This window comes from Balaenoptera borealis (genome assembly GCF_965194805.1).
Source record: "Balaenoptera borealis genome assembly, chromosome: 7".
Lineage (NCBI taxonomy): Eukaryota > Metazoa > Chordata > Mammalia > Artiodactyla > Balaenopteridae > Balaenoptera > Balaenoptera borealis.
In genome coordinates this window covers 10,619,012-10,763,190 of record NC_138864.1, presented here as the reverse complement: position 1 = coordinate 10,763,190, position 144,179 = coordinate 10,619,012, and the positions used below count along the sequence as shown (strand labels likewise).

Here is a 144,179-nt window from a genome sequence, read left to right as displayed (position 1 = left end):
AGGTGGATGGCAGGGGATGGAAGGTGGCTGTGGAGTGGCAGAGATTGGAGGTCTAGCGGGCTGGGGGCCGTGGCCAGGACCTTCCCTGCTTGTCTGGAGTTTAATCTGTCAGTGAGGCATTTTCAGGGTTTCTGGGGAAACCGGTACAGGCCAGACTCTCTGAGCCCCACCACTTTTGCTTGTTCTGTCTAGGATATATATGCAGCCCTGTCCGGGATCAAATTATATTCAGAAGGAAGGGTTTTGTGACCTCCGGGAAAAAAGAAACAAAAGAAACGTGCAGTGAATGGGGTTCACCGGGGAACCGCAAGCGGGGAGTTGGTGGGCTTGCTCTCCTTCCCTCTGGTTCGTCCTCTGCGGAGCCCTGGGTAGCCACCTGAGCCTTGTAAAGTCTCGTGAGAAGGGAGGGAGGCAGGTGCAGTGCCCGCAGCGCCCCGAGCCTGGCCTCCCGGGGTGCAGGAGGTCATGCGGGCTGCTGAGGATGCAGGAGCGGCCCCGGGCCTGCCCAGCCTGGGGCCCCCGCTCTCCTTTCCCCCTGGTCTCCACCTGCCTCTCCTCGTCTTCCTCATCCCCTCCTGTACCACGGGCAAGCTCACACACGCTCGCTCTTCATCTCCCGGCCCCAGACCAGGCTCGCTGACCAGGTGGGTGCGGAGGAGCTGGCCCTGGCGGGCTGGAGTGCTGTCTTGGGCGGTGCTGCTGTTCCCAGCTAGGAGCCCGAGGGGCTAGAGGCGGTGGAGACTCTCTGCTGGGCTGCTAGCGTGAGGTCCCAGCAGGCACGGGGTCAGGGTGCCAGGCGGCAGGTGGAGAAAGGTCCCCGGCTCAGGAGAGAACCCTGCACAGCGTTGTATTCTGGCCTGTGTTGTGCTCCGGACACCCGCAAGAGGGCCGCACTGGAGAGACGTGGGGGACTTGAGGGCAGACTTGGGGAAACTGCACAGCAAACTCAGGAGCAGAAAGCCAGTTGGGGGCAATCCTGAACCCGGACTCTGAATGACAGACGGAGGCAGAGATGCAGCGTGAGGCTGTGGGCAGCCCCAGCCTCCCAAACAGCTGCCCGCCCCGGGGGTAGGATCGGCACGTGCTGCAGGCGACCGTTGCAGGACCTTGTCCTTGCCAGGACTGCAGAGGAGAAAATTGCATGAGAATTGAAGCTGAGTCCACCAGTGGAATTTGTCATCTGCTTGCATTTGCTTTTTTACCACCAGATGGTCTTCCTCTTCTCTCTCCATCCCCCGTTCCCTTAAGGAAAAAAAAAAAAAAAAAAAAGCCATACAAAACAATCTCCGTCACAGATTTTAAAAAGCAGGACACAGTGACAGCTATTAGAACTGATAGCTGACAGAGCTAGGAGACAGAGCTATAAAAAGTTTGCTGACATTCTTCCTGAAATGTGCTGCATTGGGCGGAAAGCCATGGCTGTCTACGATGCTTAAAAGAATTGCTTTCCTTTTTGACCTGAGTTCTGCTGTCCTTCTCCCTGTGGGTGTTTTCCCCCAGCCCACCCCAGCCCACCCCCTCAGTAGGAGAAAAGGTGAGGCGGCACCCAAAACAGAGCATCAAGAGGGTGATGTCCCCATGAGATCAGTTGAGTGTAGCCGCTGTCAGATGTGGGCAAGCAGGTCGTTCAGACTACGTGCCCTGGACTGTTTCAGGGCATATTTCCTTTCACTTTTTAAACTCATATGTTATGCACCGTATGCCTGCAGGGGCCAAGTGTGAGGTCATGCCGACGTGTCCCTGCCCTCCTGTTTGGGTGGTGACAGCGGGTAACGCCAAGCACTGCACTCGTTGTGCATTTCCTGGAGAGAGGAGAGTCCAGGAGCTGCCCGCATGGGGCTCAGACGGCACTGGGGCGGTCAGTTCAGCAGAGTCCTCCTGGGTAGATTCAGATCTAGGAGGAACTTCACGTTTAAGTTGAGACCTGAAGGAGGAGTGGCAGCTGCCATGGGGTCGGCATGGGGATGCACCTGGTAAGTCGAAGCCGCAGGAAGAACAGGGCACAGGACGGGACTTGCGGGGCACAAGCAAAGGGCCGCGGGTTCCCGCCCCAGGGTGAGGGGTGGGTCACATCGCCTCTGACCGTGGGGAGCCGCGTCAAATCTCAGCTCTTTTCACTCTCTTGTCCTCCTTACAGTTAGAAGGCAGACTTCTAGAAACCAGTCTGTCATCACACAATCCGACACACGTTCCTTCCAAAATATAAATCGAATAGGGAGGGCAGTACACAACCTAAGTTAGGGAATCAATCCTTACCTACTCTTTTTGGCGTTTTTGCTCTCAAAGCTGCTGCGGTTACTAATCTTTCTAGGAATTCCTCTCCACACAAGTTGAGAAGTTGCTATTTTCTCCTCTGTCTGGTGGTTAAGTTTTGGGTCTGCTGGTAAGGACTTAGGCCCAGTATATATCTGTTATCCCATTTGGGGGGACTGTGTGATGTGGTTGGAAACAGCAGACCTTTCTCACATTCTCACTCACTGCCCATGAGGTCATTAAAGCAGCGTGTCCCCTGCCCCCCGGCCCCGCGGTTGCAGAGCTGCTCTGTTGGCCTTGCAGCTCTTGAGCTCTGGGCAGTGCCATTGAAAGGGGTGCCTTTCCTGGATTAGGCCCTTAGGGAGAGTCTGGTCTTTCTTTAGTGCTTTTGTTGGAATTGAGCCCATAACCAAGGTTGATTATATTCGTTTGTTGCCAGCAAATAACAGTAGCACTGCTGTTTCCATCTGTTATCACTGCTTTCAGATCATTCTAATTAAATCTCCTAGTCGTCAGTTTCTGAATGAATTATGTTTTGGGGCATTTGGAAAATTTGTCACATAAACCCTTTTGGCTGCAGCCCATGCATTCATTTCATGTTGTTTTGTGCCCCAAAGTTGCACCTCTGAGTATTTATAGTAGCTAAGAACTCTCTTCTAAGGGCACGAGGGGTGGTTTTGTGGTTTGCCTGTAAGACGGGCTTTGGGGCACCTTGGTTTGTGGTTGTTCATGGCAGGTCAGCCATTCTGAGCACCTTTGTTTTGATTTTGCTCTCAGAGATGCAGTAAGTGGTAGTTGAGATAGCTGAAGTATAATTCCTCATAACCCGTGAAAGGAGATGGAGGTGGGCTCTTCCATGTGGTTTCAATTGTCATTTTAGTTTTCTTCTAGACAGTGAAATGATGCCTAAAATAAATCTCATTCTGACTCCTTGTGAGAGATGTGTCCGACATCCCAAAGAATGAGATTATGGATTATTGTGGCACAGGAAACGGCAACGTCTGTACACTGCCAGAGAAAGCGCACAGACGTTAGAAACCAACCGACCTCATTCAAACCCAGCTTTCTGCTTGCTTCTTGTGTTACCTTGGCCAAGTTAATTCACCTCTCTGATACTTAGTTTACTCATCTGTAAGTACATAAGCTACTTAATTCCCAGGGTTGTTACGCTGTTGAATGAGATTTCATATGAAAAGCCCCTGGAGAATAATAGGTTCTCCATAAATGGCGGCTGCTATTTTTACCTTACAATTGAGCTGGTGTGAAAAGATGCTCTACCTCATTATTAGGGAAATGCCAGTTAAAACCACAGTGGGATACCAGTACAATACCGGATGATACCAGAGAAACTGGAAACTCATACATTGCTGGTGGGAATGTAAAATAGTGCAGCTGCTTGGAAAACAGGAGGTTCCTCAAAAAGTTAAATGTAGAGTTGCCACATGACCCAACAATTCCACTCCTAGGTATCTACCCAAGAAATGAAGACACATGTCCACACAAAGACCTGCATGTAAATGTTCGTAGCAGCCTTATTCATAGTAGCCAAAACGAGGAAACAACCCAAATGAAGGGATAAACAAATCGTGGTGTATCCATTCAATAGAATACTATTTAGCACTGAAAAGGAGTGAACTGCTGATAAATGCAACATTGATGGACATATGCAGACGTAAAAGACTATAAGTTGTGTGATTCTTATTTACTTGAACCTTTTGGAAAAGGCAGAGCTATAGAGATAGAGAATTGGTTAGTGTTGCCTGGGCTGCAGTAGGAGCTGGGCTTGACTGCAGAAGGAAATGAGAGAACTTTTGCGGGGGATGGAAATGTTCTAAAACTTGATTGTGGTGTTGAATGCACAGCTGCGTGAACTTCTAAAACTCAGCAAACTGTGCACTGAAAATGGGTGACCTTTAGGAATTCCCTGGCGGTCCAGTGGTTAGGACTCCATGCTTTCACTGCCGAGGGTCTGGGTTCAATCCCTGGGCAGGGAACTAAGATCCCACAAGCTGTGCAGCTCAGGCCCCCCCAAAAAAAAACAAAAGAAAGAAAATGAGTGACTTTTATGGCTGTGGTTTTGTGACTTATAGCGAGAAATATATATCCCTGTAAAGGTGTCTGTTTTTAGGTTAAGGGAGTGACTTTTGGAAAGCCCGTAGGTAGTCTAAGGGTGGGGGCTGCTTCCAGGGGAACCAGCCATGTGATTAGGGTATTGGAACTTTCAGTCCACCCCCAGATCTCCAGGGGAAGGGACAAGAGCGGGAGATTGAATCTGTTTACCAATGGCCAATGATTTCATCATGCCTGTGTAGTGAAGCCTCCATAAAAACCCAAAAGGATGGGGTTCACAGGCTTCCAGGGTGAGCACGTGGAGATTCGGGAAGAGCGGTGCACAGAGAACATGGAAACTGTGCCCTTCCCTTCCCCCATACCTTGCCCTATGCGTTGCTTGCATCTGGCTGCTCCTGAGTTATATCCCTTTACAATACACCAGTGATCTAGTGAGTAAAATGTTTCCATGAGTTCTGTGAGCTGCTCTAGCAAACTAACGGAACCCAAGGAGGGGGTCGTGGGAACCTCCAATCTACAGCTGGTTGGTCAGAAGCACAGGTGACAACCTGGACTTGTGATTGGCATCTGAGAGGGGAGGGGAGTAGGGCAGTCTTGGGGGACTGAGCCCTTAACCTGTGGGCTCTGACGCTGTCTCCAGGTAGTGTCACATGGAGTTGAATTGTAGGACCCCCGGCTGGTGTCGGAGCATTGCTTGGTGAGGGGGAAGCCCACGCACATCGGGCGTCAGACGAGTTGTGAGTGTGGTCATCGTGTGTGAGAGAAGCACAGGAGGAGTGTGGGTTTTCCGACACAGTGGTATATAAATTAAACCTCATGTTGAGCTAGAACTTGGATGACGTGACAGTCTCATAAATTGCGCTTTCTATTTTTAATTATGTTAAAAAAATTACGTGGTTTTCAGAACTCTTGTGTTCAGGTGAACAGGAGCTCCTGCATGCCTGTTTTGAGTGCCTCAGGGGATCCTGTCTTTTGCACTAATTTAGGGTTATGTGCCCGCTGTTACCACAACAGCTTCTGATTATTGTTAGAGGAACTTAAGACTCAACAGAGAGACATTTGTAAAGTAACCCCAAAGAAATCACACTGTCCAAAAATAACACTATAAAGTTAAGCTTATATATAGCCCCATTCTTTTTCCTATGAATATACATTAATATTTATTTTTACATTGTTAAAATCAAGTATATGTAACGTGTTTAAGACTGACTGCATAAAATGAGCATTTTCCATGATGTTAAAATTTTTATAAATACGATTTTAATTACTGACTACGTGAGTATTTTTTCAGTAACCCCCTCTAGCCTTGTTTATTCTTTTTCACAAACTTTGTTTATCTGTTACTTTTTATTTAATTCCCAGTTGGATAATGTTCACTTTTGTCAACCAATTATATTTCCTCAATTTCAATATCTCTTTATATCCACTCTCATATTCTTTATTGGACTGCAAATGATCTGCTTTTTAAAGTGACATTTATCACCAGTATTTTGAAATGTATCTTTTCATATTATTTTCTCTCTCCTATGATTTATAACAAAAATATACTATCTTAGATATACTATTTTACTGACTTTATTTTTCTTAGCAAACTATTCCCGTGCTATTGTATGCTTCTCTACAATGTCTTTTGGATGTGTTATAATATTGTTAGCCAAACCCATATTCTGAAAATTTTGGTTATTTCCAATTTTTATTAATAACATTTTTTCACAATTGTTGATATTATTTCCTTGGGATAAATGTTAATAACCCTGTTTAAGTTATGTACATTTCAAAGGTTTTTTGACATATATTGAAAAATTGTCCTCCTGAGACATTACATTTATACTCCCAACAGTATTATGTAATATGTATTTTCCTTCATGCCCTCATCAACTGTAGATACTAGGTCTTTTTCTTTTTCATTAATTAATTTGATATATAAATCCATACTATTATAATTTACATTTATTTGATTACTGATGAACGACATCTTTTGAAATAGGTTTATTGACCTTTTGTGTTTCTTCTTTGAAGAATTCTCATTTCTATTACTCTTATTTTTTTCCTATTGGGATTTTTATCTTTTCTTATTGAATTATATAAGCTCTTTATTGTTTAAGGGCATTAATCTTATTCTATTTGAATACTTCCCTCTATTTTCCTTTTAATTTTGGTGATCTAATTGAACTTGAGGAAATCTGCTCTCCTATCATTCTTTTATGAAAAACCAAAGCAGATAAAGCAAAGAGACTTTATTTAGAGTAAGTTATGAGAGTTCACAGAATTTTCCCAGGGATATGCAGCTGGGACTACTTATGTCTTATAGTCTCCATGGCCCTAGAATCTTCAGGATATTAGTAGATAGTGCTACATCTCTGTTGGTTATTTGCTGGCCACATATGAATTCCTGATGTGGTTTCTTCTGTAAGATACTGGAAGATTTTTTATTTCTGTTTTCTTGAGTTTCTCTGCTTTTTTCCCTTTAATAAATGATGTTTATGAGCAACCTCATACTCTTATTTCTAAAAACAACAACAACAACACAAAAAAAACAAACACAAAAAAACCAAGGTTCCTTGGAAATGTGTTCCTGAAAAAAATGAATGTCCAGAAGCCCAAGGATTAAGTAATAAACACTTAGGGAATTGATTAAAATTCCAATACAGGAATTTAAAGCATGATCATTCCTATTTATTATTTGAAATTCAGTGACCTTGAGATAATTAACTGTCACTCCCTCCATAAATTCTTTTTTTTTTTTTGCATGGTTTTATTACTCGTTATTGGTTTTTTTAAAAATTAATTAATTAATTAATTAATGGCTGTGTTGGGTCTTCGTTTCTGTGCGAGGGCTTTCTCTAGTTACGGCAAGCGGGGGCCACTCTTCATTGCAGTGCGTGGGCCTCTCACTATCGCGGCCTCTCTTGTTGCGGAGCACAGGCTCCAGACACGCAGGCTCGGTAGTTGTGGCTCACGGGCCCAGTTGCTCCGCAGCATGTGGGATCTTCCCAGACCAGGGCTCGAACCCGTGTCCCCTGCATTGGCAGGCAGACTCTCAACCACTGCGCCACCAGGGAAGCCCTCCATAAATTCTTGATCAGACTTCAAGGCCTCTCCATGCCTCGTGCCTCTGTCCCTGGTCCTGAGCACAAAACCCGCCAGCGTCCGGGAGGCTCCCTCTTTCAGACTGCAGAGTGTGGAGCCCATGCCAGCTGGGCTGAACTGAACGCAGCCGGATCTCAAGGCGCATCTGAGTTCAGCTTTTGACGAATGTGAAAGCAGCACCTTGTCCCAGCACAGCACAGAGAGAGTCGTGATTGATCCTGGGGCCTTCCCACCATTTCACAGCAAATTGTAGGCTTATTGGCCCCGGGACAGACTGGCTAAAGTTATTACCACAATAAGTAAAATAAGGATCCTTACTTTCCAGGTGTGAGTGGGATTAGTTCTGTTACTGAAGCCCTCGTTTGCCAGTTTGCTATTCATTTAAAGATCCCACCTAAACCGCCACTGAACAGAAGGAGGAGGGGTAGGATTTAGATAAAATCCTCAGTGCTTTGAATCCCTTCGACTTTGCTCTTGACTACCACGTGTCCCAAAGTCACAGGCGGATTCACTTCTCTCAGAGTTGATCAGAATTGTGGTACAGCTATTCTTTGAACTTGGAATAGAAAAAGGATGTACTATTTTATTAAACAGTGGCATCCTGGTTCTTCCTATAGGCAGTAGAGATAGATGTAGAATAATTTATGTCAATATGAGGATGATTATTTGGGATTAGCAAGGATTTGTTCTTTGGGGCTTATTTAGATCTTGGCTAACTATGGATAACTATACTTAGGAGGGCTTAACTACATTTATAGATATCCTAGTCCTTCAATAACAGACCACCGGGATTCTTTCCTGAGTACAGATGTTTTACAAGCCTTTCCAATTTAAAGCTTAGGTTCCCTCACTTGGATTGCTTCTGACAGTAGATGTTCTCTCACAATTCCATAGATTCTGCTTTGTTAGTAGTTTATAAATTGTATGTTGCTACTCTTTACACTCTCTTCAGGAAGGAGATGGTTGTACTATTAGTGCTTCCACTAGACACATCATGAGCTCTTTGAAGGCCTCCCGTTTGCCCGGAACCTGGTAGAGCATCCTGGCTATTGTGGGTGCCCAATCCGTGACACAAAGTAGCCGACCTGACCTCTCCTAACAAGTGTGTTTTCTGTTTCAGTAGCTGGTCAGTTTTTGAGACATCACGGTAGTATCTTTGCAGAATGCGTAGAGCTACTTTTAGGGGTAGACATAAAACCCTGAAATTGATTTTTTTCCCCCCCTTATTTACTTTTCAAAGTCTTTTTGGAGAGGGGCTTATTGTTTTTAGGGAGATTTTGGAAAACTGCATACCACAGAGTTTTCCAAAATGTAAGGTATTACATATTTAGAATCTTTGCTCTCAAGAGGTTCGGAAGCATGGCTTCTGCTTAAATGATAGACGATCACGGGAAAAATGAGCCTTGGAAGTCATTTGTTCTGGAGAATTGAGAAAGCTGACTTCAGGGTGCGCATTTCGGGATAGAGTTGCTAAGTGGCTGTGGGATTTAGTGAGCTGTATACCCCAGTCTGGCCAGGCGTTTAGATATATTCAGTCTCTGTTACTTCATAAAGCCGTCTTATACATTCCGCAGGGAGGAGAGTCTGTCCTGTTATATTTATTTTTTATTTTTTTATAACATCTTTATTGGAGTATAATTGCTTTACAATGGTGTGTTAGTTTCTGCTGTATAACAAAGTGAATCAGCTGTACATAAACATATATCCCCGTATCTCCTCCCTCTTGCGTCTCCTTCCCACGCTCCCTATCCCACCCCTCTAGGTGGACACAAAGCACCGATCTGTCCTGTTTTAGAAGTAAGGAAGCTGAGATCCAGACTAACTGGTGACATGGCTGGTGAGGGGCAGTCAGGATTGGAACCCAGTTTTCTAGGCTTTAATCCATCCTTCCTCTGTGGGGTGGATTCATCCTGGCCCCTGTGCCGTGGAACCTGGCACAGTGCCTCTGTCTGCTTTTCCCCATGCTGCCATCTGCCTGCCTATGGGGTTGCCTCTGACAGCCCAGCATTGTTGGGGAGTATTCTGGAAAGCACCCCCTCACTCATCCTTTACAAACTCCCATTTTGACCACATCTGCGAAGTTCCAGCTGTCTGGCTCCGCCCTGAATCCTGGTGTTTATGCTGATTTGGAAATTGGAATCGGTAGGCTAATAACTGTGGCTCTGCTGGTGGACTTCCACTTGGCAGGAACCGGCTCTCCATCCTGGGTGGCTTCCAGCAGGAATCTCCCTCTGCACTTCCTGCCTGTGGAACCTAATCTCCATTTTTAACACGAGGCCTCTCGGATGCTGTGCAAACCGACTTTGACCCCGGTGTGCAGTTAACCAGCGTTTACTGGAGGAGAGGCTCAGCAATGGAAAGGATCAGAGCTTCCCAGTCCTCATTCAGTGTTTTTCAGTTGATTAGTGAAATGTGACTTGTGTTCTTCCTATTATCCAGCTGTAAAATGATATAATAATGTGTTAACTTTTGTGAAGTACCAGATACACGTGTTGCTACAGTATCGACATTCCTTACAGGAAAGCTGTTATAAAAGTCCAGCGTCCAAAAGTAGTGAAGAAGTTGCCTGGATATTAGCAAATTTCAAGAACTTAACTGCTAGGCAACTCAGTTTAAAAGGGATTTTTCTCTTCTGTCTCAGGACATATGGCCGCAACATTTTCTTAAGAGAATCTTTAATAAAGGAACAAACGGGGTTAACACTTTAAAAATTGGTCTTATTTGAGTGGCTTAGTGAAAGATGGTGAAAGGTTATCAGCAAAGAACTGAGTTAGAGTAACCAACAAGCACCAGTGGAGTTACTGGATACCCCAGCAAACGCTGGGAAGAGATTGTGGGAGGTCTGAGTGAGAGTGGGTGGAACTAGTGACCTTGGCATCTGAGGGCCCAGGAGGACCACCAGGAGGAGAGGGTGTTCTTCTAAGTTTCGTGTGAGCGTTAATCCCAGCTCCCTCCACGTGGTTACTCCTGGCAAAGTGGTGGCCTGTGTAGGAGCTCCGTGATGGCACTTAGGGCATCTCTTTGGGCCGGGGAGAGTGGATTTAAAAAAAAAATCTGGACCCATTGCCCCGAGTCTCCATTGAGACGCCTTTTGGGGTGGCCAGGGCAGCAGGAAGGGAGGGGTGTTGGACTTGGGCTCTGGTGTCCTGAGCTTTGGGACTGGCATCAGGGTCACCGTTTCTTGACTGTGTGTGGAACTTGAGTGTCACATTCCAAGAAAGTGTGTCTGTCTCTACTGGTGATGGAGAATGAAGAAGAGAGGTTGGAAATGCCACCTGGAAATAAGACCCAGTTTCTCAGTTTATCGTAGAAGACTCTAGTGAAATGAGTTGTAATTTAGGGCAGACACCTGAAATTGCTCTTCCTTGCCAAAATAAATTGATTTCTTCAGCTGTCTGAACTTCATTTCTTGAACTGGACAAGAGCTAACCTAGTCTAAATTAAACCCATTTTCCATTAATAAAAGTGGGTCACTCCAGGCTGCCTGAATGTGCTTCTGAGTGTCTTAAAGCATATATTTTTTTAAAAATCCCGTGTTTCATGCTCTTTTCATAACTCATCTGATTTAGCCAGCATAACACATAACTTTTTTTTTTTAATTAATTAATTTATTTGGCTGCGTCGGGTCTTTGTTGCTGCATGTGGGCTTTTCTCTAGTTGCGGTGAGCGGGGTCTACTCTTTGTTGTGGTGCCCGGGCTTCTCATTGTCGTGGCTTCTCTTGTTGCCGAGCACGGGCTCTAGGCGTGCGGGCTTCAGTAGTTGTGGCTCGCAGGCTCTAGAGCGCAGGCTCAGTAGTAGTGGCGCACGGGCTTAGTTGCTCCGCGGCATGTGGGATCTTCCCGGACCAGGGCTCGAACCTGTGTCCCCTGCATTGGCAGGTGGATTCTTAACCACTGTGCCACCAGGGAAGTCCAACACATAACATTTGAACTCACCTCTCCCTTGGCATTCTGCAGTAGATTTGGGGTCTGTTTCTGAACTTCCACAGCTGTCAGGCAGACTGAGGGAGGAGGGCATCACCATACACCCGCGGGGGTAGGGGCTGGACAAGACAGTTCGTCCCTGCCTCGCCCAAAGAAAGCTTTGTTTTCACTGTGCCTTTTCCAGCTGGTAGGGGCCGATGAATGTGGATCATGGAGGTAGGAAGTTGTGTATTTTTAAAGTGATGGCATGAGTGGAGTAGTTTTAGAAGAGCCTTGCTCAGCTAGGTCAGAGCGTTTCTGCTTGGAGCTCTCGCTTGGAGTTGGTGCCACTGGCTTCCTCTAACTTGTCAGGTGTTTGAGATACTGGAGCCTCCAGGGTGGCATCACACCTGCTCTGCCCTGCCCTCCCCTCCAGAAAGTTCAGCATCAACTTCCTTGGAAAGCACAGGGAAGTCCCTCCTTGTCCCCCTCTTCCGTCCTTCTCCTACCTGGGAAGGAGCAAGGGCAGGGCCCCCGCGGATGCGTCAGGTCAGTTCTGCCTCACAGAGTCTGGCAGACATAGGTGCCCACTGGGGAATCAACGACTTGAATATGGCTTTTGGAAGACAGTGGACCCTTGAACAACGTAGCTTTGAACTGCATGGATCCACTTATACCTGAATTGTTTTCCGTGGTAAATACGACAGCACTACACGATCTGTGGGGACGGAGGGCTGACCAAAGTTCTACGTGAATTTTCAACTGTGTGGACAGTGGGTGCCCTGAACCTCCGCGTTGTTCGAGGGTCAGCTGTATTCTGAAATATAAAGGTCTAGAAATGTTAAGACTCTGGGAAATGTCTTTCAGAACCAAAAATTGGGGGAAATCTTTGTAATAATTTACTTCTGTCATTCTTTAGATATTTGAAGTATCATACCATGTGCATTTTTAAGAATGGATTGTTTTTAATCCGCATTTTTAATGAATTATTCATCCCCATTTATTTATTTATTTATTTATTTATTTGGCTGGGCTGGGTCTTAGCTGCGGCACACGGGATCTTCGTTGCAGCCTGCTGGGTCTTTAGTTGCAGCATGCGAACTCTTACTTGCGGCATGTGGGATCTAGTTCCCTGACCAGGGATCGAACCCGGGGCCCCTGCATTGGGAGTGCAGAGTCTTAGCCATTGGACCACCAGGGAAGTTCCCCCACCCCCTTGTATTTAGAGCTATGAAAAGCTAGAAAAATTATAAGGAAATAGATGTTTTCCTATGTTTTCTTCTCTTTTAAAAATTTTGAAGAAATAACAAGTCATGTTGGGGGTGGATCTCCCTCTAGTTCATCGTCCCCCCAACCCCTGCTTCTCACACTTTAAGCTGCATTCACTCATCCTTCCTTCTTTCTTTTCGTGAGATCTTCTCTACAATATGCAAACTACTTTTCACTGACAAAGCTTTTCTTCTCTTTCCAGTGCACAGAGGCCAAAAAGCATTGCTGGTATTTTGAAGGACTCTATCCAACCTATTATATGTAAGTATTTGCACTTCTCTGTTGGTTTGATTCTGTGGTCACATCTTTCTCTGGGAATTATTTCTTTCGTAGGTCACAGGACTGGTTATGGGATGGGGCATGCCCAGCCTCACGAGGCCTCCACCCCTGGTTTCACCTGCCTCCGCCCCGCAGTGAGCGGGCGACCTCCCTAAGGATGCTCTCCCTGCCCAGACCAGCTGCTCTGAGGACAGTGTGGAATTCCGGGTGCTCTGTTCTGTGAGGCGTGTTAGCTTGTACATGATTGGTCACAAAGGGCAAAATGTCTGAACAAGGCCAGAGTTATGCCGGTTTATACAAATCTTCCTAGGCAAAGGGAGCGAAGGTAGTGGGAAAGAATTTTGAACTTGAGCAGGACAGGACAAAGTACTTAGCTCAGCTGCTGTGACTGTGAGAGAGAGAGAGAGAGAGAGAGAGATGATGGTGATCACAAGGGTCACCCAGCCAGGCCCCTCCCCAGGCAGGTGCAGTCAGCCTTGTATGGCTCTTGGCTCAGATTATGCCTCTTCCTGTGCCCTCAGCACCTGCCAATATTACTCCTTTTTTTTTTTTTTAAAGATTGATGATTGATTGATTGCTATGTTGGGTCTTCGTTTCTGTGCGAGGGCTTTCTCTAGTTGCGGCAAGCGGGGGCCACTCTTCATTGCGGTGCGCGGGCCTCTCACTGTCGCAGCCTCTCTTGTTGTGGAGCACAGGCTCCAGACGCACAGGCTCAGTAGTTGTGGCTCACGGGCCTAGTTGCTCCGCGGCATGTGGGATTCTCCCGGACCAGGGCTCGAACCCGTGTCCCCTGCATCGGCAGGCAGATTCTCAACCACTGCACCACCAGGGAAGCCCCTCCAATATTACTCTTATTAAAGCATTGCCGTATTTTCTCCCTATTGTTTTTCTGTATTTTTAATATCTGCTGTGTTAGCCACTAGCTCTGCTGAGCCACCTGCCTAGGTGGCCAGATTAACTCTCTAGATTATTAATTATTATTTTTGATAGTGTTTTGAAGTTCTGTAAGTTTTGAGTGGAATGAGCCAAATTAATTTTTCCCAAAAACTCTTGTATTGAATTTTGTGAAACATGAGAAATTTCAGTAATGCATATAATTGTGTTATAGCAGAAACACTCTCTTTTCTAGTACATAGGGAGATTGCACAGGAAATAGTACACATAGTAGCAAAGAGGATTAGTTCTTAATTGGCCAAGATGTATGTTTTTCTTACCTGGCATTCTTCGAGAGTTTTTAATCTCAGAGAGACCAGTGTAGTTGGGGAAGGTTGCTGGGCTGTGAATGGGGACAAAGCACAGGGAAATGGGCAGTTTTCCAGCCTTGGTTTCGTATCAACAAGCAGGAGTCCTTACTGCCCTACATGGTGGGAGTCCTGGCAGAAATCCCCTGCAACTGCAAAAAGACAAAATCCACTTGGAAGGTAAAGCAGCAGCAAAAGGGCTTCGGTTCTAATTACAGAGTTGTCAGGTTGAAGAAAAATGGTTGTGGGATAACAGGGAGATGAAAAGTTTGGTTCTTAGTACAGTGGGTTTTCCTTGGGAAGCTTTAGTTCTTGATTCAACTTCTTACGCAGGTGTGGATCAACTGTGTCTTCCTTTGTGCTCTTTCTCCAGCTGTTTTGTAGATCAGCTGAGGAACCGTTTCCCGGTTTTTCAGAGGTTGGTAGTCAGAGGTCCTTGCTGTTCTTGTACTTACTTGCTTGTTTGTTCCTTCATACATTTATTTATTCACTACATATTTTGAAAGTGTTTTTGCATTGACAGAAAATACAGAGACAAGCCCTGTTTCGTCACTCAGACCTGCTGGTTTGGATTCCTTTCACCTCTCTTCTCTGCTGATAGTGAGGGGAAGGGTCCTAAAAATTAAAAAGTAAAGTCACTCTGCTTTTAGAGTACTGAAGCTCAGTATAAAAGTAATAAAGGTGACATTCATTGAGCACTTAATATAGGCTAGGCACTGTTTTATGTCCCTTACATGAATTTATGTCACTTAACCCCCTAGCCGCTCTGATCTTTCTTTTCCTCTCCTCTCTGTTCCCACTGCCTTCACCTGAGTCCATACCTCTGTCAATGCTCATCTGAAGCACTGTATAAACTCCCCCCGCCCAGTGTTATTGAGCTATAATTGGCATATAACATTGTATAGGTTTAAGGTATATAATGTGATGATTTGATACACTTATGTATTACAAAATGATTACCACCATAGCGTTAGCTAACACCTACATCACATCACATAATTACATTTTTTTGGTGATGAGAACATTTAAGATGTACTCTTTTAGTAACTTTAAAGTATATAATAAAGTATTATTAACTATAATCACCATGCTGTGCATTAGAGCCCCAGAACTACTTATTTATCTTATAACTGGAAGTTTGTACACCTTAACACGTCTCATTCCACACCCCCCGCCCCAGTCCCTGGTAACCACCATTCTACCCTCTTTTTCTTTTTTTTTTATAAATTTATTTATTTATTTATTTATTTATTTATTTTTGGCTGCATTGGGTCTTCATTGCTGCTCACGGGCTTTCTCTAGCTGTGGTGAGCAGGGGCTACTCTTCATTGCGGTGCGTGGGCTTCTCCTTGCGGAGCACGGGCTCTAGGCGCACGGGCTTCAGTCGTTGTGGCACTCAGGCTCAGTAGTTGTGGCTCGCGGGCTCTAGAACGCAGGCTCAGTAGTTGTGGCGCACAGGCTTAGTTGCTCCGCGGCATGTGGGATCTTCCCGGACCAGGGCTCGAACCCACGTCCCCTGCATTGGCAGGTGGATTCTTAACCACTGCGCCACCAGGGAAGTCCTACCCTCTTTTTCTAAGAGTTCTTTTTTTTAGATTCCACATATAAGTGAGATCATACACTACTTATCTTTCTCTGTCTTATTTCGCTTAGCATAATGCCCTCAAAGTCCATCTATGTTGTTGCAAATGGCAGGATTTCCCTCTTTCTCAGGACTGAATAAAATTCCATTGTGTATATATGTACCAGATCATCTTTATCCATTCATCCATCGACACAGGTTGTTTCCATGTCTTGGCTATTGTGAATGATGCTACAATGAACCATAGGATTGCAGATACCTCTTCGAGATCTTGTTTCCATTTCCTTTGCATATACACCCAGAAGTAGAATTGGCAGCTCTATTTTTAATTTTTTACTGTTCTCCGTAGTGGCTGTACCAGTTTACATTCCTACCAACAGTGCACAGGGTTCACATTTTTTCCACACCAACACTTATCTTGTCTTTTTGATGACAGCCATTCTAACAGGTGTGAGGTGATACCTCTGTGTGGTTTTGGTTTGCATTTCCCTGATGATTCGTGATGTTTGAGCACATTTTCATGTACCTGTTGGCTATCTCTGTGTCTTCTTTGGAAAATGATCTGTCCAGTTCCTCTGCCCATTTTTTAATTGGATTATTTGGTTTTTTTGCTGTTGAGTTATATGAATTCCTTGTATGTTTTAGATATTAACCCCTTATCTGATATATGGTTTGCAAATATTTTCTTCCATTCAGTAGACTGCCTTTTCATTTTGTTGAGTGTTTCTTCTGCTGAACAGAAGTTTTTTAGTTTGATGTAGTCCCTTTTGTTTTTTGTGTTTTTGTTGTTTGTGCTTTTGGTGTCATGTCCAAAGTCATTGCCAAGACCAGTGTTGAGGAGTTTCTTCCCTATAGTTTCTTCTAGGAGTTTTAGATCCATTTCAAGTTAATTTTTGTGAGTGGTGTAAGATAGGGGTTCAGTTTCATTTTTCTGCATGTGTTTCTTCAGTTTTCCCAGTGCTATTTGTTACAGAGACTATCTTTCCCCATTGGATGCTTTTGGCTCTCATGTTAAATATTAGTTGGCCATTTATGCTAGGGTTTATTTCTCGGCTTTTTATTCTGTTTCATTGGTTAGTGTGTCTATATTCATGTCAGTACCAAACTGTTTTATTACTGTAGCTTTGTTGTATAATCTGAAGTCAGGGAGTGTGATACCTCCAGCTTAGTTCTTTTCAGGATTGCTTTGGCTATTCAAGGTCTTTTGTGATTCCATACAAATTTTAGGATTGTTTTTTCTATTTCTGTAAAAATTTTGATAGGAATTCCAGTGATGCTCTAGATGACTTTATAATGGACCTCCTTTCATTCTCTTCTCCCGTCAAGTTCTCACTTCTTTCTAAATTACTGAAAATTTTGTGTCAGTCTCCTACTTAAAAACATCAGGAACAAAGTTCAAATCCTTAGCCAACTGTAAACAGGTTTCCATGATACTTGGCTGGTTTTATCTTCTTTATTGTGAGTCCCATGAAGGCAAGGCCCACAGCTTTATTTAAAATTTTTTCTTATTTGTCTTTTTTTTTTTTAAATTATTTATTTATTTATTTTTGGCTGTGTTGGGTCTTTGTTTCTGTGCGAGGGCTTTCTCTAGTTGCGGCAAACGGGGACCACTCTTCATCGTGGTGCGCAGGCCTCTCACTATCGTGGCCTCTTTTGTTACGGAGCACAGGCTCCAGACGCGCAGGCTCAGTAGTTGTGGCTCACGGGCCTAGTTGCTCCGCGGCATGTGGGATCTTCCCAGACCAGGGCTCGAACCCATGTCCCCTGCATTAGCAGGCAGATTCTCAACCACTGCACCACCAGGGAAGTCCTAAAATGTACCTTTTTTGTGCTTTGGTTCTGGGCTTACTAGATACGTCCTCTTAGCAACAGTGTGATTTAAAAATAACAGGGAGGTCACGTGGCCTCACCAGTCCCGTCCCTTTGCTTTCATTCTCGACTTGAGTTGTTCTTGGGCCGAGGACTTGCTCATTCAGCCCCTCTGTCTGCTGCAGGGGCGGGTGAGGTGAGCAGATGGGGACGGGCCTGCTGAGGAGCCCTTGCCGCTGGCCGCGCAGGGCTGCACACGTCTGCAGGGCCTGGCTTCGCTCCTGTTTGTTCAGAGTCCAGAGGGCACTGCAGACCAAGGTGGCAGTTGTCAGGGAAGCGTCCCAGTGCAGTGTCACATCCTGGAGCACTTCGATGCCCTGGCGCCTGGCGGGAGCGCCTGTCCTGCTCAGAGGTGCACCCCGGGCTCCGCTCCCGCGTGTGCAGCAGGGGCTGGCTCTGGTTCAGCTGCTCTCGCCAGCAGATCCCTTGGCCTCTAGGCCTTGGTTCTCGGGGTCCCGTGGCTGTGGTCATGGTCACTACCACGTTCAGTTTCTGAGAGGGTAGATACTGCCCTGCGTGTCCCTAGCGTCTGTAATCATCACTGATATTTGCAGTTTCCTGGTGGCTTGGAGAGGGTCAGTGGGTCTGTGTCCAGAGGTGACCAGATGGGGCCCCTGACTTTAGATGTGGGCACTGCTGCCCCAGAGAGGGGCAGGAGGGCTGGGCGAACCTGTCTCACCGTGGGGTACGCTCCTGGTGACTCTGGGAGGGCCCTTCCGCTTGTCTCCAGTGTCCAGAGGGGCCCTGGTGGACCACCACGGCCACGGTCGACCCCCTTGTGGGCAGAGGGGGCCTCTCAGATCAGTTGCAGTGTCTCTCTGTCGACGAGAAATGTCACGCTTTCTGCTGAGATCTGTAGCCCCGAGGCTCGCTTGCCCACAGCCGCCATCCGCGGAAGGACGTGAGTGTCCAAGGGCAGAGGTGGGAGGCAGAACCAGGTGGAAGGCGGAGGGTGCTGAGTCCGTGTCGGCCGCCTGGACTCGTGTGAGTCTCCAAGTATGGGGCCCAGGGACCTCAGGGCCTTCTCCGAAGTGCACGGTGGTGGACGGACCTCACTGCCCTGGTGCACCTGCCAGCACTCACCAGGAGCCACCCATGCTTCCGTGTCTCCCTCAGACCAAGACAGAGCCGAGTGCGTCCCTGAGTTTTCCCAGACTGTAGCTGAGGCGGAGCCCTCCACTGCGGCGAGGAAACTGTGAGGGAATTAATCATAATACAAAGACTAAGAATAATGACAGCTGACATTCATTGAGGGCTTACTGCCTGCAGTGGGCTTTTCTGGGCACGCTACGTGTATACTCTTCCGAGAGCTTTTGAGGGTGGCCGCTCTCTCCTCCCCTCCCTTCTTTTCCCTCCGTTTCAGCTGAGGGACCTGTGTCCTTCTCGTCCTTTGGTGCCACGCTCCATCCTCGGACTTGCTGTTGCTGAAATAAAACATCCGTTGTTTCCTCCCTAGACTTGGGGGTTCGTTGAGGGCACGAGTTCTATCTTCTGTGCTGACGCGCTGCCAGGCACATGGAAAGCACGCGGTACTCATTTACTAACTCACACGTGGCGGCCTCGAGCAGGGTTGGGGAAGGAAAGAGTGACTCACTGTCATTCTTCAGGGATGGAAATTGTTCTAGGGACCTAATGTCAAGAGACCTCTAGTCCTGCTCTGCCATTAGGTTGCTCTGTGATCTTGGTCAAATCTCCTAACCTTTCTGGGCCCCAACTTCCTGGGCTAGATAATCTCCAAGGTCTCATACTGCTTAATTCTATGACACCCTCTGGCTGTCTGTGCAGAGTAATTTAGAGCATAGAGAACAAACAATGAACGACCAAGCAGGCTTATGTGTTGTAGCAGAGACAAGGGTACAGATATGAGATGGATTTTAGCGCATTAAGGGTCCAACCTGCTTGCCAAGTACAAAGCAATCACCTAACATTTCCTGTCTAAGCAGTGAGTCATCTTTCTTCTGCAGGTCTTGGTATTGACACAACAGTGGGGAGGAGATGTTAATCACACAGTCAGATGGTGGAATGGATCTGGGAGCCTGTGACCACTCACTGCTCCAGACTCTGAGGTTCCTGAGATGTCTTATTAGGTGCTGGACTGGGGCTTTGCGGCAGTCAGGTACATGGATGCTTATTTAAACCACGACTGTTTTCATTTGATTTTAAACAAGCCAGGAAAAGCTGGTGATTTAGATGTGCATGTGTCCTGTTCTTTATGAATAGAATTGGATCTGGTAATTCCTTCCAGAAAATTGAGGGTAGGTTAGAAATGGGTTGGGTCTTCTTAACTAGACACCAGTGATTTAAAAACAAGATGAACCAGTGGCGCTCTGTAGAGCTGGCCAGTGGGAAAGGACCCAAAGGGGGTCCTTGATTTACCTGTATTCTCTTGGAATACTAAGGAAACCTTAAGACCCTCCCTACCTAGTTTTACAGATGAAGTAATTGACAGCAGGAGACGCTAAGCACCCACCGGGGCCCACAGTGTCTTCAGGGGTCTCTTTGTGTGACTGGGTCACACCTCTGGCCGCCACGTGGATGGAACAGAGCTGCAGGGCATTTGGGTCCTGGGTGTTGTGTTTGCGCACTTATTCTAGTTTTTGGTTCAGCTCATAAGTACCACTGAAGGAGAGAACGTGGGGACACTTGTCTTAATCATCTCCACTGAGACGTGAGGGAATCCCCAACTGCCCAGCTCAAAGGAGAGAGCGAAAGGGAACAGATGGATGGAAAGCACTTTGGTCAGATACATAAAAGAAAGATAGGATGCACGAAACGGTTAGTGAGGACACACATCAGGGTCATGCACTGATGACCCTGATGAGTGTACTTTGTTGAGTACCTGCTACGTGCACACCACCGCTGCGGGGGCAGGAGCGAGCGTGTACCAACCCTGGGAGTAGAGACACAGAGGCGGGCCTCAGGCCCATCTCCTGCAGCCCTAGGAAGGGCCGTTCCTTCCAGCCCTGCTCTTCTCTGGCTATCGATTTCGACCAGGCCATTTTCAGGCCCTGTGCCCAAGTTTCCCATTGGAGTGTTGAAGCTTCTTTCAACGTACTCACATTACCCTGGTTTATCTTGTCTTTCTGGGTTCATTTCTCTGCTGTGAATAATTAATGGTGTGAATGGGTGAAGCGTTTGCAGGTGTCCGATCAAGATCCCAGATTCAGGCTTTGCAGAGCCCGCACCCAGCTAGGAGGTTGGTGCCAAGGTCAGTTCAGGGACCCTGCGACACAAGGTTCCCCCGAGCAGTAGCAGGCTGTGTTGTGACCCGGGGCCTGGTGCCCTGCGCCCTCTGTGCCCAGCTCCCCAGCAGCCTGAGGTGTGTGCAGGGTAGACAGCGGGGTGGGGCAGGGCAGGGGGGCTTCAGCTGGTGAAGCAGCCTTTGGTAGCAGCCTGGGGAGGGGGAGGTGTCTGGTCTGGGGACAGATACTCTAAAGAAGAATTTTTCTTCTCCCTCACTCCTTGTTGTTGGGCTTCTCACTGAAGACTTATGGTGTAAGCTGGGGGCATGTTCGTGTCCTTAGAACAGGGAGAAAGGTTTCACCGTAATCCCCCTTTCGGATCTGTAGATTCCTGTTGTGGTCTGAATATTTGTGTCCTCCCAAAATTCACATGTGGAGTCCTGACCCCCAAAGGTGATAGTATTAGGAAGTAAGGCCTCTGGGAGGAGCTGAGGTCCTGAGGGTGGGGCCTTTGTAAATGGGATTAGTGCTCTTGTAAAAGAACCTCCAGAGGGCCCCCTTGCCCCATCCACCATGTGAGGACACAGGCTGTGAACCAGAAGGGGGCCCTCACCGAAACACGACCCTGAGCTTGATCTTGGACCTCCCAGCCCCCAGAACTGTGAGAAGTAAACTTATGTTGTTTGTAAGCCATCCAGTCGGTGGTATTTTGTTATAGCAGCCGGAACAGACTAAGACAACCTCTAAAATGTCATGTTTCTCTATATATTCTGTAACTGGATTTTTTTTCCTTAACTATATATTATACATCTTCTTCTAAGTCAGTATACAAAGCAACCTCATTGTTTTTCATAATGACTGAGTGTTCCCTGGGGAGGTACCATAGTTCATTTACACATTCCGTTATAATCATTGTACATTCAGGTAGCGCCACTTTTGTTTTTACTACTGAAGGTCTGCAGTTCCTTATCTGTTATTCCAAAATTTGAGACAGTGCTCATAAACAAATTTTTAAATACTTGGTAGCAGGAATGGATTTGGACAACACGAGGCTTTTAAAATTCTTTTTAGAATTCCATTTAGTAGGATGTGCTAAAATATAAACTGAGGCATATTAAAATTTTCAAGAGTTTATTTGGGGAAACGTCAGTTCAAATTGGGCAGTGATGAGGAGCATTCCACCGCCAGGAGCCAGGGGCGAGATGTTTGTAGAGATTCAAACAAGGAAGTGATTTGATTGGCTACAGTTTAAGAGATTGCCTAGTCTGGGAAAGTCCTGTTGGCTGTTGGTCATTGGTTTCCTTCCCAACTTGAGGCACTCACAGGAATCCACTCTGCCTTAGGTTTCAGTTTGCTTCCAAAGGCAACACAGCTGTCAGAGCCCCCTCAGGCTAACGACGTCCTTGTTTGAGAACTTTAACAGATGTTTTGTGTATTTCAGTGCAGATTTCTGCTGGTAATGTTATGTAGCACGTGGTTACATATCTTATAATTCATGAATCCAGACCGTTCTCAGTCTCCACATATCTGGTCCCCGGAGTTTGGAGAAAGGATTCTGATACGCCCCCGTACTCAGTAAACATCTTCCTACACGTACTAGAACTTATTTTGTTGTGAGATGGATTTGCAGAAGTAGAATTGCTGAAGCAAAGGTTATGCTTGTTTCATATTTTAATAAATGCTTTGAGTTTCCCAAACGTTGTCATGATATAATCGGCCATCAGGGTGTGAGGGCAGCTGCTTTCGACCATCCTCAGCCCCACTGGGTGTAACACCGTAATCAGAGGACACTTTGTACTCTGGGTTCGTGTTAGTTACGTGTTGTCTCATCCTAGGGAGTCTCTTTCTGCTGCGACATCACTTCCGCTGAAGGCAAACACATATGATGTGCCGGGAACCATGGTAGGCACCTGGGCTCTACACGGAGGAATGAGATAGGATTGCTCTTAAGCTCATGGTCTGGTGGCGGATCTATAGATGCCTTTAACGGTGAACAAATATTGTACGTGGTGAGAGCTGGAGACCCAGCAAAGGGAGGATCCTGGCGTAGCGGGGAGGATGAGGGGATGGTGCTGAGGAAGACCTCACAGAGCTGATCTTTGACGGCTGAGAAGCAGTTTCAGAGGCTCTAGTGAGAGTGTATTTGGGGCACCACAGGGCTGGAGTGTAGGCTACCTTGCCGACGGCAGGGGCTGAGATGAATAAGGAGGGGGAGGGGTCTTGAACGTCCTTCTGAGAGCTGAGACTTCCTTCTGCACAAAGCAAGGCGACGGCACCAGCTTGGCCTCTTGGAAGGCTGCTGGCGCAGCGCTGGGCTGGGAGGTGGAGACTGGAGCTGAGGTGGTAGCTGTATAGTAAGGGCACAACGTGGAGGGTCTCACTCTTTCAGTGAAGATGGGCTGAGAAACCAGTCGGTGGGGCTCGAGTGTATCTCAGAAGCATCAGTGCGGGGCTGAAGAGTGGTCTCTGCTTGGCAGACAGTGAGAGAGGGTGCAGAGAACAGGTTCAGCGAGGGGCTTCACAGAAGGGGGAGAGGGGGACGGTGACTTGAAGTTCTTGCAGAGCATCTAGGCAGCGGGGCTTTGCTTCTGCAGCTCAGGAGGGTCCACGGACGGAACGTAGATTTGAGAGTTCTCAGCAGGTAAGGAGAGTTAAACCAACTCAAGTAAAAGTCAAGCTGAGAAAGTCAGCCGGGTGTCAACCTGAATCCAGGTTTCTAGGTTTTTGAGCTAATGGGGACTGGAATCTGTCTGCTTTCCGGAGCTCATGGCCACGCTCATCTTGCCATTTATATTTGCCTCACTTGTGTTATTTCAGTGAAATGAAACCTAGTATCGGGTTTCAACTCTATAAGATCATAGGAGGACTTCTGTTTTTCATTTTCAGTATTACCGCACTGACCAGCGTTTAGTTTTTAACCTGAGGGTTAATCAACCCAAGCTATAGAAGGATAAGTTTCGTGTTTTCCAGGTTAGAGTTGAATAGAACTGATAATAAATGATCAGCAATTTACTGAAAGGAGGAAAGAGGAGAAACCTCTACCCCAGAAACACAAGGGCAGAGTTTCAAAATCTGGAGCCAGCAAAGGTCAGCAGTCATGGGAAAGCGTCTAGGCCATCTTTCCTCGTCCACTCACTCAGCTCCGGGGGCAGCTGGGCTTGGAGGCAGCAGCTGTTCAAGGGTTAAAATGGCAAGGAAATGAGCACTTTCTAACCCATTTGGTCTATTAATTTTAGGGCTTATAATAAGCACTTATAACACTTTCTCCGTGGAAGAAGTAGAGTGGAATTTCCCTATGGAAACCCCATAAGCCACCCTAAGTACAACCAATTTTGGTTTATACCAGTTTGAGATGTTTTCTGGTAAAAGATGTGTCTCTGGAGGAATGACTCCCAGGGCACCTGTCCTCCCAACCCCCAAAGGCTCAAGGTCGGGTCTCATCAGAGCCACTGTGGTCCCCTCTTTAGAGCCCAGAGATGTGTGACTTTGCCATGAAGTGTTAAAAGGTCATCAAACTCTAACCATCTGTTTCCACAGACGGGCACATCCCCGCCTGTCAGGGAAATCAAGTCAGACTGGAAGGAAAATATTCTGACATATGAATTGTCAGCTGAGATTGTCAGAAAGAACCGTCAATTCATCCTCAGATCTGTGAAGTTTTTGACTTGACAGCCAGACACGTATAAGGTCTAAAACCTGTGATAGGAGAGATGAAAGTTCTTTTTTTTTTTAATTTTATTTATTTTATTTATTTATTTTTGGCTGCGTTGGGTCTTTGTTGCTGTGCGTGGGCTTTCTCTAGTTGCAGTGAGCGGGGGCTACTCTTCGTTGTGGTGCGCGGGCTTCTCATTGCGGTGGCTTCTCTTGTTGCGGAGCACGGGCTCTAGGCGCGCGGGCTTCAGTAGTTGTGACGTGCAGGCTCAGTAGTTGTGGCTCACGGGCTCTAGAGTGCAGACTCAGTAGTTGTGGCGCACGGGCTTAGTTGCTCCGTGGCATGTGGGATCTTCCCGGACCAGGGCTCGAACCCGTGTCCCCTGCACTGGCAGGCGGATTCTTAACCACTGCACCACCAGGGAAGCCTGAAAGTTCTTTTGAAATGACTTTTTCTCACAGATATTCAATATTGAAACTTATGAGAATATGTCTATTACCTCTTGTGTGATGATGGTGTCACGGGTTTGTGTGTGTCCAAACTCAACAAATTGTACCTATTAAATATGTACAGTTCTTTGTATATCAATTATACTTCAGTAGAACTGTTTTTTAAAAAAACCAATCAGGAAAGCCAAAACAGCATCTCCTCCCCTGTGATGTTCCTGCCAGGTGCCCCAAGAGGAAACACCGACAAGCGGGTGGTTCTCCGTCCCGGCTGTGTCCTAGACTTACCTGAGGAGCGATTACCAGCCCACAGGCAGAGGCGTGTCTTAAAGCTGCCCAGTAATTGGGATGTGAGCCAGGGTTGAGAACCACTGCTTTCCAGAGTGCTCGTCACAGAGTGACCACCTGAAGCTGCAGGGGTTCCTCCTGGGCTGCCTCCTTTCCTGTTATACGCCCACAGGTGAAGGGTTCTGCTACTTCGTTCAAATGGAGAACTTTCCCATGGCAGGTTTGGGCCCTAAAGGAAAGGCTGGAGAGATGGTCTGCCATGTTACGCCATAATAAGGCTGAAAATAAATAAATATTGAAACATTAAATAATATTTTAAAAGCTTGTTATAGGAAGGTAGAATTGGTGGTGAGTAGTATATTTTAGGATGATAGACTCAATATTGGGAAAGAGATGGCTGTGACACACTGATATCCATCTGAACGGGAAGAGTGCTTCAGGGAATTAGTGGGAAACCTGAAATGTCATGAAGATCACAGAGACCTAGTTTAAGGAGGGAAGAGGCGGGAATTCCCAGGATGTCAGTATGCTAAGGAAGCAAGCAGCCTACTGGGGTGCGAAAGATGAAAAGTGGGCTCATCACCCAGCGCAGAGTGGTAGGGAACCTACGTGAAGGCTTCAGGAGAATCATCTAAAAGAGATTATTAAAGGGGCCTTTTGTGATCATTTGGAACTAATTTGGGTTTGCCTGTTAATGTCCTGTGAGGTTGGGCTCATTTTTTCAATGGGACCGTGAGACGGGGAGATCTGTGACATGACAGTGTGCCCGAGTTGCGTGAAGACATTTAATAGCAACTCACTCCGTATTTCAGCTGATAAGATAGAAAGTCTGGTCTAAACAAACAGGCCAGTTAGGTAGATTTGTGCCTGGTGTAATAGCTGTACCTATAAAAGTATGATTAGTAAAATACCACCATGGAAGGAAGGTCTTTAATGGAATTGACCATTGGCTCCATCATCACTATTTTATAATTGATTTGAATGAAAATACAGAAGGCATGCTGTAGCAGTCACATTCTCAGGCTGTAGGGAAAGGGGTATCACATCCATCTCTTTCTTTTTTAAAGTATTTTTTTTAATTTATTTATTTTATTCATTTATTTTTGGTTGCATTGGGTCTTCGTTGCTGCGCACGGGCTTTCTCTAGTTGCGGCGAGCGGGGGCTACTCTTCGTTGCGGTGCGTGGGCTTCTCATCGTGGTGGCTTCTCTTGTTGCGGAGCACGGACTCTAGGCACGTGGGCTTCAGTAGTTGTGGCTCGCGGGCTCTAGAGCGCAGGCTCAGTAGTTGTGGCGCACGGGCTTAGTAGCTCCGCGGCATGTGGGATCTTCCTGGACCAGGGCTCAAACCTGTGTCCCCTGAATTGGCAGGCAGATTCTTAACCACTGCGCCACCAGGGAAGTCCTCCATCTCTTTTCTTTTTCTTTTCCTTTCCTTTCCTTCTTTCTCTCCCTCCCTCCCTCCTTTCCTTCCTTCCTTCCTCTTTTAAAATTAATATATAATTCAAATACCATAAAATTCACTTCTGCTTTCTTTATATCCAGGCAGTGAACTGATCTGTCCGAGATAGCTGATCAGAGGGCACCTGGTGGTGTTTGGGTCACGCGCCTGGGTACACGTCCTCCCTCTCCTCCTGCAGGGCCCTCCCTTTCTGCCTACACCGCTGGCTGTCTCCTCTCTGACTTTCCGTGAAGCTAGGCCAGGACTCTCTATGTGGAGTGACCTCTCGTTCTCTTCCATTGATTTTCTTACTCCAGGCAGCCTGTCAGACTTTGGGAAGATCTCGGATTCTGGATTATGGTTCAGGATGTGAAAAGATCCCACTTTCTGTTCAGGCCCAAGCCCCATGCTGCACCTGACCTTCCCGTGGGGCTGTTGGACATTGCGGTGCTAAGTCGTGGCCATGTGGTCATTGCACAGAGGAGGAGCAGGATGGCTGGATGTGTTCGGTGCTCCTGGGTCCCAGCAAAGCTTGATTCTTCACTTAAGTGACAGAAAGCTAGGAGTGCCTTGAGCGACAGAATGAGGCTCCCGTTCTGACTGGCTAGAATAATGAGCCAGATTCCATACGTTTAAATGTTGTAATGGATAAGTGTAGGATCCTGTATTTAGGTCCCTAAGCCCTGTACCAGTACAGGATGGGAAGATAGAACTTACTGACTGAGAAAAGCTTGGAAGTTTAGTTGACAGAAAGTTCATTCTGACTCAGCTGTGTTATGGTTGCTAAAAATGTTAATACTGTCTAAGGCTGCAGTCGTGAGAGTGAATGGGCATTTTTCCTGAGCATGGGGAACCAAGACTTTACCCAAACTGGGCATGCTTTCCTGGAGGAGAGAAGATTCTAGAAACATGAGAACCCCTTCCGATGGTGGAGGGCTGGCTCTTGCTGGAACGGCCATGGGATGTGTGGGCAGCTTCTGGTGGGGAGGTCAAGAGGGAAGGTGAGTCAAGGATGCGCTGGGGGTGAGTTCCTTCCTACAAGGAAGGGGGGGCAGAGCTCTTCAGGCTCTTAGGGGACACCTGCCAAGGGTGTTGTATGGCTGAGGGACCGGCCAACCTCGGTGCTGCCCCTGAGTTTCACTTCCCTTTTGGAGTTTTCTCTGACCTTGTGGGGCTGTGTTTAGTTTTTTCAAGGAGCCCAGTTTCTCACAGTTAATTGGAAATCTCTGATAACCTTGAATATACTTCCTGATTCTAACTCAGGAAGCCTTCTTTAAGCACCTGCCTTGTGCTTCGCTCTGTGGGAAAAGGCAGATGACAATAAAAGCAGCATAAGAAGCAGGTCCAGGTATCAAGATCCATATGGTATATAATTGAGGAGACCAGACCAACCATCAAACTAAGAAACTGGGGATTGGACAGGAAAAAAAAATGTCCTGGCTGATACGTAGAAGGGAGAGCATGGTCCGCTGAGACTTAACCCAGCACGTGCGGGAAGGATTGGCCTTGTGCGTGAAATGGGGTGGATGGGAATTTACTTAGAACCCTGAAGTTTTCTTGTTTCAGCCATGCCCCGTTCTTTAACACCAAAGAACAAAAAAAAAAATTCCATCCCCCATAAACTCCATCTCTAGGCTTCCACCCTGAAGACTCGACTCATATTTTAGTTGCTCTACTAGATGCCGAGATGATTTTCCACGAATCAGTTTAAATATAAATTACCATTTTACGCCACATGAAAAAATCTACTTACCAACAGTTGGCCATTTTTTTTTTTTTAAGAGAGTTTGTAACTTTATTAACATTGGACACTCCCTGACTTGATGTGCTGTCTTTCTCTACTCCTGAGATTTATGTGACTCGAAGGCTAAGAATGGATGTGTCAGGTGGGCAGACCGCTCCCCTCCTGGGCGGTGCTGAGATGGCACGTGCTTACTTCTCAGGCTCCGCAAACTGCCAAAGGGGCCATCCTGTTATATTTGCATTTAATCGCTGCCATGACCAATCTCTAACTTGTGGCAGATACACTTCTAGACATAAGCATCGTCAGAACCACACCACCTTTCATATCCTGGGGGGAAGGGCTACACACCCTGATTTCACCTGTGTGAGGTACCCAATTAACAAATTCACACCTGCTCAGAGTGGACCGTTTGTTTTCTTACCTTATCAGAAATGTGTGTTTGGATCCTGGGATACGGGGGAGAATACTTGCTTCACAGGAAGCAACTCCAGGGGCCCATTTCTGCTAATGTACATGCACTTTTCACTCTTCTAAAGCAGGCGTGTGTGTTTCAGACTCCTAGACCTATACTTAAGATATGTCCGGGAGTAGATTTAGTAGTTACAAGCAATGTCCTTTCTACTGCAAGTTTGAGGGTCTGGCACACAGAGTAGAGCGAGAAGGAAAATTCAGTTCTGTTGTCTCCATGCTGATTTGTTCTGCACGCAGCACAGTGAAGGTCACGGGCTTAGTCCGTCTTCAGCTGTCCTTTGGAACACCAGTGCCATCTCAAGGCTTGGGCGCTGGGAGCACAAGACCTGGTGTGTCGGATGATGACTTATTTAGTAGCTAGACCGCCTGCTCATGTTGGCTACTTCTGATTGAGCTCAGCGTTATACTTAACATTCTTTTCATAATTGCAGCTGTTTGGAATGTCAGCAGGTGTGTGCTCAGGGCCCCAATTTACCAACAGGTTCACTGGAAGAAAGCAGCAGAGAGAAGGGGGGTGGCAGTGTCACCCCACGGGTAACTGCGTGCTCCTTCGAGTGGTTGGCACTGCCCATCGTCCCCATCGGGGGCCAGGCCAGGACTGCAGTTGAGCCACAAGTGTGCTTGGAGTGAATGGGTCTTCAGCGAAACAAGAGAGCGTAAAGGACACTCTGTTTTGAGAAAAGAAAGCAGCTAACCAGTTGACAGTGCACATTTCTGCTGGTGTTCCAAATCTGGATCCTGAAAAGTGAGAGGTAGAGCACTTAGATGTTGAATCTTGCCTGCCAGCAGAAAGTAATTTGAATTAGGAACTCAAAATCAATATACTTTCTTAAAAAAATGTTTTTGTTTTTCATTTTTTTATTGAAGTGTAGTTGATTTACAATGTGTGAGTTTCAGCAAAGTGATTCAATTATACATATACATATTCTTTTTCATATTCTTTTCCATTGTGGTTTATTACAGGATATTGAATATAGTTCCCTGTGCTATACGGTAGGACCTTGTTGTTTACATTTTGTACATAGTAGTTTGTATCTGCTAACCCCAAGCTCCTAATGTATCCCTCCCTCACCCGCTTTCCCCTTTGGTAACCATAAGTTTGTCTTCTATGTCTGTGAGTCTGTTTCTGTTTCATAGATATGTTCCTTTGTGTCATATTTTAGATTCCACGTATAAGTGATATCATATGATTTTTGTCTTTCTTTGTCTGACTTCACTTAGTATGATCATCTCTGGGTCCTTCCATGTCACTGCAAATGGCATTATTTCATTCTTTCTTATGGCTGAGTAGTATTCCATTGTATAAAAATCAACATACTTATAATCTTCGTTCTTAGGCTGAGGTACGTGCGTGCGTGTGTGTGTGTGTGTGTGTAATTCGAGACAGGAGGCTCTACATATGTTTAAAAGCTTGTGGAGATCCTTGTCTTGTGTGCTTCTTCTAACAGGGGAACTAATATGCTGCAGGGGCTTAGGTTTCAAAGCAGCAAATGTTTCCTTATGAATATAACTCTGAAGGGACGTGTTTTAACAAATTAGGGTCCCACCCTTATGGCCTCATTTAGCCTTAATTACCTCTTTAAAGGTCCCATCTTTAAATACAGTCACACTGAGGGTAAGGGCTTCAACATAGGCATTTTGAGGAGACACAGTTCCGTCCTAACAACATCCCTCTGCATCACCAGTGTCTCCCATCACCTCCCAAAGCTTCTGAGCGTGGTCTACAGAGTTTCCCACATACAAAAAAGAAAAGAAAACCTCACTACATTTTTATCCCTGTATCTGCTTTCCTGTTTTATACCAAGTTCACAGTTGCCAGACTGGAATGGACTCCAGGTGCCCTTCAGCCCTCACTGTACCCAGAGCTGGGCAGCTCTAATTATAGTCAGAGTCAGGCTACTCTCTGGGAAACATCTTGGTAGTAAAAGTGGTAGAACAATGGGAGAGAAATTGTTCCGAGTTGGGAAGATCACAGACTCGCTGCTCCTAAGCTGCAGGTGTCTGCCGTCTGTGTTCTCCATCCCCTGCAGCCACCTCCCGCCCCCGTTCACAGCTGTTGATAGTAGGCAGATGGGTGGGGGCATTCCCGCTGGAGAGGGAACGAGACTTGCGTCTTCTAGAATTTGATCACTGCAGGTCATCTAGTAGAATTAGGAGCAAAAATGCAATAGCCGTCTGACCCAGTGTCACCCAGGCAGAAGTCATGGGGGACCAGAAAGAACCCTTAGCCCAGCACCATTGACAGCAGGAAGTGATCTGCTAGTCCGGGGACTTGGACCTGCAGCTGCCCAGAACCTACCAGGAGGATGAAAGAAGCCCATCTAGGTACAACAGAAATTTGAGCCTGTCCGCTTTTGACCTGGGGCCTCCACAACAGTAGCTTTGAAGGAATATGTATATCTGTGTGGCTGTATGTGTGACCAAAACGTAAGTTTCACAGAACACTTCTTTCGTGGGATGCCCTCTGATTTTTTTTCTTAATTTATTTATTTTTGGCAGCATTGGGTCTTCATTGCTGTGTGCGGGCTTTCTCTAGTTGCGGCGAGCAGGGGCTACTCTTAGTTGCGGTGCGTGGGCTTCTTATTGTGGTGGCTTCTCTTGTTGTGAAGCACGGGCTCTAGGCACGCGGGCTTCAGTAGTTGTGGCACACGGGCTTAGTTGCTCCGCGACATGTGGGATCTTCCTGGACCAGGGCTCGAACCCGTGTCCCCCGCATTGGCAGGCGGATTCTTAACCACTGCACCACCAGGGAAGCCCCCCTCTGATTCTTAAAAAAATGATCTTTACCTTTGTAAAATACATGTCACAACCCAGTAACTTGATTTCATAATCATATTGTGACTAGTGGGTCACGATAGTTGAAAACACTGTTCTGTTGTATAATATTGTTGGAACTTTGGTAGTTCTTCCCAAATCAACACCATACTTTTACCCAATGTCACATCTTACTATGTTAGTTCTGTCTTTATGATTACGTTATCATCTACTAATTGTAGAGAGTTCTTGGCATGGAATGGTGTAGGCGATTTGGCCAATATGCAGTTCCAAGTTAAAGCAAGAACGCCTTCAGGCATTATTAAAGAGTGGTTGCTGAATTTCTGTCTGTGGCTCCATCCCAAGGACCTCCTGCCACTTACCCAAGGATTCTATGCTTCCTTCACATTGTCTGTTACCATGGTCTTGCCGAATTTCCACCTTTCCCTCCTGTTTCTTCTGGGCTTGGTTTGCTTTCTGGGAAACTTTAAATTCTGCCACATTAAACATCACCTTCCCCTCTACACCTTCTCAACCCCTTTCACTTTCTTAGGCATCCCTCCACTGTCCTTCTTCTTAGTCCTATCCAGTTGGTTTATTCGCATGAGCTGAATGGTTGTGGAGTCTTACACGGTCACTGTTCACGAGCACAGTCACGACACACCCTCGTGGCGATGACTTGGTCCACAGCGGCTTGTTAAGCAGAGCCCTGGAAGAATAGGAAAATCAAGTGGGATCTGAGAAAGTGGCCCTTTGGTGACAAAAGACTCAGTGTCACTGAAGAGGCAGTGTCTGCAAAATGCCTTCCTGAAATACTGGCCAAATCCTTTCTTGGCTTCAGCAGACAGTGACCTGGGCTGAGAGGAGGCGTGACATCCCTAGTGCCTTGTTTTCTGAGCTTGTTTCAAACATGGGGTTGATAATAATTACCTTGTGTGTTAAATAAGACATTTGTGAAGCACTGACCTGCCACCTAGAATGTAGGATGTGACCAAAGCCTATAACCTTTGTTCTCATTTGTATGAGTTCTCCATTGCTGAGTAATAAATCGCTACAGACTAAGCAGATTGAAGCCACATGTATTTATTATCTTACAATTCCTATAGATAACAAGTCTGGGCACAGCATTGGTGGGTCCCTTGCTCCAGGTATCACAAAGCTGAAACCAAGAGGTGGCTGGGTGGTGCCCTCTTCTGGAGCTTAGGGTCCTCTTGTAAATGCATTCAGGTTGCTGGCAGAATTCCTGTCCTTGAGGTTGTAGGACTGAAGTCCCAGTTTCCTTGCTGGCTGGCTGGGGGTTGCACCCAACTCTTGGAGATCACCCTTAGTCCTAGCTCTCTTCTTCAAGCCAGCAGGAGAGCCCCCGGTCTGCTACAGCCGTCTTACACAACATACCACCATATGTAATGTTCCATAGTCATGGGAGTGGCCATCCCATCATATTCACAGGACCCTCCACACTTAAGGGGAGGAGATCATGCAGGCCATGTACTCTAGGGGGGCAGGAATCTGGGGGCCCTCTTTGAATTCTCTCTACCACATTATCATGAATCTAACATAGTTGCTAAGGACTCTTGTCTTCGCAAGTTCATGATCGGAAACAGTCCCATCTCTTTTTGTTTACGATTAATTGTCTGAACTCCACATAACCTAGAAGGGAGAAGTCCGTATCTCCCTTGAGCGCTCCCCCCACTCCCTCTGCACACAGGCACACGCACCCGCACACACCAGGGAGTTACTGTGGACGGTGCTGTACACGGTGTGAGCAGTCGATGCTGTCCGTGCTCTGCTGGTGCAGCCCTGGCCTAGGCGCCCTGGCTGCTCTTCACCGGCCACTTCATTTTGTCTCCCGCTCTGTGCTTAGCCTTCCTCTCCCCAGTGCAGCTGGAGGGCCAGCAGACCAGCCACCCTGGGGCCAGCACTCCTCGCCCAGCGCTGAGGCCCTTGTGCTGGCTCACGCCATAGCCAGGCTGGATCTCTGAGTGGTCAGACGTCGCCCTCTCAGTGAGTCATCCCCGACCCCTGGTTTGAAATGGGATCGTCCACCACTCCCTCCCCCGAGCTATTGATCCGCCGGCTTCTGCTTTATTTTTCACCGTAGTGGAACTTACTGCCATCTAACCCAGTTCATGTTTCTCTTGCTTGTTGTTTGTCTCCCTCTTCTAGAAAGAAAGCTCCTCCATGGCAGGGACTTCTGTCTGGGTTTTCATTGCTCCACCCCCAGGACCCAGCACAGGCTGAGTTCAGAGCGGCACTTCAGTGACTTTTTGTTAGATGCATGGGTTGTGAGAACCAGTAGTGGTTTTTTTTTTTTTTTTTTTTAATAACATGTATTTTAAAGTATTTGTTTTTTATTTATTTATTTATTTATGGCTGTGTTGGGTCTTCGTTTCTGTGCGAGGGCTTTCTCTAGTTGTGGCAAGCGGGGGCCACTCTTCATCGCGGTGCGCGGGCCTCTCACTATCGTGGCCTCTCTTGTTGCGGAGCACAGACTCCAGACGCGCAGGCTCAGTAGTTGTGGTCACGGGCCCAGCCGCTCTGCGGCACGTGGGATCTTCCCAGACCGGGGCTCGAACCCGTGTCCCCTGCATTGGCAGGCAGATTCTCAACCACTGCGCCACCAGGGAAGCCCAGAACCAGTAGTGTTTTTAAGCACACATTTCAGTGCTCTGCTAGATGTTGGTTGGTTAAGTCCAGTTAAGCAGATTAGCTTGTGTCACCAGCTTATTGGAGCATCTCGTCAAAATCATGAGATGTTCATGGGCTATGGGAGGAATGGGCGGGAAACTTCTGATCATGTGGAGAAGCATGTGTGTGTGTGTGTGTGTGTGTGTGTGTGTGTGATAGCAGTGGTTCTGTGGGGGTCTCTCAGCTCAGTTTGTCCTTGAAATGATAGAGGATTTAGCAGCGACTGGGTGCTGGGTGTTTACAGAGCTAGAGGTAAGCCCTAGGAGCCAAAGAAGGAGAAGCAGCGCTGGAGCTCAGGTGTGCCGGGTTCCGTTGTAACTCGTAACTCTCCATCGTAACTAATGTTTTATAGGGAGCTATTTTCTACGTATTTTTCTACATAAAACAAGTCAATTTGTACTGGAATTACCTACAAATTCAGTGTCCAAGGTCTTGGATCAAATTGTGTATTTCTCCCAACTATTTTTTTTTTTTTTTAAAAGAAGAAAATTAGCAGGAACCTAGATCACGATTCTATGATCATTTAATATTACTGAGAAACAGCCTTACCCACTCTCACACACACCCAATCCACTGCCACTTGGACTGAAATCGCTTCAGTGAAAGTGTCTCTGTGAAAACCAAAGTGCAGAAGTTTTCATAGCTCCGTAGCCCCTTGGAGCCTGGACCCTGCTCTGGACCTGTCCTCGGAGGGTGGGGGCCTTTCTCGGGGTCTTCTGGGGGAGGACGGGTGCTGAGCACCGTAAGTGTCAGCACTGTGGGGGCAGGACCGGTGTGAGCAGCCCTGGCCCTTGTCAGCACGTTTCATGAGGATGCTGGCCTTCAGACTTCAAACAGCGCTGTGAGGAGGTCCTGCCCGCCCACCCCTTTTGCTTACGGGGAAACTGAGGCTCACAGAGGTTGAATAACTTGCTAGAAGTCCTGCAGCTGGTAAGTGGCAAGACCAGGACTAAACCACCTGACTTGTCTGACTTCGTAACCTCTGCCCTTAACCTCGCTGGCCTTGGTGCAGATTCCCGTCTTCTGACGGGGGTCGGCCCTGAGCATGGTCTACAGCGCTCTGACGCTCCCCTCTGGTTTCATGCAGGTGTTTGGTCATCCAGTTACAGGGCCTCCCCAGAAGGAAACCACTGTGATTCCGCCCACAGGATATGTAGCAAACAGGTGCTTTGCAAGACACTGTCCCTCTCAGCGCCTTCCGTTTGGGCCACCCGTTTGGACTACCGCAGCTCTGCTAGTTTCCTAAAATGCCGTGGTGGCAGTTCTGTCCTTTGCACTGACGTCTGCCTGGACCTCCTGACGGGTCTGGCCCTTCTTCCGCAGGATGCTGACGGCCTGTGCCCTCTCTCCCGCAGATGCCGCCCTTACGAGGACTGCTGTGGCTCCAGGTGCTGTGTGCGGGCCCTGTCCATACAGAGGCTGTGGTATTTTTGGTAGGTCACGACTCTTCCTGGTCTCGGATGCTCCCCCCCCGCCCTCCCCCGGGGCTCTGCCCGGTCAGTTTGTCACAGCCAAGGTGACATCACCTCCCCCTGAGGCCCTGGCCTCTGGGTGGCCTCAGGCAAGAAAGCAGGTACGTTGGGGCTGGCTTCATGTCAAGCACTTCTGCTCACAGAGTTTGGAGAAAGCTCGTCCCCATTTCCACAGACTTGTGGCTCGGAAAGAAGACTTATTCTTTTGGACGCTGGACTGTACAGCAGCCTGGACCTTCAGCGGCTCCTCCACCAGTTTCTGAAATGGAGCTGAGGCCAGTTGTGTTGGTCAGGGAATCAGCACATCTCGTTATAAAGTTTCCACTGCCGGGAAATCTTCCGTGTTCACACTGTGTCAGCTGAGTCCTGACTTTCAAGACAGACAGGCTGCATCCTTGCCCATCTTCCAGCTCTACTGGGGGAAGTTGCAAGAGCTGTCTGGAGTCTGTAAGATTGTACTTTGGGCAAGAATGAGGCAGTAAAGCTGACAGAGTCCTAAAAAGATAGGATGCAGCGTTTCCACTAAGGAGAGGAACCTCCTGTGAGTTGCCATCCTCAGAGGATGCCTGTTTGGAGGTTTGTCTGAAGATTCGTTTGACTCTGTAGATAAGAGATAGGCTTCAGATGACAGAGATGGCAGAGTATGTGTGGGAAAGGATTTGCCTAAAACCAAAAGAGCATTTCCTGTGCCTGCCACGCTCTCCTCTGCACCGCTGCAGAGGTACAGTCATCGAGGCAAATCCCCTGAAGGGTTAGGACCCAGCTTTAAGATTTAAGCTTCTTCATGGGTTTCAGATTCTGACATTCCTGACATCTAAAGACTTTAAGGCCTTTCCTGAGCATGTGGCAGCAGACACTTGAATTTTTGGTGAGATTTTGCCTTTGCCTCCTGACAACTGTTCCTAATGTCTGATTAGGGAAATCAGCAGGAAGTGGGTACTCCACATGCCACGTTTTCTTTAATAGGAGACCCTCTTTTCATTCTCACCATCACCACCTCCGTGATGGGGTTTTGGCCATTTGGGGGCTGGACCCACCTGTCACGTCGGGCCCTGAACAGTGCCATCCTGGTGTTGGCTTCTCCCCACCTCCTAGTTGCTAGTGCCTCAAACTCTATAATAGAAGGAGAACTTTTTTACCCTGAGATTTTCCAAATGTTAATACCTCTGTGTACCTATCAAGGTGGAAGGGACTGGTGCCAAAGCTGGGGTGAGGAGGACCAGGGGGAGGTGGCATTTCAGAGCTTTGCCCAGCTTCACACACGCGCCCCCTCAGAACTTGCCTCCACGGGGCCTTGTGGTCGAGGGTCCCGAAAGGGACCAGCAGTGCTTCAGGTTGGCCTGAAACACCCGACAGATGATGATGAGATTGTGGAAATGCTCCTAAAAGTGAGAAAACTTGTCAAAGTTTAGACATTACGTGATTAGAAAGAAGGAAAAATTGAAAGTCCAGGAGAACTCTGAGGGCCTGTCTGCTAGAGCAGCTTCTGTCGACCTTCCCTGGAAGCGTTCCCTGAGCTGGTAGCCGGTGCTTCTGAGCTGTTGGCCGGCGTCCCTTGTCAGGGTCAGGGCACCTCAGCGAGCCAGTGGGTCCCTACACAGAGGCATCTCATGAGAGCCGTGGAAGGAGGGCAGGTCTCCAAGGTCGGGGTGCCAGATGCCAGAAGGTTTGGTTGAGTTCTCTGAGTTGAGATTCTGATACCAGATACCAGCTTCTAAACTGGGGATACAGCCAGAGAGCACCTTGAGATGCAAGTCTGAGGTGCCCCAGCTGAAGTCAGAGGACACTTGGTTTCGGCTCCATGGGTTCTTTCTCTCAGTTATGTGTCTGGTATGCACATACCAGTTACATGTCTGGTATGGAGAAGGCCCTACAGCAGCTGGGCTCCTAAAACAGACAGATGTCTAGACACATGGAGAGTTTTAAACCAGTATTCTGGAAACAAAGCGTGCAGCCTCTGATGCCACAGAAGTTGGGGAAAGCTGCACAGCTTCTGACCGGGTCTCAGAGAGGGCCTTCCTTGCTAAGGGTCCACGGGCAGGGACATAGGCATGGACCTGGTGAGAGGGTGATGGGGAGCTGGCGTGGGGGCAGGTTTGGAGGGAGGGGCAGGAGGTTGGCAGGATGGACCTGGGCATGGAGCGAAAGGAGGCCTGCTCTCCAACCTGGTCCCACTTGACTCTGGAGGAATTTGGGCTCCTTACCATAACACAAGAGGTTTTGGAGGAGAATGCTTTCAGAAGTCCCTGCCAGCTCTAAAATCTTAAGTAATATTTAAGCAGGATAGTCTAATGAAATCCCCAGGATTAGAGAAGGTGTAGAGTTGGAAAGCGCACTGCAGCAGAGTGCAGCCTGGCAGGTGAGTGCTTCCCCGCTGCCAGGGCTCCCGCGGGGCAGGGGGCAGGTGGCAGGTGGCATGTCGGCCCTGGATCTGCAGGGGCTCTGCTGCTGCCTGGGGCCTGCATTGGGAGCTGAGAACTGCTGTTCCAAGTGCTGCGGCGGGGAGGCAGGAAGGGACTGAAAAAACAAATTGAATTGAAGAAACCAGATTACTTTTGATGATAGAGAAGGCACAAACTTCCTCTCTTAATCCCAGGGAAGCTCCCCAGACCTGCTCAGCAGTGAGAGAGAACGTCTAGGAAACAATCGTCCTGTAACTCACAGCACTTCCAAGAGCTGCTGTCTTACCTTGGCACGCCTTCCCTCACTGACACCCTGCTTCCTCTCTCTGTTACTGGAAGCTCATTCCCCTGCACCCTCGTTAGTTTCTCTCAGACTACTGCTTCCATAAGGAATGAGTCTGATGATGATTGCTGCCTAAGCCGGGAGTTGGTCCCCTGCCATGTGACTTTGTTCTTATTTGCTTGCACCTATGTGCTCTCCAGCAGTCCACGGTGTGAGGTGTGTATCGCTTTTATTTGTCTAGGAAGAAATATGTATTCCATTGGACGGTGTAACCAACGTTTTGGCTTGTCTCATGGAAGAGACCAAGATCTCGTATGGCTTCTGCATTTCCAATCCAGAGAGCCTGGTCCCCTGGGAGTGAGCAGTGGTGTTACTGAGAAGGGAAACCCTTATGTGCATTTAGCCTCCCCGTGCTTTACCTTTCTGCTCAGATGTTTACAGTTGGACCCAGGGTTGAACGTAAGATTATCATGGAGTCCAAATGAAGCTGTTCCCTTTGGATTCCAGCATCTGACTTCGGAGAGGGCCTTGTTTTGCGCAACTTGGATTCCTCTAGCTCCCCAAGACTGCACCCCTCTGACCCCCTCCCCATCTGCAGCTCACAGCTGACCTCTCCGGGCCTCTCACCCACCCAGCTTTTCCTGTGGGAGCCCCTGTGCTGTTCTTTCCACCCAGAAAGCCCCTTCCCTTCCCTTCAATTTGTCTCTTTCTTTCCATCATTCAGACTCAGCTCAGATGTTGCTTTGAAGGAAAAGAAGCTTCCTCACTCTGACAGATACCCTTGTCAACCCTCTTTTTGCATTGAATTGTACCCTTGAAATGATGAACACAGTTGTGTGTGATGTATATTTTACCCGCCACTCCCACCCCAAACCTATGTTGTATCCTTGCTTTTCTTTCTTAGCACTATCAGAGTTGTAAATAAACACTTCTGTTAATTTGTTGTTTACTGTCCCCCTCCCCTATGAGAACTCAAGTTCAGCGAGGGGGAGGCCCCACCTGTCTTACGCCCTGGAATGCACAGACTGGTGCTGGGAGCCTGGCAGGTGCTTAAGAAAATTTTTGTTGAATGAATAATGAATTAGACGAGAGATCAGAAAGCCACAATTTCAGTCCTTTCCTGAATCATTTCCTGTCTGGTGCCCCTGATCTTTGTTCCTGTTCAGCATTCCAAGGTTGTCCGGTAAATGCTTACTGACTGACTAACGGACTTAATTTAACCCTTAACATTATGTTAATTATTCCTGAAGGCTTTACTCTCTACTCTTTTCTTAAGTTTCATTTGTGTGTGGACAGGTGCCTTTGACCATGACGTACGTGGCCAGCTCTGCTGTGTCTGCATCCTTCACAAGAGTGTGTGTGCGTGTTGAGTGAGGTTCTGGAAGGTTCTGTGAGTCCCATCATCATATCAGTTTAGAGGTGGGCAAGTTTCTCAGTTATGTCTGTGTGGAACAGACAACTTGGCCCTTCTCAGAATAACTCCCCCCGTTTCTAGAAAAACAGGTATAGTGCACATGTGAGGTGGGAAGAGTCGTCCATTCATTCATTATTTACTGAACGCCAGTGATGCATCTGAGAATTCTTAGATGATTTGGACAAAGGTCCGATCCTTAGCGGTCCGCTCTGTGTCCGTTAGACTGTAGGGTCATGGTAGAAGGTTCGGCCATACTTAGAACCTAGAGATTTAAAAACAGCCTGTTTATTGATTGTGAGTGTTTTCTGTATTCCTTTAGTTTCTCTATAATTAAGATGTGCTCTAGGAAGGGCACTTAAAAAAAATTTTTTTTTTAATGGATGTTCATATAATAATGGAGAGAAAACTGCTAGAAAGGATCACGGGCTTACTCTTCTTGCTTTGACAGTAAAGAAAAATGGGGGAAATAGACAGTGAGGACCAGCAGTCGTGTTCAAACTGGATTGAAAACGCATCTCCCGGTTTGACTAAAATATTGAGTTGAGGTCAGAGCCATGCACAGGAAGGTAATTGCACCAGCCCTTTGAAGCCAGCAGCCACTTGGAGCTTTTGAAGCAGAAAGCTCACCTCGAGAGCCTCTCATCATGAGTGGCCTCCATCCGGGGGCACCCAGAGCTCTGCAAGCCAGGTGTCTCCCTGGTGTCCTCCACGGGGACCGTCCCGGGGGAAGGTGGTCGGGGAGGACCAGCCAGGGAGCCCTGCCGTCTGCCCGGGCCTCCGCCTGGGGCCTCACCCTGTGTTCTCGCCCAGGTTCCTTCTGATGATGGGCGTTCTCTTCTGCTGCGGAGCTGGCTTCTTCATCCGGAGGCGCATGCACCCCCCGCCGCTGATCGAGGAGCCGGCATTCAACGTGTCCTACACCAGGCAGCCCCCGGACCCCGCGCCAGGTCAGCCAAGCCCTCTGTCCTCGTCTCTCCTCCTTGCAGCTTACACGTTCTCTGTAAGCATTTGGAAAGGGCACTGCCACGGAATACGCTGGCAGAAAAAATTCAGGCCATGTTTATTCATTTAAGTTCTGATGATCAACCTTGCTGTGCGTTGGTGCTGATAATAAATGCAGTGTCTGTTGTGCTGTATGCCTGTCACCTCTTATTCTTACCTAATTATTGGTGCATCTTTTAGGCATGTTTATGCAGTCCATATATGCACATTATGTGCTCTTTTTTCCTTAAAAATTATTTCATGGGTAAATTTTTATGTAGAAACTGTATTGTCCATGACATTCTTAATGCTTCTGGACTAAATATTAATCATGTTACTAAATGGTAATTTGCTTAGATAGTCTGTCCTTGCTGATCATTTGTTTTCTTTTGTTTTGCTTTTCATTCGTTCATTCAATAAGCGTTTGCTGTGCGTTTATGAGTATTGTGAGTACTTATTAACTGTGCTGCTATAGACATGTCTGCACAAGTTACATTTGGCCTATTTAGGGAACATTACCCAGAGTGGTGCCCCAGGGTCAAAAAGAATTCGTGGTTTCCTAATTCTTATAAAACACTGCTTTAACTACCTAAACCTCAGACATACTGTGGTGGATGAATTCAAGTTTCCCTCGGGACACGGGCCCGTTCCTTGTTTTGAAATTACATGTGAGATGTTTCCCTTCCCTTTGGGGGCAGGGGGCGCGGGGGGCTCTGCAGGGCTGGGGAGGCACTGCTCCTTGAGCTCCTGTCTTTCGGCCCGTGTGCTGGGCCAGGGGGCTGCGTGGTTCCCTGTGTGCCACTCTGCCCCCGTCATGCTTCCCACCTCGAGAGTGTGGGCGGGCTCCCTCCATTCACCACACACCACGGGGAGACAGTCGGAGATCTAGGAGCAGTTCTGCTCCAGTCTTTACAGAGTTCCGGTTCTGTAAGATAAGCCCTCAGATCTGCTGTACAGCGTGGGACCTACAGTTAGTAACACTGTGTCGTAGACTCACGAATTTGCCGAGTGGAGGTCTTATGTTGTGTCGTCACAAATTCAGAGGGCAGGGGGAAATGCTTGGAGGTGATGGATAGGTTTATGGCATATATTGTGGTGATGGCTTCACGGTGTATATGTATTTCTAAACTCATCAAGTTGTAGACGTTAAATATGTTCACCTTTTTGTATGTCGATCACACCTCAAAGAAAAAAGAAAGAAGTTGGGGGATTGAGTGCGGGAAGAGCTCTCTCTCATCTGCCCTTTAGACACAGAGATGCAGAGATGGGCATTTGCAGGTCTGTTTTTTATAGTTTTATTCCACCAGACACGCCACCGGATTTTCTTTTATTATTTTTTAAAACGTTGCTAAAAATCTGAATATGTATTTTCCACAACAGTTCCGAGGTTGCTGTAGCTTAAACTTTCTCTCAGGGTTAGTACCGCTTTTCATGTATAAGTGGATTTTTATTCTTTCATATTTGGAAAGATTTGAATAGCTTCAAATCTATGCTCCAGCATAGGGCAAAGTGAAAATTTTCAGTTAAAATGGGAGGCCAAACCTAGATTTTATCTGGCTTAGTCTGAGTTTTCAGTCCTTTGATTTTTTTTTTTTCAAGAAGCAGACAGTAGATTAGAGAAATGGGTAAAAGACTGATGAATTTCCTTTTCCTTTTTTTTTTTTTTTTAAATTAATTAATTTATTTATTTTTGGCTGTGTTGGGTCTTCGTTTCTGTGCGAGGGCTTTCTCTAGTTGCGGCGAGTGGGGTGCGAGACTCTTCATCGCGGTGCGCGGGCCTCTCATTGTCACAGCCTCTCTTGCTGCGGAGCACGGGCTCCAGACGCGCAGGCTCAGTAGTTGTGGCTCACGGGCCCAGTGGCTCCGCGGCATGTGGGATCCTCCCAGACCAGGGCTCGAACCCCTGTCCCCTGCATTGGCAGGCAGATTCTCAACCACTGCGCCACCAGGGAAGCCCCTCCTTTTCCTTTTGTCTTCATGACATGGATTTTTAGTGTCCCGTGCGGCCACAGATGCAAGATGCCGCCTGTGCTTGGCCCACAGCGTCAGGCCTGGGCTGGGCCCAGGGCGCCCAGCCGCCTGTGCACATCTCCTGCTGAACGTCTGCAGCCTCTCAATAGTTTGAAACAAGAACACCCTGCATCCCCTGTCACCCCCTCTCCCTCACCCCCGCCTCTTTTCTTTCTTTTTTTTTTTTTAAATTAATTAATTAATTTATTTATGGCTGTATTGGGTCTTCGTTTCTGTGCGAGGGCTTTCTCTAGTTGCGGCAAGTGGGGGCCACTCTTCATCGCGGTGCGCGGGCCTCTCACTATCGCGGCCTCTCTTGTTGCGGAGCACAGGCTCCAGACACGCAGGCTCAGTAGTTGTGGCTCACGGGCCTAGTTGCTCCGCGGCATGTGGGATCTTCCCAGACCAGGGCTCAAACCCGTGTCCCCTGCATTGGCAGGTAGATTCTCAACCACTGCGCCACCAGGGAAGCACCCCCCCCCGCCTCTTTTCTTCATCCCAGTGCACACATCTTCCTAACTGGAATCCTCGGTCCCCTTATAATAAATAGGTCATCGATCCTACAAGCCTTACTTCAGACTCTTACTCACCCCTGAGCAATGCCTGCTAAAAGTTTTCCCAGTCACTTGTCTCTGCCGGCTCTTCTCTGTCTTCCATGTTGCCACCAGAAAGTTCTTTGGGGGGGAAAAAAAAAAAAAGCACCTAGGTCATGTTGTTCTCCTGCTTAAGGGTCTCTGCCGTGTCACTTTGCTCCCAGCAAGTCCAGACTCCTTAGCCAAGGACCCAGACCCCTGCCCTTGCCCCTCCTGTGCCCCGTGTCAGCAGCCTGCTCCCCAAGCTCTGCCACCTCACCGGGCCCAGCCCATGCCCTCCCTTGGTCCCAGGCCATTTCCTTTCATTCTCTTTCTCTCCTGGATTCTCTCTGCCAAGTACTATAACTGCGTTTATTACGGTGATTTTTGTTGTTGTTGTTTATTTTTTTATTGAGGTGACATCAGTTTATAACATTATATGTTTCACGTGTACAACTTTCTGTTTCTATGGCTGTATACCCTACAGTGTCCTTACCACCAAAAGTTTACATTCCATCCATCACCGCACAGTTGATCCCCTTTACACATTTTACCTGCCCTTCCTTCACCCCTTCCCCCCACCCCCATAACCACTACTCTCTTCTCTATATCTACGTGTTTGTTTTGGCTTGTTCATTTATTTTGTTTTTTATATTCCAAATATGAGTGAAATCATATAATTATATTTGTCTGTCTGACTTTCACTTAGCATAATGCCCTCTAGAGCCATCCATGTTGTCACAAATGCTAGGATTTCGTTCTTTGTTTATGGCTGAGTAATATTCCATTGTGTATATAGACCACATCTTCTTTATTCATTCATCCACTGATGGACACTCAGGTTGCTTCTTATCTTGGCTCTTGTGACTAATGCTGCTATGAACATTGGGGTGCATGTATCTTTTCAAATGAGTGTTTTCATATTCTTTGGAAAAATACCCAGAAGTGGGACTGCTGGATCATACAGTGGTTCTGTCTTAATTTTTGAGGAGCTTCCATACTGTTTTCCACAGTGGGTGCACCAATTTACATTCCTAATGACATTGCACAAGAGTTCTGTTTTCTCCACATCCTTGCCAACGCTTGTTATTTCTTATCTTTTTGGTAATAGCCACTCTGACAGATGTGAGGTGATAGCTCATTGTGGTTTTTAATTGTCATTTCCCTGGTGATTAGTGGTGTTGAGCATCTTTTCTTGCATCTGTTGGTCATCTGATGTCTTCTTTGGGAAAATGTCTATTCAGATCCTCTGCCTATTTTTTAATCAGGTTTGTTGTTATTGTTGAGTTGTATGAGTTCTTTATATACTTTGGATATTAACCACTTATCAGATAGATGATTTGCAAATATTTTCTCCCAGTCAGAAGGTTGCCTTTTTGTTTTGATGATGGTTTCCTTCGTTGTGCAAAGACTACTACTACTATGACGTAGTCCATTTGTTTATCTTTGCTTTTGTTTCCCTTGCCTGAGGAGACATGTCCAGAAAGATATTGCTAAGACTGATGACAAAGAGGTTACTGTCTATATTTTTTTCTAGAAGTTTTATGTTTTCAGGTCTTACAATCAAGTCTTTAATCCATACTGAGTAAATTTTTATGTGTGGTATATGATAGTGGTCTAGTCTGATTCTTTTGCATGTGGCTGTTCCATTTTCTCAGCTCCATTTGTTGAAGAAACTGTTCTTTCTTCATTGTATGTTTTTTGCTCTTTTCCTGTAAATTAGTTCTTCATGTATGTGTGAATTTATTTCTGAGCTCTCAGTTCTGTACCATTGATCTGTGTGTCTGTTGTTCTGCCAATACCATGCCGTTTTGATTACTATAGCTTTGTGGTATCATTGGAAATCAAGGGGTGTGATACCTCCAGGTTTGTTCTTTTTTTCTCAGGATTGCTTTGGCTATTTGGGGTCTGTGGTTCCATATAACTTTTAGAATTTTTTTTTCTATTTCTGTGAAAAAAATGTCATTGGGATTCTGGTAGTGATTGCATTTAATCTGAAGATTGCTGTGGGTAATATGGACATTTTAACAATGTTATTCTTCTAATCCATGAGTATGGAATATCTTTCAATTTCTTTGTGTCATCTTCAATTTCTTCCATCAATGTCTTACAGTTTTTCAGTGTATAGGCCTTTCACCTCCTCGGTTAAATTTATTCCTAGGTATTTTATTCTTTTTGTTGTAATTATAAATGGGATTGTTTTCTTAGTTTTTCTTTCTGCGAGCTCATTGTTAGTGTATAGAAACAACAGATTTTTGAGTATTGATTTTGTACCCTGCCACTTTACTGTATTTGTCTACTATTTCTAATAGTTTTTCGGTGGAGTCTTTAGGATTTTCTGTATATCATGGTGAGTTTTAATCCCTACGTATATTTTGGGTTCCCCACTGGGCTGAGTGCTTTCGCAGGACTCACATCTCAAGCACCAAGCAGACTTACATCTGTCAGCTGAGTGAACGGTCAACCTGGGGTAGGGATTTACCATGGCCACACTTGGAGCATCACTCGACCCATATTTCACACCTGCTAAGGTGCTGCAGGTACTTGGGACACTGGAATGCAGCCTGGGTTCCAGCCCTCACTCACCCCCTTGTGCATTGCACGATTTGCACAACCGTGTGTTGGAGCACTGTGTCATTGCACAAGTTACTGTACAGTCACCAACCATGATGAGACGTATGTGGAGAAAGTTCAGGATGCTGGGAAGCTGTGTAAGCGGGAAACTCAATCTGTTGTATGGATGGAAGGGGCAGAAGAGTTTGTAAGTATATTTAAGTGGAAGTGAGGGCATGAGGGGTGGGGGACCGAGGAGCAGCCAGCAAGGCTCCTGTGTCTTCCTTTGCTGCCTGCGTTTCACACGCCTGCCCACCGAGACTCCTGAGCTGCAGAGTCCGAGCAGCTGCTCTCAGTCCCACAGCTGTGGCATCAACGGCAGGCACTGTTGTAGGCATCCTAGGGCAGCAGAGATGCCACATCAACAATATTGAGCCTCTCTGTGAACAGTGGAGACTGGGGGCTCTCCCACGACTAGGGTAGTGTGGTTTGACCCGATACGGTTCTACCCTGCAGTTGGGGGCGTTCAGAGAAATGGGGGCTGCTTTATTTTCTTCCAAGCCCTCTCCTAATGCAGTCACCAGTGGGGCCTGTGAAAAACAGCCCGCTCACCTTCTGTTGGGAGACTCTGATGCGGGTATCCTCAGCTCTCTGTGGGGAGTCACAGCTGCTGCTTCATTTACCATCCTCCTCCATTTGTACACTTCTCACAGGCCTGTAAAGTATGAAATGGTCAGTCCCCAAACACACCAGAGCATCGTATGAAGGCTTGCTTTGTTCTGTGGGCGTATACATACTTTCTCCACAAAATCCAGGGCTGTGTCATTAATTAACAGCACTATGCTTGGGAAGAATTTAATTACTTTGATTTTTTAGAATTAGTCACAATGAAGAAAAATAAGGTCTATTGGTTTCTCCATGATTTCGGCCTGGAGACCCGCCTCTTCCTGTGGGTGAGATTCACGCCCCTGCGGCTGCTTGCTGAGACCCTGTAGTGCTCAGGCTTGTGCCCATGGGGTGTGTGTGTGTGTGTGTGTGTGTGTGTGTGTGTGTGTGTGTGTGTGTGTGTGTAAGGGCAGGCCGGGGGCCAGGCGGTCTGGGAAGGGAACGGGGTGCACTGACCCTACGTGGTAGGTCCTTGGGCCCGGGAGGAACCTGGCTGGTGCGGAGGGAGAGACGATACCTGCGAACCGCGGGCAGTGCTTGCCCATCTGCCAGGTGGCTCCGTTTTCCCTCTACTGCTGATCTGGGGGAGGGGAAGTGGATTCGGGTGAGTTTTGCTCATTCATGAAGAAGAAAGGGCAGGTTTTTTTGTTTTTTTATTTTTGGCTGTGTTGGGTCTTCGTTTCTGTGCGATGGCTTCCTCTAGTTGCGGCGAGCGGGGGCCACTCTTCATCGCGGTGTGCGGGCCTCTCACTACCGCGGCCTCTCCCGCTGCGGAGCACAGGCTCCAGACGCGCACGCTCAGTAGTTGTGGCTCACGGGCCCAGCTGCTCCGCGGCATGTGGGATCTTCCCAGACCAGGGCTCGAACCCGTGTCCCCTGCATTGGCAGGCAGATTCTCAACCACTGCGCCACCAGGGAAGCCCGAAAGGGCAGGTTTTAAAGAATCAATACTCTTTCCCTGGAGGGCTGGGGAAGGGCGGCACTCGAGCCCGGTATGCAGAGGGGTACGCAGTGGTGTCCCGCTGGGACCAGCTCCCCAGCCCAGCAAGGCTGAGTGCAGAAGAGCAGAGACCTGCACATTACGAAGATGCTCAAATCTGGGTGGGGTGTGTGGCAGCATCACGGTTCCAGGGCACTGGTGTGGTTGGAGCAGGACGGGGGGGAAGAGACCAGCAAAGTAGGCCTGGAGGCTGAGGTTCAGAGGGGGGGCTCCAAACCTGCCTAGGAACCCAAAGAAACAAGGGCTGAACAAGGGCTGCCGGTCAAAGGCCGTGGCTGAGATCCAGCTCCCCGGGGCCTGTGCAGGGAAGCACCAGCACGGCGAGTGCGGAGATGCTGGTCTGGGGACCGAGGAGAGGCACCTGGGCCGGGAGTCAGGAGGCCTGAGGTCTGTGGGCCCTGGGGTGGGCACTGTCTCTTCTGAGCCTCTGCATCTTATCGGCAAAATGAACGTCTGTGAAGAAAAGCAGTCTCAGTTATAGTCTTATGTCCAGCGGTGGCCAGAGTAACTAGAGACAGTCAGAGCTCCCTCAGTGCTGCAGCCTCCCCAGTCCTCCCCGACGCGCCGCTGGCGGGCCCTGGTTACGCCGTCCTCGGCACAGAGGACAGACAGGCTTTGTTCCTTCAGAAACCAGTGGCTGACTGGCAGCGGCGCCGTGTTCACGCGCTAGGAGGGCGGGAGGGACACGTGCTCACCGCCCTTCAGGAACCTGTGGGAAGGGGGGATTGGTGAAGGGACAGCGGGTGCTAGGGGGCCAAACGTCCAGTTACAAGGTACGTAAGTCCTGGGGATGTCATGTACAGCGTGGTGACCACAGGTAACTTTATTTATATTTGAAAGCTGGTAAGAGAGTAGATCTTAAAAGTTCTCATCACAGGGGAAAAAATGTGCAGCTATGTGCAACTATGAGGTGGTGGATGATAGCTCACTGTAGTGATTATTTCACGATGCGCGTGTGTATCAAATCGTCATGACATACAATGTTACGTGTCAGCTACAGCTCAATAAAACTGGAGAACTTTTAGAACAGGGGGAAGAATATAAAGCCTTGGCTTACAGCAGAGCTGTGAGTCTGGAGGAGAGTGGGGCTGGATTTCAGGGCTCTCTGAGCAGGGCCTCACTAAACTTGCACACTTGAGGCTGAGTGTGGGGAGGGGGTTTGGGGCCACAAAGGAAAAGATGACATTATGGTCTCTCTTCTTTCTGGCATATTATGTGGCACTCAAGTTGATAGTCAAGGTCAAGGCCAGTAACTGTGGCAGGACACGTGTGAAGCTGTATTTAGGGAAGGGGCGGGCTGCTGTGTTACAGCATGGTCCTGAGTCCGACTGTGTGATCACACAGGTGCACAGAGACTGGAGAGGACAGTTGGTAGTGACGTCTGAGATGTTAACATGATTTAAAGTGTCTTTGAAAATGGTTTCCTTTCATGTGACTAATACTGATTTTTTTTTTTATAAATTTATTTATCTATTTATATTTGGCTGCATTGGGTCTTCGTTGCTGCGTGCGGGCTTTCTCTAGTTGCGGAGAGCGGGGCTACTCTTTGTTGCGGTGCATGGGCTTCTCATTGCGGTGGCTTCTCTTGTTGCGGAGCACGGGCTCTAGGCATGCAGGCTTCAGTAGTTGTGGCACGTGGGCTCAGTAGTTGTGGCTCGAGGGCTCTAGAGTGCAGGCTCAGTAGCTGTGGCACACGGGCTTAGTTGCTCCGCGGCATGTGGGATCTTCCCAGACCAGGGCTCGAACCCATGTCCCCTGCACTGGCAGGCGGATTCTCAACCACTGCGCCACCAGGGAAGCCCCTGATTTAAAAAAATAAATAAATAAATAAATAGAAGTAGATGGGGTATTCCCATTGGGAGATACATTTTTATTCCTTCCGATCAGTGCACTTACGGTGAGTTTGTTGATGGTGTTCTGACTGCTCTGGCGTCCCAATCCTATACTAAATCTGTCAACCTGCAGTGACGGTAGTGGCCTGAATAAATGATGCCAACTGCAGGAAAATGGAAATAGTAGGAAGTGTGTTTTGACAGTTTAATTACCCTCCAAATCAGAGCTGAAACACATACAGTTGTGAGGACAAGCTGTGCCTGCCTCTTCTTGTGGGATGTGAGGGCCCCAGTGTTCATTTGTGTGTTGGCAGAATTTCAGCTGTATAATCTCTACAGACCCTGACAGCTCAGCCTGAAAGGCCAGATACCTAATACAGATACACCTTTCAACTCCCTTCCTCCCCCCCTCCCAAAGAAGCAGTAAAAGAAGGGCCGTCTTTGTGATGGGTAGTCCTTGCAAAAGGAAACACGAAGGGTCAGGGCTTTGGCTCCCTTCCTCAGGCTGACTAGTATGACCAGTCTTTTGTGCATCTTTTAAGAAATAATCCATGATTTTCCTGATATATATATATATATATATATATATATATATATACACATACATCTTTTTAATACTGATAAAAATAACTTTGGATAATGAGGATATAACTTGAGTCATGAATAACTTCAAAGTATATGAAACAAACTCAGAATTAAGAGGGAAGTATGATGGAAACTGTCAAGTGTCAATGCATTATTATTAATCTGATCAAAATATAAAAATGGAGTATTTGAAATAATTTATCAAATTGTACACTACAAAGAAAATCTGAAGAAGTTTGCAAGAGCAGAAATCACAGACCTTGGGGTCTGGACTAGGACACTCTGGGTTCTATTTCTTTTCTTTTTTTTTTAAAAAAAAATGTTTATTTATTTATTTACTTAGGCTGCGCTGGGTCTTAGTTGCGGCATGTGGGATCTAGTTCCCTGACCAGGGATCCAACCTGGGTCCCATGCATTGGGAGCGTGGAGTCTTACCCACTGGACCACCAGGGGAGTCCCTGGGTTCTATTTCTAACCTCACGTCTCTGTAGCACATCTGGAAAAGTGACTCAGTTTCTCTAAGCCTCAAGCACCTGAACTGTGAGGTAGAGATAAGACTGTCTTAGGGTGATTGCATATGAGTTGATCCAATACAGTGCTTAACACATGGCCTGAGACAACACTGAGTGGATGGCAGTAGTCGCTGCTACTAATATTACTAAAACTTGTAGTTTTAAGAAATCTATAGATGAGCAAATTAATCATCTGCACCCACTTGGAAATAAAAGAATCCTCCTCTAAATTACTCATTGAGTAAATGAAGGATAGGAGTGAGGGAGGACCCTGTGCTCGTGATGTGCTCCCTCACCCTCACTGCAAACCTGCCGCACCCATCTTCCCATTTGGATGAATGGCAGCTCTGGTCTTCTGCCGCTCGGCCAAGTCTCAGAGCCATCTTCACATTTTCTCCCACCTCTGCCTCCACAGCTGCCACCTTTTATTCAGATTATCACAAGTCCTCCTAACTAGTCTTCTTGCTTCCCCCGTCCTCTGCTTCAGTCTACAGTTAAGTCCCCTGCATACGAACCTTCAAGTTGTGAACTTTCAAAGATGCTAACGTGCGTTCACATGTCCAATCACGTAAGTTAGTTCACGTGTCTGGCGTACACTGTCACGGGCGTGCATCCTCTACAAGTGGTTGTGCTTTTGTGTACTTTACTGTACAGTACTGTATAGAGTACAGTAGCACAGTATCTTTATTTCAAGCCCAGGACGTCCAGAAGCAAGCGTAAAAGCAGCGGTGATGTAGCTGGTACAGTACTACCCAGACATCACTGGATCGTTTTTTCAAGAGGGTAGATAGAATTGAATCCAGCCAGGAACCAGAACCTGTGCCATTCACGTCAGGCGTGAGTGACATTGCAGCTTGCCCTCCGTCTCCTATTGTTGACGATCCTTCAGCTCTACCATCTCCCACCTCCTCTCCCTCCTCCAGTCAGTAACTCTTCTTGCCTGTTCACTCGATGCCGGCCCCTGTGCGCCAGCTGTTGTACTGTACTACTGTACTTTTCAAGGTACCATACTGTAAGATTACAAATGTTTTCTTTATTTTTTGTGTTTGTTTTTTATGCATTATTTGTGTGAAAAGTATTATAAACTTAGTACAGTACAGTACTATATAGCCGACTGTGTTAGTTGGGTACCTAGGCTAACTCTGTTGGACTTAACGAACAAATTGGACTTACGAATGCGCTCTCGGAACGGACTCGTTCGTACGTAGGGGACTCGCTGTATTTCCAGAAAAGGAACCAGAGTAAAAACAGAACTCAGAGCACAGTTCACGTCAGAAGTCCTTACAGCGGCCACAGGCCCTCTCTAAGTCTGCACGTTTCCCCCCCTACTGCCCTTCTGTCCCCGGTCACCTCTCCTACTGTTCTCCTGGCCCTCATTCCACTCTTGCTGCGCACTGACCTTCTGATTTTCCTCACACGTCCAGGCTGCCATGCTGCTGACGTCAGCGCCGTGAGTCCTTCTGCCCGAAAGGTCCATTCTCCATTTACGGCCACCTCTTCGTGTCCACCTGGCTGCTCTGCCATCACCTCCTCCCTCACACACTTGCTGCTCATGTTGGGCTCCTTCGTTTCTTCCAGGTGTTTCACCTCTCAGAGACCCTCCCTCTGCAAACAGTGAGAAAATGGACTCCCTTTTCTCCTCTTTGTTTTCTCTTTTTATCTGTTTCCAACATCCCCACTTTATTTTTATCTTTAGCACTGTCATTAGTAATATACTACATACTTTGTTTTTATCTTGCTTATTATCTTTCTTAACTGCAAGCGTCATAAGGACTTGAGATTCTCTGTTTTCATCATTGCTGTGTTCTGGGTGCCCGTAACAGTGCTGGCAAATAGTAAGAATTCAGTGTTTGTTTAATGCACAAGTGAATGACGTATCAATGAAAAATTAATACAAAAACATGCAATGTAAGTGAACTGACATTTAAAGGTAAATTCATAGCCTTATTCTTTGTTAAAAGTTTAAAATAAGAAAGCGAATTAGCTGACCTCTCCTTAAAAGAGGCTCAGAAATTAATGAAATAAACTCACAGAAAGCAGTAAGAAGTACATAATAAAAAAATAAAAATTAATTACAGGAAAAAGAAAAATTGTTTTGCAGATCTAAAAGTTAGTGCTTGGTAAAAGGCAATAAAAGTAAATGATATTGCCAATATATATCCAGAAAAAACTATAATTGGAAAAGATACATGCACCCCTATGTTCATAGCAGGACTATTTACAATAGCCAAGACCTGGAAGCAACCTAATGTCCATCAACAGATGAATAGATAAGGAAGATGTGGTACATATACACAATGGAATATTACTCAGCCATAAAAAGAATGAAATGATGCCATTTGCAGCAACATGGATGGACTTATCATATTAAGTGAAGCAAGTCAGAAAGAGAAAGACAAATACCATATGATATCACTTACATGTAGACTCTAAAATATGACACAAGTGAACTTACCTACAAAACAGAAACAGGCTCACAGCCATAGAGAACAGACTTGTGGTTTCCAAGAGGGAAAAGGGTGGGAGAGGGATGGAGTGGGAGTTTGGGATTTCCAGATGCAAACTATTATGTATAGAATGGATAAACAACAAGATCCTACTGTATAGCACAGGGAACTGTATTCAATATCCTGTGATAAACCATAATGGAAAAGAATATAAAAAAGAATATATATATATATATGTCACTTTGCTGTGCAGCAGAAATTAACACAATGTTGTAAATCAACTATACTTCAATAAAGTAAGTTTTAAATAAAGTAAATGACATTGCCAATCCCATCCCTGATAAATCTAATTAGTCAAGCTGAATAAAGAAAAAATAAAATCATAAATTGAAACATTACATATCCAGAGGAAATTAAAAATTACAAAGAAGTACTCCTGAAATGGAAAATTTTGGTAAGATAGGAAAGTGTACATTACCAAAGATTCATTAGAATATTGAAAATTTCAGTGGTCCACAAAGCAAGCAAGAGTTTGAGGAAGTTTTCAAAGAGTTAGCTTTCAGAATGGCTCCAAATTCATATGGTATCTTTGAAACTTTTAAGAAACAGTTCATGTCAATGCTTATGAATTACTACAAGTATAGAAAATTATGGAAATCTACCTAATTTGTTTTGTAAAGCTAGTGTAACTTGTAAAACTAGTGTAACCAAAATAAAATTATATTAGATCATGTTTAATGATCATAAATACAAAAATCTTGGGAAACTGAATTAAACAGTGTGTCCGCTCGGGTGGGGCTCTTGTCAGTCGACTCACCTTTGCTGAATCTAGGGCTCCCTCTCAAATCGCACGAAGACTCTCAAGGAGGAAGAGACGATGGCTGCAAGGGGTGGAATGACTTCAAGTCTCTGGAGAAGGACGCTGTGGCCGGGCTAAGAGCGCAGCCCGGGGCGGGTGGGGGAGCGGGGGGCGCCTGGGTCGTGACGGCCCTTAGCCAAGCCCTTCGTGCTCGGACGGTGCTCAGAATGTAGGTCCATCACGTCACCAGCCCTCTCTGGTTTTGCCCGTCCCTCTTTAGCCGGAACTTCTTCCCCCATTTCATCACCCCGTTGTGAGACACATGCCATAGTGGAAAGAGCCTGGGCTTTCCAGTACACTACTGGGTTCAAATTCCAGTGCCTCCGTATAGTAGCTGCGTGACCTTGGCAAGTTGTGTCTTCCTGAGCCTCGGTGTCTTCAGGAAAGTGGATGCAATACCAATACCCCTGCTGTCCCCACTGCGCCCTCCACATAGGCTACAGATGCAATGCAGATGGCTGTTACAGACACTTAACACCTGAGGGGACAGCGGGGCAGCGTTGTGGCTGCACTTCTCCTGATCCTTTCCTCTGTCTCCTGGAGAAACAGTCTTCCTCTAACTCCAGCTTCTTCACAGACGCTCTGCCTTTTCTTTCTCTAACTAAACCATCTACCGTAAGCCTTCAGAATTGAAGGGCTAGTTCTCTTCTCCCACATTCCGCCCTCGCTAAGTTAGGGAGATGGTGCTGGTGTCCCCTTGGCTCCTGGCCATCACTTCTATATCCTTACAGTCCCGACTACTTTGAATCCCATACCAGTTGGCTCTGCCGCTCTTTGTCACCATTTTGCTACTGTCTGTGAGCATCTCTTCTTTGGGGACTTTGGAATCTGTCTGCTCAAATCACCGCCCCCCAGTGGCACGTGGTACAGAGGCTGCCTGTGTGCGCGCCCGGTCCCCCTTCCCACGCAGGGAACTGTGGGTCCCTGTGCCGCTGCTTAAGGCCACTGCCTGTACTGCTCCTCTCTGCCCAAGTGACAGACCGTGCTGGGTGCCCTCCTGTGTACCAGGCTCTTTGCTAGACAGTGGGGTTCAAATGTGGAACCAGGCTTATAAGGTCCCTGCCATCACTGAGCTTATATTCTCTGTAGAAATCCTCTCTCTTTCCTGTATTTCTGTCCCTAACTCTATAAACGCGCTCAAGCATTTCCCATCCTTAAAAATACTTCTGCCGTAAGAACATACAATGGGGAAAACACAGTCTCTTCAGTAAGTGGTGCTGGGAAAACTAGACAGCTACATGTAAAAGAATGAAATTAGAATATTTTCTCATACCATATACAAAAATAAACTCAAAATCGATTAAAGACCTAAATGTAAGCCCTGAAACATAAAACTCCTAGGAGAGAACATAAAGCAGAACACTCTTTGACATAAATCATAGCAGTATTTTTTTGCATCTGTCTCCTAAGGCAAAGGAAACAAAAGCAAAAAAAAACACATGGGACTACATCAAACTAAAAAGCTTTTAACAGGGAAGGAAACCATCATCAAAACAAAAAGGGAACCTTCTGAATGGGAGAAAATATTTGCAAATCATATATAAGGAGTTAATATCCAAAATATATAAAGAACTCATGCAACTCAACAACAAAAAACCAAACAACCTGATTAAAAAATGGGCAGAAGACCTGAATAGACATATTTCCAGAGAAGATATCCAGATGGCCAATAGGCACGTGAAAAGATGCTCAACATAACTAATCACCAGGGAAATGCAAGTCAAAGTCACACAGAGATATCACCTTACACCTGTCAGAATGGCTAATGTCAAAAAGTTAGCAAGGATGTGGAGAAAAGAGAATCTTGTGCACTGTTGGTGGGAATGTAAGTTGGTGCAGCCACTATGGAAAACAGCATGGAGGCTCCTCAAAAAACTAAAAATAGAACTAATAGAAATAAAATGATCCTGCAATTCTACTCCTGGGTAAACATCCAAAGAAAATGAAAACACTAATTTGAAAAGTACATGCCACCCAGTATTCTTAGCAGCTCTATGTACAGTAGCCAAAATATGGAAGTAAACTAAGTGTCCATCAACAGATGAATGGAAAAGAAGACCTGGTGTATATGTGTGTGTGTATATATATATATATATATATATATATATATATATATATATATATACTGCATTACACACACACAATAGACTATTACTCAGCCATAAAAAAGAATAAAATTTTGCCATTTGTAACAATGTGGATGGACCTGGAGGGTATTACGCTAAGTGAACTAAGTCAGACAGAGAAAGACAGATACTGTCTGTTATCACTTATATGTGGGATCTAAAAAATACAACGAATGAATATAACAAAGCAGACTCACAGACATAGCAAACTAGTGGTAACCAGTGGGGAGAGGGAAGGATGGAGGGGCAAGATAGGTGTAGGAGATTAAGAGGTATAAACTGCTATGTCTAAAATAATAAACAAGGATATATTGTACAGCCCAGGGAAATATAGCCATTATTTTGTAATAAATTTAAATGGAGTATAATCTATAAAGATTTTGAATCACTGTGTTGTACACCTGAAACTAATATAATCTTGTAAATCAACTGTACCTTAATTTAAAGCAGTTTTTTTCTGTTTGTTTTGTTTTTTTGTTTTGTTTTGTTTTGGCTGCGTTGGGTCTTCGTTGCTGGACGCGGGCTTTCTCTAGTTGCGGTGAGCGGGGGCTACTCTTCGTTGCAGTGCGTGGGCTTCTCATTGCGGTGGCTTCTCTTGTTGTGGAGCACAGGCTCTAGGTGCGTGCGCTTCAGTAGTTGTGGCGCGCAGGCTCAGTCGTTGTGGCTCGTGGGCTTTAGAGCACAGGCTCAGTAGTTGTGGCTCACAGGCTCAGTCGTTGTGGCTCACAGGCTCAGTAGTTGTGGCTCATGAGCTCTAGAGTGCAGGCTCAGTAGTTGTGGCTCGTAAGCTCTAGAGCACAGGCTCAGTAGTTGTGGCGCACGGGCTTAGTTGCTCCGTGGCATGTGGGATCCTCCTGGACCAGGGATCAAACCTGTGTCTCCTGCATTGGCAGGTGGATTCTTAACCACTGCGCCACCAGGGAAGTCCCTTCAAGCAGTTTTTTAAAGAATAAAAAAACAAAACAAAACACGTCTGCCCTTGTCGTGCATCCCTTTAGCCACCACCTCTCCCCTCTGGTCTTCACCCCTTACCCTGGAGCAGCTGTTTGCCCCGGCAGCTGGGCTTCTGTGCCAGCCATGGTGCTGAAACTGTTGGCCAGAAATCCCGAATGTCCTGTGGGCTGAGAAGGCGCGGTGCTGCGCTGTCCCCCCTGCTGCCCGGTGACACAGCTCCCACCTCGCTGCTTCACTCCTTCCTCCCATTCTCCTTTCATTCTTCGCCGCCGCCTACACCTCCTGTGTTTCTCCTCGTTTGAGTGCTGGTCTTGTCTGCGCTGCTCTCCCCAGCCGTCCTCTGGCCCTTCCACACACTCTTCCTGGGAGGTTTCGGCCAAGGCCATGTCTCTGCTGCCACTTCCACAAAGAAGGCCCCCAGAGCTGCCTGGGCTCCCGCGGGCCCTGCCCTTTTCCTCTGTCCCCTCTGTCGCCTGGTGGGCCCCTTATCAGCACCAGAAGCCGGGCCTTTCCTACGCAGACCTCTCCTCCTCCCCACGCGCTCCACACTGAGCTGGTCCCGGGTCCTTGGATACACCTGCCGAACCCCTCTCTCATTCTCTCCTCCCCATGTCTTCTTTCATATTCAGAGGCTTCCATTGTGTCTTTCCTGGACTACTACATTAGTCTCTTTTTTTTCATCTTTAACTTTTTATTTGTATAAAATATAAAGGGATTCAGAGATAAATAAAATATAATCTCTGCCCTTGGGAAGCGCACGGTCCTGGCTGGTCACGGGCTCGTATACAAACATGTCTTGTAAACGAGCACGTCTCCTGGCAGCAGGCAAGATGCACCAGTAGAAGCAGGTGCCGTCTGTTGGGCCACACAGGTGTGAGATGAGGCGGGAGCTGATTTAGGTGCCACCTGTGGCTGACTGGTCTCCTCCCGACACCCTTGAATGCATCTCTGGCCATGTTTTTCTGTCCTGTACTCTCTCCTTCAGCACACTTGTAGATTTCCAAGACATCCTGCACACCTTGATGGGCATCTTTCCAGGAATCTGACCTTTATTCAGTTAAACTGTGGCAGAGGAAGATTTGCACAAAAAAAGACCCTACGCAATACACACACAGAGACGACCTCTCTGGTGCCCAAGTGTCTCCTGGGTTGAATGAGGCCTAACTCAGATACACCTGATTTCACTCGTGAACTTAGCCCAGCCCACATAAAACCCGGAGCCCCCAGTTTCTCTTCTTGATTCTTTAATTATTTAGTCAGTATCCTGTCATGTTATCAACATGATCAGAAAAAGCAGATCTAGGAAATAGGCTCCAACACAGCAGCTCAGGTGTTTCTACTGTTAAAATGAGAGTCAGGGCTAGGTTTGGGGCAGGGTGACCAGTATTTTCCCTCTTGTCACCGTCTGTGCCCTCTGGACCCCCGTGCCCTGCACCCTGGCCCGCAGCAGGGCTCAGCCCGCGCCCTGCAGCCTCTCCCTGAGACAAGAGCGTCCTGACCTGCAGCACCCAGGGCAGGGGGAGCGCCCACAGACATGTCGGCCCAGCCCGCTGGCATCCGCCCCGTAGCTCGTCGCCTTATCTGGGAATTGGGTTCACCTGGATGACAGGTACTCTGCCCTGACTAAATGTTAATCCAGCAGGTGGGAGCGGCGCTGATACTCCAGCAAACTGTTCTCAGAAAGTGTGTGGAGGTGCCGGGGGTGATTCTGGCCGAGATTCGGGAACACAGGGTCCCCTTTTCAGTTCTGAGTTGACTTATCTTTCTACGCCCAGGCGTTTTAGGCTCTCAGGGACACTCGGCCCTCTCTGATGGTAATTTTTTGGTGCACCTCCCCAAGGTGTTGGCAGAGCTGCCCTGGTGTGTCACTCGGCTGCGGCTTGGTCCCTGCCACACTTGATCCCGCTGATGTCCCTCCATCACTCAGACACCCTCTCGGGTTGTGGTGCTTTCTGGCTGTCTGCATCCAGGAGAGGAGAAGCTCCAGGAGGCCGGGGCGGGCATGTCACCTTTGCTCGTTTCCTGATCCCAGGTGCCCTGCCATGTCTGGGCCCTGGCTGTGATGGGCTGTGGGTTTTCTTCTGCTGTGCTCACATCTGCTTGCCTGTCTTTCAGGAGCCCAGCAGCTGGGGCTGCCGTTTTACACCGACCCTGGAGGACCAGGGATGAATCCTGCTGGGAACCCTGTGGCGATGGCTTTCCAGGTCCAACCCAACTCACCCCAGGGAAGCATGGCCTACCCACCGCCCCCTTCCTACTGCAACACGCCACCGCCCCCATATGAACAGGTGGTGAAGGCCAAGTAGCCGGGAGCCGCCTGGCACCTGCCTGTGCAACTGGCCGGGGAGGCCGGAGAGGCTGTCACTCGCCCTCCCTGTCCCCATCACCATTCACTTCCAGGAATGGTCTTCTGAGCCACTAAGGGCAAACTCCTTTTTGATATCTTCAAAGCAAGCACAGCTTCCTTTCAAGTTTTTCTTGGAGGACCAGGATTTGAATTCACCCCGTGTCTCCTCTGTTGCTTCTGTTTCCAATGTAATCTGTGCTCTGGCCGAGTGGAGAGTCCCGAGGGTTGACCCCCTAGGGTGGCGCGCCCAGACCCTCAGGGGAGAGACCCCGGCGGAAGGTGAGGCAGGGCGCGTGCAGGTGAGTACGCGTGAACGCGAGGAGGGGCCCGGGCCGCCCGGAAGGCCCCGCACGTGGCAGGCGGCCCGTCTGAAACGAGGCACCACCACGGGGCCAGCTGTGTGAGCCCCTCGCCCGTCAGTCTTCCTCTTCAAAAGGCTCTCAGAGAAACAGGCGTTGGCGGCGCAGCCTCGGAGCCCTCTCTTCTCCATCCCCTTCCGGAAGACCAGAGCTGCCCTCTGCACAGCCAGGGCTGCGAGAGCCCTGGGCACGGCCTGCACCTCAAGGAGATGAGGATCCGGAATCAGGCCAAGTTGATGTCTATAGTTATCTGAAAGTCACTAAGGAAAGTTATTTAAGTTCATGGGAAATTGCCCCCTGCCTCAAACCGGACATTGCATTTGATCAGCTCTTGGTCCGACTTAGGGAAAAAAATGTTCGCGCCCTTTTCAGTGTGTCCTGTGGAAGGTGGTGTGGAGTCCTGTCCTGAGGTCAGACGCGGAGTCCTTCCTGGACGTCGGCAGCTCTCTGGCCTGCGGTCACGGCCAGGCGCCTCTGCCCCTCCCCTGAGGTAGCTCTGACGGCGCGTTGTGAGGGACACTTTCAAAGCAGAGAGGCACATCGGCTGGGAAGCCACATCAGCCCCTGGAGAGAGGTGTCCCAGCAGGGCGCAGGCGGTGGCTTGAGCCTGGGCTGGGCAGGCCTGGGCCCTGGCTGACTGATCTCGGCAGGTGTACGCCAGGCTCCGAAGACGACGGGCTTGCCGAGAAAAAGACGGGAACACAAAGCCCCAGGACTGCAGAGAGAGCTCTTCAAAGAGGACCGAATAGATTTCACTGAGCAGCTCATCAACACTAGAATAAAGAAGATGTGGTTGGAAACGCACACCCTGGCTCAGAAACCTCTCTGGCCCTGGGGTCACAGGGAGTCCTGGGTTGTGGGGGCCGGAGTCCTGCTCCTCTGCATGGTGAGCAATGCCCGCGATCGTGTACTTAACCCCAGAGTGAGACCTGACAGGTCACGTACAGGAAGGGCAAAGCCGCGTAGCCAAGACACGTAGGTCCCTGTATGTGTAGCGGTGGGGTGGAGTGCTTATTTTTGAAATGAACTAAACAGAGCCTCTTGAGTTGTCACTCGTTGAACCTGAGCATCAGGGCATCTCACCAGAGTGGTTGCTGAGGGTTTTCATTCCCCAGCCCTAGTCTCCGTGTCCCTGCTCTACCGGGACACGTCTGTGGCGTAGGAGTGAGGAATCAGGATGGGGCCACAGTGACTTACCTTTCCTAAGGATGGGGACTCTGGGAGCCTCCCCAGGACTTCCACAGGACGCTCTTGGAGCCAGATGAACACCTTGGAAACAGTCTGTGAACACGGATGCTGCCGCCGGTGTCTTTGACCACCGAGTGTGACCTCTGAACTCCTGTGCCCAACTTCAGTACCTCCCCGCACTCAAGTCCTTGACTCGAATGAGACAACAAAGCACAGCATTTGCTGTTGACAACCCAGGACAGCTACATGGGTCCAAGAGGCCCTCCTCCTCCAGGTCATTCGTTCTGCATTTTCAGGTCCAGTCTCTCCCTTTACTGTTCTGATGAGGAAGCGCCCCACGAGCTGCCCCTGGAGTTGGATTGGGTGCAGCTGAGTAGCCACCCAAATGTCCGTGACCAAATTTTGTTTATCTTTTTGATAGCAAATGATCTTGAGACTGAACGATTTAGGTAGCACTCAACAATTTTATATTCATGTTTGTGTGAGATACATTTTGTTTTCCCTTGAACCGGGGTGAGAACCCACTACTGTGGGCACTGACACTGTGTGTGGAAATTCCACTCGCAGTGACACCTCCTGCCCATTCTGTTTCCCCCTGTGCTGTCAGTGGGCAGTGCCCACCGCTTGGAGCCAGTCCAGCTCCCGGTGTGTGAAATTCCATAGCGTTCCGTAGAGAGTGTGGCCAGGAGTGAGCTGGGAGCAGATCGGTGCATGCTTTTCCTCTTGTAACACTTGGCTCATTTCTCTTTTTTGTTCTTTTGATAGGGTCATGTTTCCTATGTATGCAAAATAAAAATAAATTTGGGTGTGTGCTTTGACTGTTTTGCTGGGGAGTGGGAAAGAGGGGAGAGATGAAGTTTCTAAAGAAGGATGCACAGTGGGCTCTCAGTTCAGCTGGGTGGGGTGGAGTGGGTGAGGCATGCACCCAATCTCAGGAGAACTGGAAATTAGATGCTATCCAAGAAGATAAGGAACTTTTGTTTCACCAACACATTTAAAATATCTAGCTAAGGAAAAAATTATCGGACTAGGAAGACAGAAGCATTAATTATGTGGACTCACAGCTAATACTGATATTAGTTATCTGGGGGTCTGAGTGTGCTTTGCATAGGTAGGGGAGCCTTGATTTTAAAATCCAACTCTAGGGCTTCCCTGGTGGCTCAGTGGTTAAGAATCCGCCTGCCAATGCAGGGGACACGAGTTTGAGCCCTGGTCCGGGAAGATCCCACATGCTACGGAGCTACTAAGCCCATGTGTCACAACTATTGAGCCCTCATGCTGCAACTACTGAAGCCTGCACGCCTATAGCCCATGCTTCACAACAAAGAGAAGCCACTGCAATGAGAAGCCCGCGCACCACAAAGAAGAGCAGCCCCCGCTCGCCGCAACTAGAGAAAGCCCGCGCGCAACAACGAAGACCCAACGCAGCCAAAAATAAATAAATAAATTTATTTAAAAAAAAAAAAGAATCCAACTCTTTGGTCAGAAACTGTATTTCTCTCACAGATCTATAGCTGCTACAGTTAGGCTGTATTTTAGATGAATCACTAACTGAGATAATGTTTATAAAGAAGTGTTTTATAGTTTACTATCTTAAAACAGGACAGGAAATAAGATAGAAGAGGCCAGACAGCCTGCTGGTGGGGAACTCAGAGCTGATTTACACGCCTCACTGGACGAGCCGCTGGCCATCAGCTTCCCCCAGTGAAGCGGGAGCAGGGTCATTTACACATCAGAGGTCATGACTGGAGATGGCAAACACAGTATTCACTCTTGTCTGTCCCTTCCAAATTTCACTGAACTCCAAAAAGTCCATAATAGTTATCAAGGCAAAAAAGTGCAAGATCAGAAATTGTAATTTCTGAAATAGAAAGTGGCAGGTGGGATTGACAGATGAAGAAAACAGATCTGAGAAGATGGGAGCCGACAACGTGCAGAGGAGTTTCAATGACTCAAATGATCTCCAATCTCAGTTTCCTCAACTGCAAAATCACATTATGGTCACTCAACAAATGTGAGTAATCCTCTGTTCTCCCTCATTCCTCTTTTCCCTGTGCAAGCGGAATTGAAGCCGAGGGGGAGAGAGAATGAGTTCCCACCCCATCCTTTGCCCATCAGGAGATGAGCTCCGTGGTGTGAGGGGAGCAAATTCCCGTTGAATACATCCAGGATGTGAAGATGGAAGCCGAAGGGGTCCCATACGCTGCCACTGCCCCCCACGTCACCTTACCGTCTTGAAATGTTGGCTGTGGGCTGATCAGCAGTGGGTGTTGAGCCCGCCAGAGCTGGGAAGGAGAAACCTCAGGCGACCATCTTTTTCCCCACCATTTACGTTGAATGAGGTCTGTGCGTGCCCCAGAACCAGCCATGGTTATAAGCAATCCGTCCTGTTACTTGGGTGTCTCTCCTGCCGTTCCCTGACGCCCGCATAGCTTTTTGTTCCAATGCTCCTGCCTCCTTGGCTGTGCCGCGGTGTCCAGGGTGGATCCTGCTCAAAGCCTTCCTAAAAACGGTGTGGTTGGTGCAGGGACGATTATTGACACCTCCTGCCCCCCCTGGTAGAGCTGGTTTCTGTTGCATCTCCCGTTCTGACTCCAGGCACCAAGGTCCGGCTTTGCTTCTGTGAGGAAAGGCTCCTGGTCCCCAGGGTGTAATGAGGGTGGAGGAGGGCCCGTGGTCTCAAGGGTAGCAGGAATGCAGGGGGCGCTGCTTTTTCTTCCTCTCTGGACTCGAAATCACAAACAGTCCCGAGGTCCTGAAAGCCCTGAGTCACATTTGCCACAGACTGGTGCTCACTGTACAGGAACAGGAGGCCATGTACCTTTGTGTGTACAGAGTGTGTGCCTTTGAAAAGTGCCTGGTCACAGCCCTTACAAACAATAATGATCCCTCATGTTTTTGAGGAAGAAAGGAATTTTTCATCTTGCTTTAAAGTTGATAAGGAGAAATGCTTTTAGATGGATGTTCTAGACCAGGACTGTCCGTTAAAAAGATGTCAGCTAAGCATGTTATACTAAATTTTCATTAGTTACATCAAAAAAGATGAAATTTATTTTAATGTTTAACCCAATGTATCAAAATATTATTTCAACATGTAGCAGTGTAAAATATATTAACAAGAAATGTTACATCCTGTTTTCCATACTGTCTTCCAAACCCAGTGTGGATTTTATATTCACCAGCACGGTGAACTTGAGGCAGCTGCATCTCAAGTGCACCGTAACTCCACCGCCAGTAGCTGCTTTATTGGACAGTGTGAGGCAAGTGCATAAGAAAATACTCCGCTCCTATGTTCTGGCCGGTCAGTCACCACAAAATCCAGTGAGGTTAAAAGGAAGTTAATTATGAAAAGGTTGAAGGTAAAGTTCAACCTCAGGTGATACAGCCTACAGTTTTTAGGGACCCAACACATTCTCTAAATTAAACGTCTGATGTTGTAGATTCTGTAACAAAACTCAGTCTTAAGGTTACAAGTCAACAGTCTTGGGAGGTATGGGGCAAATTCTTCCTGAGCTTCTGGGGAGCGTGAGGGGTGCTGCCCCCATTGCAGCTCAGCCTTTCATTCCAGTCCCCAAAGGCACTGCTAAGGAACACCCAGGTGGCGAGGCCGCAGGTCCAGCGGGACCTGGAGAGCATGCCCAGATCACATGCTCAGGTCTGGTAGATGGTGCTAGGACTAGCCCTGGGGTTTTCTGCCCCAAATGTCCCCCAGCCACCAGCTGTCACTCCTTTGTCCTCACCAGGTTCTCCAAGGAAACAGAAATCCTGGAAGGAGTGAGTTGCTATCAAGCAAGGGAAGGGAGGGAAAGGCAGTAGTTGGCTTCTTCATGCCTGTCATGGTCAGGAGGAAGTTAGTAGCGTGCCTCCGTGTGGGTGCAGAAGAGATGCGGATACAGATTGCAGAAGTCCTGTCCTCTCGCCAGAGCCCTCATCCCCCCAAACCTGCTAACCGCTCGTGCCCTTGAATGAGTTTCTCCCCTCAGAGGTGACAAGGTTGTACTCACAGGCAGCTAGGACCTTTCTCACCTGAGTCTAGGACTGGGCCCTAGGATGCAGGTCCAGGAGTTGGGTGGGTGGAGGGGTGAGGGGGACAGAAAGAAGGTGACAGGATCTACCGAGGGCAGAGTCTGGTGGGCGGGAGGCCTCCTGTCTCCAGGACCCCGCAGCCTGCTCTCCACGCCCCTTCCCTGCGCTCCCCTGGGGAGATGCGAAGCCCGGTCCCCCCTTCCAGGCGGGCCGTCCACTCGCAGAGATGGCGGCGGAGCGGGGAGGGTCCGTGTGTCTCGCCCTCAAGTACCAAAAGGCCCCAGTGCCCGGCATGTGTAGTTCGGCTCTGGGGAGCCCTGGGAAGGCACGTGCGCGCCTAGCTCAGGTCGGTGCCCGGCCAGCCGTGTCCCGCAGAACCTGGGGAGGACGCTCTGGGCGCGCTGACCTTGGAGACCGGCTCCCTCCTCCCACCTTCTGCCCTTGCTGTCGCCGTCCTCTCCTCGTCGCCCTGGGTTGTGGTGAGGGCCCGGGCTTAGCGCTCGCGGTGGAGCCGGATGGGCACGGAGGGACCATACGCGCACATGGACGGGCGTTCCGGACGCCCTGCCTCGGAGTCGCCCTGACGACTGGGGGCACGGGACGTCCTGGGGCCCCGTTTCCCCAGCTGGAAAGTGGGGCTACGGAGGCGCCCAGGGTGTGGTGCGAGTTGGGCAGCCAACGACGCACGCGCCACCCTGCGATGAGCCCGGGACCGGGGACCGCGGCTTCTGCGCCCAGATCGCCCGCCCAGAGAGGGGACTGGGGACCGGAGACCAGGTTGGGGCGCGGCGGCCCCGGGGAGGCTCCAGGAGGGGACCCTGCTTAGCCCTTGGCAAAGTCCCTGCTGATATTTACTCAAGACCAAACCCATGCCTTTATTTTTAATCTAAAATGTAGACCGTACAGGAAAGCACAAAGCAAAAGGTAAATAGAAATCACCTGCGACCCCAGTATCCCGAGACTGCAGCTGGGCGTGTTTGCACCGCTTTCTAGGTCCCTTGCTCTGACGACACATGTGCACCGCGGGATCCTTCGTAGCCCGCTTTTCGCTAGCATTTTTCCTGGCACTTAAATAGTCTTCTTCCCTGCAATGATTAAACAGCGCCCCACCATACGGCTGCTCCGCAGTTGATTTAACCCACACACTCTTATCTAATTTTGGGGTCGTTCCATTTTATTTTTCATTTTTAAACAACAAAGTATTCTACACACTCAGAATAATGAGAGTAACTTTTGCCTAAGGCGTATGGTGGAAGCCGGCTAGCCGCTCGGGAGCGCGCGGCGAGGGGCCGGGCCGGGGGTGGATGAGGACGCAGGGGACCCGAGTCGCCCTGAACTCCCGCCGGGGCTCGATGCGCTCCCTCCCGCGCCAGCCCGGACCCCGGGCCGCGGACGCCTAGCCCCGGACGACTGTGCGGGCTGAGATCGCCTGCAAACCCCCAGGACGGCGGCTGTCGCGCAAAACCAGCCTTTCTTGTGACGCCCCTCAGTTTGTTGGCGTAAGTGCGGATGACGCGGAGCAGATGTACGCACGTGAACACACAAGCCCGCTTAGGACACAGAACGGCGGCGCCCCGCGCATCTGCTCCATTGCGCCTCCTACCACCGCCCACATTTACGTTTACAATCCCCCTGCTTTTCTTCCTGATTTTACCACGTATGTGTTTTGTTTCACTTTTCACTTCATGGTATTAATGTATTTCTCCAACTTGCTTTTTTGGCAAAAATTGTTGCTAATTTTTCCGTTATGAACAATTCTGTGCTGAGCGAGCTTGTGGCCACTTTTAATGTTCATCCACATTTATTTCCTCAGAATAAAATCTTAGACTTAAATTGCTGGGTTGAAGCATCTGTATACATTTTTTCGGGCTTTCGGCAGATATTCCCATTAGGAAGATTGTACTGACGTGTCCCACCAGGCTTCGCAGGCACTGCGTATGATCAACGGTCCACGCATAGCTGCCCACTTGAGGAGGAGCCGGAAGCCCCATTTTTGTTCAATTTGTATCATTTATTACATGAATCTCTTACCAACTGTGAGAAACACCTTCTCGAAAGGTGTGTGGTTGGCAAGACCAAGGCTGGCAAGACTAAGCTCTCATGGAAAAGGGAAGGTTGGGGAGAAAACATGAACTATAGCATATATTAAATACATTTATGAAATATTTATGATATATAAACATAGCACTGAATATATATAGTATTAAGTATATAGATACATGAAATGTAGCTTTAAATATATATTACGAGTGGAGTAAGTAAAACTTCTCCAAGCTGTCCACCCGCAAATACCTATGGCAGTCTTCTCCTGAACGTCCTTCCTCAGTTTATTGTTCGGGTGGCGGCATCACGGCCTGGGGCAGCCTCTCCCCTGTTCTCTGAGGACACACGCATCCTAACTCTTGAAGTGTTTGAACCAGCCCGACCTGGCAGCATCAGAGCCCTCATTTTCATTCTTCAGTGAGGACACTACTCACCACGGGCTCTGGCGCCAAAGCATCTCTGCCACTTAACGCACTGGGTAGCCCCCGGTGAGGGATTCTGCACTCCGAACGTCAGCTTCCTCAACTGAACCGTGAGGACAGCAACACCTCCATTGTTGCTTGGTTTAATCCAACCCCCATTCCCTTCCCTATTTCTTCTATAGAAGCCAGAAGAGCCACACAGCTTCTTTGCAACAGGGGCACAGTCTTGGCCAATGATAGATACTACAGAAGTCTACTGTGGGCCTCTGGGAAAGATTTCACTTTTGTCGTAAATGAGACTGGAGTTGCTGGCACCGCCACATGCAGGTTCACCCTGCTTTCAACATTGATGTGATATCTGGAGCTGCAGCAGCTACCTTGTGACCATGATGGAAAGGCCAAGATGATCACAGAGATACCAGCTTTCATAGGGTTGAACCAATTCTAGGTTTCTTATTCCCTGAAAAAATAAATTCCTGTTAGAGATTTTCTGTAAGTAACCTTCCTTGTGGGGTGGTTGTGAGAATCACGTGAAGTAATTTTTTTAAGGACTAAATACAGTACCGAATGCTGATAAATACTCAATAAAAGGTATTTTATGATTTTTAGTAGTGTGATCTCAGTTGCCACAGGGTATTTTCACCTCTGATATATGAATGGCCAGGAGTAAGAAGATGCTTGTCGAAGGTGATTCTCTGCTTCCAATTAGCATCAGTGACCTTGGGCAAGTCTTGAACCTCTATGGGCCTCAGTTTCCTCAGCTGCTTATAAAATAATATCAAACTTCCCTCTCAGCTCTAAAATTCTTTGATTTTATTTTCTTTTCCCTAGAAATCTTTCCATCACAGGATGTAGCATCCCGACTGACGACCAGAGAAGGATGTGGAGAGCGTGTGATATTCCTAGTGCAGTTGACAAGTCCCTCAGGGCACCCCGGGACTCCTAACTAGGCCTCTGCATGTGAAGTACGGAGTACAAAATACCACCTAAGAAACAGTCTTGCCAAAACTGTCCAGGGGCTTCCCTGGTGGCGCAGTGGTTGAGAGTCTGCCTGCCAATGCAGGGGACACGGGTTCGAGCCCTGGTCTGGGAAGATCCCACGTGCCGCGGAGCAACTAGGCCCGTGAGCCACAGCTGCTGAGCCTGCGCGTCTGGAGCCTGTGCTCCGCGAAAAGAGAGGCCGTGATAGTGGGAGGCCCACGCACCGCGATGAAGAGTGGCTCCCGCTTGCCGCAACTAGAGAAAGCCCTCGCACAGAAACGAAGACCCAACACAGCCAAAAATAAATAAATAATAAATAAATAAATTTAAAAACAAAAACAAAAAACTGTCCAACCAGGATATAACAGCATCTGGAGCAGTGTTATCCGACAGAAATTTTTATGATGATGGAAATGCTTACACTGTCCAGTACAGTAGCCACGGGCTAAATGTGGATATTGGGCACTTGAAATGAGGCTAGGATACATATAGCTGATTCACTTTGTTATACAGCAGAAACTAACACAACATTGTAAAGCAATTATAGTCCAATAAAGATGTTTTAAAAAAAAATGAGGCTAGGGAGATGCAGGAACTGGATTTTAAAATTTAAGTTAATCTTCATTAAACTAATTTACATTCAGATACTCATCGGTGGCTAGTGGTTACCATATTGGACAGTGTAGCTCCAGAGTCCAAACCTAACCTCCAAGTTACAGGAAGTGGGAGATGGCAGGACAAGTTTCCGTGGGGAAAGAATCAGACAAACTCATGGGGGAGGTTTATAAGACAACAGTCCTGGCGTCTTCAGAAAGTTGATGTCGTTAAAAACAAAACGAAAAAGCAGGTGAGTGTCCTAGGTTATGAAAAGATTAACAAAATATAAAGCAGGAACCTAGATTGGATCCCGATGGAAAACAACAACAATATAGACTTACAGCACTCCTGAGTCTGTCAGGGCACCGGACACGGCCTGGACGCAGCGTAATATTACAGAATCATTGTTAGTTTTCTCAGGTGTGACACTGGTATTGTGATTATGCAGCACACTATTATTTTTATTCATTTTTTATTTTTTAATAAATTTATTTTTGGCTGCGTTGGGTCTTCATTGCTGCGCATGGGCTTTCTCTGGTTGCGGTGAGCGGGGGCTACTCTTTGTTGCAGTGCGCAGGCTTCTCATTGCGGTGGCTTCTCTTGTGGAGCACGGGCTCTAGGCGCGCAGGCTTCAGTAGTTGCAGCACGCGGGCTCAGTAGTTGTGGCTCGCGGGCTCTAGAGTGCAGGCTCAGTAGTTGTGGCACATGGGCTGAGTTGCTCTGCAGCGTGTGGGATCTTCCCGGACCAGGGCTCGAACCCGTGTCCCCTGCATTGGCAGGCGGATTCTTAACCACTGAGCCACCAGGGAAGTCCCAACATTTTTTTAAAAAGTTCCCATTGGATCACATTGGTTTACAAACATGCTGTTATTTTTCTGAAAAAAAAAAAAGTTTTTTCTTGATCTTATTTCTCTTACCAACTATGGCCCCATTCCTTTCCTCTCTTTTGCCCCATTTCTTTCCTCTCTTTTGAAAGGCCAACTCCTAGCCTTTCTCTCACTTACCAGGATCACGTGAAACAGCCGGTCACTCCTCTGCACACGTACAATTTCCTCACTGGCCGCCAGGGAAACAGACCTCTACCCAGTGACTGCTTCTTCTCATCCTCCTTTGCTGGAGCAAACGCCTCCCGATTCTTGGCGTTACGTGGCCAAAGGCTCGGCCTCAGCTCCTTCCTTCCCCATTCCCTTTCCCCTCACTTTCTGGGTGAGCTCTCCCAGCTCATAGCTGTAAATAATCAATATGCAAATGACTCCAAAGTGACAGTTCCCTCCCAGATTTCTCTCCAAACTCCAGCCGTCCCCGGTCACCTCGGACTCCACATGCCCTGATCCCCCTGACTGGCCTCTTCCACATCTCAGCTGCTGGCGACGCCCCTTCCAAGGCCAACTCTGCGCTCTCGTGCTTTGCACTGGCCGTCAGGAATCCTACTGGCTCTAGGACACCGCTAGAGGCCGCCCGTTCTTGCCAAGCCCACATCATCTCTCTCCTGGACCAGCCTTCTGGTTTCCCTACGTCCACCAGGCATTCTCTCAGGATGTCCCCTTCGACGCATAAATCAGATACTGTCCTTCCCTTGCTCAAACCCTCCAGTGGCTCTGTACTTCACCCAGAGTAAAAGCCAAACTCCTCCGAATGGCCTTCCAGGCCCAGGCCTTCCTCCCTCCTCCCCCCGTCTGCTCATTCACTCCGCTCTTGAACAGGGCACGGCCTCTGTCAGGGGCTCTTTCCACAGATACTCATCTGGCCAACTCCTTAATTTCTTCAAGTCTTGGCTCAAATGTCACTGTCTCTAGTCTTACTCTGACCACCCTGTTTAAAACAGTAATTTGTGTTCTCTCCACCGTCAGTCCCTCTTACTTTGTTTTATTCTATCTTCTTTTCCATATTATTTATTACCTTATAAGAGAAAGTTTCTCCTTATAAGAGAAAATTTGCCTATTTAGCCTTATTGTTTGTCTCTCGCTGCTATACCACAAACTCTACAAGATAAGACTTTTTGACTGTTTTGATCACTGATGGATTCCAAGTGCCTAGAATAATGTGTGGCATTGAATAAGCCCTTCATGACTATGTGTTGAATAAATTAACATCCTCAAAGAGATAAGATATTGCAACAAGAAATATGAAGAGGATATACACAAAAGATACCCTGAGAACAAGAAAAACTCCTGGAACTAAACACACAATGGAAGGATTCAAAAATAAAGTTGAAATCTCTTGTAAAGCCAATAGGTGGAGGGGAAAAAAACATTAAGAAATAATTCAAGAAAATTTCCTAGAATTGAAACACACGAGTTCCCAGATTGGAAGGGCCTACCAAGAACCCAGGACTACATCGACAGATGAATGGATAAAGCAGATGTGGCACATATATACAATGGAATCTTACTTAGCCATAAAAAGAAACGAAATTTGAGTTATTTGTAGAGAGGTGGGTGGACCTAGAGACTGTCATACAGAGTGAAGTCAGAAAAAGAAAAACAAATACCGTATGCTAACACATATATATGGAATCTTAAAAAAAAAAAATGGTTCTGAAGAACCTAGGGGCAGGACAGGAATAAAGATACAGACGTAGAGAACAGACTTGAGGACATGGGGAGGGGGAAGGGTAAGCAGGGACAAAGTGAGAGAGTGGCATGGACATATATACACTACCAAATGTAAAATAGATAGCTAGTGGGAAGCAGCCGCATAGCACAGGGAGATCAGCTCGGTGCTTTGTGACCACCTACAGGAGTGGGATAGGGAGGGTGGGAGGGAGACGCAAGAGGGAGGAGATATGGGGATGTATGTATATGTATAGCTGATTCACTTTGTTATAAAGTAGAAACTAACACACCACTGTAAAGCAATTATACTCCAATAAAGATGTTAAAGAAAAAAAAGAACCCAGGACTAGGCTCATTATCATGACAGAGAAAAAATTGTACAATTTGCAAAGTGATCACATCAAAACACAAGATCTGAGCACAAAGAAACAAGAATCAGGGCTTCCCTGGTGGCACAGTGGTTGAGAATCCGCCTGCCGATGCAGGGGACACGGGTTCAGGCCCTGGCGTGGGAAGATCCCACATGTCGCGGAGCAACTAGGCCCGTGAGCCACAACTACTGAGCCTGCGCGTCTGGAGCCTGTGCTCCGCAACAAGAGAGGCCGCGACAGTGAGAGGCCCGCGCACCGCGATGAAGAGTGGCCCCCGCTTGCCACAACTAGAGAAAGCCCTTGCACAGAAACGAAGACCCAACGCAGCCAAAAATAAATAAATAAATTAATTAATTAAAAAAAAAAGAAACAAGAATCACGGTGGCTCTGAGGTTCTCGGAGGTAACGCTGGAAGCTGGAAGTCAGTACGCCGCCTTGAAATTTCAGGAGGAAAGTGACTTCCACTGCAGAATTCGCTAAACAATCTATGATTCAAGTGTCAGGGCAGAACAGGGACACCCTTCAGGCAGGCAAGTTCTCAGAACTTTCAGTTCCGCTGCAGGGAGCATGGTCCTTCTTGCTACTGGAGAGCCTCTGGGGGCAGGACCGTCCTGTTCATTACCCCCCTCTTCGTTCCCAGCAGCCAAGCATAAAGCGCTGGATAACTTCCCTATGGCCTCTGTGACAAAATGGTTTGAAAAGCTGGCTTCCTCAGTTCTTGGGACCGTGGGGGCCATTTATATGATTATGGGTGGATATAGGATTACGCTTCCTGCTACATGTTTTATTCCCTCATGAACAATACTTTAAGGAGGGTGTAAGGTCCGTTAACATGTGACCAGCACTGCATCTGATGATGATCTTATGAAAGCCACAAGAATCTACCTGGTACAGAAGCAGGAAGATCTCCAGGGGCATTAAACAAAGGACAGGCCAGAGGACGGAGAACCCAGCCTCTCTGAACTTCTAGATTTTGTGTAAGCCTGAAACTGTGGCTTGGTGCCTCCTTGCCCCTGTGGCAGACTCTTCCCCTTGAAGGACCTTGGTGCGGCTGGGCACACACATGCACACGCACGCGATGGCCGAAAGCTCGGGGCTGCCAGGCAGAGCGGTGGTACGCGATGGTGGTGTGGCTTGGGATTTTGGAGGTGGACAGACCTGGGTTTTCATTTCATGACTCAGGAGAGTGAGCCCGTTTCTCCACACAAAAGCACTACACGCACACCTTCAACTCCCCCATCAAAAGCCCTTTCACATGCTAGATGCCTTCTCCATTTGTTATTCCATTTTAATTCTCCCACTAACCAAATAAGGTGGTCCTGATGACACAGAAAACCTCTGTAGGAAATTGCTTATCCAAGTTCACACAGGTTGGTCCCGTCTCTGCTCCGGATGTCCCCTCCACAGGCTCCTTGACGACAGGGACCAGCCTCACGTCAGAGGTCACCGCGCTGTAAGGCCCAACTGGTCACACTTCCCGTGGTGCCCGCCTGCCATTACCAGGAAGCGCACGCCCGGAGGCTTGCTGCCCGCCCGCGTTGCAGAGGAGCCGTCCGAGGTCCCGGCAGGGGAGGGCCTGCCCCAAGCCTGAGCGCGAGGCCGCTGCCCTCCGCGGGCGTCCGTCAAGGGGCAGTGTGAGCCGCAGGAGGACAGTGATCGGCACGTCACTCTCAGCACCGAGCACAAGGCCTGGCACGCTGCAGGTGTGCAACAAGCAGCTGCTGGATGGGGGACCTGAGCAAACTGGAGAGGGACGTGGGGGCAGTGGCAGCTTGTGAGGCCGACTGGACGTCATTATAGCCTCAGTCATCTAGTGGCCTAACTCCGGGGAGCAGGGGCCTTGAAGGAGCCCGCGGCCTCCCTCTGATCAGGAAAAGCGATGATGCAGCACAGCCTTCCAGGGCCACCGGCCAGTTTGACAGAAGGCTGACAGGCACTGGGGGTGACCGTCAGGTTGGAATGGACACCTGGCTCCCCTCCAGAAAACAGGATGTGGAAAAATTGAGACCTGAAAGGAAGGGGCCCTTGAAGCTTAGCAAAGAGACTGGGAAGGAGTAAAGACAGTCTGTAAAAACGTTTGGGGGACCTGGACCTCCCACCTGGGTCCTGCTTTTATGAATTCAGCAAATGAAGTACTAGCGGTTGAGACCGCCTTACGAAGTTAAGAGTAGTATGGAATTGCACTGAATGGTTCGAGGGACCCAGGAGGGCAGGGGTACAGATGACAGGGCCTCTCCGGGGTTTCAATTTCTCACCTTCTGTGCTGGGCACGTAGGGGAAGAGGTACTGAGAACAAGTCAGAAGTATGGCCACTGGCAAGAACTGTCGGGTCTGAAGCCTGACCGTCCCTCATTCCGGCTGTGACCCTGGGCAAGGCCGCCAGCTTTCTCATTTGTAAGACAGTGATGAGAAGAGCGCCCACCGCCGTGCACGCTGTGACCCCAGCCGCGCTGTGGCCATGCAGGGTGACTGTGAGCGTAAAGGCCTGTCTCACGGGCAAGCTCAAGACAGGCTTCTCTTGGTACTGCCCAGGGCTCGGAGGCCCTTGGGATGAAGAGAGAAAGCCGTCATTCTAGTGAAGCACCTGGGACACCATAACATGAGCAACGGCCACGTTTTCCGTGAGGAAGGCCATCTTCAGAACGGTGGCCGAGGCTTCTAACCGTCGCTCTCAAAGGCACACAGAGGTGAGAACAGACGAAGACCCCGCAAGGGTCACAACAAAACCGTGTTTTTACTAAGTACCGAACCAGGGAACCCCACACACTTTCTGTGGACATCAATGTTTTCTCTTTCACATTTTAAAATGGCATTGTGCATACACATTATTTTAAACACTTAGACACATCTTGGATACACAAACAAACGTAAGAAATCACTGTGAGATGCTCTGAGATCCGAAATCGCACTCATCAGAACCACTAAACCAGCTCTGGGACTCCTCTGCCCCGCTGCCTCCGGGGACGGAGAGCCGGACCCAGCACTGTGCAGCTGCCTGCGTCGCGACCCAGGAGGCGGGTTAATGTGGAGTCACAGACTGCGCCTCTGTTGACATCCGGCGGGTAAGTGGGAAGGGGTCAACCCAGCTGGCTTCTAAAAAAGACGCTGCAAATACAATCTCCTCCATTTACCTCACAAGCGCTCCATCTGCCCTCAGTGCGTGAGTCAGAAACAAGCCGAACATACGTGGCGCGATGCCCAGGTATCACGAAGGGTCACCATCACCTCACTGCTTCCGGTCAGGAGACACGTGGCCAGGACCAGGGCCTCCACGAGCTGCCCCCTCTTGCTGAGTGGGGTGAAGCCTGTGCAGCCCCACCGGCCTCCCCTGAGAACTGAGACGGCTCGGGTAACACTTTGTGCCGAAGCCCCGGGGGCTGCCGCTGAGCTCTGGCCGAGGTGGCCGCAGTGCAGCTGGGCTGACCTGTGACGCCAGGGGAGCTCTTGCGACAACCAGCCCCTCCGCTCAGTCGCGTCCCGCCGGCAGGTGCCAGGGAACCGGGCTGCCTGAGACACGTATGAGCAAATCCACAACGCTGAGGATTTATAGCCGTGGAAGTCATCAGCCTGACTTGAAAAGAACAGCCGTGACTGAGACTCACGAGGCATCGCTGAGAAGCCGAAGGGCACGTGTCGGGGGGGCAGCCCCACCACCAGGGCTCAGCAGCGTCCTAGGAGCTGCAGAGAACCACACGCATGTGAAGGAATCCGTCTTCTACATGGACATCCTTTCACCTTTATGAAAGGAGTGGAAATGAGGGCTGATAAACACTTGACAATCCCTTGTAGATAAGGACCAGACCATCAGAGAGACCTATCTTGTCTTTTATGATCTGGCCTTAGCTCATAAGATGAGAAGTCTGTAGAAAGTCCTAGACCACTCATACCATGACAGCAAAACTCTTCTAAAAACAGATTTACGGGGTAAAATCATTGAGGGTACGCTAAGCCAAATTAATGTCCAGTTTTAAAATAAAAAATGTCAGATAGACAGTATCGTAATTTTCTTGGTTAGAAGACTTTTCCATATGCATAAATGCAGACTAGTACTTTATGCTTAATACGTTTCATCAAAGGTGAGACTTTTATCACCCAAATAGCAGACAAAAATAAGGACTAAATTCATTCCAAATCTGTACTTTGATAACTTACCAAGTTTTGGAATAAGTTTAATTGGAGGGACATGGGAAGAGATGAGTATCTTCCTGCTTATTACGCATCTGGAATTGTATCCACTGTACTTACAACACTAAGTTATAATGTTGACAGAACTGAGGTGCAGCCTATTTTAATAATATACACTGAATCTAGACTTGCCAAGCCTCAGTCACTGCTACACGATTTACACTGTGGCCACGAAAACGGCTCCCTTGAATGGCCCTGGTGTCATGAGTCCACTCCCCAGGGCACGAGCTGCCCTAGATTGCGAGGAGGGTCCGGAACTTCACACTAAGAGCCTGAGAAAGGGAGCCCCAGCAGAGCTGCAACGCACCCCCTGTGGCTTCTTAAAAACACCGACGTGAGCACAAAACACGAAGAGGGAGCATTCGACTACCTGGTGGAAAGGCTCACCACCCCCTCTCCAGCAAACCCCTCTACCTGTTCTATTTCTTTTCATTTCTGGAGTGGTCTTTCTCTCATGCTGATCTGAAGGTACCCACAGAAAATGCTGGAAAGTCTTACCACTGGGACATCACTGCGGAGAATCTTCTGCTACATAGGAGAGACACCACCTGCCTATTTCCTCTTTGTCAGTACAGAAAACACCCCACTTTAAATATTATGTACAGAGAAGAGGCTGCCACGTGCCCTCATGCACAGCCAGCTCGGGCTCATGGACAGAGAAGGGCTTCCGTTTAGAACAATGTACACCTACAGACAGCAAACGCCAAGAGACATGCACACACTACAGGGAACGGGACACAAGGAATTCACACTTTACACCAGTGAGGGGACACTGTTACAGAACGCCGATGGGATGCTCTGTCACCACACTCTGACACAGGGGGTCTGGGAGGGTGTCTGCTTCTCTTTTTTCTCCCTCTTTCAGGATTCACACTTGGTTCTGTGTCAGGCACTAAGCAACCCGGTGGCTCCTGGTCCAGCTGGATCTCTCAGTAGTCTTTTTGAACCTCTGTATCCCTCTGTGGAAAGCCGAGCTCAAATGCTGGAAACCGTGATGCCTCGGGGGCCAGGATGTCGGAGAGGAAGTGAACTGTGCCAGCCATACCTGCAACGCAAAACGCAGTCCTTTGTGAGAAAGGGTGCGCGGCGGGGTCCAGAACCAAGTGACCTCTGATCACTGCCTTTACTGGGGCTGTAAGGATGTGGGAAAAGGTGGGGAGGACTTTGAAAATAACTTCACACACACAAAAAGGAAATCTTCGCATTAGCACCCAGCAGGTAATACCAGTTTTCTTCATTATCTTAATTTTAAAAATTGGTTTCTGAGCTTTAATCTTGTATCTTGACACTTTAAGATGATTTCACAGAAGGGCTAACAAAAAAGTTAAGGGCGCTGCTATTGTGATATTCCAACATATAAACTTCCTCTCAGAGCCTTTACGTTTTTATTCCAAACAGAAGGTTGCACTTTGGGTTTCAAAAATGTTATTTTAAAACGACCTTTACTTGCTTGGTCAAAATCCCCACCGCCAATCACTGCAGTAACTCAGCAGCCTACCCGAAGGATCCCGTGGCGGGAGGGAGCTCCTCCACAAAGGTCCTGGGCGCTGCGGGCCCTTCCAGCCTAGCGGCCTCCACACCGGCACTCACCCAGCCAACGAGAAGCTAGTTAGTGTCTCCTGCCAGGCACTTGTGAGGCACAGGGGCCCAGAAGAATGCAAGAGCTTCCAGCCTCTCGGGAGGCTACGTTCAAAGACTTTCACCCGCTGGGGCTTTGAATTTGCCATTATAAACTTGAATTTATGAACCTGCACGAACTCCATTTAGAGTTCAGGTATTAACTGTGTTATATCTGATACAAATACACCTCATTTTTATGACACAAAAGACGAAAATTTTTATTCTGAGAAACATTTTTTCGTTACGGTTTCTTTGAATATTAACAAGATCTTATTCAGCAAAGGATAATGACAAATGCTCTAACTTTTGCTCATTTATCTATTATATGATTAAAATATTATCAGTAGCAGAAATAAAACACGGCATGGCACTACAGACAATTCAGACATCAGGAAGACAATGAAGGACCTACTACCAAAGCTTTATGCACGTAGATTTGACCCCGCAGGTGAACCGGAGCAGTATCTTGAAAATACAAACTACTAAAACTCACTGAATATGAACCAGATAACTTAACAGCCTTGTAACCTATTAAACAAATGGAATTTGTAAATTTAAAACTCCCGAAAAAGAAATCTCTCGGCTAGGAAGTTTTCGCTGAAGAATGCTACCAAACATTTAAATGAGAATTCCTCCACCAATTAATATACAATCTATTACAGAAAACAGAGGAGAAGGTACTTCTCAATACAGTTTATTAGGCCAGTATTACCCAGATAGCAAAACCAGACAAACACATTATAAGAAAGGAAAACTACAGGCCAATATTCCTCATGAATATAGACGCAAAAATCATCAACAACATATTAGCAAATATAATTCTGCAATACATAAAAAGCATTGTACACCATGGCCAAGTAAGGTGTATTCCAGAGATGCAAGGTTGGCTTAATATTTGAAAATCAACCAATGTGATCCACAATGCTAGGGGCCTGAAGAAGAAAAACCATATGATCTTATCACCTGACAAAATTCAACACCCATCTATCATTTGATTTTTTTAAAAAGTATTCATGTATTCCTTCTGAAATTTATTTTGGAATTACTATAAAAGGTGGCTCTAAAGTAATTAAAAAGTTACCATCCATTTATCCTAACACCATTTAACATTTGCCCTCTGGTTTCTGTGGCTTATGTTCCAAATTACCATTACACACACACACACACACACACACACACACACACACTAAACAAAGAATATCTGAGTCTCTGTAGGACTTCCATTTTGTTTTCCTGCATTATATTCTATGCATTGTGTGTGCCTGGAGCAGACTCGCAATGTGTTTGCTGGTTTCTTTCATTGCTCTTGTTTTTCAGAACTGTCTTCAATATTCTCATTATTTTTTCCAACTACTAATATTTGAATTTACTAATACTTTTAAATTACTAATATTAATTATTTACACTTCTTTACATGACTTAAATAATTAAATACATTTAAGTAACTAGCCAAGTTTGCTGTGAATAGATCAATACTACATGCACAATATTACTGATGAAATGCACAGGAGTAAACTTATTTTCTTCCATTACTGAGCAGCAGACAGTCTACGCCTATACACGTCACAAAAGATCTAAAAATACTTGGAAGAAGTTCACAGGAGCACAAAACAGGCAAGGTAAAGAGACTCAATATAATTTTCAGCAATGAACGACTTTGCACACAGTATTTACCAGCTGTGCAGCGATTACTAACTAAGATCAACCGTGATGGTGCACAGAGTCAGGAGAACCAAATGCACACACCCAGATACTTAAACCTGGAGTTCTCCCTCACTCTTACCTTCAAAGAGAGAATAGGGTCTGTCAGGAATGCGGCAGCCATGTGTTCCATAGTCTAGGCACCATTCTGCAAACTAGGGAGAAAGACATTTCTTTTTAAGAGTGGGGATTTCACTTGGTGAACATGGAACGCATAAGACACTGCAGTGAATTCACCAAGAATCAAAGAAAGCAGACTCCCAGGCAAGAGTGGCCAGGAGTGTGAGCTCGGAGGGACTCGGCACCACCTCTTCTGAGCAGGTGAGACCTGGCGAGCTCTGTCACCTGCCTCGGCCTGTTTCCTCCTCTGTAGGGGGGAATTTACCTAGGAAGGTTGTTGGGAAGACTGAAGTAAGAGATCTCACAACCCAACAACCTCCGGTCTTTTCTAAGCACTGCCTCCTGCCCCTGCAGGCGCTCCGCCCAGATTAAAACACTGGCTCTGAACCGCTCGCCTGGCTCTGCTCTCTGGGCTCACCGCCAGCCCCTCTGCTGAGCACGCAGCCCTCCCTCCCCCCTCCTCCTCCCCCCACCGCTCCCCACTGCCCACCCTGTTCATCTTGAAAACTCATCCCTCAGCTTTTTCAGCAATTTCCTTTGAGCTCCCCCACCCTGTCTTCTTAAACCTCTTCAATGGATTTTTATAACATTATAATAAATTTAAGCTAACTTATTTTTTGTCATATGTATATAAAGAATCATAAATTCAGCACATATACAATAAAACTTTCTACCCTCCAAATCTGCTCACTCTTCTACCTTGTTTGATGCACCACCATCTATCTGGTTTCCTTAGTCAGAGATCAGAGAGACATTCATACATTTCTGTCTTCTCCACATTAAAAACACCCACTGAATTCTGTGGGCTCAGCTCAATATCTGTTTTTTTTTAGTGTCTATCAAGAGGAATTTATTTATTTTTTTAACATCTTTATTGGAGTATACTTGCTTTACAATGGTGTGTTAGTTTCTACTTTATAACAAAGTGAATCAGCTATATCAATATCTTAAGTGTTTCTGAATCTCTCCTCTTTAGTATCAGAGCCAATGCCCTTGGTTTATAACTCAACATTTCTTGCATTAATTATTAAACAACAATTTGGAGAAACCCAAATTGTTTACCTCTACCTCATCCATTCCACTGTGGCCACGGCAATCCGAGAGGAGCCTGAACATGAATCACAAACCTTTGGGAAGCCCCGCCTGCAGGTGAGAACCACCCAGGAGCTGGCACCGGGGGGCCTGGGCTCCCGCAGAACCGGGCCCAGGGTGGGGTCCAGGCACTCCTTTAAAGCTCCCAGTGACTCTAAGGCGTAACCAAGGCTCAGATCTACTGACTAAGGGGAAGGACTAGCTTTCTTTGGCCTCGGCCCCGCTGACCTCACCCCTCGCCCGTGCACCCTCCCGCGCTGAGCGCTCGGGGTCAGGCTGCTCTGCGCCCTGCCTGCCTCCATGCTCTGCAGGGGCTCGTCTCCCACTGGGGTGCACTTCGCCTCCCCACGCCCTGCCTGGCCCACCTGAAAAGCTCCACATCTTTAGAAAACTAGCTGTGCCTCAGCCCCCACGAAGCCTTCCCCAGTCCCCGTATGTTCTTACCCACCTGCTACTGCGACTGCCGTCCACCCGAACTGCCCCTCGCCTCGCTGACCCCAGCTCCTGCCCTGCTCTGCGCTGGCCAAGGGAACGCTGCGGGCCCCAGGGTGCTCACCACGCCAGCTTCCTCGGCTGGCGGCACCCCTCCCACCGCCCGCTCAAGCTCCAGCTCTGCTCTGGGTCTCGGCCTACGTGGTGCCCCCGACGCCCGGGTCAGGCGCCCGCCCCCTGCATCCCCACGATACCCTGCGCGGCCTCTGTTGAGTGTGGGCACCACGACCGCATGCGTGACTCGGGCGGGGCACCAGACGGAGGGCTCTGCTCCATCTGGTGTGGGAAAAGGCTTCAGAACAGTAATAAATACACAGAATAAGCCACCCGAATGCCGCCATCCATCAAGGGTCATTGGACATTTTGGTGCATTTTCTTCCAATCTTTTTTTCTGTGTTCCTGTCACTTTATTTTGTGACATGTGTATAGTAATAAAAACACCAACAAACGTTTACTGAGTCTTGCTCTGTGCGTTCATTTTCGCACATCCGATGCGTGTTAAGCCTGTCCTCGGTGCCGGCACCGTCCCAGGCACTGGGTCGGGTCGGGACGTTGACTGGGAAGATGACGCAGCTCGTGGTCTAGGCTGCGGCACACCAGGAACAAGCAGACGCGCACGCTGAGCGCCCCGGTGGCTCTGTCACGGGGGAGACCCCAGAGGTTGCCTCCACCAGGCAGATTTCGGGGAAGCCCCAGGAACGCTGCGCCCCGTGGAGAGCGTGGGGCAAGGCGGGGGAGAGGCAGGCAGGGGCCGAGGCGCACGGGGCTCTCCACTTCCGGGCTGTGGGTGCTGCTCACGGGCAGTGGGAAACCACTGGAGGATTTTAAGCAGGGGCAACTACCGACGGCCTGCCCATTACCTCAATTAACTCCTCCTGGAACAAATTTAGGAGGTGGGTAGTATTTTTACAGATGAGGAAACTGAGGCTTGAAGAAGGGGCGCCCCAAAGTCATGAAGCTAATAAATGCACAGGAGGGCATCCTAACAAGTCACGGGACTCCAGAATGCATTTCCACCCCTTAGTCCCATTGCACAGATGGAACGGCCAAGGCACACGGCCGCCAGGGACAAGGCTCTGCAGAGGAAACCGCAGAGTCGGGAGAAACATGTCTGAAGGAGGAGAGAGCTGTATTTGGGCTGTGTGCGTGCCCTGGAGGGTTGAGAAGCGGTTTGGATAGCGATGTCCTTACCTTGCAAGCGCGGTAGAGGTACTTTTTATCCCGCGTGAGGTGGTAAAGGGAAAGGAAAGAGTAGCCGTTCCCAGCGGTCCCGTGGCAGATCCCATAGCCCTTCCGCAGCAAACCTCGCTGCCAAATCACATCGCTGCACTCCATGGCGTCCTTCAAGTACTTCTCCTCCTTAAAAACCTGGGCAATGAAAAACAAAGCAGTGTTAAACAGATGTCTTATGCAACGAGTTAGCAAAACATTTCCCCTTCCTGTTTAGAAAACTGCACGACGTTCAGAAACCTGAAATGACGGGTAAACCAAGCCCAGCGGCAGCGGTACTGCACCAGGCACCGTGCAGCCCAAGCCACTCCTCTCCCCGCTTCGCCTGCCTTCGAGTTCATGGTTTTTCAAAAGCAGTTCTAAAGTTCCAACGGTTATCAGGAAGGCTACCAGACCTCCCTGGTAAGATGCTCTGTCACAAATGAACCACCTGTGCCTCCTGGGGCCTGCAGGCTGCAGCTGTGACACTCCTACTCGTGCAGAGGGCAGTCGAGGATCCCACACTGTCCCGTCATCCAGGTCAGGAACATTCCACATCCTCGTTAGCCACACAGCCAACGCACCCGACGAGCGGTCATAAACCGTCACAAGGAAACCCGCAGAGAGCGTCCTCAGCCCAGCGGCAGGCGGCACCACCTCCACGCAGTGGTTTACGGGGACGGAGGGACAAGCGCGCTCGGCGGAGGCAAGTGCGCCAGCGTGAGGACACTTTCACCCCCCCCCAAAGATTCCCCCTGACACTCTTCTCTGTCTCCTCACATTTCATTTATTTTCCTTCCCCGGTCCTCTCCTCTGAATCTGTTATTAGCAGTCTCCCCTGCTTAGCTCATTCCATTCTAGTGCAAATGAGTTTTGGACCACGAATCAGAGGCCAAAGGTCACTGGAGAAGAGCTCCTTGGGGCGGCAAAGGGGATCCTCCTTGTGACTGATGAGCGCGACTCCTGGGCACCCGCTGAGGCGGCTCTGAGGTGCAGGAGAACTGAAGTGCCCGAACTGTGACCAGCGCCCGCTGCGGCCAGAAGGGGGAAGAGGCAGATCCGCGTTTCCGTCACCGCTCCTGGTGCAGAGCCTCGCCAGGGCCAGGAGCAAGACTCCCAGCCATAAAAGCAGCTGAGACGCGGCCTCTGGGGTCCCTGAGCGTGCATCTCAGCTCTGTCACCTTTTAAATGTGACCGAGGACAAGTCACCTCTTACATCTTAATGTACTACAAAAAGATACCATTTCGGGCTTCCCTGGTGGCGCAGGGGTTGAGAATCTGCCTGCCAATGCAGGGGACACGGGTTCGAGCCCTGGTCTGGGAAGATCCCACATGCCGCGGAGCAACTAAGCCCGTGAGCCACAATTACTGAGCCTGCGCATCTGGAGCCTGTGCTCCGCAACAAGAGAGGCCGAGATAATGAGAGGCCCGTGCACCGCGATGAAGAGTGGCCCCCACTTGCCGCAACTAGAGAAAGCCCTTGCACAGAAACGAAGACCCAACACAGCCATAAGTAAAAAAATTAAAAAAAAAAAAAAGATACCATTTCTTCATCTCAGCGGCTTGCTGTATTAAAAAGAAATAACATACAAGAAGCTCTTAGAACACTGCCTGGCACACGGTTAGTGCTACTTCTGAGCTGTCATTAACCACCATTCTTTCTATGTTATCATGCCAGCACAATATTTCATCCTCTCATTTGCATCTTAAGCCTCTTACAATGAATTATAAAAGGAACCTTCTTCCCATCCTAAAAAAGATTAGGTCAAAGCTGACAGGTGAAAGGAGACTGTTTTGGAGGCTATGTCATAAAATCACACGGAGAGTAAGGCCAGTCCTAAAGAAAACCTGACTGGCTCCTTTCTGATGGTCACCCAGTGGTACATGAAACCAGGCGGACTTCCTTCCCGTTCTCCCCGCCCCCCTGGTGAGACTGAAGCTGCTAGAGGCACCCCACACAGCGAGCGTCACCTTCCTTCCCCGGCGCGTGCCCACAGCACGCCCACCACGCCCACTACCGTCACACACTCGTGCTCCACGTGAGGAGCTACTCTGAACAGTGGGACATTTGAGGGGCTCCCCTGGTGGCGCAGTGGTTAAGAATCCACCTGCCAACGCAGGGGACACGGGTTCGAGCCCTGGTCCGGGAAGATCCCACAGGCCGCAGAGCAACTAAGCCCGTGCGCCACAACTACTGAGCCTGCGCTCTAGAGCCGCAACTACTGAGCCCACGAGCCACAACTACTGAGCCCGTGGGCCACAACTACTGAGCCTGCGCTCTAGAGCCCATGAGCCACAACTACTGAGCCCATGAGCCACAACTACTGAGCCCGTGAGCCACAACTACTGAGCCTGCGCTCTAGAGCCCCTGCACCGCAACAAAGAGTAGCCCCCGCTCGCCTCAACTAGAGAAAGCCCGCGCAGGGCAACGAAGACCCAACGCAGCCATAAATAAATAAACAAACAAATAAATAAATATTCCTTAAAAAAAAATAAATAGTGGGACATTTGAAAATTTAAAGAACACTGAAGCGCCCAGATTTATCTTCTCTACATTGTAGCCTTATAACTTGGCCAGAAAATCTATTTACTGATCCACATTACCTCTCTCAAATCGTAAATCTCCCTGGGAAATGTCATGACAGAAAGTTTGAAGAGACAGCGCGATGCAGAGGAAGACGTAAGAGATCTGGAGTCGGAAGCCATGGCTGGACACCCTCTTCCACTACAACTGACCGAGTACCTTTGGGTGAGTCATCGTAACTTCTCTGAGTCTGTCTGCTCACATTAGGAAATGAACTGATGCTGAGACGACCGAATGTGGAAAACAGAGACAAGCATTTGGGGCAGTTATTAACAATCTTTAAGGATGAAAACGAAACTAAACACATCATCAATGAATGGTTTGGAAATCTCAGAGAAACATTACTATAAAAAGAAATAGATATTCAGGAACTGAAAAAACACCAATAGATGAAATTAAAAACTTACTGAGTAAGGCTTAATAGAGAAGAACTCATTAGTGAATATGAAGGTAAATAAATAGAAATTATACAATCTGAATTACAGAAAAGAAATTAAAAACAAAAGCCTCAGAGACCTGTTGGAAAGTAAAGGCCTAACATTTACCAAATGTAGTGGAAGACATACAAGTTCAAGAAGCTTAAAGGCTCTCAAGCAGGATAAATACAAACAGATACACATGGGTACATGATAAAATATTGAAAACCAAAAAGTAAGAGGAAATCCTGAAAGCTTCCAGAGAAAACACAGACTACTTGTAAGAGAACAATATAAAGAATGACTAACATCCTAGAAATAGTGAAGGCCAGAAGACAGTGGAGCAGTATCTTTAAAGAACTGAAAGGAAAAAAAAAAACAACTGTCAGCGTAGATATTCAGCAAAAATATCTTCAAAGAATGAAAGTGAAATTTACAATAGCCAAGACATGGAAGTAACCTAAATGTCCATAGACAGAGGAATGGATAAAGAAGATGTGGTACACATATACAATGCAATATTACTCAGCCATAAAAAATAAGAAAATAATGCCACTTGCAGCAACATGGATGGACCTAGAGATTATCACACTAAGTGAAGTAAGTCAGAAAGAGAAAGACAAATACCATATGATATCACTTATCTGTGGAATCTAAAATATGACACAAATGAACTTATCTATGAAACAGAAACAGACTCACAGACATAGAAAACAAACTTATGGTTACCAAAGGGGAAAGGGGGGAGAGATAAATTAGGAGTTAGGATTAACATACATACACACTACTATATATAACAACAAGGTCCTACTGTATAGCACAGGGAACTACACTCAATATCTTGTAATAATCCATAAGGGAAAAGAATCTGAAAAAGGATATATATAATATCTCTGAATCACTTTGCTGTACACCTGAAACAAACACAACACTGTAAATCAACTATACTTCAATAAAAAAAATAAAATAAGAGAGTGAAGAGTAAGAGGCAGTGGTACCACAGCCCTGAGACCACACACTGTTCCACATCTAACCCTTCGCAGAGTGAACCTAACTCTTCTGAACCACTGTGGACTAGAACACATCCTGTCCCTTCCTCAGACCTGGTCACCGAGACCTTACTCCTCTCTCTCCTCTGTATAAATAACCCTGTTGTGGATTTCATGGTATGAAGTAGAATTCAGAATTTTTTAATAGCTGGTGTAATTTTCCACCGAGCTATAAGATTCTGACCTTACTCCCTCTGCCTCTTAAGCTTTTCCAAGGGAAAACTGGGTTGATTTTTTTCTTTTATGGCTTAATACATGACTACATGCAAGAGCCTTTGGGATGCAAATCATTATCTGTCTTACTGCCATGGTGTTTATCATTTCTTCACAAACACTGTGAATAACAATGTCCGCTCCAAGGAAATGAAGATTTTTCCCTTCCTTCTTACCGCTTTCATCTTTTTATCCAATATTTCCTTTATCTTCTTTAAGATGATTTCAACTATTAAAATTAAAGCCTTCAAGGAAAATATCAAAAAAGGAAAAATGAGCTCATATTCAGTGAAACTGGATTGGTAAGAGGGTTTGGACTTGCCAAGAAACAAACACGACAGGAAGTTAATAACACTACTTAACATTTTTTTTTTATTCTCTTAAGTAGAAGTGACGTTTCAGCTGATTCATTTACAAGACCTCTTCCAGTAACAATACTCAATTTATTAGGAGATTAAACTTACAATATTTTAGTAGTTAATTAAAAAACTAATTCCTAAGAGGCATTTCCACTGTAGGTCTTGGAGAGAAGGAATCCTTCACAATTTTCCACTTCAATTTTTTTTACATCTTCCATTTAGACTTAGTAGCCAATTTGATGGGGGAGCAGAATTGACTTTTCTTAAGTACAGGGCAATATTCACCTCTCTCATTGCTTTTGCTTATTATTAGGCAATCCTAAAGTGCAAGGGAATTTCTGGATCAGTTATTACAAAACCCCTGTTCTCTGCAGTTTTTGGAATAATAAAGAAATGTCCACAAAATTGATCTAGATGTTCACGGTAAGGATAGCATTCTTCACAAACCACAAGATGTGGAAGGAAGATTGAGGCACCACCCCCAGAGGGACTGTTTCAGATTTTGCCCATGGAAATCACCATTGTAGGAACAACCAGGAAGTAACCAAAACTTTCACCTATATTAGGAAAAGTTCCCTGGTATGTAAAGCAGATGTACTAGTAATCCCAAAACGTCAAGCTCACCTTGAAAACTATAAAGCAATTCGGTACAAACTGCACCAGTGCCACAGGAATATGTAACAGTAGGAATTCTACTGTTAGAATTGTATCAGTTCATTTGGATGTCAAGGACCACACGTCATCCTCACAGAGAACTGCAAGAAATTTTCTTAAATTAGAGGAAGATACAGCATCCTCGTTGCCACAGATTCCACAATGATCTACAAACTAGAGGCTGTCTGCCAGACATGCACTCCTTGCAAGAACCATCTCTTTGACAATGGATCATCCTCTAAGTAATCTGCTGAATCAATGAAAGCCAGGCCAAAGGAGTTCCGACTGGTGCATTCAAGTGGGTGGCTCCAGGCGGAACATGGTGTCCATGTGGCACTCACCACCCGAGGCAGGGCCGGAGGCACGGGACTGTTTAGCAATGAGTTGGGATCCAAATGCATGCACTACAACTAAAATATACTGTCCTTTATTTTCCATTTAAAAAAAAAAAAAAGAATGAAAGTGTAATAAAGACAAATTTAAGATAAGTGATAATCAATGTGTTGTCACCAAACCTGGACTATAAGAAATGCTAAAGGAAGTTCTCCGGGCTGAAGGAAATGATACTTGATAGAAATCTGGACCTTCAAGAAGGAATGAAGAGCACTGAAAAGAGGAAATATACAAATAAATATCAAAGACCATCTTCTTTGCTTGTCTTAATTTCTTTAAAATACACAGGACTATTTAAAAAGCAAAAATTATAAAACTATACTGGGGTTTATAACATTTGTTGATACATCTGACAGATGTTATAAACATGTACAGAACTGCTGCCAAGAGAACTAGGCACTTACTATTTTCTTACATTTTATATGAAGTGTACAATTCTAAGCAGACTGTGAAAAGTTAAGGATGTATATTGCAATGTTAAAGATGTATATTTAGCAACCACTAAAAAAATGTACAAATAGATATAGTTAAAAGAGTCAGCAGAGAAATTAAACTGGAATTCCAGAAAATATTCAGTTACTCTCTCCTACCTCCCTAAAAAGGCAAGAAAGAAAAAACAGAGGAGGAAAAAAAAAGTTCCAAGATGTAGCCAATAGAAACCATATGGAAAAATGGCAGAGCTAAATCCAACCACATAAATAATTACATTAACTATATATGAACTAAACATTCTAAATTAAAGGCTGAGGTTGTTAGACTGCATTGCTAGACAACTCCCAACTATGAAGACACAGACTTTAAATATAAAGACATCAAAAACTATAAAACACTGTTGACATAAATTAAAGAAAATGTAAAAAGTGGAGAGATATACCATATTTGTGTATAACAACACTCAATATTGGTATCAATTCTACCAAAACTGTTCTACAGATTGAATGCAATCTCAGTCATAATCCCAATAGGCCTCTTTTGCTGACAAACTGATTTCTAAAACTTATACGGGAATGCAAAGGATCTAGAATATTTAAAGCAATTTTGAAAAAGAAGAACAAAGCTGAAGTCTTAAATTACCTGATGTCAAAACTTAGAGTAAAGCTAAAGTAATCCAAACGGCATGGTATCACAGAGACAGGTAAGGAGGCCAAAGAAACAGAACAGAGAGCCCAGAAATAAACCTACATTTACTAGGTCATTTGACGTTTGAACTAGTGCCTCTACAGGTACCAAATCAATCAATGGGGAAATCAAATGATGTGGAACAATCAGATACTCCTATGGTTAAAAAAAAAGGACTTCACTCCTTACTTCACTTAATATACAAAACTTAATCTGAGACAGTTCTAAATGTAAAATCTAAATCCATGAAGCATGTAGGAGAATACTATCTGTATAACCTGGGAGTAAGTAAAATTTCTCAGACAAGATACGGAAAGTAGTTACCATTACAAAAAACACACTTATAAGGCAGATTTTACCAGAATTTAAAACTCTACTCATTAGAAGATGTCATAGAGAACATGATTAGGCCAACTACAGACTGGGAGAAATCATTTCCAAAACGTTATCTGACCAAAGGACTTACAACCAGAACATATGAAGAATTTTTATGACTCCATAATAAAAGAACAAACAATAAATACATAAAACAATGTGGGTAAAAGATATGAACAGACACTCAACAAAGATACACAGCTGACCCTTGAACAACATGGGGGTTGGGGTGCCGGCCCCCACCTCGTTGAAAACCCTCGTGTAACTTTACAGTGGGCTCTCTCTGTATGCCGTTCTGCATCCCCGTATTCACCATACTGCATACCGTGTGGTACCACAGTACTGTACTTACTGAAAAAATCCATGTATAAGTGGCCCCACGCAGTTCAAACCCATGTTGTTCAAGGGTCAACTGTACAAACGACCCATGAGCACATGCAAAATTGCTCGACATCATTAACCATCAGGAAGGCACAAATTAAAGCCACAATGAAATACCCACCAGAATAAAATCAAGATGACTTCCAACACCAAGTGTTAGCAGAGATGTGGAGCGACTGGAACTCTGTTTACATGCTGATGGGATGTAAACCGGTACAGCCCTTGAGAAAAGGTCTGGCAGTGTCTTAGGAAACTAAAAAAGCTATCTTCTGATCAAGCAAGTCTACTCCTAGTTATTAGCCCCAAAGAAATGCAAACATACGTCTACGAAAAGATCTGTACAAGAATGTTCACTATAGCTCATTCACAATAGCAAAAAACTAGAAACAACTGAAAAACAAAGGCATAAACTGTGGTACGTTTATAAATGATGCTTAACATTAGGAAGGTACCAGAATCTTGAGGAAGAAGGAAAGAAAATATAGTTTGAACATAATCTCTCCAGGTGATCCTGATATACACCACCTAGAAAGACATTCCATGTCAGAAATAATCAACTTACAAATGAGCTTTTGGAAAATAATTCATATGAAAACATTTTCTGATGGGCAGTGAAGAGTCGACCACCAGGACGCATTCTAACCCAGTTCTACTGTGGGAATTTCAGAGCAGGCTTGTGGGTGCAGGAGGGGAAGGTATGGTTGTTTCACACATTCAGCCCAGAATCAAAGGATTACTTTGATATCACTTTGGTATGACTTACCTGGTTTTCCTGGGCAACAGATTTACTTTTCCAAATATAATTTTATTTAACCTAGCATTTGTTTATTAGTGGCTGCGTCCACACAAACTGCTAATGCCCTAAGGCCTAAATGTGTGGTTAGAAGGTGGTAGAATTTGTTACCGTAACCCGTAATTTACTGTCAGATAATTAAGAACTGATCGTAACTATTCATCAAAATGGAGTCCAGCTATGAGGTCCACAAATGTAATTGTTAGGAAATCATTTGCAAGTAACAAAATTCCTAATACAGCATAGAAATACTGTTAAAAATCTTGACATTTTTTCCAAGACCATCTACAATACTACATAACTGCGAATAATACATGTTCATACCAAGAAGAGTATATACCCTACGTGAAATGTGATTAGCATCTATAGGAAGGGAAAACAAATTTAGTGTGAATCTGGACTCAAATTATAGTTTTATTTGTGAAAGATATTAATTTTTTTTTAAATACTTGAACACCTTATGCCTTCCTAAGTGCTCCTGAAGAACTTACAACTTTATGTGCCAGCATGAGAAACTGCTGAAAGCTTGTTATTACACAAAATTTAAACATTTCCTCATTTTGAGAGATGGCTTCAATGGACAAGGACCCTCTTAATCTGAGTTAACAATAACTTGAGAGAAAATAGAGTCTAGAGCTGTGTCTCTCTAGCTTTGTGCCACCCCCTGTCCTGGCCAAGTACAAATTTCATACTCCACTAACTTATATTCTGAAGACATATTTTCACCCCCAACTGTAAAACTACATTATCTATGCTTCTTCAAACTACCATTGACGCCTTCTGCCCCAGAAGATTCCGCTATTCCTCCCCTTCCTCATGTTTGGGAACTTTGAAGTACATGGACAAAATTAAGTTTTAGTGACTAAGTATGGGATCTTACTGTCCATGTTTCTAGAAAAGAGGAGTTTCTGTTTTGGAATCAGTGCGGGGGGACGGGCACCCAGTGGTCTCCGGAGCGGAAGCCCTGCAGGTAGAGCTGGGCTGAGACGCGGTGGCCCTGCCGCTGGCAGGGGTGTGCGGCGCTTGCTCCCTTGGTACCAGCAGTGGTGGAAGCAGATGGTGGCCATGGTCAGCAGGGCTAATGGAAATGGAACTGCCCAGGACAAGGGCCCACTGCAAGCCCTGGCTCCTGACCACTTCTTCCTGCCCACAGCTCAGCTGCTAAAGCAGGAGTGGGGAGACCCCCAGAAGCCAAGACTACCAGCCACCAGGAGTGCCCACCTCTATAGCTGATCCTCGTTAAAGCAAAAGGGAAAAGGAGTTTGACAAAGAGAAGCTTTCAGTTTTTACCAGTCAAACATCTGTTCTGAGTACCAAAGGATTCCTGTTTGTGCTGTCAGTACTGTGCTCAGATCCTATGGTTGGATATTTGTAATATTACAGACTTATCTCTATGTCACTGAAGTTACATTTCCTCTAAAGCTCGAGAAAAGGGGAGGCAGTGATTTGAACAGAATTCTGTTCTAATTTAAAAGTTGACGTACTGTTAAGAAGATGAATCATTAAGTTCTTCAGATCTCCAAAAAGTATACTTCGTTGTGCTTTCCTCTCATCAAACATCATAACTTTCTGAGTTATTTTCTTGAATGCTCGTAACTGACTTTTATATTATGTGAATATTTTTGGTGTTATTGTTGTAGGACTAAAAAATTCTGAGAAATCAGCCTAAATCATGAAAGGTAATTCCCAATTTTTCTAAATAATTTATTATAGTTAATCACAAAAGGAAAATAAAATTGATTCAGGGACCAGTTCTTCTGTAATTTTCAGGTAGACATGTGAATTCTGCTCCAGTAAGTCTATTTCTGCAAAACTAAGAGACCTTGCCAAAACACTAATCAATCATTGTGGTTACATTTGTATACATTGGTATATAAGTGACAATCTCCAACATCAACTATTACAAACAAAGATGCATTAAAAGAAAAATAAAATTGCAAAAGAAGAATTGTTTGCTTTCAACTCACATGATAATTCTAAGTCCAGGAGAGAAATCAGCAGTATTCTTAATATTGTGCCCAGATAGATCTACAGAGTCTACTACAATTCATCAGTAAAGGTACTGCCTAAATTTCCAATAATACCTCTCATATGTGTAAAAATTTGAATGCCACATCAATCTTTTGTAAATAACTTTATAATAATTTAAAACTCAAATTTAAAAGCTCCTGAATCATCAGCAGCATCATCTAGCGATAAAGGCTTATTCAAGCAAGGAAATCAAATGATGTGAAGTCAAACAAAAAGCATTTTGGTTATAATACTGCCTCCTGCCTTACTGGATATTCATACTTATGTCATCTAGGTTTTCTTTTACACATGAATATAATCCCTGTTAAAACACACACACATATACTTACAACTCCAATTACAGTGGTGATGAACAGTGAAATAAAAAGACTTTCTGTTTACTAGTAAAAATATTAACTCTAAAATGTTTTTAGTTTGCAAGCAAAATGTGCTTACCAAAACCAAACTGAAAACGTGGTGGTGAAAACCGTGTCTGTGCACCTCGAGTGCTAAGGACACGCCCCGCAGCACTGACCTTGTACGCCTGCATGAGCATGTGGATGACACCGGGGGCCCCGTGACACCAGTGCACCAGTCGGTCTGTCTCATTGCTTAGGGATGACGGATAATTCCCAGATCGGAATCTTTTGTGGCGCATATAGTCAATACTAGGTTTCACCATTTCTGTCAAGGTTTCTTGGTCCACTTTTGCTGCCGGCTTTTAAACAAACAAAAATAAAACATTTAATTTATGTTTCCATAAGCTTTTTTTTTTAAACCTCTGCATTGTGGCTAATATAGTTAAGCATCAATTACCCAGAATACTGAGGAACACATAAAGTTAGAATTAATCCGCTTCTCCGGTTACTGAAGGCCTGGGCAGGCCTTTGCATCAACCCTTGCTGACGCGATGCTGCGGACGGAACTGGCGGCCGGCCATCCGCTGGGGAGTTCCCTCTTGCTCAGGGGGGAGGCGTCTGACTGGATGAGGCCCACCCACAAGCGGAGAGCAAACTGCTTTACTACAAGTCCACCTGTTTAAACGTAAACATCACCCAAACTCCCTAACAGACACACCCAGAATGATGTCTGACCAAACATCTGGGCAACGTAGCCCAGCCAAGTGAACACATACAATTAACCACCACAGACAGCTAGCTACCTTTTTCAGTGGGGACTTCCATATGCCTATACCTACAAATCTTTTATCTGAGCTGTTTCTCCGAAAGAGCGACTTCACTCCCGCAGGTGAGGGGGTGCCGTGCTGCCAGCTGGGGCGGGGAAGGGTGCCGGTGCGGGGCTGGCCGTGGCAGCAGGGAGGTCTCCCGCTGACCGTGCGGACACTCACCAAGCCCCGCTTTCAGGTCTGCGCTCCACTTCAACCCTCCTCCCCACCTGGCTTCCTGGCGTCAGAAGAACTGGTCTGACCGCTGCAGACCACGTACCGTCTCCTGCAGCCACCGCGCCCTGCACGGTGATCTCACGGCACAGGTCCAGCTGGGCCGCACAAGGATGTCCAAAGAGGCTCCCCCGCAGCCCAGACCTCACTGCCCACCGGAACACACGCCTGGCACCGCCCCCGGTGGCGCCGTAAGCTCCCGAGCGCAGGGCCCTGCAGGACACCTGGCTTGCTTCTGGCTGGCATCCGCCTCCTCCGGCACCTTGTGCGGGCACCCCTGTCCCGTCAGGTCACCTGCTGTTCCTCGGTTCCTCCGTCCGTTCTCAGTCCACGTGTCGCGCGGGGCTCCAGAAGTCCCCGAGTCTCACCAGAGAAGCTGGGTGTCTGTTTTCTGTTTTCCCTGAGGTTCTGAAATGAGTCTCCAGAGGAGAACTGTGCTTTATTCTTCACCGTGAGAGTGGCGTTCCCTTTAAGTGATATTTTGAAAGTTCTTGTGTGTGTCGTTCTGACAGCTGGTCCAGATGACAGCGCACATGGAGCCCCCGCACGGCTAGGCCGGCCCCGCCGGGGAGCGGTGTGTGCAGCCGGCCTCGCGAGACCGCCTCCGGCACACCGCTGCTACCAACCAGGAGGAGAACGCTGACGCCAATTTCTAAGTAGGATCCTCACGAAAGAGTGTTTCCAGGCTCTTCACTTTAAAAGCAGATGAGTTGTAAATCTTATGATTTGTGACTCTCTCAAGGAACCCCCCAGCATCTAGCAAAATTAAACTAAACACCTAAATCTAAATTATTTTTTATTGGTGTGATTTTCATATGATTATGTTTCCCTTAAGGGTATGATCACTTTTAAAACAGGGTTCAAAAGCCACTGTTAAAACCTTTTTCTGGGAAAATAGAGAAAAATGGACAATCTACCAACTGTCTAGAACAACACTGCCATTTTAAAATGAAACATAGAATTGATTATTTTGGAAACACGTCTGCACCTAAATTCACAAATTGGAATACATACGTGTTTTACTTTCTGCAGTGATAACCAAAGACCCCTACTAATCACCAGAGAAGGGAGCTCTAGTCCTGTGCAGATAGGAATCTCCTACTTTCCTTTAGTGAGGAGCAGCATGACACAAAAGGTAAAAATAAAAAAGGAATTTGTAAGTGAAAATTTAAAAAAGGAATATATGGGCTTTTAATTAAAAAGATCTAAATTCTAATCCATGCTCCTTGACTTACTAGCATTGTAATTTTGAATAACTTTATAAAGTACTCTGTTATGGGTGTAGTAGAAGAAATAAAGGCTTAATTGGGGGGAAAAACAAACAAACAAAAGGCACAGCCAGACCTTGTTTTACTGTTCTTTGCTTTACTGTGCTGCATTTGCAGTTTTTAAAAATTGAAGGCTTGCAGCACCATTTTTCCAATAGCATTCGCTCATTTTGTATCTCTGAAACATTTTGGTAATTCTCACAATATTTCAAACTTTTTCATTGTTATGTCTGTTATGGTGATCTGTGATCAGTGATCTTTGATCTCACTATTGCAAAAAGATTACAACTCACTGAAGGCTCAGATGATGGTTAAGCGCTTTTTACCAACAAAATATTTTTAATTTCAGCTATGTACACTTTTTTTTAAGACAATGCTATTGCACGCTTAACAGACTACAGCATAGTCTTGCTTCACTGCGATGTTTTTTGCTTTACTGCAGCAGTCTGGAACTGAACCCGCAACGTCGCCGAGGTCTGCCTGCAGGCTGCATACAGAGCGGAAGAGGGACCCACAGGCCATAAGGCTGGAAGCAGGTTGAAGCAATGTTTGGGGTGAGGTCTTTGACTGCCTGACGCAAGAGTCAGTACTTAATTCAGTAGATGTCAGGGATGGTTCAGAGACAAAATCATAACCACAGCAATAAACTAGTTAAAAAAATTTTGAACACAACTGTTAATAAGTTGGGGGTATCTGAATGTGAAAAAGTCTCTGCCCTAGCCTGCATTCTGGAAGCCCTTTCTGCTCCCCGAAGGTTTTTCCCTATTAAAAGAGGAGGACATGGACAGAAATAAAGTGTGGGCCACAGACACCTAATCCAACACGAAACTGCACACAGAATGTGCTCTCAGGAGGTCACTGCTTGGGGATCCATGATTCAAAGGAGGATCCTTATTTCCTTTCAGCCTGCTTGGTTTGTAGTAAAATTTCAGTACCCATTTCCGATTTGATCTAGTATTTTATAACGCGGTCACTGCACTAGTATTTCAGAGTATCACGCACCTGCATTAACATGTAGTAGATTCCGGCCATGCCATGGGCTGCTCCAACATACTGCTTCCTGTGCCACTGATACAACAGGGGACAGCGCTCGGCCTTCTTTTCTTCCCTTGACAAAGCTTTGCCCGATTCAATAATAGCATCGACTACCTACAGACATAATGAGACAGCATAAGTCTAAAAAACTTACATGTAATCTCTTTCAGTCTAATTAACAATAACATGTCTTTATATAGATAGATTACTTATTCTAAAAATCTTTAAGCAGTTAGTAGCCAAAACTGTTATCTTTATTTTATAAATAAATAAATACAGGCAGAGAGAAACCAGAAGACAATCTCAGAGTAGAAAAAGATATTAAGAAGTAGAACCAAGAGATCAAAAGGTCTTTGCATGAACAGTTTACTAGAACCTAGAAAAACTTCCGATAAAAACTATCCTAGACTACTTAGTTGCTTTGTAGCTTCCATGTTTTCCCCAAAACACTGGCTAGTACAGTTGGCCCTCCATATTTGCTGCGGGTTTCACACCCATGGATTCAACCAACCTCAGATCAAAAATATTGGTTAAAAAACATTCCAGAAAGTTCCAAGAAGCAAAACTTGAATTTGCTGCATGTGGGCAACTTTCTACATAGCATTTACATGGTGTTAGGTATTATAAGTAATCTAGAGATGATTTAAAGTACATGGGAGGATGTGCACAGTTTATATGCAAATACTATATACCACTTTATATAAGGGACTTCAGCATCCCGGCATTCTAGTATCCAAAGGGGGTCCTGGAACCAATCCCCAACAGGTACTAAAGGATAACTGTACATCTTCCAAGGCTGGAGGAACTGGCTTTATTTATGAAAGGCTAAGGAAGTGGGGTCTGTTGCAGGATTTTAGAATGACTACGCGGCAAAGACAGTAATTGTTTCCTCATATCCTCTCTCCCCTCACACTTTTGGTAACAGTGCCCCAAGTTTTAGCGAGGCATCTGGCCTCAGAGATACAAATAGCTGGACACGGTCATCTGACTGAGTTCTGGAAGTGGGATGGGAGCAGAAGTGAGGTGGGCAACTTCTAGTTCTCAGGCTTCAAAAGGAAGCTGCTCCTCTCCCACTTCCTCACCGCCCCCTGGGCTGGGGGTGCTCAGCGAGCTCTGGTCATGCAGGTAAGGGCACGGCCCTAGGATAAGGCAGAACAAGACAGAAGCTGGTGCCTAGCCATATTCCCCTGGTGTGCCTACCAGTTCTGATACCTCCTGAAAGAGAAATAAACATTCTATCTTCTTGACGCTGCTGTTTGATTCTAGTAAAGACAGCTAAATTAATACAGACCCAAAGTTTTTTAAAAAACATCCCTGGAAGAGAAAAAAGGAGCAATTTATTAATTTTATGAGTGGCCTTGGGAAGTTACTCCTACCCAGAAGCAGAGTCCAGCCACTACTACAAGTCTCTGCTAGCAGACAGGCTGTGTGGCAGACAGGAGAGGACGCCCCGGGGCGGGACCCCACCGTACCTCTTTGACAGCTGACCCACACACGGCGCCCGGCCCCATCTCCGTGCTCACGTAGAGTAAGGCGTACAGATAGCCTGCCCGGCCCTGAAGCAGCTCGTCAGGAAGGTCTGAATCTCGGCAGACGATGGCTCTCTGGAGCTGCAAAAGTCTACCCAACAAGAAACATCCAGCTTTACCAGACAGAGAATGTCTAAAGTACCTCTTCCTGAAACTGCAAGTAACCCTGTCACTTTAGGAACCATCTGTTACTATTTTTAATTTAAAACTAATTTTTAAAAATACCAAAAAAAAGGGAAAACAACGAAAACTTCCCCACTACAAAACCAAACAAAAACTTCTCTCTCAGATATCAACATGAATGACAAAACACCTTGCTGTTCAAAAGTTCTACATTTATATCTAAAATGTATAGGATATATGCATATAAGAGAAGATACTCTAAACCATATACGAGAAGATACCCAATTTTGTAATCCAGAATTACAAGAAAGTGATTTCAAATTTTAACAAAAATGTTACTAAAATGTAGCCAATGCCTGAAAATTAGCTTGAGTCACCCCAACTTTAACAAACATTAACTGACCAGCACCTGCCAGACACTCCACCAGACCATGGCTGTGAGCTCTGATTTCTGCTGCTTCAAAAGAGAATATAAACCAATAGGTACAATAAAAGCTTATATTCTCTAATTGTTTCCTAACAATTGAACCTAAGAATAACTGAATTATTATAGAGAATCTAAGGCATATAAGGTAATTTTCATGCGTTGAAGGCAACCAAAAATTATTTAGGAAAAAACATGCCTATTCCTCCCTCAAATTAAGGCAAACGCATGCTTGGATAGAAAGGTAGCATACAATCCCACCATTATGCTCAAGATTAAAATACAAACTCTTCGCTTATTGGAGAGAACTGTCTGCAAGAGCAGGTGAATTAAAAGAAAAATTATTTTTCGTTTTTTGAGTTTCTTTCTACATCAAGACTGAGAATTTGGAGAAAATACTTCCAGTTGTAAAAACTCACTTTGTAATGCATTCCTGGGACTCGCAATCACTTTTGAGTTTATGATATACCACAGCTCCGACGGCCAAGGGCCCAGCATCTCCACAGAGGAAAGTGACCCTCCGGCCATTCAGATTCCGAAGTGTTCTCTTTACGTAATCCAGGGATCTGAGCAGATAGGTCTGGTCACATGTGACCCTGTACAACTGCAGGTACAAGAGGGCTATGCCTGGAATAATCACCACCCCCCCCCAAAAGAAAAGCATTATTGTCTTTCCTTTTTACTGTCGGGACATTACTACATGATTACGTGAAAAACCTACATAAAGCCTACATTTCTGAAGGAGTAACATCAAACAAATTACATATGTTTCTTAAAAATGGGGGGAAAAAAGAACCCAGTGTAGAAAAAATTGCAAACAAGTTAAAATGTTGCTAACTGTTCTGACACAATGATTCACCACCTCCTAGATAAGGGAAATACAAGACTTCCCACTCATTCCCCTTTAATTTTCATTCGTTTCCAGGTTGTACTTATTCTCCTTTGTATTATAAGCTAATCTGGATCCTTTTCTTCTTACTTCTCATATAATAATGTCCTTCTGTCTTATGCCAAATTACATGATTGCTTTTCTGAGTTTTATACCATCTTCTTTCTAATTTATCTATTTCTCACAATTTTTCAATTTTCTTTAGTGGCCAACCAACCGTTTACAGAACAGCCACATGATGCAGAGTAAGGTAGTGAATTCAGAAGACATAGCTTATCATCTACTCAAACTTCGTATTTTAGATGAAAGAACACATCTGGTTACTCAAGGGAACCAGACAGGGGTCTTTTTCTGAAAATCTATGGAGGATGATCTATATGACTTCTGAAAGAAGCATGCTATTACTCCTGGGCTCAAGAAGTCAATGTGGCAGATAAGTAATAAAGGAATCTGTATAAATATATACCTAATAAAGTATACTGTAGGGAAAAATATTTAAAGAAATGATATGATGGTAAAAAGGCCAAAAAAAAATCTATTAATGTTTGAATGGAGGTTCTCTAATATTCTTTGTCTGATATCCTACTCTCACTTTTATTATTTTTCATTTTGCTTTTCAAATTTCTCTAAATAGGTAGCTTCTTCTTTAATTCTCCTATTCAGGGTATCCTACTTGCCTTTCAAATTAATTCTTAACACCGACATATATTTTTTGAGAAGTCCTTCTTTTGTCATTATCCATTTTTTTTTTATCCATTTTTTTTAAAGACATTGAGTCAAACAGATATAAAAGTAGCACATTTGTAAGCCCTGAAAAAAAATCCCTCCATGTGAATTGCTTATGATCTCCTTGAGTGTCTTCTGTATTCAAAAAATTGAAATGATAAACATATAGAAAACAAGTTAGAAGTTAAATACCTACAAATTTCAAACATAATAATCACTATAAAAGGTTTACAAGTACTTCATGATTGACTCAGAAACCCCTAAAAATAGGATGATGATCTGGTCAACCTGTGAACCTAAAAACCTATGGTTATATACATTCAAAGCTTAAGTATTTTAAAGTAAATGATGATGGGTAAAGTATTAAAAAAAAAGTCATCATGACATTCTGCCCCTGAATACTTCAGTATGAAAATCTAAAATATATGAATCTTTTTCTTACAAGCCAAAACAGCACCATAACTATCAAAATTAATAATTAGTGAGACTGAGCTATGTTTTCTCTTTTTTTCTTTTTGGTAGATCTTTATATCAGTTTCAGTACCAGTATTAACCTTGCTTCATAAAACAATGGGACGTATTCCTTATTTTCCTATTCTCTGAAACACTGTAAGAGGAGCACTGAGATTTCCTGTTCTTTAAAAAAAAACTGTCTCTTTTTATTAGTTTATTGTTTCTTTTTCCCCAGTTTTATTGAGGTATAATTGACAAATAAAACTGTATATATTAAAGTGTACAACAGGATGATTTCATACAATGTGGAAATATTACCACAATCAGGTTAACACATCCATCATCACACACAGTTATCAGTGTGTGTGTGTGTGTGTGTGTGTGTGTGTGTGTGTGTGTATGAGAATGCTTAAGATCTACTCTCTTAGCAGATAACAAGTATACAAGTATACAATACAGTATGTGTGTGTATGAAAATGCTTAAAATCTACTCTCTTAGCAGATTACAAGTATACAAATTACAAGTATACAATATAGTCCCAGGTTGTACATTAGATCTATAGAACTGGTATATCTTATAACTGAAGGCTTATGCCCTTTGACCACCATTTCCCCATTTCCCCTACCACACAAGCCCTGGTAATCACCATTCTATTGTTTCCATGAGTTTGACATTTTGTTTGTTTGTTTTAGAATTAATATGTATGTGAGATCATACAGTTTGTGTCCTTCTCTGTCAGGCTTTTCACTTAGCATAATATCCCCTAGGACCATCCATATTGTCACAAATGACAGGATTTCATTTTTTCTTGTGGCTGAACATTCCATTCATAGACAGCATAACATTCCATTAGATATAGTTAGAGAGATCGATCGGTCAATCACAACTTCTTTATCCATTCAAGGATGGATGGATATTAAGGTTGCTCCCATATCTTGGCTATTGTTAATAATGCTGCTATAAACATGGGGGTGCAGATATCTCTTTGAGATACTGACTTCCTCAGAAGTGAGACTGCTGGATCATATGGTTCTATTTTTAATTTTTTGAGGAACCTCCATACTGTTTTCCATAGTGGCTGCACCAACTTATGTTCCCACCATGTACTAGGGTCCCCTCTTCTCCACACCCTCACCAACACTTGTTCTCTCTTGTCTTGTTGATAAAAGCCTTCCTAATAGGTGTGAGGTGATATCTGTGGTTTTGATTTGCACTTTGCTGATAACTAGTGATGTTGAACACTTTTTCATATATGTCCCAGCCATATATATGTCTTCTTTGGAAAAATGTTCACTCAGGTCCTTTGCCCGTATTTTAATTGATTATTTATTTTTTGCTATTGAGTTATATAAGTTCCCAATATACTTTGGATACTAACCTCTTAGCAGATATATGGCTTGCAAATATTTTCTCCTGTTCTATAAAGTTGCCTTTTCATTTCGACTGTTTCCCTTGCAGTGCAGAAACTTTTTAGCTTGACCTACTCCCGCTTATTTTTTTATGTTATTGCCTGTGCTGTTGGTGTCATATCCAAAAAGTCATTGCGAAGACCCAAGGAGCTTTTCCTTTGTTTTCTTCTACGAGTTTTACGGTTTCAGGCCTTACATATTTAAGTCTTTAATCCATTTTGAGTTAATTTTTGAGAGCGGTGTAAGATAGGGATCCAGTTTGATTCTTTTGCACGTGGCAATCCAGTTATCACCATTTATTGAAGAGGCAATTTTCCCCACTGTGTGTTCTTGGTTGCTTTGTCAAGAATTAATGAACCATTTATGCATGGATTTCCTCCTGGGCTCTCTATTCTGTTCCACTGGTCTCTGTGTCTGTTTTTATGCCAGTGACATATTGCTTTGATTACTATACCTTTGTAATATACTTTAAAATCAGTAAGTGTGATGCCACCAGCTTTGTTCTTCTTTCTCAAGATTGCTTTGGCTATTCTCGGTCTTTTGTAATTCTATATGAACTGTAGGATTGATTTTCAATTTCTCTGAAAAATACCATTAGAATTTTGATAAAGACTGTATTAAATCTATAGATCACTTTGGGTAGTATGGATATCTTAACAACATTAATGCTTCCAATCCATGAACAAAGAATATTTTTCCATTTATTTGCAGCTGCTTCAATTCCTTTCATCAATGTCTTATAATTTTCAGTGTACAGGTCTTCTACCTCTTTGATTAAATTTATTCTTAAGTATTTTTCTTTCATGCTATTGTAAACAGAATTGTTTTCTTAGTTTCTTTCTTCAATAGTTTGTTAATGTATAGAAAAAACTGATTTTTGTATATTGATTTTATACACTGCAACTCTGCTGAATTTATCAGTTCTAACAAATTTTTTTGGTGGATCTTCAGGGTTCTTTACATATAAGATTATGTCATCTGCAAGCAGAAGCAATTTTACTTCTTCTGATTTGGATGCCTTTTATTTATTTATTTATTTATTTTTGGGCAGGCCTTAATTGCTCCCCCCTAGAATTTTCAGTACTATGTTAGGAAGTGGCAAGATTGAGAGTCCTTGTCTGGTTCTAGATCTTAGAGGAAACACTGAGTATTGTTAGCCGAGTACGAGTATCCTTGAGCATGACGATAGCTGTGGGCTTATCATATGTTGCTTTTATGATGCTGAGGTACATTCTTTCTGTACCAAATTTGAGTTTTTATTATGAAAGTATGTTGAGTATTATCAAATGCTTTTTCTGCATCTATTGAGATGATCATGATTTTTATCCTCCATTCTGTTAATGTTGTGTATTATATTTATTGACTTGTGTATGTTGAAACATCCTAGCATCCCTGGGATAAAACCCACTGATCATGCACGTTCTTTTAATGTGCTCTTGAATTGTGTTTGTTAGTATTTTCTTGAGGATTTTTGTATCTGTGGTTCATCAGAGATACTGACCTTTAGTTTTCTTCTTTCCTTCAGCTGTTTTGGAACAGTGTGAGAGGGACTGGTATTAATTCTTTAAATGTCTGACAGAATTCACCAGTAAAATCATCAGGTCCTAGGCTTTTGTTGGGAGGTTTTTGGTTACTGATTCCATCTCTTTATTCATTATTGGTCTGTTTAGAGTTTCTATTTCTTCATGATTCAGTTTTGGTAGGCTGTATGTTTCTAGGAGCTGATCCATTTCTTCTGGGTTATCCAATTTGTTGGTTTATAATTGTTCATAGTAGTGTTTTATGATCCTTCGTATTTCTGTGGTATCAAGTATAATGTCTTCTCTTTTACTTCAGATTTTATTTACTTGGATCTTCTCTCTTGTTTTCTCAGCTAGGCTTGGTAAATTGCCTATTTTGTTTATTTACTCAAAAACCAACTCTTAGTTTCACTGATCTTTTCCACTGCTTTCTGGTTTCTATTTCACTTATTTCTGCTCTACCTTTCTTATCTCCTTTCTGCTATCTTTGGGTTTTAGTTTGTTGTTTTTCTAGTTCCTTGAGGTGTAAAGTTAGGTTCTTTATTTGAGACCCTTCTTTTCTCTTAATGTAGTTGTTTACTGCAAGGTACTTCCCTCTTAGAACTGCTTCTGCTACATCCTGTTAAGTTTTAATATGTTGTGCTCCCATCTTCATTTGTTTCAAGATATTTTTTGCTATTCCTTTGATTATTCTTTGACCCACTGGTTGTTCAGGAGCTTTTTGTTTAATATCCACATAGTTATGAATTTTCCAGTTTTCCTACTATTACAGATTTCTAGTTTCTTACCATTGTGGCTGGAAAAGATACTTGATGTAACTTCTATCTTCTTAAATTCGTTGAGACTTGTTCTGAGTTGTAACACATGATCATCTTGAGGAACGTTCTGTGTGCACTTGAGAAGAATGTGTTCTGCTGCTACTGAATGCAATATTCTGTATATGTCTGTTAGATCCATTTGGTCTAACGCATAGCTCAATTCTAATGTTTCCTACTGATAATGCGGATGACCTGTCCAATGTTAGAAGAGGGATCTTGAAGTCCCCTATTATTGTTGCATTGTTGTGTATTTTCCCCTTCAGAACTGTTAGTATTCACTATATTTCTAGGTGCATATGTATTTACAACAGTTATATTATCTTGATGAATTGACTCCTTTATCATTATATAATGACCTTCTTTGCTTCTTGTTAAAGTTTTTGAAGTTAAAGTCTATTTGTTCTGACATAAGTATACCTACTCCTGCTCTATTTTGGTTTCTAGTTGCATGGAATATAACTTCCCGTCTCTTCACTTTCAGCCTATGTTCATAAAGCTGACATGAGTCTCTTGTAAGCAGCATATAGTTTTTCTTATCCATTCAACCACTCTGTCTTTGATTTGAGAATTTAAGCCATTTAGATTTAAAGTACTTACTGATAATGTAAGGACTTACTAATGCTGTCTTATTATTTTTCTGGCTGTTCCATAGTTCCTTTCTTGCTCTTTAGCTGTCTTCCCTTGCGATTTGATGATCTTCTCTATTGGTATGCTTCAATTCCTTTTTTTTTTTTAACAATTGCTTGTGTATCTACTACAGGTTTTTGCTTTGTAGTTACTATGAGATTTACATAAAACATCTTACAACATTCTATTTTAAGCTAGTACAAAAACTCTCCTCCCCTCCCCCAACATCTTATGTTTCTGACATCACAAATTTACATATCTTATGTTGTATACCCACTAAAAAATTATTGTAGCTATAGTTAATTTTAATACTTCTGTTAAAACCTTTGTAGTAAAATTAAGTACTACATGACCATATTACATTACTATAGTATTTGGATTTGACTACACACTTGCTTATAACAGTATGTTTTATATTTTCATGTTACTAATTAGCATCCTTTTGTTTCAGCTTGAAGAACTCATTTCAACATTTCTTGTAAGGCAGGTTTAGTTGTGATGAACTCCCTCAGCTTTTGTTTGCTTGTGAAAGTATTTCTCCTTCATTTCTGAAGGACAGCGTGCCAGGTATAGTATTTTTGGTTGGCATTTTTTTTTTCTTTAAGTACCTAGAATACATCAACCCACTTTCTCCTCGCCTGTAAAGTTTCTGCTGAGAAATCTTCTGATAGTTTTCTTGGGGTTCCTTTGTATGTAAGTAGATTTTTGTTTCCTGCTTTGGAAATTCTCTGTCTTTGGTCTTAGACAGTTTTATTATAACGTGTCTCAGTAAAGTCCTCTTTGGGATGAATCTGTATGGGAAATTATGGACATCATGAACTCTCTCCCCAGATTTGGAAAATTGTCAGCCATTATTTCTTTAAATAAACTTTCTGCCCCTTTCTCCCTGTTTTTCCTTCTGTGACTCCTATAATGCATTAATTGCTTTACTTGATGATGTCCCTTAATTCATGTAACCTTTCTTTACTTTTATTCATCCTTTTTACTTTTTTCTGCTCTGACTGGTTAATCACAGATGACCTGCCTTCAAGTTCAGATTTTTTTTTCTTGTTGATTCATTCTGCTGCTGCTGCTACTCTCTATTGCACTTTTCATGTCATTCATTTATATTCTTCAGCTCTGCACTTCGTTTTTGGTTCTCTCTCTTAAACTTCTTGTTTTGTTTATGTATGGTTTTCCTGATTTCATTAATATGTCCCCTGCATTGGAAGGCGGATTCTTAACCAATGGACCACCAGGGTCCTCTAATTTGAATTCTTTATCAGGCATACCATAAACCTCCATTTCTCTGGGGGTGGTTACTGGCAAATTATTATTATAAAATTATAAATTATTAGTGTTGTTATATTGCCTTGATCTTTCATTTTCCTTGAAGTCTTGTGTTGCCATCTTAGCATTTGAAGATGCAGTCACCTCCTCCAGTCTTTACTGATAGCCTTCAGGAATGAAATGTCTTCTGTCAGCCTTACTACAGATTCTCAGGCTTTCTCAGGCCTTCTCTATGGACATGCCTGCTCCACACTTTTTGTTCCCTGTTAGGGGAGAATTCTTAAGACTGTATGCCTTCTCCTGATTCCACAAAGCCAGGCTGAGTGCTGACAGTCTCCTGTTTGCTTTCCCTAGGGCAGTGAGGGATGCTCAAGTGTCTATGCCTTCTCCCAATTCTGCAGGGTTGGGCCAGCTTTCTGCCCATGCTCACTAACTGTCCACTGAGGTTTGCACACACTGCCCTCAAGGGCACACACAGTTATGGGGTGGGTCAGTGTGTGGGTGAGGAATGCAGAACGTTGGAGGTAACCATGGGCTAACTGGGGGATACACTGGTGAGGTGTCCCCAGTGGCTCACAGGCAGGCTTCCTGATGGAGTCTGCAAAGTGGCCAGTGGACCTGCATCCCTTGTTGAATTCTGAGCCCTGGCTGCTATGCTCTCAGCCTTTCCTTGCCCCTTGGTCAAGCAGATCTCCTCTGTATTCTGAAAGGGATGAGAAAGAAGTGGGTATCCTTTGTAGCTTCCCACATAGCTGGGGAAGCCAGGCACTCACTCACATGTTCTCACTTTCCCCTGTAGGAGAAATCACAGGCTGAATGTGTCTCTCTTGGCACTAAGCTGTGCCACCTTGGGGATGCGGTGACACAGGTGAAGTGAAAATTTTCCTCTTACCCTTTTCAATGTGTCCAATCTCAGTTTTTGTTTTGTGTTCCCCCCCCCCCCAATGGTATTGTGTAACTCCTCCACTGGACTCTTGGGTCCCAGAAAGGTACTCTCATCTGTGTATAATTATCAAAATCAGTGTTCTTTGGGGAAGAAGATAGTAGAAAACTCCTATTCCACCATTTTACTGTTGTCACCCCTAAGGATTTCCTGTCCGTTAGTAAAGGTTTGGTAAAATTTCCCAGTGAAATTTTTGGGTAGATATTTGACAACATTCTCAAATTTTTATTTGGAATTTTGTCTGTTTACATGTCCTATCTCTTCTAGGGTCAGGTTTGGTAGATTATGCATTCACAGAGAATTATCCATTTCAGTTACATTGTGAAATAAATTTTTGTAGAGTGAAAAATAGTCATGTGATTTCTAAAATTTCCTCTATTTATTTATTTATTTGGCTGCATTGGGTCTTAGTTGCAGCATGTGGGATCTTCACTGTGGCATGCGGAAACTTTCGTTGTGGTGCGCGGGCTTCTAAGTTGTGATGCTAGGGCTCTACAGCACGCAGGCTCTCTACTTGAGGCATGCGGGCTCCAGAGTGCACAGGCTCAGCAGTTGTGGTGTGTGGGCTCTCTAGCTGTGGTGCACGAGCTCTAGAGCACATGGGCTCAGGAGTTGCGGCACATGGGCTTAGTTACCCTGCGACACGTGGGATCTTAGTTCCCCAACCTGGGATTGAACCCGTGTCCCCTGCATTGGAAGGGAGATTCTTAACCACTGGACCACCAGGGAAGTCCCTAAAATTTCCTCTGTTTTAAGGCTTCCCGATTTCATTTATGTTTTTGTGCCCTTCTTCCCCTATCTGCAAACCTCTGTTCCTAATTAATGTCACTATAAAATTATGCCCATTACCTCAATCATATCTTGGCTAGTCCTCTAATACAGGAATCAGCAAATTTTTTTTCCATAAAAGGCCAGATAATAAACTTTAGGTTAGGCTTCAAGGGCCACATTTAGTCACTGCTGGGTTTTCTTTTATTTCAAAATTCTTAAGAATATAAATAAAAACCCTTCTTGGTTCAAGGCCTGTGAACAAACAGGCTGTATCCCAGATTTGGTCCATGAGCCACTGTTTGTCAACTACTACACTAGTAGAGTCCTCTGGAATGCTCTTGATAAAAATATTTCCTAGGTTCCTGTTATACCTTTTGTTATATTTCATATGCCTGGAGGGCAGTAACCTAGCTGGATTTAACATCTTATCTTCATATTTTCATTCCTTGAGTATCTTGTAGGATGCTGGTGAACTTCTTTTTTAAAAAATATTTATTTATTTATTTGGCTGTGCCGGGTCTTAGCTGCAGCACATGGGATCTTAGCTGCGGCATGCAGGATCTAGTTCCCTGACCAGGGATCGAACCCAGGTCCCCTGTATTGGGAGCATGGATACTTAACCACTGGACCACCAGGGAAGCCCCTGCTGGTGAACTTCTGAATGTGGCCACTTAGAGGTTTGATACCAATGTGATTTTCTCCCTGTTGATATTTCTGTCATATACCTCCTCCTCAACTACTAACATCCCACACCACAGTGATACATTTCCTACAATTGATGAATTGACACTGACACATCATTTTCACCAAAAGCCCATAGTTTTTATTACGGTACACTCTTGGTGTTGTACATTCTGTGGGTCTGGACAAATGTATAATGAGATGTATCCACTACTGTACAATGATCCAGAGCAGTTTCACTGTCCTGAATATCCTCTGTGCTCTACCTATTCATCTGTCCTTCACCCTCTAGCTCACTGAAACCACTAACCATTTTTATTGTCTTCACAGTTATACATTCTCCAGAATATCATATAGTTGGAATCACATAGTATGTAGCCTTTACAGAATGTCTTCTTTCAATTAGAAATATACAATTTAAAATTTTAATTAATTAATTAATTTTTTGGCTGCATTGGGTCTACATTGCTGTGCGTGGGCTTTCTCTAGTTGCTGCGAGTGGGGGCTACTCTTCGTTGTGGTGCACAGGCTTCTCATTGTGGTAGCTTCTCTTGTTGTGGAGCATGGGCTCTAGGCGTGCGGGCTTCAGTAGTTGTGGCACGCAGGCTCAGCAGCTGTGGCTCGTGGGCTCTAGAGTACAGGGTCAGTAGTTGTGGCGCATGGGCTTAGTTGCTCCGCGGCATGTGGGATCTTCCTGGACCAGGGCTGGAACCCGTGTCCCCTGCACTGGCAGGAGGATTCTTAACCACTGTGCCACCAGGGAAGCCCAGAAATATACATTTACGTTTCCTCCATGTCTTTTTGTGGCACACTTCCTTTTAAGTCTGTATAGTGTTTCCTTGTTTGGATGCACCATTTATTTATTCACTCACCCATTGAAGGACATCTTGGTTACTTCAAACTTTTGACAATTATGAATACAGTTGCTATAAACATTCATGTGCAGGTTTTTTGGTGGGCCTAAGTTTTCAGTTCATTTGGGTAAAAAAGAGCACAATTGCTGGCACATATGGTAAGGGTATGTTTAGTTGTGTTAAAAACTTCTGAACTGTCTTCCAGTGTGTCTGACTATTTTGCATTTCCACCAGCGGTAAATGAGAGTTCTAGTTGTTGCACGTTGTCACCAGCATTTGGTACTGTCAGTGTTTTGAATTTTGGCAATTCTGTAATGACATAAGACGTTGAACATCTTCGTATACACTTACTTGCCATCTGTATATCTTTTCTGGTGAGGTGTCTGCTCATGCATTTTGCCTATTCTGTAATAAGGTTGTTCATTTCTTACTGTTAAGCTTTAAGAGTTCTTTGTTTATGCTGGGTAAAAGTCCATTATCAGATATGTCTTTTGCAATTATGTTTTCCTTGTCAGTGGCTTGTCTCATTCTCTTTTGCAGGTAGTTTTTAATTTTAAAAAAGCCCAGATTATCATTTACAGGGATACCTCATTTCACTGTGCTTCACTTTATTGCACTTCCCAGATGTTGTGTTTTTTGCAAATTGTAGTTTTGTGGCAACTATGAATTGAGCAAGTCTGTCAGAGTCATTTTTCCAATAGGATTTGCTCACTTTGTGTCTCTGTGTCACATTTTGGCAATTCTCACAATATTTCAAACCCTCAACCAGCAAAAAAGACTGACTCACTGAATGCTTAGATGATGGTTAGCATTTTTTAGCAATATTTTAAAATTAACATATGTACATTGTTCTTTCTGGACGTGATACTATTGCACAATGTACTGTAAACATAACTTTTATATGCACTGAGAAACGAAAAAATTCATATGACTCACTTTATTGCAATACTCACTTTATTGTGGTAGTCTGGAACTGAACCCACAATATCCCCAAAGTATGCCTGTATTTCTTTCACAGATCACATCTTTGGTGTTGTATCTAAAAAGTCAGTGCCATACCAAAGGCCACCTATGTTTTTTCCTGTGTTATCTTCTAGGACTTTTATAGTCTTGAATTTTATGTTTAGGTTTATGATCCATTTTGAGCTAATTCTTTTGAAAGGTATCTAGATTCATTCGTTACATGTGGATGCCCAGTTGCTCTAGGACCATTTGTTGAAATGACCATCTTCACTACACTGCATTGCCTTTGCTCCTTTGTCAAAGATCAGTAGCTATATTTATGTGGGTCTATATCTGGGCTCTCTATTCTGTTCTACTCTTTCACCAGTACTACACTGGTTTGGTTATTGTAGCTTATAAGTCTTATAAGTCTTAAAGTCAGATAGTGTCATGTCCCCAACTTTGTTCTTTTCCTTCAATATTGAGTGGGATATTCTGGGTATCTTTCTTCTCCATATAAACTTTAGAATCAGTCTATTGATATACACAAAATAACCTGCTGGAATTTTGATTGGCACTGCATTGAATCTATAGATCAAGTTGGGACGAATTGACATCTTGACAATATTGAGTCTTCCTATCCAAGAATATGGAATATCTCTCTTTAGTTCCCCTTTGATATCTTTCATTAAGAGTTTTGTAGTTTACCTCAGATAGATTTTGCATATATTTTGTTAGACTTATACCTAAGTATTTTGGGGGGATGCTAATGTAAACACTATTGTGTTTTCTACTTCAAATTTCACTTATTCATTGCTGGTATATAATAAAGCAATTGACTTTTGTATATTTACCTCATATCCTGCAACCCTGCTATAACTGTTTAGTAGTTCCAGGAGATTATTTTGTTGTTGATTCTTTCTGATTTTCTACATAGAACAGCATGTGATCTGCAAAGGCAATTTTATTTCTTCCTCCCCCATCCATACACCTTTTATTTCCTTTTCTTGTCTTAATACATTAGCTAGGACTTCAAATATGATGCTGAGAGCAGTGGTGAGAGGGAACATCCTTACCTTGTTGCTGATCTTAGCAGGAAAGCTCTGAGTGCTTTACCATTAAATACAATGTACGTTTTTTTGTGGATGTTCTTAACCAAGTTGAAGATGTTCCCGTCTATTCATAGTTTGCTGAGATTTTTTAATCATGAATAGCCACTGTATTTTGTCAAATGCTTTTTCTGCATCTATTTATATGATGTGATTTTTTTCTTGTTTAATCCCACTCCACTTTCAAATATTACTGTACCACTTCATGGGTAGAGCAAGTACCTTATAATAATAAAATATTCCTAATTCCTTCCTCCTACCTCTTGTATCTTGCTGTCATTCATTTTATTTATACATAATATGTACATATAAACATATAAATATATGCATACATATAAACATATACTTAAGCATATGTAATTGAACACATTATTGCTATTATTTTTGAACACACATTTTGATCTGTTAAATCATCTGAGAATAAGAAAAGTTTTTACTTTGCCTTCACTTATTCATACTCTGAAGTTCTTCCCTTTTTTAACATAGATCCAAGTATCTAACCGATACCATTTTCCTTCTCAGAAGGATTTGGCTTACCATTTCTTGAAAATCAAGTCTAATGGCCACAAATTCCCTTGATTTTTGTTTGAGAAAGCTTTTATTTCTCCTTCACTTTTAAGGATAATTTTGCAAGGTACAAAATTCTAGGATTTTTATTTATTTATTTTTTAACTCTCAATACTTTAAGTATTTCACCCCACTCTTATCTTGCTTACATTGTTGCTGAACAGAAGTCTGGTGTAATTCTGATCCTTGCTTTTCTATAATAGGGCAGTTTTTTCGTGTTCTTCCAAGATTTTAAAAAAATTTTTTATTGGAATATAGGTGATTTACAATGTTGTGTTAGTTTCAGTTGTACAGCAAAGTGAATCAGTTATACATATATCCACTCTTTTTTAGATTCTTCTCCCATATAGGCCATTACAGAGTATTAAGTAGAGTTCCCTGTGCTATACAATACGTCCTTATTAGTTATCTATTTTAATATATAGTAGTGTGTACATGTCAACCCCAATCTCCCAATTTATCCCTCCCTCCCCCCTTTCCCCTCTGGTAATCATAAGTTTGTTTTCTACATCTATGACTCTATTTGTTTTGTAAATAAGTTCATTTGTACCCTTTTTTTTTAGATTCCGCATATAAGCAATAAGATATTTGTCTTAAAAAGTGTCATGTACCACAATGTTCATTGCAGCTCTATTTACAATAGCCAGGACATGGAAGCAACCTAAATGTCCATCGACAGATGAATGGATAAAGAAGATGTGGCACATATGTACAATGGAATATTACTCAGCCATAAAAAGAAATGAAATGGAGGTATTTGTAATGAGGTGGATGGAGTTAGAATCTGTCATACACAGTGAAGTAAGTCAGAAAGAGAAAAACAAATACAGTATGCTAACACATATATACGGAATCTAAGGAAAAAAAAAAAAAGGCCATGAAGAACCTAGTGGCAAGACGGGAATAAAGACACAGACCTATTAGAGAATGGACTTGAGGATATGGGGAGGGGGTGGGGTGAGATGTGACAGGGTAAGAGAATGTCATGGACATATATACACTACCAAATGTAAAATAGATAGCTAGTGGGAAGCAGCCGCATAGCACAGGGAGATCAGCTCGGTGCTTTGTGACCACCTAGAGGGGTGGGATGGGGAGGGTGGGAGGGAGGGAGATGCAAGAGGGAAGAGAAATGGGAACATATTGTATATGTATAACTGATTCACTTTGTTATAAAGCAGAAGCTAACACACCATTGTAAGGCAATTATACTTCAATAAAGATGTTTAAAAAAAAAAAGATATTTGTCTTTCTCTGTGTGAATTACTTCACTCAGTATGACAATCTCTAGGTCCATCCATGTTGCTGCGAAAGGCATTATTTCATTCTTTTTTATGGCTGAGTAATATTCCATTGTATATATGTACCACAGCCTCTTCATCCATTCCTCTGTCAATGGACATTAGGTTGCTTCCATGACCTGGCTATTGTAAATAGAGCTGCAATGAACACTGGGGAGCATGTATCTCTTTCAAGATTTTTTATCTTTGGTTTTATGAAGTTTGGATATTACATGCCTAGATGCAGGTTTTTTGTTTCTTTGTTCTTTGTTTTTGGCATTTATCCTCTTTGGTATTCTCTGAGCTTCCTGGACCTGTGGTTTAGTGTATATTAATTTGGAAAAATTCCTGGTCATTATTGTTTCAAATATTGTTTCTGATTCTGTTTCTTTTCCTTCTGGTATTACCATTTCACAAGTGTTAAACCTTCTGTCATTGTTCCCTAGTTCTTGGATATTGGTTTTTTGGGGGTTTTTTTCAGCTTTTTTTCAGTTTTAGAAGTTTCTACTGCCATATCCTCAAGCTCAGTGATTCTTGCCCTAGCTGTGTCTAGTCTACTAAATGAGCCCATCAAAGGAATTCTTCATTTGTTATAGTGTATTTGATTTCTAGCATTTATGTTCAATTCCTTCTTAGGATTTACATCTCTCTGCTTACATTATCCATGGGTTCTTGCAGGTTGTCTACTTTTTTCATTAAATCCTTAGCATATCATCATAGTATTTAAAAATTCCTGGTTTGATAATTCCAACATTCCTGCCATATCTCATTCTGGTTCTGATGTTTGTTTAGTCTCCTCAAACTGGTTTGTTTTTGCCTTTCAGTATGTCTTGTAATTTTTTTATTGAAAGGTGGACATAATGTACTGGGTAAAAGAAACTGCACAAATAGTCCTCTAGTAATGGAGTGGTAAGGAGTGGGGGAGTGGAAGCGTTCTATGGTCCTATGACCAGATCTCAGTGTTTTGATGAACATGTGCCCCTGGACCATGAACTCCACCAGTGCTTCTCAGTGTCTTCTTCCCCTTAGGTTGGACAGAATGGCTAGAGGGAGCTGGAGTTGGCTACTACCCTTCCTCCAGGTAGGGTAGTTTCTGATAAAACTCCAGTAGGCGAGGCTCTGGTAAAATAGTTTCTCCTGAAGGCTGGCCTTGTTAAGAACAGAATGCTCTAGCATATTTCAAAATGGTTCCTTTTCCCCTCCCGCAACCAGAGGCATGAGGGGATTTTTCTCCAATATTCACAGTGAGGACCTGGGATAACTCCGAAGTTAACCTCACAAAAGTGTGGATGACTCCCTGTGACTGGGTCCTCCTAGAGTTTTTTTAACTCTCATATTTGCCCACACTGAGCTTCTAGCAATTAATCAATTACAGTTTAGGCTCCTGTGGAGGTTTCTCCTTGTAGGTCTCTGCTCCAGTAAACTCTCATTTTCTGAATCTCCCTGTCTATTGCTATTTTTGGTGTAGTCGTTTGTCATGTAACCCCACTTCTCTGATGGATATTAGAAACTTTATTGATTTTTCAGTTAGTTCAGTTTTTAACTTGTTAGGACAAAGTGGTGACTTCTAAACTCCTTACACATCAGACCAGAAACTGGAAGTTTTTCTCCAGTTTGATTTTCTTCCTTTTATGGTATTGCTGTGTCTTCTGTGGTGCCAGTTCTTTCTTCAACTCCTTGCAATTTGGTCCTCATTTCTGAAGTGATTTTGCCTTTTCCTTTAATTTCTCTTCTTAGTTCTGTCAATTCTTATTTCACATCACCTTTCTGTCTTGCCATCTCTTCTCTGAGTTACTTTATTTCTGCACTGTGACTATACTGCATAATTAACTTACAAAATTAATGTTGAAAGTGCTGCCCTTTTTCTCCATCTTGTAGTAGAATTTTCCTGGTGTGTTTTCTTCTGCTGACAAAATCTGATTTTCTTTTTTCTTTTTCCTAACATTATGTAAATAATTGTTGATTTTTTTTCTTAAATTCAAAACAGATGGATTTTTCTGGATCAACTATTAACAGGAAGAGGAAAATGGTTAGGGTGGTTGTAATCTGAAAGGCATCCTCTTCTTAGTAAGTGATGAACAGTTTAGTTAATAAATGATGACTTTTGGTAGCCAGATTTCCTTTGAGTCTCATATTCTTTCTTGTTTGAGGAGGGCCCCTATCATTGCTGTTTCTCTCCTTACCTACACCATTAGCCAGTGCCACCAGGAATGCAGCTTCTGCTTCGTAAGTTAATCCCCTCTTTTTCAGAATAGTGCTTTTTTACAAAGTCTAAAATAAAACCTGTTCCCTGTATACCCTAAGTACCTTTTTTCTCTGCTTTGTCCAGCATTACTTGCCCACTTTGCACTCAGATACACCCTCAAAAGATCCCCCTTTTGTTGAACAAAAGGTCATTTCAACAAATGGTACCAACACTCCATTGGAGGAAAAGGGTGTGTCTCACTCCTTCCGGGAATAATTACTCGTTAATTGGCAAAGTGGGGAATGGTGGGACAGATTTTGCCACCCCTGGATCCTTTGTCTTTCTTCACCGGCTCTGCCACTGTGACTTTCCATAGTCATTCTGGATGCTATTTGTTTTTCACCCCTTATTATTTGTGTATATTCTCTATCTCACATTTTGCTAAAGGGATAAATTTTGGGTGCTTCATTTATTCTTCTTATATTATACAGTTTTATACAGTTCTTCTTACACAGTTTTAGGAGAAAAGACAGGGAGGTATGGGTCTAAGTGGACTCCATACTGCTACATGAACCCCAAAGCCCTAAATATTATTTGAAATCATTCAAACCAAATACTTCCATGATGGCTCTCTCAGTGATTCCAAAAAATGACAACAACTGGGGTTTTTAAAGAAATAGTGATTCTTAGAATCCTCCCCCCAGAGTTCCTGATTTAACTGTCCTGGGGTGAAGGCTGATAGTCTTTATTATAAAGCTCTCTGGATAATTCTGATGCATAGCCAATTTGGGACCTAACAATCATGGAGTTAATTAAAACCCCTTTTCAACAAGAAGAAATGCTTTAAGTAAAAGACTTTATAGGGGGAAAACTGTGCTACTAATAACTGTTATTTTTCCTTTCAAGATAAACTTATTCTCTGTATTTTACTTCAAGTTAGCCAACACTATTTACTTTTACATTTAGGGGACTTCCCTGGTGGTCAGGTGGCTAAGACTCTGCGCTCCCAATGCAGGGGGTCCGGGTTCGACCCCTGGTCAGGGAACTAGATTCCATATGCCATAACTAAGAGTTCACATGCTGCAACTAAAGATCCCACATGCTGCAATAAAGATCCCGCGTGCTGCAACTAAGACCCAACCCAGCCAAATAAATAAATAAATAAATATTTTTAAAAAATTACATTTAGGATAAGTTTCTTTGGCTCTGTAAGAGAACTAGCTCCATGTCTGTCTGGGTATAAAAGTTTGAAAAATTCAATTCTAGTGTTACTATGTAATATTGTATTGATAACAGGCAAATAATAAATAAAGCATTGCATAAATGAGTACAAATATAAACACAAATAATAAAAAAGATCAGGGCCATCAAGTTTGGGCGTGCACTGCAAAAACAAGTGCCAGCTCCTGGTGATTCCAAAATGTACACTTGTGTCCATACTGTTCACTGATTAAACTATAAAAACTTAGCAAGAAAAGGCTATAAATTTATATGTGAGAAAAAAAAAAAATTTATATGTGAATTGTCAATAGCAATGCTCATACTGCAGTCTAATCCCTCAGAACAAGGTCTGTCTCATTTCTTTTATATTCCCTAAATAGCTATGACAATATTATGGCTACATGATAAAATAATACAAAGAATGTAAAGATTAGTTAAGGCAAATTAATTTTGAAATTAAGTTTTTTGATGTGAAATGTATTACTGGTTGCTTGTTTAATTATTATTATTAGAATCAAAATCAAAATCTTTATGTGTACAAATGATGTAAATGAGTACAAAAAGTAGGTTAAATCGTTCATACGTATCGGGCCAGAGAAATCACACAAATACATCTTGTCGCAAAAATCAAAGACCCAAAAGCAAACAAAAAAGCTGATCTTAACACATTTTCAAAAACAGCCATATATTAGGTCAGATAGTTAATGTTACAAAAATATGACATACAAACTCATATGCCATTCAAACTTCAGGCAGAAAGAATTTCTTTAGAAATAAAATTACAAAGCATCTCATCAATGAAGATAGCTCAAGACTTCTTTTAAAAGGTATAAACCTTTGACTTTTAAAAGAAAAAGAATTCAGATCCAAGGCTTACATATCATAATCCAAAAATAAAACATACCAATTACTTATATCCATAGTCTTACCTGTCCAACCAGTATAAGCAGAGCAATCATGTGGATCCGCTGTCTTCAGCCCTTCTTCCATTTGCTGTAGAAGATCTTTAATTTTGGTCTGGATCCGCCTTGTGAAATTATTAATAATCTGAGAACCAAAAGAAAACATAAAATTAAATTGCACAAGAATAGGACAATGTTGTAGTAACTAACAGTCTAAGTTGTAAAAACAAACAGACAGAAATTATATCACCTGGCCCATTTCAATGTTTCATTGGTTGGAGGGAGTCTACCTTGGTTTTATAAGGTAAGTTTTAAAATGAGAGAATGCCCTATACGGACTCTAAGTCATAAGGAGAATTAGAATGCCCTATACAGACTCTAGGTCATAAGGAGAATCAGAATGCCCTAATTGTAGAATCACAAAAAATAAGTTGCAGAAATCAAAGGAAAAAACTAAAAAACAAAAAAAGAGGAAAGAGATGTACTTGACTACACAAACATTTTAACTTCCTTAAGTTAAAAAACATGAGATGGTTTAAAAGTCAATGACAAGGGGAAATATGTGCAATATAAAATATTATAAATAAAAAGACTATATAACAATATAGAAATACACTTAAAATTATCAATGTACCTTATAAAAAGAAAAAAAATCAAATGACAGGCATATGCAAAAATGTTCAATCACTTAGTAATTAATGAAATGCAAGTAAATACAAATACTATGGTTTGCCTATCAGATTAACAAATAATAAAAAAATTTAAAAATGTTAACCCCCAAGGCTGCCAAAAGCTAAGATAACAGGTATTCTTATTCACTGCTGGTGATCTTTCTCAAGGGAAATTTATCAGTATTCTTAAACATGTAGTTGACAGTGTTGTCCAGATTTTTCTGCCTTTGATGATTTTTGAAGACTGCAGTTGTTACATCAATTGCTGAGGTGTATTAAAATCTCCAGTTGTGACTGTGAAATTGTCTGTTTCTCCCTTTAATTCTGCTTTTTTTCCCTTTAGTGTACTTGTAGTTCTGTTATTTGGCAGAGACAAATCTAGGAATGCTAGACCTTCCTGACAGATTTTATCATAAAGAAACATCCCTCTGCGGGACTACAGGGAAAATCTTTTCATGTTACCGGACAGTTAGGGTTTTCAGGCCAAATTTTACTGAAATTTGGGATTCTGGACTAAAAGCAACCTTAGGAATTAAGTTACAATCGTATACATTGTAAAAGCCCCGCCCCGGAGGGATGTGTCTACATTTCAAAGGGGATGAGAAGCTAGAGCAGGGAGACCCTTCCCAGTCATAGAACTGAAGACAAATGGGCCTGTCTTTTCACAGAGAGATTTATTTATATTCCAAAGACTGATATTTCCAATGAAACTCTCTCAGAAAGGGAAGGAGAGACAGTTGTCTCCTTCCCTTTTATAAAAAGCACAGAAACCTTATTTTTCTTCAGTCTTTGCCTACAGTACAGACTTTGTGTATGTAGGACATTTGACCTGGCTTTCACTGCCAAAGAGGTAAGACGTGAGACTCAGGGAACCACTCACTGGTTATTTTCTGTCTAGTAAATAAGAAATCTCTGATCCAGAAACCTCTTGTGTACATTCAGGAAAAAATTAATAAGTATAAATATTGAAAACCTAAACCAGGGTAATATCAACATCATGGCAGTACAACACATCCCTTGTTTTTGTTTTCCCCTTTAACAACAAAAATTAGGCATCCATCCACCAACGGAAGTGCCTTAGTGTGAGTTGTGGAATGCAGCACCATACACCAAGGGACCCACGGCAAATCTAGCCCACTAGAGAACTAGGTAATAAGCAGAGAGACTTCAGTACCAGCTGTGAAACCTACAGGAGACTGAATCGGTTCCAGCCCCTCAGCTACAGTCTGGGAGTGCAGGCAGAACAGTGACTTAGGCAGTCACCTTCGGATGAGATAGCCTTTGTGGTACTCCAGGTTTCCAGAGAAGAAGTACCAACACTCCATTGGAGGAAAAAGAAGAAAAGGAGTTTGGATCCACTCAAGTGGGTTAGAGGAACAGCTTGTCTCTGCCGGCATCACCTAATGTTCAGGTACAGCATATGGCTAAATAGATGGCCCGTGATTTCTCCTGCTGGGGAAAGGGAGAGCCACTGAGTGACTGCCCGGTTTCTAAATCTGTGCAGGACTCTGCTGAAGAGACCTATTTCTCTCCTTTCTCATAATGCATCCAGAGCATTACAGAGGGAGTCCAGGCCTGGGGAGAGGGAGCAAGTCAGAGAGCAGCATATAAGATTTCCAGGGCATTAAAGGAATGTAGTTCCTGCTGGTCCATTTTGGACTCTACCAGGAACATGAAAAATCAAGAAGACATGACATCACCAAAAGATCACAATAATCTTCCAGTGACCAAACGTAAAGACATAAAAATCTAATATTTACACAATAAAGAATTCAAAATAGCTGTTTTAAGGAAACTCAATGAGCTATAAAACACAGAAAGACAATTTAATGAAATTTAAAAAAACAGTATGTGACGAAAGTGAGAAATTTAACAAAGAAATAGAAATCATTGAAAAAAGAAACAAATAGAAATTCTGGAGCTTAAGAATTTAATGAATGAAATGAAAAATGCAATAGAGAGCATCAAAAGCAGGCAGATCATATAGAAGACAGAATCAACAACATAGATAGGAACTTTGAAAGAACCCAGTCTGAAGAGTAAAAAGAAAAAAGAATAAAAAAGAGTGAAGAAAGCCTACATGATCTATGAGACATCCTCCAAAAACCAACAGCCAAATCATTAGAGTTTCAGAAGAAAAAGTGAGGGAGAAAGGGGGCAGAAAACTTATTTAAATAAATAATGGCTGGGAACTTTCCAAACCTGGGAAGAGATCTGGACATCAAGTTCATGAAGCTAATAAACAGATTACCCCATTACTTCAACCCAAAATGTCCTTCTCCAAGACACATTGTAATAAACCTATCAAAAATCAAACACAAAAAGAGAAACCTAAAGAAAGCAAGAGAAAAAGAAGACTGTAACCTACAAAGGAACCTCCAATGGGACATCAGTGAATTTCTCAGCAGAAATCTTACAAGCCAGGAGAGAGTGGGATGATATACTCAAAGTGATGAAAGAAAAAATTAAAAAATAAAAAATACTCCATTCGGGGACTCCATGTGGGGACTTTCCTGGCGGTCCAGTGGTTAAGACTCTGCGCTTCCACTACAGGGGGCGCGGGTTCGATCCTTGATCGCGGAACTAAGATCCTGCGTGCCGTGCAGCGCGGCCAAAAATTTAAAAAAAAACAGAAACAAAAACAAAAAACTCTCTGTGGCAAAGTTATCCTTCCGGAATGAAGGAGAAATAAAGACTTCCCCAGACAAAGGCTGAGGTAATTCATCATCACTCCATCTGTCTAACAAGGAATGCTGAAGGAAGTTCTTCAAGCTGAAATGAGAGGAGGCTAACTAGTAACGTGAAACATAAAAAATACACTGATCAAGATAAATATAAAATCAAATTCAGAACACTGCAATATGATGGTGTGTTAACACTTAACACTAGTATAAAGATTAGAACTAGAGTATCAAAAGTAACTATAGCTACTATAATTTGCGGATGAACATACAATATGGAAAGAGGCAAACAAACTGTGACATAAAAAAACAAAAGGTGGAAGAGTAAAAGGGTAGATGTTTCGTATGAGATTAAAATTAAGCTGTTATCAGAGTAAAACAGACTGTTATAGCTATAAGATGTTTTATGTATCTCATGAAAATCACAAAGCAAAAAATTTGAGTAGACTCCCAAATGATAAAGACGAGGGAATCAGAAGCATACAACGGTGGGAAATCACCAATTCACAAAGGAATCCAGCAAGAGTCAAAAAGGAACAAGAAAACTACAAAACAGCCAGAAAGCAATTAAAAAGATGGCACTAGTAAGTCCTTACATATCCATAATCACTCTAAATATAAGTAGATTGAACTTCTAATAAAAGGCAAAGAATGGCTGGATGAATAAAAAACAAGACCCAACTATAAGCTGCCTACAAAAGACTCACTTCAGCTTTAAGAACACACATAGCTCAAAGTGAAAGGATGGAAAAAGACATTCCACAAAGTGGAAACCAAAAGAAAGCAGGGGTAGCTGTATTTATATCAGACAAAATGACCTTAAGTAAAAAACAGTCACATGAAACAAAGGTCATTATATAAAGATAAAGGGGTCAACTCCTCTGAAGAAGACATTAACAATCGGAAATACATATGCACTCAACACCAGAGCAACTAAATATATTAAACAAATAATACCAGAGCTAAAGGGAGAAACAGACAATACAACAATAATAGAGGACTTCGATACCACACTGTCAGCAATGGGTAGGGCATCCAGTCAGAAAATCACTAAGGAAACACTGGACTTGAACCATACGTTAGACCAAATGAACCCAATAGACATATATAAGACGTTCAATCCAACAACAGAATATACATTCTTCTCAAGTACACACAGAATATTCTTAAGGATAGATCATATGACAGGGCACAGAACAGGTCTTAACCAAATTTAGAAGACTGAAATCATACCAAGTATCTTTACTGACACTGGTATAAAAATGGAAATCAACAAGAGGAAACTGGAAAATCCACATATATGAGGAAATTGAACAACATACTCCCGGACAATCAATGAGTCAAAGAAATCAAAAGGGAAATCAAACGATATCTTGAAACAAATGAAAACAGAAACACAACATTACCAAAACTATAGGATGCTGCAAAAGCAGTTCTAAGAGGGAAGTTTATAGTGATAAATACGTACAGTAAGGAAAAAGAAAGATCTTAAATAAATAAATAACCTAGCTTTATACCTCAAGGAACTAGGAAAAGAATAAACCAAGCTCAAAGTTAGCAGAAAAAAGGAAATAACAAAGATCACAGCAAAAATACATGAAATAGAAACTAGAGAAATAATAGAAAAGATTAACAAAACTAAGAGCTGTTTTTAATTAGTTAATTTATTTTTAATATTCATTTATTTATTTGGCTGCACCAGGTCTTAGTTGCAGCATGCAGGATCTTCATTGCAGCATGCGGGATCTTTAGTTGCGGCATGCAGGCTCTTTTAGTTGCGGCATGCAGGATCTAGTTCCCAGACCAGGAATTGAACCTGGGCCCCTGCATTGGGAGCATGGAGTCTTAACCACTGGACCACCAGGGAAGTCCCTAAGAGCTGTTTTTTAAAAAGATTTTTTTAAAAAATTGACAAACCCTTTAGCTAAACTAAGAAAAAGAGAAGACTCAATAAATAAAAACAGAAACTAAAAAAGAGATATTACAAGTGATAACCACAGAAATACAGTTGACCCTTGAAGAGCACAGATCTGAAATGCACGGGTCCACTTATATGCAGATACTTTTCAGTAGTAAATACTATAGTGCTACATGGTCCATGGTTGGTTGAATTCAGGGATGTGGAAGACTCGAGAATATGAAGGGCTGACTGTAAGTTATATGCAGATTAACCCATATGCCAACAAAACGGATAACCTAGAAAACATGGATAAATTCCTAGAAACATACAACTAACCAAGGCCAAATCAGAAACAGTGGTCCAGTGGTGGTCCCTGGTGGTCCAGTGGCTAAGAGTCTGTGCTCCCAATGCAGGGGGCCCAGGTTTGATCCCTGGTCGAGGAACTAGATCCCACATTCATGCCGCAACTAAGAGTTCGCATGCTGCAACTAAACATCCCATGTGCCACAACTAAGACCCAGCTCAGCCAAATAAATAAATAAATATCTTTAAAAAGGAATAAGTAGGAAGTATGAGTAAACCAATAATGTATAAGGACATTGAATCAATAATACAAAACCTCCCAAAAAAGAAAACCCCAGACAAGATGGTTTCACTGGTGAATTCTATGAAACATTTAAAGAATAATTAGCACCAACCTTTTTCAAACTTTTTCAAAAAATTGAAGAGAGAACACTCCCAAATACAAGACCAGCATTACCCTGATACCAAAGCCAGATAAGGACACTATGTGAAACAAAAACTACACACCAATATCCCTGATGAACACGGATGCAAAAATTCTCAACAAGATAATAATTTTTGCTAATAATTCATATTAGCAAAATGAATTCAAAAATACACTAAAAGGATCTTACACCATGATCAAGTGGGATTTTTCCCTGGGATACAAAGATGGTTCAATATATGCAAATCAATAAACGTGACACATCACATTAATAGAACAAGAGATAAAAATCACATGATTCCCTTCAATAGATGCAGAAAAAGCATTTGACAAAATACAACATCCTTTCACGATAAAACTCTCAGCAAATTGGGAATAGAAGGAGAACACCTTAACATAATAAAGGCCATATACTTACTATATGGTTATAGCTAACTTCATACTCAATGGTGAAAGGTTGAAAGCTTTTCCGCTACGATCAGGACCAAGACAAGGGTGCCACTCTAAGCACTCTTGTTCAACACAGTACTGGAAATCCTGGCTACAGCAATCAGGCAAGATAAAGAAATAAAAGGCATCCAAATCGGAAAGGAAAAAGTAAAACTGTTTGTATTTACCGATATGATCTTATATACAGAAAACCCTAAAGACTCAACCAAAAAACTGATAGAACTAACCAATAAATTCAGTAAAGTTGCAGGATATAAAATCAATATATAGAAATCAGTTGTTTCTACACACTAACAACAAACTATCAGGAGAAAGAAATAGAACAGTCTCATCACAATAGCATCAAAAACAACAAAATGCTTAGGAATACATTTTACCAAAGAGGTGAAAGAGCTGTACTCTGAAAACTGCAAGACTCCGATGAAAGAAAGTGAAGAGATAAACAAATGGAAAGATATCCTGTTTTCGTGGATCAGAAGAATTCACATGTACACGTGTCAAAGAGGAGAGTTGTCTGATTCTCCATCCAACTGTTTAATAACTTTTTGACTCCAAGTTAGTAATTTAAGCCTCCTGTGTCTTGACCTTTGGTTTCCACCATTAATCAAAGAGATGCAGAATAATTTTCATGAGAAGAAAAAAAACTAGAGTACTACCACTTCATTACCTGGTGTGGCATAACCCGTAAGGCAGTACTTAGCCCACACTTACTGCAGACACCCTTCTTCCTTATTATCAGAATCCTGATTAGATTCACGGCCGCAATGCATCGAACCCCAGAAGAGCTACTTGCTTTCCCAGACTGCCTTATGACCAGACCAGGGGCAGCCATATGACACAGTTCTAACCAGTGAGATATAAGTGCAAGTCTTCTAAGGGCTCTTGGAAGGTTCTCATTTTTCTTGATAAAAGAGAAAGATACAGCTGGTACTCCCTTCTTTTTTCTCCCTTCATCCTACTGTAAAATTGGACAGGAAATCTGGGACTAGAGCAGCCATCTTATACTAGAACACAAAAAATATGAGAGGAGGACCAACATAACTGCAGAATTCCTGAAATGAATCAACACCAAGAGTTGCCTACTTCTAGACTTCCTGTAATACAGGAAAAATAATCTAATTAAGGTACTTCCAAGTTGAGTCTTCTGTTTATTGTAGCTGAATGCAGGCCTAACACATTTATGTACAGTTTTAGCTCTGGCATGATAACTTTATTCCAAAGCATATGCTTTATTCCTCATAAATGATACTGGAGTATAGTTCTAAGGCTTATGATTACTCACTCTAATTCCTTTTAATACTTGCCAAAATTCCATTGTGAAAATAATTTCTCTGCCTTTGCTTTAAGGTATCTTTTCTAGTTCCTAATTTTCTTACTCTCTGTCATCAAAGAGATTTCTAATTTGTTGATGTTGGAACCAAAGTCTCAAGAACAAAGAAAAGAATTTATTATGCTGTAATTCTATTTGGAGAAATTTTAACTGGTTCCTCTCATTTAATAATGGTATTATTATAAAGATAATTAATAATTATTGAGCACTTTACCATATGTCTAGCACTAAGTGCTCTATGTGACATTTCAATTAATCTTCACATTACTGAATGATTCTGTTTTTTAGGTGAGAAACCTGAGGCTAGCCCAAGGTCACATGAGACAACAAGAGACCGAGCTCTTGGAGCTGTAGCTAGACTGTCTAATTCGAAAGTTCCTGGGCCTCCCTATGCTGAGCCCTTGTTGTGAAAATCTTTGCTTGATTCTCTATCTACAGTTTATCTTTAGATTTTTGAAAGGCTTACTACAGCTTTCACTCAATCACACCATATGAATACAATACACATCTTCCACAAAGCACAGAAACAGAAAGAGTAGCTAAAGAATTTGGGAAGTTTTTCTCTGACTCAAAGATTAATTTTTAGTAATTGCACTGCAATTAGAAAGAAAATATTATTTTCCTACATACTAGGCAATTTTCCCAAACAAGGATGCCCCAAAGTGCTATAAAGCAAAACGATGTTGGTATTTCTAATACTTATATGTTTTTCTGTATTTTTTTTATGAAAGCTATTTGAGGAAATACAACCCTAAAATACAAAAATACAGAAATCTTAAAAAAGATTGATCATTAACTTTAAAATTCATGATCTTAACTTCAAATAGAGGAGAGTGGAAACTCTCAAAATAGGTGTTTAACATGCACAAATAAATAACTCCTAAAGCAAAAGGTAATGTTTAGAACAGGTATTTGTGAACCAAACTTCTGAGTTTGAATAATGCATCAGGATAGCTTATGAATAAAATCATTTATTATACTCCTCACATAGGTGGGCACTTGTGACACTCCATCTAATTCAATCCTGATAACCCTATAACAACATTATCATCCCCGTGTTATAGACAAAGAAACTAAAGCTAACAATGACTTGTCTACATTTTTAAAGATAATAAAAATAGCTTTTTAACCCACATTTTGTGTATGTGCGATACACAGATTATACACTCCAGAATATGTGCAAATATATAGACACCAGTAATTACAAGTATATGTATACACAGGCACATATATATACATCAGCAAGTAATTCTTTCATAGGAAAGGTTTTAACAAATCTTTTTAACCCAGGGCACAGGTTGAGGAAAGTATATTTTGTAATCTCGGATCTCGCAGGGGAAGATGCTCTGTGACAGTTACACACGTGAAGTAGGTGGGCTTGGTTTTCTAACACTTTATTTTCAAACAAAAATGAATAAGCAAAAGTACCCCAATCATTACCTCAAAGTGAGTTACTAAAGGAGAAAAGGGGAAAAAAGTTGTACGTTTTGACAGTAAAGAATTAGATGGTGGGGGAACATCTACCCTCACTAGCAGTATTTTCAATAAACAGAAGAAGGATCATTACCTATACTGAATGTGTGTCAAGGAAATGCTGTTTGCTTAGATGTTTGAAAATAGTTCATTCTTTTAAAAATAGGTATATATTTACATAATCAGGTCTGTTTCTGTTTTTCTTGTTCCAAACTCAGTAACACTATTAATAGAAAATATTCTAGACTACATATCCTAAACACACACATCTGTCCAATTCTGATGTACTTATTTTGTGTCATAAAAGTTAATTGATAATCTGCTGTGTATACTCTCTAGGGGATATATATATATATCATAACCACAAAAGAAGTTTATAATGGCCATAAAGAACCAAGGACAACTGCTTAGTAATGGTATATTAATAAACTGATTACAAGGGCTCAAAGCATACACAATTATAGTTAACATAAGGTTAACAGGACTTTGTGGTCAAATTATATTTATTTTTGGAAAGCTCTCGGTGAAAAACTAGGCTTCATTTTTGATTAAACAATTGTTGCACGGTATTAGCTAAAATCTAGGGAAGAGAAACATTTTCTGAAAAGGAAACTCAGTTTGTTATATTCAATTCTATTCAAGTAAAATTGGCTCAAACCTATTCTGGCCCTAGCAGACTCCTAGGTGGCCGCCCTACAGAATATAGGCCTCACCTGGGACACCCATGAAGTATATTACACGGTCTTATATTAGGTTAGAAGATTGTCTAGAGGACCTAGGTCATGACTCATATAACATTCTAGATACAGAAGAGATTTTAAAGATAAAATGATGCTATTAAAGAATATATAGGGCTTCCCTGGTGGCGCAGTGGTTGAGAGTCTGCCTGCTAGTGCAGGGGACGCGGGTTCGAGCCCTGGTCTGGGAGGATCCCACATGCCGCGGAGCAGCTGGGCCCGTGAGCCACAACTACTGAGCCTGTGCGTCTGGAGCCTGTGCTCCGCAACAAGAGAGGCCACGATAGTGAGAGGCCCACGCACCGCGAAGAAGAGTGGCCCCCGCTTGCCGCAACTGGAGAAGGCCCTTGCGCAGAAACAAGGACCCAGCACAGCCAAAAATAAATAAATAAATAAATAAATTTAAAAATATATATATATAAAAGATTCTAATAAAAAAAGTTTTTTATTTCAGTACATTTATTCATTCAACATTCACTGAGTATCTATTCTGTCCTAGCTCAGTATCAAGTGTGGAGATATTTTTTTAAATAATAATAATAATTCAAGCACAGGTAAGAAAAAATTCCTGTCTTAAAGAGTAGAGTCAAGTGGGGAAGAGAAACAAAAATGAATCACAGTCAGCCCTCACTAACCATGGATTAAACCTTCAGAGCTCCTGTTTGGGGGTTCAAGCATAAGCATGCGAATCTGAAGATCTATGTCATGACATACAACAATTTTCAATTTTGCTGAGGCCCCAATAAAAAGAGCACGAGTTGACAGAACTGTGGGCAGAGAGTTTAGCTGACTTTCCAACATCCAATAATCCTTTTTCACCTTCCCCACCATCAGCAGGCGTGTTAGTGTCCCCACTGCAGAGATGTGAGTGAGAAAAGTATGGTAGGGAATTTAGAAATCTGAGAACATACCCACATGAATACTGCATGTTTGCCTATATTTTCCTCAAAAGGAAAAGGCACAAGAATAAGCATTTCTCTAAGAAGGAAAAAGTAAAGGATATGCAATATTTTTTTATATTCCACTAAAGATATAAACTTTTAAGCAATTATTCATTAGCACATTGTATGCTATAGTGACAAAAAATAGGATACATAATAATGCTAATAGCTATCATTAACTGAACTCTTAAACTACTTACCTATATATTAGTAACTATGTGTAACAAGGTACTAATTGTATCAGTATTAGGCACCCTTTTGAGTGCTCTAAATGTATTAACTTAAACACCATAACAACCTAATGAGGAATGGGTTACTCTACAACTATATTATTATCAACTTTCAACCAATATATTATATTAAGAACTTCAATTACCTTTTCAACTTAACCCTTTACTACAAGCTGATGAGATAAATGTTATTATCCTATGTTAATGGGCATTGTTCTAAATGTTTAAATGCATTAATTAAATAGTCATAACCTATTAGGAAGGTACTATTATTGCCCAAATTACTTGCCCAAAGGCTATAGCTAAAAAGTGGCAGAAAAGTAGGAGTCAAACCCAGGTCTATCCAAGTTCTCACCTGCTCTATATACTCCACATGTTATTCCCAACCGATGGGAAATGCTGATTTGCAATACTTTTGTAGTCTCCCCTACATAATCTTCCCCTTATGCTTTTATGTCAATATCTTTCCATATCAGGAATTGAAAACTGGCTAGGGGTTAAAATTAAAAGAAAATTCAGCAAGCTGTAGAGCAGTGCTCCTCCCATATAACGGGCATATGGAGAATTTGGCCTGGGAATCTGGTGAAATGCAGGTTCTGGTTCTTTAGGCGTAGCGTGGAAGCCGCACCTTCTAACAAGCATTCAGGAAAGGCTCATGTTTTTGGGTCCACAAATCTCACTTTGAGGAGAAAGGCTGTAGAGTATATTCCCTCCCTCACCCCCATTTTAGCTCATCTGAATGAAAGAAAAATTATTGGGTTGGCCAAAAATGTCGTTTGGGTTTTTCCGTAAGATGTTACAGAAAAACCCGAACGAACTTTTTGGCCAACCCAATATATTTTCTGGGCAACTGAAAAGTGCTATTTCCTTATGCTTCCATGATATGACATTCAACAAATTTTGAAGTGAAAAGCAAAAATATAGAAAATTAAGTGAAAAAGTATAAAATGAAGAATTTCCAACAGCTCAAGATAATGTCAAGTTATAGATTCCAAGTAAAAATTCTCTTATCTTCATTTTTGTATGGAAAAAGTTTTAAAATCCTTAGGACCCATCAAGTCCTTTAGAATTGGCTCCAATCTACCTTTTCAGCCCCGTTACCACCCAATGTTCTTCACGCTTCCTCCTCCACAGTCAGATTCTACTCCCTGCCTTTCCCTTCACGCAGCGCTCCCCCTTAGCCTGGCAAAGCCCCACTGTTAGGTTCATTAGCAGAAGCCACTGGACTGAGGTGGCTCTAAAGCCCTGGCACTGTAGTAAGCAAACCAAAACCTGAGCCTGTAGATGCCTCAAGGCTATGAAATCAAAACACCAAGGACAACCAACCACAAACAGCTAGGCTTTAAGCTATAGCCAATCAAGAATGTCCTTGCTTTGCTTCCACAGTTCTTCTACACAGCTGACCCTTAAAGAAGACAGGTTTGAACTGCTTGGGTCCACCCGCATGGGGATTTTTTTCAACAGTGAATACTACAGTACCACACAATCCCTAGTGGGTTGAACCCACAGATACGGAACCACAGACATGGAAGAAACTCAGTACAGAGGAACGACCTATGCAGAATTAAGTTATGGGGACATTCGACTGTTTGGAGGGTCAGTGCCCCTAACCCCCTCACTGTTCCCCTGGCTCGTCGGAAAAATGCTCCTAACCATTTCCAGTTTGGCGCTGCCTGATTCAGATCCATTTGTGCTCCCTAAACTCTTAACACCTGTAATATGCCTCAGTTTATCTTTTGACAGTTCCACTGTCAGAAGAGGAAATCGAAGGAGACCCCTGACAGCCCCCAGGAGGTCCCCTCATTAAAACAGGCCAAGTTTAATGAGACGACTTATTTTGCAAACAAATTAGCCTTACTTTGATTATCTTTAATAGAAATGAGGGTGATTGTAGAGAAAAAAAGATTATGTTTCAGCAGAAAATTGTAACACAACCATGTGCATATCAGATTTCAGTCCTGTCCATTGTCTCTGAGGTTTGCTATATACCTGTAAGCTGGACTGGATCCTGAATTCTTCTAGCTTCTTCAAATACCTGGCCATGACTCTCCAAACTATCAATAATGTTTCCAGTTTTCTCCCACCTTTCTGATCTGGAATCACTAAGAACAAAGATTGCCCTTGAACTTCCTTGAAGGGCCCATACCAGCGCCTCCTCAAACCCAGATGGAAGCCTAATTTCAGGACCCTGAACCTTAGATTCACATCCCTCAACTAAAAAGGGCTCCTCCAGACTCTTGGAACTGCACACCAGCTGGAGATCTAAAGTGAAACTGACCAGGGAGGTTCCTCCCCAGAAGCAGATGGCATCGCCCAAGATCCCGGAACAAGATCTGCATCTCCAATATAAAAACCTTTATTCCTTTTGCCACTTCACTACTTGCTTTTTCTCTCTGCTAATGCACAAGAAGATAATGCTCCTTAGCTCTGGCAACTATCACCGAATCTACTGCCAAGGCCATAGCTGCAAAACAAAAGTCACTAGGCTTTCTTGCTAAGGTGGTTCTAGATAATAGAATTGCTTAGATCACTCACTGGCTAAACAAGGAGTCTGCACCAAAGCAAATACTTCCTGCTGTACCTGGATCAACCCCTCTGATATTTTAGCAAATGTAAGAAATTAGCAAATAAGCTACTTGGCTAAAACAGGCTGACACCCCTTCAGGCATATTCTTTGATTTCTTTGATACCAACTGGTTTGGTTCATGGGGCCCATGGCTTAGGGTTAGTCTTCAGTCTCTTTGTCTTATCCTCGTCATAGTCGTCATCAGTCTCCCTGGTGGGCTATATCCTCTCAACCGTCTTAAACACATATTCACAGCCATCAGCAGTACATCAGGTGGTCTCACTGCTCTTGGAGAAACAGAAACAAGTGAACAAAGAGATGAACAACAAAAACAATTCTTCCATGGACCTGACACCACAACCTGTGAGTTCCACAATGAGACAAGAGCAACTTAACTCTGATGGTGACCGAGGGTGGCGCTTATACACCATTTGAGATCAGTCTCTCATGTATGAGAGGGTGACCAAAAGGGGTATTGTTAGATTAACTAAACAAGGAGACCATTAGGCTGAGGTGGCTCTATTGCCTTGGCAGCCTCTGTAAGCAAACCAAAACCTAAGCCTGTAAATGCCTCAAGGTTACAAAATCAAAACCTAATGACAACCAATCACAAAGAGCCACCTGGGCTTTAAGCTATAGCAACTGGATTCCTGACCCTCGGAAACTATGTGAGCTAATAAATATTTATTAAATTATTAAGTTTGGGGATCATTTATTACAGAGCAATAGATGGATAATAACAGTGGCGTCTCCCTTGAGTGCCCTCTTAGCCCGAGGAATGGGGCTGCTCCTCATATCGGCTATTCCTATATTCTTTAGAGCTCTCTTTACTTCTTATGAGGCAACCTCTCGTTACTCCAATCTCTTTATGGTTAGTAATAACTCTTTGCATTAAACTTTCCCTACCAAATCACCGTGTGGTTTCTGTCTCCTGAGTGTATCCCTGATGATACAGCGGATAAACCTGACGCTGCTCATCAGAGACGCACTCTTTGAGAAACACTGGTGTCCATTAACCATGATTCAGCTCCTGAAGTTCATGGCCACAACGAAATCAAGCAAAAAGAAGGGAAGAAATGGCTATTAGAGAAGTAGCCAACAGTGTTGACTTTAGATACCTTCCATAATTTAAAAAACAAAAACAAAAAAAGCTGCTATTACACTGGTTCACTGCTTTTCGTAGTATCTGGACCGATGTTGTCAGAATGCTACAAAAGCCTACTTACAGAAACATAATTCAGTGAAGTAGACTTGATCTGGTTTTAGAATTTGAGGTGAATTTTACTGATTGATTACACCACAACATATACACAGCTAACCAAAACGGGATCAAATAAGTGACTTAAAGAATACTTAGTAATAAAGTTACTGTGTTGGTAGATTTTACGTAATCTTTTCTCACTAACAGCACACACCATCATGATAAAATTATTCCTCAATGCCTAATTTACAAATTACACTCTGTATTAATTTCCTAGGGTGCCGAAACAAATTGAGTGGCTTAAAACAACAGAAGTTTATAGTCTCACAGTTCTCGAGGCCGTAAGTCCAAAATCAAGGGTTGGCAGGGCCATGTTCCCTCTGAGACTCTGGGCAGAATCCTTCCTTGCCTCTTCTAGTTTCTGGTGTTCGCTAGCAATCTCTGACATTCCTTGGCTTACAAATGCATCACTCTAATCTCTGCCTCCATCATTCCAGGGCCATTTTCTCTCTCCCTGTGTGTCTCTGTCTCTCTTCTAAGGACACTAGTTTATATTGGATTAAGAGCCTACCTTACTCCAGCATGACCTTACTTTAATTACATCTAACATAACCTTATTCCCAAGTGTCACATTCTGACATTCCACGAGTTAGGATTTCATCTTTTGGGGAGACACAATTCAACTCATAACACCCTCATTTTCATGAAACTTTGTCTATCAAAACAAATGCATAGTTTGACAACTTCTATTTTAATTACATTCTTAATATTCTAAGAATTAAAGACGTAATAATCTGTTAATCACAATCTATCAATACAGAAGACAGGGGAACTTAATTCATGTTCATTTTATTTTACGACTTCCCTAAATCTAAGCATTCTTTCTCTTACCTTAAGTGGGGTCTGGCTGCTTGCGGCTCTAAAACCAATACTGGAGAGGCAAGACTGGTGAAAATGAAAGTTTGCTTTATTTTGGAGGCTGGCAAACCAAGGGGGGGGGTACTTGTGTCCAAAGGCTGACACATCCCACCCCCAAGGGTGACCAGTGGGTAAGAGCTTTTAAAGGCGAGTTTCTGGGGTGTGTAAGTGGAAGCAGGGGGCTACGTGTAGAAACAGCACAGTCAGCTCTGACAGGCATCTTGAAATTGGTCATGTGGTGGTCTGATCAACATCATCTTGTTTTAAGTACACTTAGTTTTCAGTTCCAGGGTCGGTTTGCTCCCATTTCTTTGAGGCCAGTTCTCAGAACTGCGGCAGCTGATGTCACGGCTACAGTCTGGTCATCATGTAGTTCACTTCTTCCACCTGGTGGGGCTTTCAGTCTCTACAAAACAGCTCAAAGGACACGGCCCAGAATACTATCTACAGCCCTTGAGGAGGAACTAAAGGTCCTTCACTTTGCTTCATGACTAAACTACTACTATTTTGTCCTGTTTGATTGCTTTCCTTTGCTTCTGCATTTTCTCACTTCTCTAATTCAACTTATTCTTTGGCTGTAGTTTTTCTACAGATGAAAGGTGGCCTGAGGACATGGGCGGGGGTGGGGGGTGCGGTGGTGCGGACCACAGGGTCCTGCTCCATTTCATGTCCACCTTTCAAAATCAGAAATCTCTCTCTCCCTTTAATGCGCTCTCATTTTCATGTTCAAGAACATGAAAAAACTCTTCCCCTTTCCTTTAGCATATAACAACGACCACTGGCATGGGTCCCCCACCCTGACTTATTTTGTTTAATTGCATGGAGATGTCACAAGCCCCATTAGTTATTTGTGGTTTAATTTTCTTTTACATAAGCCCGTTTGGCATGTAGTTGATGTCAACATTATGTTTACCGGATATAAAAGGTTAAAAAAAAATGTAATTTCAGAACTAGTGTTTATCTCCTTCTCTGAGGTAGAAAATGAAACTCAACTGTTCTCACCTCTTTACTGTTCTCAGGGAGACTCAAATAGTGGTTCCTTTCACTTATCTTTAAACTGCAGTAGCCTCCTTACTCTAAGGGTAATATTGAGACAGCAACTGATAATATGTATGTATGACAGATTTTTAAAATGTTTGCCAGAGACTTATTTTTACTACAAAGGATTTAAACACCAAGTCACAAACATAACAGAAACGTATATGAAAACAAAAGAAATCCAGAGAAAAATCAGTGCTGACATATGAATTCTAAACCACAAGCACTGACTTTTCCAGGGGAAGAAAGAGGATGCATTTATTGGGGGTCTTACCAGGTACCACGTAAGGCAGTTTGACAGACCATTTTATATACTTCAATTCAATCACTAACATCCCTGTGAGTTAGGAATTGTTCTCCAGGTTTCAATTACATACAAGAAGAGCGAGTTCAGAGAAGTCACTTGCCTAAGATTCCACGTTCAGACCAATAATAGCTCTTTCAAAATTGCCTTCATTGGGGCGAACTCATACCTTTTCAAACACAAAATATATGGGGAGCCGGGGAGGTAAAGTGGGAGTTGGAACAGAGATCAGTGGAAACACAGAAACCTAACCTGTGAACGCGCGGTTTTACCAAAACGAGAACAGCTGTGCCGATATGCTCACCTTCCCCCTACCGAGTTAGCTCGTTCACACGTATCCCACTTCCGACTCCTGGGCGCACATACCAGACCCATCACAGTGACACTACTGTGTAGAAACAAGGTCTTTTGGTTACTGTTCCCAAGCCCTACACTCCAAGGGCAGGGGACCGGAGGCCAGGTCTGACGACAACCTCGGCCCCAGGGAAAGTGCCAAGAGGCGGTCAGCGGGTACGCTTTGCAGCTCTGGGGGGGGGGGGGGGGCCCTCGATGGTAAACAAATCCGCACCTCAACAGACCCCGGAGCCCTGGCCCGCACTTCCGAGAGCCCCGAAAGAGCGTATTTCAAAGGCACGAGGAGCCAGGAGGCGCCCACCAGGAGGAAAGCGGCTAACAACGCAGAGCTCCACAGCCTTCCAGGGCCACATCGCCCGAGAAGGACCGCAGCTCGGCGCCCGCGCGCCGGGGGCTCGCCAGTCCCGGACCGCCCAGCGGCGGAACCCAGGGCCTCAACCCAGGAGCAGCGCGCGGCGCGGGTGGGTGACGTCCGCGCGGCGACGGGGCGGCGGGCGGACGCTACCACCGCCGGCGCTCCCCCTCCCCCAACGCCTGGCGCGGCCCGAGTCCGGCCGCCGGTCGCCGACTCACCTTCCCATCGCTGTGGAAGGGGAGGCCGAGCTCGTCGGGAGTGAGCTGGGGGCGAGCACGTGGCGGCTCCTCGGCCGGCACGGCGGCGGCGGCCTCGTAGTCCGGGAAGGGGTTGGGGAACGCCCGCTCTTCCATATCCGCGTCCCCGCCCAACTGCAACTTAAGCCTCCGGGACATGGTCTCGCCCATGTCGGCCGCGCGCCCTGCCCTCCGCGGGGCCGCGCGGTACGGCGAGCGAGCGGGGACAAACCTCCTCCGAGGCGCTCGGGCCCGGCCGCGGGCGGGTCTCAGGCAAGCCCTAAAGAAGGCGGCGGGCGCCCCGCCCCGGCCCGGCTCTGGACGGGCCCTCGGGGAGGCTGCGGCGGTTCGCAGTCACCGGGGCGCCGCGGTAGCGGGGTCCCCTCCGAGGAGTAGGCTCCGGCCAGCGGCGCCGCAAGGACAGCGTCTCCGGGGAGGGCGCTGTCCCTCCCCGTCATCCCGCCGTCGGGGGGAGGGGGGTCTGGAGGAGGAGCCACCGCCTTCTTTTTTTTCCTTTTAGGTTTTAAGTCCCTTTGTTTTGAATAAACGGGTATCTTTGGTAGCAGCACGTAATGTGAAAGCATCCTTAATCACCTAAATATTTCATTGACCCCCCCCCCCAAAGCTCGTCCAATATTAGCGTAATTGCCCAGGAGCATAACATGTATAATAATAAAAGGACACAAGCAAGTACATCTGCATTTATGTAATCACAACATAGTTAGCAGTCTTTATTGGTTCTCCTTGTTCTTCTTGTTGTTTCTTTAATTATTTGAAACTAAATAGATGTAATGATTTCTCCTCCTCGAGGGAAATATATTATTCCCTTTTTCTTTTTCCATTTAAACATTGAATGCCAGATGGTACTAGGTGATGACAAAAGATAGTTTCTACCCTCGGGATTCCAAGTTAGTGGGTGAGAAAAGTAAGCATAGCTTAGCATGATGTGGATACTTCTCTGAAACCAAGCAAGGTATACATTAATATATCAAGAAGTGACATACCAAGCACTGGAAATGCTCCATCCTCCTGCCTCTGTGGCCTGGCTTCCCACTCCTGTCTGTCCTGTTGTCTCCCCCAGCTGTACAAGGATGCACATGTGAAACAGCCCCTACCTATAGGATAACCATGGGAAATTCCACTGTTGGAAAAAATCATTATAAAGGGGTTACTCAGCATAAATATATATCCTTAGAGTTCAAGGAAACAACTGATATAACGGGATGCCTTGAGGGGCCCGTTCCACTCTTCTGCTTCATTCCTTTGTCCCAGGGTCCATCTTTCTCCCACCCTCAGTTAAGGACATTTTCTAACTGCTCCTGAATTCTGATACTTTTACCATATAGGAAATTGAGTCCCCTTGTTAGGTAGTTAGTCAGACATTAGCAGCAAGGAGGTGACAGTGGCGAGAAAGACAAGGAGAAATCAAGTCATACACCCAGCCATCTGGGGACTATCCCTTGACCACCCCCCCACCCCAGAACGGGCGAAACTATGGTCGTGTAGTGAGCAACTTATCCTGATAAAGAGACGCACAGTGACACGAGGGGGGACTTCCCTGGGCTGCGCATGGCCAGACCACACAGGCATATAACCTACATTGAACCCCAACTCATTACACCATAATTATAATAAAATCTACACATGGTTTTGCCCTCCTACCCCCCCAGTGGGCGTTTCTTAGCGATTCAAGGGTGAGAGCGTGCGCAGCAGTAAACTTGTTCCATAGCTCGGGACTGTCAATCAAATAATGATCCCCTGTCAGTCACCCCCGCCTCCCTGCGAAATGCTCCTTAAAAGCGCTCTTAAGCCAGTATCAGGGACTTTACTACACAAAATAACCCACAGCAGACGTTTCCCAAAGCCTGCGTTATTTAGACCCTAACACCACAGGTAGGTGCAGCAGAAACATCCACTGCTGGCTTTGTTATGTTAAGCCTGGTGACCTTTGACCTCTCTCTACCCCTGTTGACTGAAAAAAAAAGCACAAGCTAAAAGTTGAGAATTATGTTTTATTCGGTGGCCTTACTGAGGACTATAGCCTGGGATGGCAGCCTCTCAGATAGCTCAGAGGAACTGTTCCAAAGAGGTAAACGAGGAGCCAGGATATATAGGAGTTTGCTGAAAAAAACAAAACAAAACAAACCCTGTTGTTGAATATGAGAAGATTACTGCTAATCACACACACACACACACAAAATCCCCAGACATCGCAAATTAATGATTTTAGGCTCATTGACATTATTCCTTTGGTCTGCATCTTAAATGTCTAGGGCCAGTATCCTGTTTTTCTCCATCCTGAATCCCCTCAGGGTGCACCATTGGGTACAGCCGCACTGGCTGAGGGCTTGATGGTCAGAACATTCCTGGTTTAACTGGAATGGCAGGGCAACATTGTGTCCACAACCCGGTGTGAGGTAAAGACAGGTTTTCTCATTCTTCTTAAAATCTTGGGCGTAACCATGGACAACTGTTGACAAGTACACAAACTTGTCCTAAGGACAACCGATATGTTCAAAGACTGAAATATCTAAACCCAGTTTAAGGAATTGGCAAATTTTCCTAAACGCTGTCCGATCTGCAGGTTCCTGCCCTCAGTGGAGATTTCACTTACTGATTACATTATTTTTCAAGAAGTAACTGTCTCCTTTCTTCACCTTCTTGTCTCCAAGAGGCTTCTTAATGCAGGAGGTATGGGAATCCGTTCTGCCCTTTCAAACCTCAGGACCGTCCTCCTCTGGTGTACACTCTTCAGTAGTACAAAGGCTCGGCCAGTGCCTTGAATTACAACATTTTAATTATTTTAGGCCAAACCAAATTCTTAGACAGGGAGGGCATCCGCCCCAACCCTTCTATGTAAGTGAGATGGACGGTACAAGGATTAGCTAAATGCCCATCCGAAACAAATCCCAGGAGTGGTAAGGACAATTTGCAAGTGACCTGTCCTTTCTTTCAAAGGAATCTAAGGGGGAGAGGGGCGCCTCTGTGTTCCCTGGCTGAAACCTAGGGCGCCACTCAAGGTTGGGAACTCTGAAAGGGCCCAGGGAGTGAGACTTCTCCCTGTCACAGCGGGTTTTCCTGAGGGGAGTGAAGAGGGCTGCATGGCTGAGAAACTTCCAGATGGCATGCATGTTGGCAGGGGGCCAGGGGAAGGAACATTTGTTGATGACACCTGAAGGCCTGAGGCTTTGTTTGTTTTTGATTTATTAAGTGTTTTTCTTTTTATTATATTTATTCTTCACGTTTGTCATCTGACAGGCTTTAGATTTGCCCATGTTCCTCAGCTACCAGTGAGTCCCATTGCCAGAGCTGCCCAGGCTTTCATTAAGAAGGCCTTTCCTTTGGATGGTACAAGGCGAAGTCCCAGCAGGCAGACCAGCAAACTCCCTTTGTCTTTCACTGCAATCCCCTCTGAGATTTCCCTACACTTTGTCCATCCATCAGGGTCCAAGTTGTTAGCTACTTGGGGAAAGAAACAAGCCCAGGGGTATAGGGGAGGGGTTTGCTTTACCCCCTTTCTCTGTTGATACATAAGACGGTTCCTTCCAGCTGCAAGCCACATACAGGACCTACGTGTGCTCTATAGCCCTGATTTAAGACAAATTTGATCCCTTAAGCCAGCAGTTCTCAAAGTGTGATCAGAGACCCTTTAGGGTGGCTATGAAGCCAACACTAGTTTTTGTTTTTTTGATTTTGAGAATAATTTAATATGTTAACTTTTAACATAAACTATTATATCTTAATGTCATTATTTTAAATGTGAAGAAACAGATCCTTACAAGACCAAAATAACACACAGGCCATAAGGTGGGTTTCTCCTTTTTCCTTTTTTAAAAATTTAAACAAATGTTCACCAGGCCAGTTCAACAAGTAAGGCAAATAACGTGGATATGAACGCTGCAGTTCGCAATATACCACATCTAGAACCGAGGGAGGTGCATTAGACAGAAGGGGTAGTCATTCTAATTAAACAATCGAGTAACATCATGACAAATGGATTTGCAGCATCAAAACTGTTCATTTGGATTTCTTATCTCTTAGTGATCAGAGGTCCCACGTTGTCTCCAGTCTTTTTGATACTGACCAAGGTTCGTGGCCTTCCCCAAACAATAGAAATTGACTAGAGGCCGGTCAAGGCTTTATTGGGGCCCCTGCTGCAGCAGGAGGGAGAACAAGTATCAGGTTTCCCTGCTTGCTTCCTGGGGGGTTGGGGAGTGGGGGGCTCTGCGGTGCAAGCTGTTACCTTATATGGGATGAGGGCAGGGGTGTATCCAGGGGTCAGGCCAGAGGGGCGGCTTAGGTTGTTTGCTTACCCCTTAGGTGGTGTTGAGTGCAGGGGGCACGTGCAGTGCCCTGCTTTTGCTGCCAGCTCTTCAGAAGTGGCAGTTGGGCTTTTTTTGGTCTTTTGTATCTTTTGTCCAGAATTTGCCCCAACTGCACGTGCACACAGTTATTTTTAGTCCCATATAGTTTCTTTGTATCTTGTTGCTCTAGGAGCCGATTGTCCAGGTGCCAGCACGGCAGCTCTGCAGCAGAGGGTCCCAGGTCCCAGCCTGTCTCATTTTTGTTGTGTTTTGTGTGAAATCCGTTACAGAATGGAAACCTTTTGGACCTCCAACAATGGCAGGAGTACAGATCAGGGTTGCTTTTCTGGATATGAAAGGCTGCAATGATCTTTAACATAAAATCTTTTGTAAGCTAGATAACCAACTGCAGCTGTCCCAGCAGCAATGGTAACTGGTGCTCTGGTAGTCAAACATGTCACTCATACACGGGCACAGGACACGGAGCACGAGTGGGCCTGTGCAGACAGCTGGAGTCATGTGCGAGAGGAGTACGCCGTGAACTACCATCTCTCATGAGTGTACCGTGGGGTTTTCCAGAGGCAACATGATACGTGATGTCATAGCGGATTAAGTAGAGAAGCAGCCAGGTATAAAGATTCGCAAAAATATAAAACAATGCCCCTTTTCTCATGCATGTTGTTTTTTTTAAACATCTTTATTGGAGTATAATTGCTTTACAATGGTGTGTTAGTTTCTGCTTTGTAACAAAGTGTATCCGCTATACATATACATATATCCCCATATCTGTTATTTTGGTTTTGAAAATAGTTATCTTTCATAAAAATATGTTGTTTATGTTAACCTGTAGCATGTAATTTATGTTAATATATTGACACATGAATAAATAGTAGAATGTTTTCAGTTTGAATTTCTAATTTGGTACATATTGATAGATATTGCCTATACAGAAATTATTTTGGGTCGTCAATAAATTGTAAAGGTGTAAAGGGATTCTGAGACCATACATTTGAGAACCACTGCCTTCAGCAAGCTGTTGCATCAGGCATATTTCACTTCAGGGCCATGGAGCATTTAAAGCAGTACAATGTGTGGGTGAACACTGCAAAGAGCTGCACCCTCACCTGCTCGTGTTTGCCACTTCCTGTAGTCTTTTTTACTAGGTCTCCCTATGACACTAATGTATTTTGTTGTCATTTGTATAATTTCTTGCTTTGTGGAACTCAATTTGTGATTGGAAAATGATGATCAAAGAAAGGCTAGGTGTCAATTCAAACATGTAAAAGGAGAGTTAGGAGATCCTGACCCAAATTGCGTCTGTAGTCACGGATGTATCAATAGAATTAAAGCTTGTGCCAAAATTTAAAACGTAAGCTGGATGTTAGTGCTTCCACGAGATAGTTGTAGAAACCAGAAACAATTTAGATTGTAACCAGTGTTGGGTTTTGCAAGCATTGCAGGAAGAAGTGGTGGTGGATTGGAGGGCATCTTTCTCTGCTCCTGTCCCTGGGGCAGCTCTCAGCACCGGTCCTCTGTGGCGGTGCCCCTGGGTGCTGAGGACAGAGCCACTGCTCTCGTGGGGATGCTTCAGCGGCTCTCACCAGGGGAGGCCGTGGCGATCTCTGAAAATCTTTGAGTCAAAATGGGCAATTTCACGCTCTCTTTCTACATCAGATCAAAATCTATCATGACTGCCCAAAATATCTAATTTGATTTCTAGATCTCTGCAAGAATCTCTGGGATGATTTAAGTTGTTCTAGACTAACAGATAGATAAGAAGGCAAGGATGAACCCAGCAGTTGGTTAGATCACAGAAAAGGCTAAGAAGGAACAGACAGAAGTGAAGTGGCAACAGGCTCTCAGCACGAGCTCATCTGGAACGCCCCAAAATATGAGACAGAAAGGTTGACTCAGCTCAGCCATCTCTGAGAAGGTCTGGGGACACGCAGTCAGCCCCGGCACAGTCTATTTGCGAGGAATGTGTCTTCCTTTACCCTCTGAGGGCCAGGTGCAACCATCGGGCCCAGGAACAAAGCCTCAGTTGCAGACATGGTGGGATTCTGAGAACAATGCGGGGCAAGGACTCATCCTGAGCTCAACCCGGATTGGTCCTCAGAAAAGAGAATGTCATCATTTCCTGCCCTCCCACAGGAAATGATGAATTTATTACATAAGGATGTTATTTGTACATTTAAATGAGCAATACTGAGGATTGAACTTCTAATTTAGCAATACAACATAGTTTTATATTATGTCAGTTCTACAGAATTTTACATTTCCTGTAAATACAAACTGTACGTCTGTTCCAAAATTTATTGCCTAGATGTTACATTGTAGGTGTTCAAGTAAAAAATGAAATGAAGGGATACGTAAATAATTTAACTGAAACTGAAAACAGGTAAACTATAAGTAATTTAGACTGCATTTGAGACATGGTTCTTACTAACTGCACCTTGCATATAATAGTTTACTAAACATGCAGTTATTTGACTTTTTAAAGATTAGAATTAGACATACATCTATATCACGATCTACAGAATTCTCTACTGACAGAATTGATTCCAAATTTTTCTTATGCTGTAAGGATTAAATTTTTCTTCCTGGCACTCAAGTAAGTACAAGGATAATCTCTATTCCCACAAGGAGAGTTTTGGAATCAAATCTATCTATATATCTATATCTTTGAATTGCTCTCTGAGCAAAACTGGGAGGACCCATGCCTCTGCATTTTGATCAATAACAGTGCTTTACAAAACACTGGAAGGAAGAATGGGCTTCACGAATAACCGTGCACTTCCCCTTCCTTCCTCCAGACCAGGCACAGCCCATGAGGATGGCAAAGGCAGACTCCCCCTAGAACATAGGGGACGCACTATAAAGATTCCCATAAATATTTGGTGGCGGGGTGTGGTTTGCAGGTAGTGAACCAGTGAACTGTGGCTTCCTACTGTTCATGAGAAGTTCTTCATAAGCTAGGGAACCTGGCCTACCTGGTGCACAGAGCAGTTGCAGAGGTAAGTTCTTTCCAGGAAAAAATATAGGACTTTTCAGTAACGAGTACTACAAGATACCTTTTCTACTCAGATGGCTGCTCTGCCTCCATCTAGCTAATTATTTCCTTAGCTCTTCTCCATGCAAAGAAATAGGCCTCTCCTAATGCAAACTGGACTTCATTTGGGACAGCCCTCCCATTCATAAGGAAAGAGCTGGCTTACGAGCTAGCTACCGGATCTCCTTAGCAGATAATGGCATGGAAAGATCCCCCTCCTACTCTACATGTTGTGCTATATAAACTGTCCAGAATAGGCTAATCTATAAAGACAGAAAATAGATGAGTGGTTTCCTGGGGCTGAGGGGAGAGGGGATTAAGAAGTGATGGTTAGGAGATATGGAGGTTTTTTTTGCGGTGATGAAAACGGTCTAAAATTGATTGTGGTGATACAATCAATTGCACAACTCTGTGATATACTAAAAACCATTGAATCATACACTTTCAATGAGTGAATTATATGCTGTATGAATTATATCTCAATAAAGCTGTTACACGCAAAAAACAGTTGAGGGACTGATACCCAATACCCAGGCAGAAGAGTGCCATGATCCAACTCTCCAGCAACACAGGTGGGTGGCAGGTCTGTGCTAACCTGCACCATGTGAGGTGGAGAAACTCAAGACACCTAGGCTCTATGTTGGGACACAGATTTATTATTGATTATTGGCCAAAAAAAGGCTTTGGGAGTGACATTACATGGCATCACTCAAATGTGCTCTGATATGGTCCCCATGAGACTTAGTATGGTGACCAGAGGAAGAAAGAGAAGGATAAGGAGAAAAAGAGAGAGATGGCATAATACACCCTAGGCTCTTCCTTGGAATTTTCCAAGTTCCTTTCCTCTGCCCAGGATTCGTGAAGACTGGCTGTGCCTTCTGGGTGGGGTGCCCCAGGCCCTGGCAGGACATACAAGGGTCCGTTCCTATTTCTTTTCTTCAGAGCACTCGCTCCCTGCAGGGTACAAACCAGATGCCCCAGAAGCTCCGGGACTTGTGCCCCTGGAGATTCCCTAGGGTCCCCCTGGCTGGACCCAGGTTCTAGGAGAGTGGTCTGGAGAATGATTAGGCCTCAGAATGGGGCTAATACACTGACTTGGGGTGATTCAAATTGTTTGTGTAAATAATGGCCCTGCAAAACATTATTTGCCTTGGGCCCTATACACCCTGCTGTATGTATTTGTCAATGAAAACTCAATCATCAAGCTAAGAAGGAAAAATTGAGAAT

The 144,179-nt window shown here is 44.5% G+C and overlaps 3 protein-coding genes and 2 long non-coding RNA genes across 14 annotated transcripts in view; 2 read left to right on the top strand and 3 right to left on the bottom strand.

Annotated features, from left to right (window-relative positions):
• The window catches only part of VOPP1 (VOPP1 WW domain binding protein), a 93,965-nt gene extending 32,373 nt beyond the window's left edge, over positions 1-61,592 (top strand). For 3 of the 9 annotated variants that reach the window (XM_082399685.1, XM_082399686.1, XM_082399687.1), the window contains exons 2-4: positions 12,788-12,846; positions 40,602-40,738; positions 59,004-61,592. In XM_082399685.1, the coding sequence (XP_082255811.1) occupies positions 12,788-12,846; positions 40,602-40,738; positions 59,004-59,194 (387 nt within the window). In that variant the 3' untranslated portion in view covers positions 59,195-61,592. The other 6 variants (XM_082399683.1, XM_082399684.1, XM_082399688.1 and 3 more) reach the window with 5 other exon arrangements.
• Positions 47,019-55,895, bottom strand: LOC309632294 (uncharacterized protein). Its single transcript, XM_082399636.1, has 2 exons — positions 51,902-55,895; positions 47,019-48,026 (listed from the first exon to the last, which is right to left on the bottom strand). The coding sequence occupies exons 1-2, from the start codon at positions 52,268-52,270 to the stop codon at positions 47,193-47,195; spliced, it is 1,203 nt and encodes a 400-aa protein (XP_082255762.1). The 5' UTR covers positions 52,271-55,895; the 3' UTR covers positions 47,019-47,192.
• A 12,899-nt stretch (positions 61,593-74,491) lies between the features above and the next one.
• LANCL2 (LanC like glutathione S-transferase 2) lies at positions 74,492-136,040 on the bottom strand. 2 transcript variants are annotated; one of them, XM_082399632.1, is made up of 9 exons: positions 135,582-136,038; positions 117,515-117,632; positions 98,740-98,947; positions 97,717-97,864; positions 96,212-96,358; positions 93,078-93,260; positions 82,179-82,355; positions 79,366-79,438; positions 74,492-77,007 (listed from the first exon to the last, which is right to left on the bottom strand). In XM_082399632.1, exons 1-9 carry the CDS (start codon positions 135,768-135,770, stop codon positions 76,892-76,894), a joined length of 1,359 nt encoding a protein of 452 aa, XP_082255758.1. In that variant the 5' UTR covers positions 135,771-136,038; the 3' UTR covers positions 74,492-76,891. The 2 variants fall into 2 exon arrangements, with proteins under 2 accessions (XP_082255758.1, XP_082255759.1); XM_082399633.1 differs by lacking the exon at positions 74,492-77,007 and adding an exon at positions 77,628-78,514 and having other exon boundaries at positions 135,582-136,040.
• Positions 117,639-119,993, top strand: LOC309632315. Its single transcript, XR_014246857.1, has 2 exons — positions 117,639-117,831; positions 117,870-119,993. It is a non-coding gene; the product is annotated as an uncharacterized lncRNA (long non-coding RNA).
• On the bottom strand, positions 125,056-135,209 carry LOC309632316. Its single transcript, XR_014246858.1, has 2 exons — positions 133,286-135,209; positions 125,056-131,475 (listed from the first exon to the last, which is right to left on the bottom strand). It is a non-coding gene; the product is annotated as an uncharacterized lncRNA (long non-coding RNA).
• Positions 136,041-144,179: the final 8,139 nt, after the last annotated feature.

Coding starts and splice junctions, on each gene's coding strand:
- LOC309632294 (XM_082399636.1), bottom strand. CDS start 52,270: ATGACGCTTGCAGTTAAGAAAGATAATAAGCAAGATAAAAACAAAGTA. Junction 48,027..51,901: donor CGTGTGAGGAAAATCAGAAG/GTCAGTGCGCAG, acceptor TTTTCTTCACAG/ACGTTCATTTTGCCGATAAG.
- LANCL2 (XM_082399632.1), bottom strand. CDS start 135,770: ATGGGCGAGACCATGTCCCGGAGGCTTAAGTTGCAGTTGGGCGGGGAC. Junction 117,633..135,581: donor CCTTCCACAGCGATGGGAAG/GTGAGTCGGCGA, acceptor TTTGGTTCTCAG/ATTATTAATAATTTCACAAG. Junction 98,948..117,514: donor TGCTTATACTGGTTGGACAG/GTAAGACTATGG, acceptor TGATTATTCCAG/GCATAGCCCTCTTGTACCTG.